Source organism: Alligator mississippiensis, chromosome 3 (assembly GCF_030867095.1).
Source record: "Alligator mississippiensis isolate rAllMis1 chromosome 3, rAllMis1, whole genome shotgun sequence".
Taxonomy (NCBI): Eukaryota; Metazoa; Chordata; order Crocodylia; family Alligatoridae; genus Alligator; species Alligator mississippiensis.
The window spans coordinates 187,654,660-187,776,555 of record NC_081826.1 but is presented as its reverse complement, the minus strand read 5'-3'; the positions used below and the strand labels follow the sequence as shown (position 1 = coordinate 187,776,555).

The 121,896-nt window shown below is 44.6% G+C and overlaps 2 long non-coding RNA genes across 3 annotated transcripts; both read left to right on the top strand.

The window, feature by feature from the left end:
• The first annotated feature begins 247 nt into the window (after positions 1-247).
• On the top strand, positions 248-22,012 carry LOC132249132 (uncharacterized). 2 transcript variants are annotated; one of them, XR_009460536.1, is made up of 6 exons: positions 248-324; positions 5,364-5,414; positions 6,432-6,550; positions 6,650-6,864; positions 7,189-7,260; positions 20,519-22,012. It is a non-coding gene; the product is annotated as an uncharacterized LOC132249132 (long non-coding RNA). The 2 variants fall into 2 exon arrangements; XR_009460535.1 differs by having other exon boundaries at positions 6,650-7,260.
• Positions 22,013-24,830: 2,818 nt separating this feature from the next.
• LOC132249488 (uncharacterized) lies at positions 24,831-86,097 on the top strand. The gene is made up of 4 exons (XR_009460966.1): positions 24,831-24,948; positions 77,814-77,940; positions 81,236-81,415; positions 82,757-86,097. It is a non-coding gene; the product is annotated as an uncharacterized LOC132249488 (long non-coding RNA).
• Positions 86,098-121,896: the final 35,799 nt, after the last annotated feature.

The following is a 121,896-nucleotide window of genomic DNA, read 5'->3' as shown; positions in this document are numbered from 1 at the left end:
GCCCCAAGAGAGGGGGCAGTGATGAGCTCAACCAGCGGGTTGCGGGCGGGGACAATAGACCCCAGGTTGTGTGCGGGGTATGGAGACCCTGGCCCCAGTGAGGGGGCGGCCCCAGCGAGGGGGCGGTGATGATTTAAGGGGGGAGGAGTGTGGCAGAGCACAGGGTGTCTCTGCCACTTTAAGGGCCTGGAGCTGGCAGCCTCCAGGTGCCTGATTAGGGCAGCCATTTTGAGGCTTAGGCTGCTTATATAAACCAGGCAGTTTGGCTGCAGGAGGCCAGGCAGCAACATTGCCTGGCTGTAGCGCTGCTGTGAACACCTGGAGGTAAGGGGGAGCTACAAGGGGTTGGCAGGAGGCTCCTGGTCCTGGTCCTGGTCCTGGTCCTGGTCCTGGTCCTGGTCCTGGTCCTGGTCCTGGTCCTGGTCCTGGTCCTGGTCTGGTCCTGGTCCATGACCTGAAACTGCACCCTGCCGGGAGTGGGTGGCCTGGTGGGGCTCTCAGTGGTGCGGGAGCCCCCAGGAAATACCAGGCCAGTTATCACCCCAGTGAAAGGCGGGTTGGGGCACCTTAACCCCTAGCTCCCACCACCACTGGGTGGGTTACCCATGTGTTTGTTGGGGGGGCCCAGATGGGCCACTGTTGTGAGGGGTCCAGAGAGGGTGGACCCTGAGAGTGAGAGTGATGTGGGTGTGGTGCTGCAGTTGCCCCCGAGAGGACGGGGAGTAGTGGCACGGTGAGGCCCAGTGACAGAGTGAGCGGCTAGAGAGACCCAGCCCGAAGGGGAGAGTACCCTCGACTGGCCCAAGCTGGGGCCAGGACTACGGTAGTCAAAAGGGCCGGGGGCCCACCGCGAGGGATGCCCAAGAGCCGGGGGCCTGGGGTCCCGACTGGCCTGGAGGTGGGCCAGGGCCAGGTAGCCAAAGGTTCCAGGGGAACCACACCCGAGAGGGGAAGATAGCTTCAGAGGGGCTAGGTAGCCTGGATGATGGCGGAGTGGCTGCCTGACAGGAAGGATCAGAGTGGGGTCCTGTTAGGACAATTCTGGGACCCAGTATGGGGTCGGTGATAGTGTTAACACTGAGATGCCATCTGCGAGGCTTGGGCTGTGGTATTACGGGAGGTTGGAGCCGCAGAGCGCCCCTGGCATCGGGGCACTACAATGGGCAGCCTCCCGCTTAATTGACATCGATATATGGATCAATTATCATCAAAGGTGTGGTGGGTGAGATAAGCAGGCGGTTGCCCAGAGACAGGTGGACGGGCCACGAAGAGTTCGGCCCTGAGTAGGCCTGCTGTCACGGTGACAGGCGGGCGGGCCACAGAGCTCGGCCCCAGGAGGCCCCCCTGTCACAGCAATATCTCCACTTTGGACCTAAGGAAAGGCTACTGGCAGATCCCTTAGCACCCGAGGACCAAGAAAAGACAGCATTTGCCACACCATGGGGCCTATTCCATTTCCAATGCATGCCATTCAGATTATACAGAGCCACCTCAATGTTTCAGCGGCTGATGGACAGTCTTAGCCCCTTATGGGAGTTGCACAGCAGCTTATATAGATGATATTATCATGTATACCACAGATTGGTTGGGGTATTTAACAGCTCTGCAAGCAGTATTACAGGACCTAAGGAAGCTGGGGTTAACTGCCAACCTGACGTGCACAACTGGGAAGGAGGAAACATGGTACCTTGGGTTCCAGGTAGGAAGTGGTAAGGTGCAACTGCTGCCAGATAAAGTAGAGGCATTAAGGAAATATCAAACTTCCTGAACAAAGAAACAAGTGAGGGCTTTCTTGGAACTGGCAAATTATTATAGGAAATTTGTTCCTCACTTTGCAGATTTAGTGGTGCCTTTGACTGAGATGGTAAGGGCTGGAGCCCTAACCAAGGTGAGATAGGCACCAGAGGCAGAAAGAGAATTCCAGAAGGTGAAGGATGCACTTTGTACACAGCCACTGCTATATACACCAGAAATCAATAAACCCTTTTTAGTACTGATAGATGCATCAAACTGGGCTATTGGTGTGGTGTTGGTCCAAATGGAGGAAGGGGAAGAATGTCCAATAGCGTACATAAATAGAAAGTTGCACCCACCTGAAAGGAATTATGTTACCATAGAGAGAGAATGTTTGGCAATCAAATGGGCCATAGAAATACTCTGGTATTATTGTTAGGCCGGAAGTTCACGTTAATCATGGACCACACCCCACTGCAATGGCTATAAAGCATGAAGACAGATAATGCTATTCTAATGAGATGGGCTCTCAGTCTTCAACCATACTGCTTTGTGGTACAGCATCATCCAGGGACCAAGAATGTAAACACTGACTTCTTCTCTTGACAATATGAAGAAGAGGGTTCAGAAGAGAAGGAAAGACTCTGGACAAAAGAAAAGGGAGGGGGTGTGTGTAACAGGGAACCCTAGCACTGTTACCAGAAAGCAGGTTAGTCCCTTTAAGAGCAGAACTTTCTGGGCACAGCCTGCTGGCAGGTTAGGGGTTAAAATCTCAGCCTGGCCAGCTAGTCAGGTGACCAGAAGAGGGCAGGCCACAACTATAAAATCCCTGGGCTTGGCAGCAGTAGGGGGCAGTGGCCAAAGGGGAAAGAGGTTGCACATGAGAGCTCCACAGAGAGGCTTGGCTGCTGGTCCGACTGCCAAGAGAAGGGAACTGCTGCTGATCCTCAGAGAAGCGGCAGCAGTGCCACAGGAAGGAGCATCACAGGCAGTGGGGAAGTGGAAGCACCAAGCCACAAAGAAAATGTAAGGTGGCATGCTGCCTTCTTTAATTTCTATTTTCTTATGGTTAGATGGAAAACCCACTGACTGACTGACTGAAAATATATATGAGTTGATTGACAGACCAGTGGTTTGTGGACAAGGCTGTAGGGGAGGAGGCGGCCTTGGTAGTGTGTTGGGCGCAGTCATAAATGACTAAGGGGGCCTAGTTCACCAGTGTGTGCAGTTGCATAATTTTGGGCTGGGCCAGTGGGGGTTCTAGGCTGCTACCCAGCCTTGAACTTGTGGCTCTCTTGTTACAAGGCCACTCAACCGGCTTCTAAGCCAGAGAGCCTGGGCTCCACAGTAGAGGCAAAAAGAGGGCCATGAATCCTAGATTGGGGAGATAGGGTTTGACTCCAAGGCTCTATCTGGTGGGTTTAGACTAGTAGCTCTAGCTAGAGAAAGATGGGGGGGGGGAGGGGGCAAGGCCCTTGGTGGCTGAGAACCCCAACATAGAAATACAATAGGCAGTCTCCTGCTTGTAAGAACATCTATATAATATTTCCATCAAGACGTGGCAGATGAATTAAAGTGGGATATGAGAAGCATTAAGGGACTTCAAGGGCACCCCTCATAGGCCGCAGATAGCAAGCAAAAGGGGAAAAAAAATTCTACTGGGGAGGGCAACCTGTTACAGGCAGGTAAGCGGAGGGGAAGTTGGCTATGAGAAGAGGATGAACAGTTGCTAAGTGGCTACCAGGAGGTATCACAGTCACCCCTAGTGTAGGCCTTTGTTACAGCTACCATCATCAAGCTAGGTAACAAATTGAAGGAAAACAGAAAAATAGGTGGGTAGACAGACTAATTTTGGAGTTTCTCCTCTGATAGTACATTCAGGGTCAAATTAATGACCCCTCCGATTAGTATTATTTTTTCCTCAAACCAGAAATATTCCCACAAACTGCATTTTCTCTCAGATATGATTTCTCTTTGTCTTGGTACCATCTGTATATTTCATTCTCTCAACCATTTCCAGATCATTAAATATTACCAAACCCAACACTGACACCTGTAGGAGTACCTCATAACTTAGTAGATGGCTGTTTATCATAATACTTTGTCCTTCAATTTGGTTTTCAATTCATTTATATGAGTTGTCATAGAAAAGCCCATGTGAATGAACTTTGTGGGTAAAATTGAAAAAATATGCATTTATTTCTTAACATTCTTACTTAGAATATTCATGCTTGTCAGTTCCACAGGGGGTTTTCCCCTTTCACTGTTGTTTGTAGTCAGAGACCAGAGCTTTCAGATGCATCTGAGACTTAGTACTGTTTCCTGGGGAGAAGAGTTCCCAGGATTTAATTCTTCCAAATCTGAAGCATACTAAATTGCATGATAATAACAAATACATTATCGTCCATTTTAAAAGAGCCTCTTAAAGTAATTGCCAATAAAAGCTAAGTTCAAATATTGCAATGAAACTCCCCGGGTAGGTCAGATTTACAAGCATGAATTATCAAAGAAAGGAAATTATCAGGTAAGCACAAATTTTCTATTCTGTTCCACAGTCATATAGAATGGTCCTCACAGTGGGATTTCCCATGTTATAATTACTCATCTGAAGGAAGAAAAGTGTTTGGGAAATGATAGATAATTTTAAATGCCAATTTTCGTAGGACTTAAAACTTAGTTATTGAGACGCCACAGACCGAAACACCCTCCTATCAAAAAATGTATGAGGTGCTAATTGAAGGTTGAGCTTACAATGGCTTCAAAAGGTAAAGAGAGAGGCCGTGTGTGGACGAAATGAGGCGTGTGCGCACAACACTTTAAAGTGGCCAAAATCTTTTGCACTGCTTTAATGGTGTTTGCATGCCTTGGTTGTGTATTGCGCACTAATTCCAGCTGCTGTAGGAAATTTGGTGGCTTAATGCACCTTAAATGACTTGGGGTGCAGGAAACTAAAACTCCTTCAAGGAGTTCTAGTTTGTTGCCCCTACAGCTGCAGAGTGAAGCACTGGGCTCTGTGCAGCTGCATGGCTCTGCAGGAAGCCCTGCAGGTAGCTTGACAGCAGCCGGGGAAAGTAGCTCCACCCAAGAAAAGCAGCGAGCCTGATCTCCCCCACCAGAGCCTGCCTGAGCTGCGTGGGTCCGTGGTGTTTTTCTCCATGACTGTAGTGCCTCCCAGGAGTGCCAGATCTGGGTGCCAGCAGGCGGGTGCTGCCGGGGCGGGCTGGAGCTGCTGCAGAAGGAAACGCCAGCCCTCCCCTGTGGCCCAGGGACTGCCCCACCTGCCAGCAGCTTGCCTATCCCTCCCCTCCCCACCAGAGAGGCTGGTAAGTCAGCAGGGTGTATGCATAACACAGGGGTTTAATCAGCCCTAAATTCAAGCAGTGTTTTTTAAAACGCACTGCTTCAATTTAGGGCCCCCTTTTCATCTACACACAAGACAACCAAGTACTTAGACATAATTATTCCTTTTTTCTTATACATGCTGTGAGCCAGGGGTTGGCAGTCTCTGGCCTATGGGTTGGATCTGGCCCACAGCAGCTTGGAGAATCAACAGCATGCTGCAGCTGGGGCAGCAGACGAAATGTTTCCAGGGTCTTAACATCTGTCTGTTTCATGTGTTCCCTCCACAGGATCTGCTGATCACCAGGGAAGTGGGGGTGCAGAGATGTGAGAGCTGGGTTGTAAGTAGTGGCAAAAGGTTGCCAAACCCTGCTTTAAGCTGTCTGGTGATAAAGATTTACCTTTGCTTCCTCTGGCTATAGGTCCTCTTGGTTCTGACTGACATTTGTAGATTGAAATGTCATCCTGTATCACATGTCCTATGCTATCCAATTTCACAGGTGTAGTGCCCAGTGTCTTTTGACTGGTTGGGGTTTGTGTCAGGCACAATCTGGTAAAGTGGCTCTGAGTCAGGGATGGACTGTCGCTTGCAAAGTGACTGTTGAGCACCTATCCAAACAGTGACTAATTTGCAGGATTAAGACTTTGGGGAAATAAACTCAATGGGTGCATGAACACATGAACTTTACTGCGGAGTAGATTAATTAGCTCATCAGTAAAGCATCACTGTCTACACATGCACTGGTATTAGGGTCCAGTAAACTAACTCCATTATGAGATAATTACTCCACCATAAGATAGTACTAACTGCGATAAAATGCATGTGTAGATGGGGACTGGGTGGGGGCCAGACTCCTGCCTGCTGCCTATCCACATGGCTCTGCAGGTTCAGTATTCTCCTGCTATGGCCAGCCCCTCCACTACCTGATACTGCCACCCAATGCTGCCATCTGGAGCCTGGGGATGACCCTGGTGCCCCCTGCCAGCCCAGGCCTGCTCCGCTGCAGCTCAAAATTCTGCTGTCCTGGTACATGTGTAGACATTGTGCCCACGAGCAGGTTATTCTGGCTCAAACAGCTCCACAGTTTATTGTTTCACCTTAATTTCACATGTAGATGCACATGCTGTAAGGGGAGGTCAGATATATTTTTATAGTAGTATGCCTTAGTAGATGGATTTCTTGTCTGTAACACCTTTTGAGGCAAAGCATTTACATTTTTTAGCCATGTTTTCTGCCTTACAAAAAACAAATTAATTTGTTTTTTGTAAATTGTTGCATTCTTCCCCTCCCTGAAACTAAGCACTCCCTTGCATCTCACTAGCAAAATAAAACTCCATCTTTTCCCACCATCCCCCAGATGAATCCATTCTCCCTTCCTAACTTCACCAACTCCAGCATTCCATACAGTCCCTCTTGCTGATGCCCCTTGACTTCAAAATGTTCTGCTCTGATGGAAGCAAAGTTAGGAATTGAGAGGTAGGCTATAACCAAATATAAGAAGGGGTCTGGGGTGTAGGTTGCTGGATGATGAACTCAAAAAGCTGTGGCTGCTTGACTTCCCTTTCTTGGTTTCAGGCTTCATCTTCAGGAATGGAAAACTCACATTTCTTGAATCTCCTTGTCTTCTGTCTTGTGTTAGCCATCAGCTAAGACTATGAGGTAGACTGGATCAGCAGCAGAACTTCTGTCTAAGAACTCTGGTTTCACTATGGTGCCTCCCCTAACATAAAACAGTATTAAACACCCTGTACTGAAAGCAGTTACAGGGAACAAACAAAAAGGAAGCACAGGTATGTGGCACACAAGCACCTCTTCCAGGCTACCTTCTTGTATTCTAGCATTGATTAATTAACCTAAAAATAATAATCTTTTAGTTCTAATACTTGCAGGGAAATCTTGTGAAATAGGAAGCACCAATGCTTTAGTATCTAAAGAACAAATGCTTTAGTATCTGCTTGAATTTATAGAGACTGGAATAATAGGTCATAAATGGGTGAATTGTTCCTGCTCATCTCGGGGAGAGGCATTAAATGTAGTTAGTAAACTAACTTCATTAGTTAACTATTTCACTGTTTGTTCAAAGCATGGAATAAATGACAGTGCATTATGTATAGGTCTACAATCCTATTCTGCTGTGTCACCCTCATGGCATAAGAAGAAATGAGGCAATGGAGCCCTTCAAAAAGGTAATGAATTTAAGGAACCAAACATGGTATCAAAGGCCATTTATAGATATGCTCCAGGAGTTGGGCGGGGGGTGGGGGGCACTTTAATTAGAGCGGCTTTAATTAAAGTGCCTGGAGAATCATGTGTATTAGCATCCCCATGCAGAAATATGGTGGCAGAGGTGCTTTAACTAAAGCTCATTGAACTCTTTAAAGTGCCTCTGTCGCCATTTTTCCATGTGGGGACACTGATGCACATAACCTTGGAGTCTGCTGGAGCATGGTAATTACCTGCAGTGTGTCAGAGCAGCCTCACTGCACAAGTATAGGTACCAAGAGGTGCAGCTTAAAGGGTTCAGTACAGCCTGTGGTTGTATTTGAATCCCCCAATGGGGCCCAAACTGAAAATGCAGCCAGCATGATTGTGTCATGTATTTGAACAATCTTCTGCACATGGCATCTAAATCTGACAGCTGAAATAGGCCCAATTTATTTACTGATTTATTTTTGACAGAGCTTGGAATCATAGAACCTTAGGAAAAAATAGGGCTGAAAAGGCCTCTAATCAAGCCTCCTGTTCAAGGCATGGTCATCCTTGTTAAAACCATCCTAGAAAAGGTTTGTTCTAACCTTCATTCAATGATAGTTTCCACAGACTCCCTATACAGTCAATCATGGTGCTTAATCCATCTTCGTAGTTGGAAACTTTTTCCTAATATCCAGCCTAAATGTTCTTGTTCCGATGACTTCTTTCATAAATTCATAGATTGTAGAGTTGTAAGGGACCACAAAAGATCATCGTGCCCAACCCCCTGTCCCCTTTGGACACAGAACAGATAGTTATTCTTTCTCCACTTTTTGTATTGAAAGACTATTATTTAAATGCCCTTCAGTCTTCTCTTCCCCAGACTAATAACCCCTGTTCTTGCAAGCTTTCCTTGTATACCAAGTGTTCTAGTTCTCTAATAATTTTTGTTGCTCTCTGCTGCACTCTTCCTATTTTGGTCACATGAGGTACTGAACTGAATACTGCAAGGGAGGCCTTGCCAACAGTGAAAAGAGTGGAAGAATTTCTTGCCATGTCTTGTATGTAATGCTCCTGGTAATAAATCTCAATATTTATTTTTGTGTATTTAATTTTATTTATTTATTCATTTGATTTAATTTTTGTTCCCTTGCCTAGAAAAGGCTCAGGGCAGCTTAAAATAAAAAAACCCAATATGAAATATAAAAACAGATAAAATATTAAAATAGAATAATAGACTCATAATAATAGGCTACACTCCCCAAACAATGCCTGAAAGCTTTACCCCTCCTGATTTAAAAAAAACAAACAACAAAAAACCAAAAAAAACCCCTGCCCAAATAAGATCTTGCCGTATTCCTGATGATGTCCTTACTCTAAGTCCAGTCCATTTTGCAACCAAAAGAATTACTTAATATGTGAAAGGGTGGCAGAATTGAATAACATATCTGATTTCTGGAAATATATTTAATAAACATCTACCTGTGGCAGAGATTCCAACCCTCCCACAGCCATTCATATTCTGTACTGACATAGCTTGAGAACTGCATGACTGTGAACAGTTTCTCACTCTTAATTTGAATGCTTGGGTTTTTTTGAAGCAGTACTACTCTGCTGATTTCACATTCACTTTGTGGTTCACAACAATCCCCCAGTTGTTTCTGCAGAACTGTGGACAAGCCAGTTATTCTCCCATTCAGATGTCCTGCACTTAAGACAGAAGAATCAAATGCAGACATTGCAGTTGTCCTTTCCTTATTAAATTTTCATCTGATTTGTTTCACACCACTTCTCCAGTGTGTATCAATGTAATTTTAAATACTAATCCTATAGCATCTGCTTAGTGTCACCTGAAAATTTTCAGTCAGTTCCAAGCTGTTAATGAAGATATTGGACTCAAAGCAGAACCCTGGAGAATGCCACTTGAAATCCCTGCCCAGTTAGACACTGAGCATTTGAAGACTATAGAGGTCATAGATTTCTAAAGTCAGAAGGGACCTGATAGATCATTTGGTCCAACCCCTTGCTCCAGGCAGGAAAGAGCACTGGGGTTAGGTAACCCCAGCCAGATGCCTGTCTAATCTTCTCTTGAATACCTCCAGGGTAGAGGAAAGCACCACCTCCCTTGGAAGCCCATTCCATATTTTGGCAAACCCTTACCGTAAAGAATGTCTTCCTTATGTCCAATCTAAATCTGTTATCATTCAGTTTGTGGCCATTTTTTTTTCTGGTAACCCTGAGGGGTGCCCTGGTAAACAGAATGTCCCCTATTCCCTGCTGACCCCCCCCCCCCCCAATGTGTTTGTAGGCAGCCACAAGATTGCTTCTTAGCCTTCTCTTGTGGAGGCTGAAGAGATTCAGATCCCTCGATCTGTTCTCATAGGGCCTGCAGGCCTTCAACCATACGAGTAGCCCTCCTCTGAACCCTCTCAAGGTTATTCACATCCCTCTTGAAGTGCAGTGCCTAAAACTGGATGCAGTACTCCACCTGCGCCCTAACCTATGCCGCATAGAGGGGAATTATCACTTCCCTAGACCTGCTAGTAATACTCCTGTGGTTAGCCTTGCTTATTACGTTGTCACACTGGCGACTCATGTTCATTTTTGTGTCAACCAGGACTCCGAGATCTCTTTCCACTGTTGTGGTACTCAGAATGGTACCGCCCAGTATATAGGTGTGTTGGAGATTCTTTCTTCCCATGTGCAGCACCTTGCATTTATCCTTGTTAAATTTCATCCTGTTCTGATCTGCCCACTTCCCCAGTCTGTCCAAATCTGCCTGAATTCACTCCCTGCCCTCCAGTGTGTTTACTAGACCCCATAGTTTAGCATCATCTGTGAATTTGGACAAGGTGCTTTCAACAACTTCATCCAAATCACTGATGAAGATATTAAACAGTACTGGTCCAAGGACAGAGCCTTGGGAGACACCAGCGCCCACATCCCTCCAGGGAGAAACTGACCCATCCACCACCACTCTCTAAAGTGTCTCATAAGACAGTTTTTCACCCACCTTACTGTGAAAAAATCCATATCACAGCTACTCAGTTTGCTCGTAAGAATTGGGTGTGACATTGGGTCAAAAGCCTTTTTAAAATCCAGGTAAATAACAACATATACTTCCTCCCCTGCATCTAAACACTTTGTGACCTGGTCATAAAAACAGATCAGGTTAGTCGGGCAGCATCTGCCTGCTATAAACCCATGCTAGCTGCCCCTCACCATTGTGTTACCTGTTGGTCCCCTGCAAATGTGATCCTTTATGATTTTTTTTTCTAAGGTCTTGCTGAGAATAGAGGTGAGGCTAACTGGCCTATAATTACCCAGGCCCTCCTTCCTCCCCTTCTTGAAGACAGGGACCATACTGGCCCTTTTCCAGTCCTCTGGGACCTGTCCCAAATGCCACGAGTGCTCAAACAGCTGCGCCAGTAGTTCTGCTATGTCATCAGCCAATTCCTTTAGTACCCTTGGGTGAAGATTTCATAGATATTAGAGCTGGAAGGGACCTCGGAAGATCTTCGAGTCCAGCCCCCTGCTCCAGGGGCAAGAAGTCAGCAGGAGTCGTAGGATCCCAGCAAGATAAACACCCAAATTTCTCTTGAAGGCATTCAAAGTAGGTGCTTGAACCACTTCCGGCGGCAGTCTATTTTAGACCTTGGGACAGTAAAGAAGTTCTTCCTTATGTCCAGCCTGAAATGGTCATGGAGGAGTTTGTGACCTTGTCATCCCTTGGGGCGCTCTGGTGAATAGACATTCCCCCAGATCCTGGTGAGCACCCCGATAAACTATAGGCAGCCACCACATCACCCCTGAGCCTGCGCTTTTCCAGGCTGAAGAGTCCCATAGCTCTCAGTCTCTCATCGTAAGGTCTATTTTCCTGACCTCTGATCATGTGCGTGGCTCTCCTCTGGACTCTCTCAAGCTTCTCCATGTCCTTTTTGAATTGTGGAGCCCAGAATTGGATACAGTACTCCAACTGTGGCCTCACCAAGGCTGAGTACAGCAGGAGGATGATATCCTGGGATTTGCTAGAAAAGCATCTATGGATGCAAGCCACAGTTTTGCTTGCTTTACCAGCTCCAAAATCATATTGGTGGCTCATATTCATCTTGTGGTCAATCATGACCCCCAAGTCCCTTTTGGGCACGGTGTTAGCAAGCATAGCACTGCCAAGCCTATAAGCATGCGGTGGTACCTTGCATTTTTTTGGCATTGAAGGCCATCAGGTTTTAATCCACCCATTTTCTGAGCCTGTAGAGCATGCTGTGTGTGCCTTCCCAGGGTGGGGGAAGTGGGGTGGCATTGCCTAGGGGGCAGAGCCTGGGGACAGGTGCCCAGCTCCCCAGCCTCTGGCCACACCATGGTAGATGTACTCACCACAGCAAAGTTGGTGGGCGGGTGGCTCAACTAGGAGCAAGGGTGGCTACTGCTCTGCTGGCATGGGTGACTCCTCTTTCTCCAGTCAACGGGCTAGGCCAGCAGGACCCATTCAGGGTGCTGTTCCCACTGCATACAGCACCTGCTCTGGGACCACATGGAGTTGGGGCAAGCAGCAGGGCAGGTCCCGGGGCTGGGGGGGTGTTGCTGGCTGATGGGGGCCTGAGGTGAGTGCTGGGGCAGGGGCACTGTAACAGGGCCAATTTTGCCTTTGGCCCACACACCTGTTTCTGGACCAACTGCTTGCTTTCTCTTCTGCCATGCCTTGATGTTAATTACTTCATAGTTGTTAATTAAGTGGGAGGCTGCCCATTTTCTTGCCCCAATGCCAGGGGGCACTATCTGTGGCTCCTTTCCTCCCCTACACCACAGCCCAAGCCTGACAGATGGTATTTATAAATTCCTCTCTATGTTGGGGTCTCGGCCACTGTGGGCTTTACCCCTTCTCTCTCTAGCTAGACCTGTCAGTCAAAAACCCACTAATCAGGGCTTGACTCCAAGTCTCTAGCTCTCAAAGACTCACTTAGGCTCCAGCAGCCTCTCTGGCACTGAGGTCTGTTCAACCCCAAGTATTGTGTCCCCTCTGGCGCTAGGGTCCACTCACCCCTGAATATTGCACCCTCTCTGGTGCTGGGGTCCCCACACTGAAGTGGGTCCCCAAATGAGGCCTCCTCCTCCCCAAATAGCCTTAGCCCAATCCTCTGGGTATTAACATCCAACGCAAAACATAGGCTTCTATGGCCAAACTGGCCTCCTGGGTGGGGCTGTGCACTTGGTGCTAGCGGGTTCACCACTGGCCTGTGCTCCTGGAGCTTCTGGATGATGTTGGGGGAGGGGACCATGGCAGGACTGGCTCCTGTCACCCTGAGGGGCCTTCCCCATATGATATCTCATTGCAGCTACCAGGTCACAGTGGAGGCTAGGCAGGCCATCCATGCTGAAGTACATGGTGTGGCCCTGGCCAGGGTCCTGGGGTGTGAGGTTATGGTCCAGCTGCCACCTAAGGGTCATGAACTTGCCCCCGCCCAGCAGTTGTGGTCAATGATGGTGACTCACTGTGCCCACAAGGTCTTGACCTTTATGTGGCACTAGCACACCAACCGGTAATGCCCACAATCCCGCATGTGGCCTGACAGGCCCTCATGCAAGTAGGTGTTGGAGCACACTCTCTGGGTGAAGTGGTTTAGGACCTCAGCCTGGCCCCACAGTGCGATGAGGTCCAAAGTCTCCTTCTGGGATCAGTTCCACCCCCAGGAGGTGGTGTGTGCCATCAGGGATGATGCCAGCATGGCTCTCTCAACGTCCCACATGCCTGTGCGGTACAGTTCCTGTGCTGGTGGGCCTGGGTAGGTGCCCGCAGTGCCCAGTTCAGGGCCACAGGGTATGACAGGCAGGCAGGTGATAGAGCTGTGCCAGGGGCTGGTGCTGGGCAGGCTGCTGCAGCTAACCTTGCACCACTCTTGCAGGACCCGGTGGCCAGAGGCTGGTTATAGGTGACCCAGGGCCCTCGAGTCATTGCCACGTGTTTAGGGCTAGGGGCTGGGGCAGGCAAAAGTCCACCTCAGCCCCAGGTCTGGAGAGTCTCCAAGCCCTATAGCCCTGGGGTAGCCTGAAGGTGCCCCCTGGTGGTGGGGCTGACCAGGAGCAAATTTGCTCCCAGGTGGTGTCTACATGTGTGCTACTGCACAGTAACTATGGCATGGTTATTTTCCTACCTGCATTTGCAGGTAGCAAATTAACCATGGAGTAGACTAATTGACTATGCAGTAAGTGTCTGCACATATAGACAGTGATGCTTTACTGCACAGTCAGTTAGTCTACTGAGCAGTAAAGTGTCTTAAGGAGACAAAGAGCATGTCTACACAACTTACTTATGAGAATGTTATGGGAGCTAGTGTAAAAAGCTTTGCTAATGTTAAGGTATATTGCATCCACCGCTCTCTTGCCATTCACAAAGGCAGTCACCTTATCATAGAAGGACAGCAGGTTGGTTAAGTGTGACTTACTCTTGGCAAATCTATCTTGGCTATTTTTTATCACTTTGTTATCTTGCAGGTACAAAGACCAGGTGCCAAAGTTAGACTTACTGGTTTGTAATGCCTTAGGTATTCTTTTGTCCTTTTTTAAACATTGGCCTTATTTGCCTTTTTCCAGTCTTCTGCAACCTCACCCTGACATCCATGCATTCTCAAAAATAATAGTCAATGTCTTTTCAATTACCTCAGCCAGTTCCTGGAGGAGTGTATCTGGCCCTGCTGATTTGAAAACATCCAGTTTATCCTAACCTTTTCTTTCCCTAATCTAGTTTGATTTATCTATACCATACCCCTGCTGCTAAGTGAGCCCATCGTGTGATAGTTGACCTTTTTTGTGAAGAGTGAAGTAAAAAAGGCATTAAATTCTTTATCCTTCTCCACATTATTCATGATTAGATTCCTTTTCCCATTCAATAGGGGACCTATGCCTTCCTGGTTTTCATCTTACTTCTAACATGCCTTGGTCTTCCTGATTTTTCTCCCAGTATGTCCACACTATACTGTTATGGTCATCCTTAACAAAAAGGCCAATTTTCACTCTTTGTGAGATTCCATTTAAACTTTTAACTCACTGAAAAGTTCACTGTTTAGTCAAAGACATTTCTTATCCTGCCTTTGCATGAAGAAAGTATATGCTTGCTCTCACCTTTCTTTCTTTAAGGTGCAACCAATTTTGCTGGTTCCCTTTTCTCCTTACACTTGCTTCCTATAGTAAGTTTGCTAACATCCACTTTTCTGAAGTCTTATGTTTTTATTCTACTGCTCTTTTTTCTTCCATGCCTTAGAATCATGAACTCTATCATTTCAGGATCGCTGGGGATGTCTACATATTCATTAATGTGCAGTAGTTACTGTGCATTAAATTTAGTACTTGCTTAATGAAGTATTAATTAAATGCACAGTAACTACAGTTACTGCGTAGTAGCATTGATGCACAGTTTTATTGTAACACTTACTGCACTGTAGTTTAATACTACTGGGCAGTAGCACATTAGCACAGTTTTTGCCTGGTACACTACTGTGCAGTGTTATTAGGCTACTGCGCATTAAGCATCCTGTGTAGATGCACCCATTGTCACCCAAATTGCCTTCCATCTTCAGATTTTCAACCATTTCCTCATTTTAGTAAGTAGGAAATTGAGAAGAGCTTCTACCCTACTTGGTTTCTCTACCATCTGTACCAAAATGTTGTCCCTAAAGCAATCCAAAAATTTGCTCAACTGTTAGGTAATTTGTGTGTTACCTTCCCAGTAGATACCATAGTAAAGTCCCTTAGAAGCATGACTTCCTATGATTCTGGATGTCTCTTTTGTTTAATAAAGCCTTACCTACCTCCTTCTCCTGGATTAGTTATCTGTAGCAGACATGAAATATGACATAAGCCTTGCTGTTTTCCCTTTACCTTAACCCAGATACTTTCAGCAGGCCTATCTTCCACTTTGTTTTGGACCTCAGAACATGTGTTTGAATCTTTTAACATATAAGGGGACTGTGTTATGCTGCCTGGAGCCAAGTGGTCTCTCTGCTGCAATAGTAGTATTCTGTACTTCAAAGATGTTCTGCCATGCCTTGATTCATAGATTCATAGATGTTAGGGTCGGAAGGGACCTCAATAGATCATCGAGTCCGACCCCCTGCATAAGCAGGGAAGAGTGCTGGGTCTAGATGACCCCAGCTAGATGCTCATCTAACCTCCTCTTGAAGACCCCCAGGGTAGGGGAGAGCACCACCTCCCTTGGGAGCCCGTTCCAGACCCTGGCCACTCGAACTGTGAAGAAGTTCTTCCTAATGTCCAGTCTAAATCTGCTCTCTGCTAGCTTGTGTCCATTATTTCTTGTAACCCCCGGGGGTGCCTTGGTGAATAAATCCTCACCAATTCCCTTCTGTGCCCCCGTGATGAACTTCTAGGCAGCCACAAGGTCGCCTCTCAACCTTCTCTTGCGGAGGCTGAAAAGGTCCAGTTTCTCTAGTCTCTCCTCGTAGGGCTTGGTCTGTAGGCCCTTAACCATACGAGTGGCCCTTCTCTGGACCCTCTCCAGGTTATCCGCATCCCTCTTGAATTGCGGTGCCCAGAATTGCATGCAGTACTCCAACTGCGGTCTGACCAGCACCCGATAGAGGGGAAGTATCACCTCCTTGGACCTATTCGTCATGCATCTGCTGATGCACGATAAAGTGCCATTGGCTTTTTTTGATGGCTTCGTCACACTGCCGACTCATGTTCATCTTGGAGTCCACTAGGACTCCAAGATCCCTTTCCACTTCCGTGCTACCCAGCAGGTCATTCCCTAGGCTGTAGGTGTGCTGGACATTTTTCCTCCCTAGGTGCAGCACTTTGCATTTCTCCATGTTGAACTGCATTCTGTTGTTTTCTGCCCACTTGTCCAACTTGGCCAGGTCTGCCTGCAGCTGTTCCCTGCCCTCCGGCGTGTCCACACCTCTCCATAGCTTTGTGTCATCTGCAAACTTGGACAGAGTACATTTCACTCCCTCGTCCAAGTCACTGATGAAGACATTAAAGAGTATCGGTCCAAGGACCGAACCCTGCGGGACTCCACTGCCCACACCCTTCCAGGTCAAAACCGACCCAGCCACCACGACTCTCTGGGTGTGACCCTCCAGCCAATTTGCCACCCACCGGACTATGTAGTCATCCAAGTCACAGCCTCTTAACTTGTTCACAAGTATGGGGTGGGATGCCGTATCGAAGGCCTTCCTGAAATCTAAGTATACGACATCCACCCCTCCTCCTGTGTCCAGGCGTTTTGTAACCTGGTCATAAAAAGAAACTAGATTGGTCAGGCACGATCTGCCTGCCACGAACCCGTGCTGGTTTCCCCTCAGCATAATTTGTCCTGCTGGGCTCTCACAAATGTGAGCCTTGATAATTTTTTCAAAGACTTTGCCAAGGATGGAGGTGAGACTGACAGGTCTATAGTTGCCCGGGTCCTCCTTCCTCCCCTCTTTGAAAATGGGGACCACGTTGGTCCTTTTCCAGTCCTCCGGGACTTGGCCCATGCGCCACGAGCTTTCAAGTATTCCCACCAGTGGCTCTGCAATGATGTCGGCCAGTGCCTTCAGCACCCTTGGATGGAGCTCATTCGGGCCTGCCGACTTAAATGATGTTAGAGAGAGAGTGGTATCAAACACCTTTGGGAGACAAAAAGGATTGATTAAAGGCTTAGGAGGTTGGCTTATTTTAGCAGGGCTCCACCATCACCATACCCTGCCCTAACGACACCAGATGTTCCAGTCCTGTTGCTGCTTGCCTATTGGACTGAGGGTCCAGTCTTAGTCTTATGGACTCCTTTGTCAAGGGGGTCTTCTTTTAAGTCGGTTGCTTGTCCCATTCTTCCCTGCATGGGTCCCAAGACAACCACCTCTTAATTCTAATCCTGCCTTAACCTTCAGGGTCAGGACAAATTTACCCCTTCTTGGGGTGTAATCTCGTCTGCGTATCTTTTCTCTTCTAGGGTCCCAAAGTGGTTATCTCCACTCCTCAGGACTGGACTCACTGACAGAGCAGTCTCTGTCACTTCATTGGCTCTTTCCAGGTAAGTTTGGGGACTGAGGCTTTCCTTGGAGCCCTGGGATCTGTTCCTTCTCCTGTCATCTTTCGTCATCTTCTCTATCTACACCTCACTCCCTCTTTCTCTGAACCAACCCAGGACACTCCCTTGGTGTCCCTTTAAATTCTGTTTCTTCTCTGCTGTGTCCCTCGTTGCAGCGTCTGATTCACTGCCTTCTTGACTCAGCTGTTTTCCTTTTACTTTTTTGGCATGGTTTTTTCTCTTCTTCTGCCGTGCTGTTCTCCCTGTCCCAGGCTCAAACTCCAACAGCTGAGCTTGTTATGGCAGTCTTTGAACTACAGCAGCCCCATCTGGTTCCTTTAATTAGTCAGGGCATGGTGTCTTTCCCACCTCATTCTGGTGAGGTTTTTTCAGCATTTCCAGGTAAGTTTTTGTTTCTTTGTATTCTTACTCATGTTCTTGTGGCAGGGTGTTTTGGCCACCCTGTCGAAGTGACACTGGTTCCTTTTCTGCCCAGCCTTTCTTGTGAACAAAAAGCAATATTCCAATCATGTGAACTATCCCACCAATCTCAGTTATCCATATTGCATCATAATCTACTTGTACAAGTGCTTCCAGTTCTTTGTGTTGTTCACCATACTTTTTGCATTAGTGTATAAACATCTTAGATGTCTGACTGCCTTGCCCATTTACCTCTGACATCCTCATATTGCTTCCTCTTTCTTGGCTTTTACTCGGGTCTCCCTGCTACTTACTTACCTGTGGCTTTTGACTCCATTCCCTGTTGAATGTAGTTTAAAGCCCACCTCATTAGGTTAGTGAGCCTAAATGCAGAGATGGTCTTCCTTTTGTTAGGTGGGTTTTGCAGGAGAATCACTATGTTTTGGGGTTCTTTTCAATTGGACCTCTGAAGTCTGCTGGCCCTTTCTATTCTTCCAGCTCTGTGAGCTCCTTGTTAGTGTACCAGCATGCATGTACTCCAGTTGAGGGACTGTAGTTCCACAGTTCTTAACTGGTCACCCAAAAGTTTCATGATGGCTTTTCCAAGTATACACTACATGTAAATTTTTCCTGCCCAATTTATTAAGCTTACTATCCTGTGCTGTATTTTGCCAAATCTGTCCTCTGATCACAGCTGTGCAAAATACTACAGAGTTTCACCTTTGATGGGGAATTTACTCAACTAACATTTTGCAAAATTAGTGGCAGCACACAAAAATGGCTCTATGTATCTGTGTATCCTCAAGTGACAGTCTTTCCTAGGCAAGTGTGGGAAAATGATTTTGCCTTCCAATCAAACTGAAGAGCAGCAATGTACTGCTGACTGAAACAAGTCAAGCCGACTGAAACAAGAAGCAACATATAAGATTATACTGATAGTAAAACTTTCCAAGAAAGTGGCCAATGAACAGCATAGGACGGTATTACAATAGGAGAGGAAACTCACTGGTACATAAGTTCAATTTAGCAAGGTAGAATGTAGGGAAACAAAATAGTATACAAAATATGATTGAATCCTTTCTCTGTTAGAGATAACTTATCTCTGATTCTATTGAACCTTAAGCTTCATTTTCTTAGGAAACAGGGGATTTTTCTCAAGCAGACACACAAAATCTGTTTCATTCCAGATATTTCAGCTGTTCATTCAGGCTGCTGCTCTATGTTGGTGTAACTCATTTTTTTCTTATCAACCTACTTAAACTTTTCTTAAAAGAAAGAATCAGAAAGTTCACCTGTGTCATTTGCTGGCTTCTGAAATCCTTTCACAGTTTCTTACTGTTGGCAAGAATACCCTCAGTCTCAGCGCTGGATGTGCAGAGGTGTCTGTGCTTTGTCAATTGGTAAAAGGAACTGAAATTTGCTAAATCTGCTGTTGTCTCCTGGGTGTAATTTATAGATTCTGTGCCAGCCCACAAACTCCTTTATTATAATGAACAGTCTATAATTAGAAGTTAATCAAAAATCTATAAAAGAAGTTTCAGAATATTGACAAGGGTTAAAAAAGTGACATTACTGTATATAGCTAATTAATTGCAGATTTCAAAATATATCACAATTAGTTAAATTCATTCTTAAAATTCCTTGTAATGTCTACAGCTGAAATTAATCTTCCTGTTCTCAACTCTGGCATTTCTATGTGAAATGGTGATATTTCATAGCAGATGGGTAGAACAGAATCTTGAAGGATGTTTTCAATCTCGTAGAGTTTTATTCTGAAAAGCGACTATTGAAACAACAATAAGGGAGCTTTGTAGACTTACCTGGGGAGTGTTACCCAAGTGTGAAGGTAGCACAGGAGAAAATAAGTGTGCTTGTTTGAAAAAATGTAAATGCAATGGAAGGTAACATTTGGGCCAATCAAAGCAGAAATTTGGTCTGAATGGGACATGATAGATGTGCAAAGATAAGGCAATGAAGGTGGAGGCCGGTTTGTTGAGAAAGACAAGAGAAAGTCAGTAGAAAGATGCAAATTGAAAGGTGATGTTACTTGACACAATAGCAAAACATCCCTCCCTGACCAAAGTCTGAATAAGTCACTGGAGCTGCAAAGTGACAACGAAGTTCTGGATGATTTCTGCATTTGTCTCCTCCCCCTTTTAATTATCCCCTTTAATTCTCAAAGGAAATGTGTTGGAGCATATAGTTACTCAGAGCCCCATGATTAAACTGGCAGCAAAAATAAACTATGTTTGGGAATGAAAAAAAGCAGGGGAATTTTTCCCCTACTCCCATTTTTTAAGCTGAAAAAGTCACTATATACCTCTAGACCTATCAAAATACATGTGAATGCATGATAGAGAAAATTTCAAAAGTGCCAATCAGCGAGTCTAGTGAGTAATTCCTGTGGAACTGTATGCAACATTATATCCACTAACACCAAGTGGATTTGTTACGTTTAATGTTGTTATAGTGATTGACCACTTAGACTGACATGATAAACAGTGGCAATGCCTACAGTACATCTATTTTTAATCTTACTGGAAATTGTTTGTAAAGAGAAAATGAAAAATAGATATTTCTTATCTCAACCAGTGGGGCAGTGGAAATTATGTTTAAGAGATAAAGGCAGCTCTGCAAGTTTTATTATACATCCAATTCTGTTAGAGGCACAGACAACATCACATTCTCTAGCAGATCTGTCTACAGAACTTGTCATACAACCAAAGCAGCAACCGTGGGGGGGAAATTCTTGCATACCAGGGCTCTTGGTTGATGACATTAAGCGTGCCCTCTTTTTTTTTTTTCTGCAGGGCAAAGGCCCCAAAGGCAGATCAATAATCTCTGTTCCATGGACATGCCAGATAGTCCCAGCAAAGTCCCCTGTGAATCATGGCAATTTAGTTTGTCATGTCTTTGTCTGAAGTAATGCAAAAAGAGCACGGAGGCAGAGGTGAGGCCATGGTTAGTGGATCTGCAACTACATGAATGTTTTTGTCAAACTTCAGGCACATCTACAGTACTTCTGGGTGCCCCTGCTGTCATCCTGGAATCTGGGGCAGGATTTTGACACATCAACCTCACAGAAAAACCATTTATTTTTACAACGTATGAGGTTTTATTCTAGAGTGAAGGAATGTGATGAGCATTTAAGCTAGGCAGAGAATTTACTTTTCCTCTCCTATCTTGAGATGGTTACAAAAAGTTCATGAAGTTTGTAGATCAAACATAGAGATTGGCAACACTCTATTTATTAATTTAATTAATGTTATGACCTCTTGGACCTAATCCTGTTTTGGGACAATATGTCCTTCCAGCTGTTTGGTGGTTGCACTAGACTTCATTGCAATATTTGCTTTTCCATCAGTTGTAAGAAAATAAGAAACAATTTCACTGAAAGTTTTCAATAAATATTTTGTGCTTCTTCAGTTTGCACATGTACATGCAAATATACAATATTGAGTTGTACTTACACTTTTCAAATCACACTTACAGCTTCACACCTGAATACTACAGCTCATACCTGTGTTTTTAGACACAAAAATGCAGGGCTAGGTCAACTGAACAAAGACCTTAACATTTTCTGCCTCTTCCCTTCCCCATTCTTTAACCTGTGGACTAAACACACAGTGAAACAGCATGTCAAAAGTAAATGAGATATCAAATATTTGTGGCATAGTGGAAACATTGCAGTCCAGGTAGGCAGTTTTCATAAAGAGGTTGCCTCTTTGTCAGATTTTTCCATATCCCAACTTCCTGTTATCATGACCTGGGAATCCTCCTCCTAAATCCTCAAGAGTGTATGTATATAGATATAGATATAGATATAGATATATAATAGTAATGGTGCATTAATGAACATGTAGACCTGCTCCGTGTGACCCAACATTGCTGCTATTTGGGTGGTGCACATCTTCTCATTGTGCACCAGCTGAGAGAAACATGTTAAAGTGTCAAAAAGTGGAACTGATTTTAAAACAGACTTATCTAAAGCAATTTTAAGGCCAGTTGGAAAAGCTTCTCACTAGCTGAGGCACAGCTGGACTGATGATATGGATGTGTACCCTGTCAGGAAAAGCAAAGTATCGGTTTTAAAAAGAGTAGTGAAGAGATGTAAAGTAGGATGTAAAGAGAGTACAAAGAGAAGTGAATGGAAACAAGAGAACTTTTTTTTGCCCCTGAGTACTTGCATTTCCCTAGAAAACATTCAGGGTATGCCCTTGCTTTGATTGATAATGTATTCCTCCAGCAGTACAACCCACCCTCCTGTTTTCCTTCATCACTGCAGCTGCACATTGTGCTGAAGGCTCGGGGGCCTTTACTTCCATTACTGAAAAAAACTGTTTCCTGATCAGTATGCTGAAGATCCTTTCCATTTGTCAAATATTTCCTCTTTTTATTCTTTGCCTTAAGACACATTGTGCTATTTGTCAGTATTAAACTGCATTTGCCTCCCAAGTTCTTCTGTGCCTGACTGCACTGCTACTTTGTTTATGCTGCTTCTGATTAACAAAATCTGGAGTCAAGCGCTCTTGTCTTAACGTCTTGTCTGATCCCTTGCTAATAACTTTTTATCAAGCTGACGGGAGGGTGTGTACAAATTTAGCAAGGTGCAGAACACAGGGAACTGATCATGAACAGCATGTGCTTTATCTGCCTGAAGATAAAGCACCAGGCTATATTTACACCTGGTATATACTTGGATGGGAAATGGGGGCTATGCACAAAAAACTCAGCTAGAGCAGAAAGCGGGGCAGATGAATGGACACTTGCCCTTTTGAGTCATTATTTTACTTCAGCATCAATTTTAATTTAGGAATAAAAACATGTTCTTAATGATTTGTGACACAAAATCCCACTGATACTTTTTTTTGCAAGAATATGGGCATTGACTGTAGTGTCATGATCAAATTCCAAATAATGAAATGGCATTTTGCTAACTTAAAATGTACCCACAGTTTGAATTGGAAAAAAGTATTCTGGCTCACCTGTGAGACCTCTGGTATGAAGAGCGTTACTTGGTCTAAGTGGCTGCCATGTCCTCTACTTAAATGCAGGCATTTGTGGTAAGGGACATATAAGTAAGTATATATCTGAGGTTAATTGGTGGAAAGGCATTAAATACAATATCAGTTTTAATTTCTATTAACATTGTTGTTTTCTGAAAAGGCATTATTGCTTTCCCAACTCCAACAAGCTTGTGGGGCATCTCCTTTTTGAAGTATCTCTGAAGTTTTTGCTTACCAGAAGACTTTTTTTGTGCTGATGAAGAGGTTGGTCTTCTGCAGAGTGAAATTTGTACCACTGGAGGGTCTGCGTCTAGCCAAGCCCTGTGTTCTATCCCTTAGATTTTTCTCAGAAATTAGAGTCTGGAAGCTGGATCTGGAATGGTTTTTCACAGGAGAGGAAGAAAACAAATTACAGAGAGCTTTGAAGAAAGGGGGAACAAGCTTGAAATGAAACCCAGAGGAACAATGTAGACTGATAAAAAGGAGAGGGAAGGAGAGGACTAATCAAATGAAATGCTAAACAGACATTTACTTGGTTAGAAAAGTCACATTGGACTGGCCAAGAGAGTCTTACTAGAAGTCAAGGGAGACAGAAAAAATGTCAGTATCAAATTGAAGATAGTCCAAGAGCAAGAAAAAGAAGAAAAAAGTAAGTTCTGAGAACATCTGGTGAGGCCAAGGATGCAGTCTGTATTAAGGAGCTAGGTACTGACTCAAGGTTGTTGAAAGAAACTGAGGATTGAGGAGAGCTCTTTATTGTCCTGTGTAGAGCATGAGATGAGGCAAGGCATATGCATGACTTCAGCCAGGGCAAAATAGTGTCTGAGCTTGAGTGGCAGGGCTAACCTTAGAAACATGCATATTGGCAAGCACTCAAAAGGCAGGGGCATTTTCTTCTTTTCTTCAGTAATTCTGATTTTAAATTCCTTCCCAGTCAATGAGGTTAATTAAGCAATAGGGAATGAAAGGAAGAGGACTGAATTAAACTAAACCAAGAAAAAGACAGGCACAATGAATATCTATCAGTCCATATGCCTTGATGAGGGCTGTTCCTGCTCCCAGTACTGGTGTTTGATCTGTTCTGTTTTGACAAGAAAGGCAATGGCTTTGTCTTAGCATGGTTGTACTTTTCTTTTTATGAATTAAAATAGGGCAACACCTGCAGTGTAACAAGGCTAAAACATCCTGCTGGTAAGTAAGAGTTGGGTCTTAAGAGTCATATACAATGGAAATGCATTTAAAGAGAGAGAGTGAGAGGGGAAGCCTTACAATGTGAAATTGTTTCTTTCTCTCTCTCTCTCTCTCTCTCTAATAAACAGCTTCAAACACAATAATCTTAAAATCAGTTTCTAAATTTTCCCCCCACCCTCTTTTGTTCTCTAGTATAATTCAGGAAATCCCAAACCTATTATCTAATACTTCTCCAACCTCAAATGACTCTCATCAGAGATCTGTAGGCCAAAAACAATGTAGGTGGAGTCAAGCTACAAAGAATTCCTAAAATATAACTTACTGACGAAGAAAAACACTATTTTGTACAACGACAGGGATGGTATTTTTGCTTCCTGGAAGCAGTATTCACATTATTTCCTCTAAGAACCAAGTGTCACTTTGTCAGAATATCTTATTCTCAGAAATATTTCCCCACCACTGCTAAGAATAATGATGGTACTACTCACTCTGTCTCCCTAAACTTCAGTATCTGTTGGATTTTTTAGGATTTGTTTGGGGACTCGGGGGAGTGGGTCTTTCCCTCAAATGTGCATCACTCAAATGTTTTTGTGTGCATTACGACCATTGCCATAGGAACCTCAAGTTCAAAAAGGTAGGTTGTGAGAAGGGTCTATGAGTAACTTCAATCCTGGACAGCAAACAGGATATGTCATTACATCTTATACATCATTTTAGCCTTTTTTTTATTCAGTACCTCCTGTCAGTTATAGCCCTTGTGCTTTTGGGGTTGTCACAGAGCACTGAGGTGCCCTGCTCCCAAAGAGGGGAAAACTGCTAGGGAGGAAGTCCTAGTAGGGAATAGGAAGCCCAGCTGTGGGTTGCTGACAAGGTCAGCTGACCAGAAGGGGCAGGGCCTGGCTCCCTTTATAAGCCCTAGGGTCTGGGGCCAGAGGCAGTTCCCTACCAGCAGCCCAAGAGGAAGGAGCTCTGTTGTGGAAGAGAGGGGAAGCCTGACTGTAGGAGCAGCGTTTGGCCCTGCTGAGGGATGGAGTAATCCCCGGGTAGGCTTGAATGTTCTTATGGCCAAGCAGTTTCCATTTAAGTTACAGCCAGAGGGCTTGTGTTTATGTTGCTGTTTGTTACACCGGTGGTTTGGGAGGGGCTATCAGGGGTTGGAGGAGGCCTCATAGGGGACTCACAGCGGAGTGTGAGGACCCCAGTGCCAGTGAGGGTGCAGCATTTGGGGTGCATAGACCCCAGCCCCAGAGAGAGGCAGTTGAGAAGCCCCAGAGAAGGGGGCGTTACGGAGTAGCCCCAGTGAGGGCATGGTGAGCCCCTAGAGAGGGCGGCATGACCGAGAAGGCCCCGAGAGAGGGCCGCAGTATTGAGGAGCACCCTGAGAGGGGGCAAAAGCCCAGAGAAGGGGGCAGTCACTGAGAAGCCCTAGTGTGGGCATGGTGATCCCCGGAAAGGGGGCAGCACTACTGAGGAGCCCCCAGAGAGAGGGCAGTTGCCGAGGAGCCCCAGAGGAGGGGGCATTATTGGGGAGCCCCAGAGAGGGGGTGGCATGACTGAGGAGGCCCAGAGAGAACAAAAAGGGGGCCAGTTCGTAATTAGATTGAGACATAACACCTATTCCATCTGCGAGGGTGTGGACTGCGGTGTAGGGGAGGAAACGGAGCCGCGGATAGTGCCCCCTGGCAGCGGGGCAGTACAAGGTCAGTCTCCTGCTAATTAACACCAATTAATCAATTAATAACAAGGCATGGCAGGTGAGTAGGCGGGCGGTTGCCCCAGGAACAGGTGTGCGGGCCCCATTTAGGTCAGCCCAGATCATGTACCAGTCACGGGGGTCAATTGTAGCAATTGCTCACTTTCTCTCTGTTCAAGTCCAAATTTTCTAAAAGGCTCCATTTTTCCCTGTCTGGTAGAGATTACATACCTTTCTTTCACTATCTTGGAGTGCCCTAGGGCAATGTACTTAGCCGACTTCTTTTTCATGGAAATAATTGGCATTTTTATACGTGCCCTGGGAAGTGCCAGAGGCCTCTTTAACTAGTGAGCTGCACTAATTAAAAGCGCCCGAAGTCACGTGTATCAGCATCCCCTGCACTGAAAAATGGTGGTGGGGCACTTTGAACTAAGCTCATAGAACAAACTTTAGTTCAAAGTGTTCTGCCACCATTTTTCAGTGCAGGGACGTTGATACACGTGACATGGGAGGTTGCTGGAGCATGTTTATTTCCATGCTGCAGCAGACTTGGTTGATCAAGTATGCCCCGATGCTCTGGATTTCCAGTACATTGAAGCCAGCTCCCTGCATGTGTATAGGAGCCCAATGAGTATGGACAAGGCATGAGATTTTGAGGGAGGAATCGGGGGTAGATGGGTGGGTGGGAAGCTGCTGGACAGCCGATTGGGCCTGGTAGCTCCCTGCATGTCCACATTAGGCCCATGCCACCATGGCCGGGCCCTGAGGCTTCCAAGCAGCTCCTTGCCCACCTGCCCCCTCTCCCCTTTCCCTGAGAAGAGCTTCTGGGTAGTCATGTGGCCATGCAAGCCCAATCTGGGCTGACAGGGGTGACATGGATCTGATCTGGACCAGCAGGGGTTGCGGGGACCCAATCTGGACTGGTGGGGGTGAGGTTGGCTCAATCCAGGCTAGTAGGGGCCAATCTGGGTTGGCAGGCACAATGTGGGCCCAATCTGGACCAAGACAGGGACTGATCCGCTAGCCTATATTGATGCTAGAGAGCCAGCAAACCAGGCAGGCATAGAGCACGCTCGGCAGTTCCTAGGCATACTTCTGCTCACCAGCCCTCTAATGACAGGTCTGAGCCACCCACATTAGAGAGGATATTTACCCTTAACATGCCCACAGCTAACTTTAACACTGCCTAACATTTCTTAGAGTTAGAATGTGTTAATTGTAATGTGTGACAACATCCTTAATCTTCCATACTAGAAGTACTAGAAGCCTCCTGGCAATAGCTTTTTTTCACCTTTACTGCTCTCTTATTTTTCACAGTTCTATTGTGATCTTCTCTAATTTGTGTAGTATTTAAGAAATGTCTTTAGTATTCAAGAACTGTGAATTACCACTCCACATAATGAATTTCCTCTCCATATAACATTTGTTCTGCAGATAAGTCTTGTAAATGCTCAGAATGAAACTTGCATAGACTATGAAGGCTCAGTCTTTGGACTTGTGAGTTTCTTTGAAACATACCCTGGAGGCATTATTACACTGGGAAGAAATGCATCTTTACTTCTACACTGTCACCTCCCAGCCTATACTATTATATCCAACAAAATGTTTCTCTACTAATTTTTTTTTTTTTATATATAAGATACTAACTTGAAATGGAGAAATAGCATTTCTCCATTTTGCTGTTCAGTGTGGAAGCTGCATTCTTTTCTACCTTTTACTGCTCTTATTCAAGCTCTTGGCTCACCCTCACAGTTTAATTTATTAGATATAATAGTAATGATACTGAAGAGAAGATATGCTGAAGTCAGCTACGTTTATCACAATGTAGATGATACAAATAATTTGGATAGTATGCGATACCATAGAAATGTTCTGGGAAATCAGGATGATTATATGGCTATTTGTGTAAAAGGAATAAAATGTAGCAAATAGTTATAATCTTTACAATCTAAGAGAACTGTCTTGTGAGTTCATTTCTGTGGTTTTTTTTTTCTATTGTATTCAGCATAATATTGTGCATGTGTATAATATGTATCCTGCTGCATCCTTGAGCAATGACCAGATGAAGGTTGCCTATTCCTAAACTCAGGTTAACCACAGAGCAGTATGCTTTGGTAATGACAACACTAGCATTTTTAACCTCACTTGTAATTGGTAACCTCTCTTTCTGTATCCCCACATTAGAAACTAAGACCGAGTACAGAAGTTACACTTATTGCACAGTAGGTATGCAGAAAGCACTCTACTGCTGTAACTGGATAGAGAGTTAGGGAACACAGAGCACTGGAAAAATGGCAGATCCTGCTCTAAGATAACCCTAGATGGATGTTGTATCAGATTTAAGCACTGATGGTTAGAGCGCTATAACGAATGTCTGTAACACATCCCATTTTGACTCATGTTGAGTTGTATTTTGCTGGCAACCCATGGGCTTTGTGGCACCCTGATTACCTCCCCCTCCCCCTTTGCAGGCTGATGGTCTATCTTTGGCCAGAGCTTGTGTGGTCTGCACATGAAAAGTTTGGCAGCTGCAATATTTAAGTAAACCAAGGGGCAACAATTTTGCATGTGGCATTCCGGGGACTCCATGTTTTGGGGACAGCCACCCTGGAACTCCATGTTTTGTTACATTGAGCCCCCCATGGCTGCCAACCACCCTCCCCCCTCAATGTCATAACTGCCCGGTGCAGGTATGATCTTTCCCCACTCTCTCAATGTTACCAAAAAAGAGGTTTCTAAGTTCCAAAGAAGACAACACTGCACAGTTTTTGTTTATAAACACGCAAAAAGTTTGGCAACTTCAATATTTGATTAAAATGAGCACACCTCTTCCTTGTACCACAGTCCCCCACATCCTGGTGTATACCCCTACCAGGGGCTGGGGAGGGAGAAGGGAAGGGGGATAGTCCCCAGGCAACCTCAGTTCTTGGCAACAGTGCCCATGACATGGGGCTAGAGGAACCTGTGGCAGGAGAGCTAAGGTTGGTGGTAGGGTGTGAGAACTCTAAGTCCTCTGGCCCTACTCATCCAGGAAGGACTTCTGTTCTTTGTAGATAAGGAAGCAGTCAGCTAGGGCTTCATGGATCCAGACAGCCTGTTGCCACATACATTAGTGAGGGGCTTGCCCTCTCCCCCATCCCTGCACTGCATGTACTCACAGTGCCAGGCCTAGTCCATAGTTAAAATGCTTCTTCTAGCTCCCCAGGGGGCCTCATGAGCCAGGGCAGTAGGTCAGGCACCTGACAAGGATTGGGGAGGCAATGATATCACAGATGATGAAATCAGGGACCCCAGGAGCTTAGCAACTGCCCTCCATCATGCCGGAGAATGAGGAATTTAGTAAGAGGCTGGCATTGTCCTCCTTAATCTCATGAAAGTTGGTGGCCCAGTCATGCCCTGGATGCCTGGGTTCTGTGTGTGTGTCAGGGGTGGGGGGAAGATGCCTGTGCGCACGCACGCATACACACACACACACACACACACACACACACACACACAGAGTGGGTGCAGGGTACACTGAATGGGAATGCAGGTGGTTTGTGGCCATGAGGGTGCATGCCATGACAAGCAGCTGCCATGTCAGATCCAGGTGGGTGGCTGTGATGTTCCTTCCAGCCAATTATGGCCAGTTCAGCTCTGCTCAGGAGTTTTCAGCAGCCCAGGGAGCCTGTAGGGTACTCTGGGAGGTATGAAAGAGCCCACCCTCACCTGCTGAACTCAGGCTATGCAGGCAGGCTCTGAGGCCCTGCCACCACAACGGGTAACGTGTTCTAGTTCCTCCTGACTTGAATGGGAACCCTTAGAGGAAAGCTCAAAAGTTAGAATGTTTTTGCCACTGGCTTCTTGAATGCCTGTACTTAGCCTAAAAACCTTGGGAGGTACAATACAAGAGGAGGTGTGCTTATGTATGGCAGTTCTCTTCAGATGAGGTCCCAGAAATCTTGAAAAATATTGAAAACAAATAGTATGTTATTAACCCAGTGCATGCAGATACCTATATTTAAGGTGAAACAGTAGGTGAACAATAAGGTGAAACAATAATTGTCTGAAACAAGTCATTTAGACCAGACATTCTCAACATTTTTCATTCTAGGCCTCCCCCCACCCCCTTGATATAAAAACTCTGGGGCCCACCTATGCCACCACAACTGTTTTTCTTCATATCTATTTATGTGAGGGGGTGGGGGGGAAGCACAGATGAGTTGGGAGGGCACAAGGGGGCACATGACCCCCCAGGATTTGTGCACCCACAGTGGGCATGGGGCTGCAGCCTGACCAGACCAGCATGGGCAGGAGCCACCTCCACAGCCCAGAGCGCAGGACCTGGTGCTGGAGGGTGCAGCAGGGTGGCAAGGCCTGTTGCCACCACCACTGGGAACCCTGCACCAGCCCTGTCACCAGTAGTGCAAGGAGTAATGGACTGTGAAGGGGGGGGGGGCACGCTGCCCCTGTCTCTTCCTGCTGCTAGTTGCTTGTGCACCAGGCCATAGTTCTACCCCACCACCATGGCCCAGCCACCAGTACCAGGGCCCACCACTCCCCTACTCCCCTCAGGCCACAGCTCTACCTCAGAGGGGAGGTGATATGGGGGGCAGCAGCATGGACTCCCTAAAACCTGCTCATGGTCCCCCCTTGCAGGGGGTTGCTGACTCCCAGTTGAGAACCACTGATTAAGACTGTCATCAGGATTCTGACATTAAAACTTATTTCTCTTAGGATGGGCCCTTGAACAATCCATTAAGACATGCTTTGCCAGAAGTAGGTGGTGAAAAACAAAAAACAAGTTAAAATTTCACCAGGAGCCAGTGGAGGGCATTGAGAGTTGAAATGTTTGAGAAAAGGCTGGTTTCTATTTAAACTCAGGCAGTTGTGTTCTTAGTAAATTGCAGTAAAGTGCATAGGAGCCCATAGGGCACCTTGGAAATAAAGAGTTACTTGCAGTAATTGATCCATGGAATAACAAATGCGAATGCCAGTGTTTCCATGTCTCATCTTTCTTCTCCTCTGCTTTTGGAGTCTTTTTAATCAAATAGTTTTTAACATGCCAACATTTTGTAAATGATAAAATGAAGCTTTGTCAAAAATAATGTTGGATGGCAGGACTGCTTTGCCACTGTCAGTGCATTAAAGGTGGAATAAAAGTAACATCAAATGAAAATGCCTGAGAGGTAGGGAGTGCGTACATAGCAGTGCAACACAGGAAAAGACCTTTGATTTAATGAGGTTCAATTTCATAAAACTGCAGGTCATCAAATGGGAATGTCAGAGAAGCAATCAGACAGTCCTGTGACTTCCATCTTGCTGTTAGAGGAGACAGCTAATTAAGCTCGGGAGTCATCCTAAATAAGAATGAAAGAACTGGGGCCCCAAACTTAGCCAGGGTTTCATTATGCTGCATGATGCTGAACATATATGGCATGATTTTCTATGACAGTACTGAAAATGGGCAGCTCTGCTTCCTATTAATACATGTGTAGCTAAACTTGCTACTGATAACAATTTTCAACATTGGTAATTTTTCCAATATATACCAGGCATTTGATTGGTGCAATAATAATAATAATAAGCAATTACTACCAGATAGCATTAACAAAGTCATTTATATTTTCCCATCCTCGGAGCACTTTAGATGGATTTTGGGCTTTTCCAGACTTTCAGTCCAATGATTGATTATAATCAATCATAAAAGAACAACAGCAATTTCAAATGTCGTTTTGTAAGCTTATCTACATGTCATGTGGGTCTTTGATCTTTTATCCTATAAGATTCAAATAGAGGTGGGATCAGAGTGAAAGCTCTGGTCTCTAATTAGTTAACTTTGCAACTCTTCACATATTGCTAACGTTTAGGATGGCTTTTTTCAAACATACTCAAGGTTTACATAGCTATTGTGTAACTCATAGTATAATATCTGGGAAACTGACAATTTCTGAGTTGGGGAACTGTCTGCATACAACATATCAATTCTGGTTAATTTATTAAATGACTATCACTGAAGCCTTTGGTGCATTGGGAATCAACCATTGACTAAGATCCTTGAAACATATCACCCACTATATTTGGATGAAGCATCAAAACAAACAGAAGTGTCACCTTAAGGGCTGTGCAGGAAATGGTTATATAGGAGAATGCCTAAGCTGGAAGAAGGCATTTCAACCAGGTAAAATCTACAGGGACCAGGTAAATCTACAGCTGAGAAATGGAAAATCTCCCCAAAAAGAGATCAGAGGGACAGAGGTGTTACAGCAGAGTTTGAAACTATGAAGTAGGCCTTGGATTGAGGAAGAAGATCAAAGGGGCATACTTTGGTAGCAAAAACATCCTTTTAGTATCATCAGCCAAAGAAGATTAATAGATTCAAAGATCATAGATGTTAGGGTTGGAAGGGACCTCAATAGATCATCGAGTCCAACCCCCTGCATAAGCAGGAAAGAGTGCTGGGTCTAGACGACCCCAGCTAGATACTCATCTAACCTCCTCTTGAAGACCCCCAGGGTAGGGGAGAGCACCACCTCTCTTGGGAACCCATTCCAGACCTTGGCCACTCGAAGTGTGAAGAAGTTCTTCCTAATGTCCAATCTAAATCTGCTCTCTGCTAGCTTGTGGCCATTATTTCTTGTAACCCCCGGGGGCGCCTTGGTGAATAAATACTCACCAATTCCCTTCTGTGCCCCTGTGATGAACTTCTAGGCAGCCACAAGGTCGCCTCTCAACCTTCTCTTGCGGAGGCTGAAAAGGTCCAGTTTCTCTAGTCTCTCCTCATAGGGCTTGGTCTGTAGGCCCTTAACCATACGAGTGGCCCTTCTCTGGACCCTCTCCAGGTTATCCGTATCCTTGAAGTGTGGCGCCCAGAATTGCACGCAGTACTCCAACTGCGGTCTGACCAGTGCTCAATAGAGGGGAAGTATCACCTCCTTGGACCTATTCGTCATGCATCTGCTGATGCACGATGAAGTGCCATTGGCTTTTTTGATAGCTTCATCACACTGCCAACTCACGTTCATCTTGGAGTCCACTAGGACTCCAAGATCCCTTTCCACTTCCGTGCCACCCAGCAGGTCATTTCCTAGGCTGTAGGTGTGCTGGACATTTTTCCTCCCTAGGTGCAGCACTTTGCATTTCTCCTTGTTGAACTGCATTCTGTTGTTTTCTGCCCACTTGTCCAACCTGTCCAGATCTGCCTGCAGCTGTTCCCTGCCCTCCGGCGTGTCCACACCTCCCCATAGCTTTGTGTCATCTGCAAACTTGGACAGAGTACATTTCACTCCCTCGTCCAAGTCACTGATGAAGACATTAAAGAGTATCGGTCCAAGGACCGAGCCCTGTGGGACCCCACTGCCCACACCCTTCCAGGTCGAAACCGACCCATCCACCATGACTCTCTGGGTGCGACCCTCCAGCCAATTCACCACCCACCGTACTGTGTAGTCTAAGTATACGACATCCACTCCTCCTGTGTCCAGGCATTTCGTAACCTGGTCATAAAAAGAGACTAGATTGGTCAGGCATGATCTGCCTGCCATGAACCCGTGCTGGTTTCCCCTCAGCATAATTTGTCCTGTCGGGCTCTCACAAATGTGAGCCTTGATAATTTTTTCAAAGACTTTGCCAAGGATGGAGGTGAGACTGACTGGCCTATAGTTGTCCGGGTCCTCCTTCCTCCCCTTCTTGAAAACGGGGACCACATTAGCCTCCCCTTCTTGAAAATGGGGACCACATTGGCCCTTTTCCAACCTTTTCCGAGGTGCTCGAAAAAAGATGTAATTCTTTGGGGTTAGGGACAGAAGTTACGCACAAACCAGTTCAAGTGATCAGAAGTGGATTTAAACCTGAACAGAAGTTCTACCAGCCCCAGTCACTGCCTCTGCCACTCACCTGCAGCCAAGCAGGGAGGGAGGTCATTCCTTTCTCTGTCTCCTCTGCCCCTGGGGATTGCAGCTGGGGTTTGCTCTGGCTGCTGCCTCCACTGCTCATCCACAGCCAGGCAGGGAGGGGGTTAATTTCTCCCTCTGTCCCCTCTCACCCTGGGGACTGCAGCCGAGCTCTGACAGCCCTGGCTGCTGCCTCCGCCAATTACTTATTGTGTGGGGTGAGCAACAGAATAAGCCCCCTACCTGTCCCCTTCACCAGAGGTTGGAGGAAGGGCCAAAATAAACACCTGCCTGCCCCCTTCACCTAAGAGGGCCATGCCAGTTGGCCTCTGGCCATGAACCCCCCCCTGCCACTGAAGCAATGAGGGGGCAGGGACTGTGGCAGAGGAAGCAGCCCCTATCATGCTTTTCCTGGGGAGTGCAAGGCTCTTCCTGGTGGAAGGGCTGCTCTATGAGCTGGAGCAGGGCAGGCAGAGCTGTTTCAGACTGTGCAGGGTGATCAGCAGCACCAGGGCTCAGAGGGGTGGCCATAGCCCCCAAGCCCACCCCTAGCATGCTGCCACCACTCACCCCATGCAGTCTGCAGCAATTCTGCCTGCCCCACTCCCATCTGCAGCACAGCCCCCCCATCAGGAAGGGGCTTGCACTCCTTGTCAGGGTCCCTGCCCCTCTCTGCTCCTGTGGCAGGGGTTAGGGGCATGGCCAAAGGCTGGCCAGCATGACCCCCTTAGGGGAGAGGGCAGGGAGGCAGGTTCTCCCTTCAGCGTCTGGTCAAGCAGGCAGGAAAAATGGTGTGCATGTCTCCCTCTGCTAAGGCAGAGATGGAACTGGGACTAGCAACCCAGATAAAAGATAACAAGAAGTCCTTTTTTAAATACATAGGGGGCAAAAAGAAGGTGCCAAATAATGTGGGGCCTCTGCAGGACATGCTTGGTAATCTGGTAGTAGCACCAGATGACAAAACTAATCTCTTTAACAGATTCTTTGCTTCCATTTTTCTAAGCAGGGACAGGGACATCTCCCCCCACTGGGATTCGGGATGGACCCAGGGGAGGTGCAGCCGGACCCAGGGTCAGGGAGGACCTAGTCAGGGAACTTCTGGAGGGACTAGATGTGTTCAAATCAGCAGGTCCTGATGACCTCCACCCCAGAGTAGTTAGGGAACTGCCAGAGGTCATTGCAGTACCCCTGGCACAGCTTTACAAGCACTCGTGGTGCTCTGGTGAGGTGCCAGAGGACTGGAAAAGGGCCAATGTGGTCCCCATTTTCAAAAAAGGGAGGAGAGGACCCAGGGAACTATAGGCCTGTTAGTCTTACCTCGGTCCTGGGAAAGCTCTTTGAGAAAATTATCCAGGAGCAAATCTGCGAGGGGCCAGCAGGGGAGTTTATGCTTAGGGGCAATCAACATGGGTTCATTAGAGGCAGGTCCTGTCAGACCAACCTGGTGGCCTTCTATGACCAGGTCACAAAAGCCTTGGATGCAGGTGTCACGGTGGATGTAGTCTTCCTGGACTTTAGGAAGGCCTTCGACACTGTCTCTCACCCCACCCTCATTAAAAAATTAGGCATCTGTGGTGTCGATGCCTACACAGTCAGATGGGTCACAAATTGGCTGGAGGACCACACCCAGACAGTGGTGGTGGATGGGTCATTTTTGACCTGGAGAGATGTGGGCAGGGGTTCCCCAGGGCTAGTCTGTTCAATATCTTCATTAGCGATTTGGACGAGGGGATGAAAAGCACCTTGTTCAAGTTTGCAGATGACACTAAGATGTGGGGAGAAGTGAGCATGCTAGAAGAGAGGGACAGGCTGCAACTAGATCTCAACAGGTTACAGAGGTGGGCAGATGAGAATAGGATGGGTCTCAATACGGACAAGTGCAAGGTGTTGCACCTGGGGAGGAAGAACCAGCAGCATACCTACAGGCTGGGGAACTCCCTTCTCATCAGCGCAGAGGCAGAGAAGGATTTTGGAATCACTGTTGATTCCAAGATGAACATGGGCCACCAATGTGGGGACACGGTCAGGAAGGCTAACCTCACCTTGTCATGCATCCATAGATGCATCACGAGCAGGTCCAAGAAGGTGATCCTCTCTCTCTATGTGACATTGGTCAGGCCACAGTTGGAGTACTGCATCCAGTTCTGGGCGCCACACTTCAGGAGGGATGTGGACAGCATCGAGAGGGTCCAGAGGAGAGCCACTCGCATGATTAGGGGGCAGCAGGGCAGGCCCTATGAGGAGAGGCTATGGGACCTGAATGTGTTCAGCCTCCACAAAAGAAGGCTGAGAGGGGATCTGGTGGCTTTCTACAAGATGGCCAAGGGGGACCAGGAGGCAATGGGAGAGTTCCTGTTCCCCTGAGCACTACTGGGGGTAACAAGGAACAATGGCCATAAATTGACTGAGAATAGATTCAGGCTAGATATCAGGAGGCACTACTTCACTGTCAGGGTGGCTAGGAGCTGGAACCAATTTACAAGGGAAGTGGTGCTTGCCCCTACCCTGGGGGTCTTCAAAAGGAGGCTAGACAGCCACCTAGCTGGGGTCATTTGACCCCAGCATCCTTTCCTGCCCATGGCAGGGGGTTGGACTAGATCATCTGCTTAGGTCCCTTCTGACCCTACCAACTATGAAACTATGAATCTATGGAAGGGGGCTTATTCTGCCATTCGCCCCGCTCAGGGAGTGATCAGTGGAGGTAGTGGCCAGGGCTGGCAGATCTCGGCTGCAGTCCCTTGGAAGGAGAGGGGGTGGAGGAGGGAATAACCTCCCTCCTTGCCTCAGGGGGCCCTTTAGATATGGCCCCACTCTCGCTGCTGCAGAAGTAAGGGTGGAGCACCAGGCAGACCCTGGCCTGGGTCTGTGCCCATGAGACAGGGAGGGAGAATTAAACCCCATCCCTGGCCAATTCACTTGAGGTTACTGTTAGGGCCTCACCACACCTTCCCCAGCACAGCTTCTTTGCAGTTGAGGGTATGCTCTAGTGCTCCCTGGTTTCTAGCCTGAGCCACTACAGACATATGCCTGCATTTCCTGAGTCGAAAGGGAATGTCTATTCATTTGCAAGTTGGTTGAATTTACCAGGTTAGACTAACCTGCAAAGATTGAACCAATTCAGGCTCTAGCTTTTTGAATGTCTGTCCCTAGCCAGATTGTTTCCAAAATGAAAAAAAATAAAGCCCTGTGAGCAGCTTATTAATGATAAGGGATAGGACAGGGGAGTCAAAGGCAGGTGAAGAGTGCCAGGAGGAATACATATTATACATGTAAAACAGAAGTATAATTGTTCTTTGCATGTTCTTCCCATGTTCCCTAAATAAACTCTGGCTGCCATTGTCTTCCAATTACCTACTGCTTAGTATACTACAACATTGTAGTGTTTGTTATATCCAACAATTTGTTACTTTTTTAATTTGAAGGCTGTTAAGGATGAGGCCTCCTTAAAGCTCCCTGCCATGTCTGTGGTTTCTAATATGAGAATACTTATAGTAGTTGCATTAACCAGTCTGGTTCACAGTCCTGTGTATTAAGAACATGATTATTAAATGCTCACATTATGGATTGCTATAGCTAAATCAAACATTTTATGGGTTTCCTATTCCTAAGAAAACATTTTCTCCATATCAAGTCTTTTCAGTTGAGGCAAGTCCAAGAGGGAAAGGCTCCTGAATGCCCCAGAGAAAGTACCTAATAACAAATTTATGAATAGCTCTTCAAAATTTCACTTAAATACAGTAAATCTCCTATATGGGTAGGAAGTGTGCATGTCTCCCTTTCCTTTTAAAGCAGTGATTTAAATGTTTTGCCTTGTGATGGGAAAACATCCATTGGTTTTAGTGGTCTGGATTGGATAAATATCCAAAGTAGGTATACTTACTCAAGGTTTAGCTGAACTCAAATGAACTATTTGGCTCTAACATTTATAAGAATGGGCTCATGCTAGCTTTCCAGCATATCTTGGAATCGACCAGGTCACACACTGTGAGAACAGTCTCTTTCTCCCCCCCTTTTTTTCTATTTCATTACCCAGCCAAACCAAAAGAAAACAGAGGACAGAAAAATGAAACACACAGTTAGCCAAGCATTTCCAAACAAACCTCATACATAACCAGTAGAAAAGTACCCTTAGATCATCCAGTGCTCTCTGCCAGTGAATTAAAGTTTCAGGTTCAATTCAAGGGTTGGTTGGAGGTTCAGGTCATTCCATCTCAAGCATTTCTCATACCTCTGCTTATTAGTAGGCCTGGACAAATACTTGAGATGGAACCATATAAATACATCAAACTGAACCCTGATATTTCCTGGAAGAGAATACAGTTACCTTTAACACTTTGCATCATGTCACACCGCTGTACCAGGGTCCAATGTTACACAATCCCAATCTCAGAGCATAGGGAAGAGGGGAGGCCCTATCACATCCAGGATCAGGATCCTGTCTCTGAAACTCAAGAAAGCTTTGTTCCAAATCCCTGTATTCTGTGGTGAAGGTCTAATTGTGAATCCCCACCCCAATTCTCAAGGATACATTTATTACTTACTGTAATACACTCCCTGAGCCATATTCACCTCTCAAGGGGTGTCTACACAGCAAACCAAATGTGCAGTTGGGCTAGCTTAATCTAGTTATTGTGTTCTATTCACCAGAGTAAAAAAATTTCAGGACTTTATTGTGTGCTCTCAGTAGCACATGCTATAGCTCAAACTATTCTGTTTTCACTGCTATCATTGCCTGTGCTAGTCAAGTTAAGCTAGCACAGGTTTGCTAGTATGTACTACACTCGCACCTTAATTTTGCTGAGTAGGCATGCTATTTAGATCCATGCAAGCAATTGCCAATGGAGTTGGTGGAGATGTGTACACTTATCTCAAAGGAAAATTTAATATTTTCTGTGTTTTAAGCAATCCAGTACCTCTCTTGTTCATCATACTGAATAATTGTACACATTGGGGTTTTTTTCACCTTCACTTGCTTTTTGAAACTTGTTGTATTTGTTCTTTTAAAATAATATAAACAATATGAACAAAAAGTTAGTAATAGTTCTATCCAGGGGAAAGTAGACAAAATAGCATCCAGATGGAAAGTTAAAGTGGTTTAAAAGAATGCAATTGCAATTTGCAATCAGTTAAAGTGAGGACAACAGCTGACTATGGCAATTCCCTTTCTGTTTGTTGTTGTGATTGCTATGGATATACACTGAAATGACAGAGTAGTTACTGAAATGGCATATATCTATATCTTGAATAAAGCAGCATACATTCTACATAAGAAAATAAATGCAGCTTTTCTTAAGGTGAACAATCCTTGTTCTAATATCATATTCTAATACATAAGCTCCATAAACTCGAATAAGTATGTCATCTTAAATCTACCTCTGCAGGTGACAGAGGAATTTGTCTACCAGTAAAATATTCCCACTGTGAACCCCATCTTTTTAAATTAATTATTTGTATTACAGTCAAAAGAGATTGTGGCCAAATTGTGCTAGGTGTGCTGTACAAATAAATAAACAGGCCCTGCCTTGAAGTGAGTGGCTTACAGCCTAAATGGGAGAGAGACAAATGCCCATTATCATCATGCTCAGACACAAGACTTATTATCTTGGGAGCAGCAACATACTAGTGCAGTTATCCTTCTTCCAGGAAAATAGTCTATACATGCAGAATTACTTCACAGAGGAAAAAAACATAGATGGATAACTGCTCTAGAAAGAACAGGAAAGTTATATGAAAATGGCAAAAGGAGAAAACTTGTTCGTCTTAGTTCCATTTGAGCCTCACACATTAGAAGAGCAGGGCTTTCAAAGGAAATACATTAAGAGGCATTAGCATATCAGGGAAAAAGCTAAAGCCCACCAACTTGATGGGAAGGGTGGGAAGATTATCTACTGAAAGGGAGAAGGAATGTAGAAATGTTTCTAAAATAAAAGACTGAAAATCTGCAGGGTACCATGTTTCAGTATGCTTGCTTCAACCCTTCAGTATGCAGAAGGGCTAGAAAGCAAAGGAAACTAAAAAAACCCCAACAGAATAAGGTAACTAAACAGGCGAGGAAGAAGAAAAGAGAGAGTTTACGTTGCCAGTAGAAAGATTCCTTATAGTGCAAGATATCTCAAGACATCAAGAGAAATTTGCTCCAAATTTGTGTAAATCCTGAGTAATTGTAGTATCTTCTGTGAGGCAGAGACACGTGCAAGTCCAGAGGATCTCGCAGAAGTCATTGGAGTTGCTTTGGATTTAAACTGGTTTAGTTAAATAGGATTTGCCCCTGTATTTGTACAACCATAAAGCTCATCTCTTTTATCCTGTAGTGCAACTAAGGGGATGAGGGCAGAGACGACTAAGACAGCAGTCCTATGTGACAACTTTTGGCGGGAGGGACTGAAAAAATAACAGTTGCTGTTGTCCGGCTGCTTTTATCTTCCATTTTGGACCAGTGGCTGAATTATTACCTTTATTTTTGTCTCTGTTTTGACTTTTTGCCATAGTGGTAACTTACTTGCTAGAGCTCAGCTACAAGACACTGTCCACCCTGTTAAAACATTGTAATGTGTCCCAGAATCATGTCCCCTACCTGTCTATGTTGATGTGATCCAAGCCTTAATACAAATGCACCCTTGTTTTATGTTTTAAATCATTCAGGTTTCAATTCATACTCAAAAAGAAGTAAAAATGAAATTCAAATCTAAAATAAAGGCAAGGAAGTCTGTGGAAAGTAAGTGTCAAAGAGTTCAGAAATCCTGAACATCAGCCTGGGGATTCTATATCATATGCCTTTCCCTTAAAAGAAGAGCAGGTCTCAGTATAAACAGCCAGAATGTATCTGGCCCCAAACAGGTAAATTAGGAAGCAGAGGGGACACAAGGGGTAAAATTCAGCCCTACTAAACCTTGCTTCCTTGTTATGGACACGGTCCAGGGATCACATGCCATCGTTTTTCAAAGATTGGTGAGAATATACTTCTTGTTAGTCTGTGGGGAAATTTGGCTACCTAGGGCCTCTGGGCCTTTTTTGTCTGAGTGAAGACTCTTCTATCACTACTGTGGCAAGTGGTTTTAATTATGGAACATAGTGGTTCATTACTATTGGTGGTTCATTACTATTACTAGTCCCAGATGGAAATGGGACTAGCTACCCGGATCAAGAACAACAAGAAGTCCTTTTTTAAATAAATAGGGGGCAAAAAGAAGGTACCAGGTAACGTGGGGCCTCTGCAAGACACGCTAGGAAATCTGGTTGTTGCACCAGATGACAAGGCTAACATATTTAATGATTTCTTTGCCTCCATTTGCCTGAGCAGGACCAGATCAGCCCGTCCGCTGAGACCCCCTCAGGCCCTGGGGGAGGCGCAGCCAGGCCTAGGGTCAGTGAGGATCTAGTCAGGGAACTTCTGGAGGGACTGGACGTATTTAAATCACCTGGTCCTGACAACCTCCACCCCAGAGTGCTGAGGGAATTAGCAGAGGTCATTGACGGACCCCTGGCATGGCTTTATGAGCACTCGTGGTGCTCTGGTGTGGTGCTGGAGGACTGGAAAAGGGCCAATGTGGTTCCCATTTTCAAAAAAGGAAGGAAGGAGGACCCAGGGAACTATAGGCCAGTTAGTCTTACCTCGATCCTGGGTAAGCTTTTTGAGAGAATTATCCTGGCGCATGTCCACGAGAGACTAGCAGGGGAGGTTATGCTTAGGGGCAACCAACATGGGTTCATTAGAGGCAGGTCCCGTCAGACCAACCTGGTGGCCTTCTATGACCAGGTTACAAAATCCTTAGGCGTAGGGGTAGCAGTGGATGTAGTCTTCCTGGACTTCAGGAAGGCCTTCAACACTGTCTTTCACCCCATTCTTATTAAAAAACTAGGGGACTGTGGCGTTGACATCTACACAGTCAAATGGGTCGCTAACTGGCTGGAGGGCCGCACCCAGACAGTGGTGGTGGATGGGTCATTTTTGACCTGGAGGGATGTGGCAAGTGGGGCCCCCCAAGGCTCAGTCCTCGGTCTCGCGCTGTTCAACATCTTCATCAGTGACTTGGATGAGGGGGTAAAAAGCACCCTATTCAAATTTGGAGGAATAGGCTGCAATTGGACCTAGACAGGTTACGGGGGGAGAGGGAGGGCATGAGAACAGGATGGGTTTCAACACTGCCAAGTGCAAGGTGCTGCACCTGGGGAGGAAGAACCAGCAGCATACCTACAGACTGGGGAACTCCCTTCTTGTCAGTACAGGCAGAAAAGGATCTTGGAATCATTATTGATGCCAAAATGAACATGGGCCAACAGTGTGGGGATACGATCAGGAAGGTCAACCACACCTTGTCATGCATCCACAGATGCATCTCAAGCAGGTCCAAGGAGGTGATCCTCCCCCTCCTTGCAACACTGGTCAGGCTGCAGTTGGAGTACTGCGTCCAGTTCTGGGCGCTGCACATCAGGAGAGATGTGAACAGCATTGAGAGGGTCCAGAGGAGGGCCACCTGCATGATCAGGGGGCAGCAGGGCAGGTCCTATGAGGAGAGGCTGAGGGACCTCAACCTGTTCAGCTTCCACAAGACAAGGCTGAAGGGGATCTAGTGGCCTGTTACAAACTAGTCAGAGGGGACCAGCAGGCATTGGGGGAGTCCCTGTTCTCCCGAGTACTACCAGGAGTGACTAGATATAACGGTCACAAGCTGGCAGAGGGTAGATTCAGACTAGACATCAGGAGGCGCTACTTCACAGTCAGGGTGGCTAGGAACTGGAACCAACTTCTGAGAGAAGTGGTGCTGGCTCCTACCCTGAGGGTCTTTAAGAGGAGGTTAGACGAACACCTCACTGGGGTTGTTTGACCCCAGTACTTTTTTCTGCCATGGCAGGGGCTAAGACTTGATGATCTGCTCAGGTCCCTTCCGACCCTACCAACTATGAAACTATTGTCAGTACAGTTATCATCAATACTTAATTGTTATTCTACTTTATATATAATTATGATGCATTCCTCAGTCTGCACTTGAAACTAATATTGAAGACTAAGGTAGTTTAAATCTGATACCAATCCTGTGCTTCCAGATGGACTAGAAACTTGATGGTAGGTACTTAATAATGCTTGAATAAGAGAGGTACACTTCTGGATATGCAACACTCCCGTTTCTTATCATTGCCAGGGTGTGAAGAGGGCACAAGTGGTGAAATCCTGATGCCCTGAAATCAATGGGAGTTTTGCCACTGACTGCAGTAGCAACAAAATTTCACCTAAGATGCCCAGGACCAGCCATAGACTATATGAGGAGCTAAGGTGAAAAAAAGAGGAGCTAGGGCTGGAATTGTAGCAGCACCATTGTTTCTTTTAGTTTTTGAGCACTGGAGTTAGACATTGAGGATCAGGGTACTTCACAGTAATTTATCTTGACACTAATGGAGCTACTGTAAATATGCACTAATATGTTCCCTTGGAATAATGCACAGTACTTAAGGAACAAACAGGAGGAAGAGGATAGACATGGTCCACTGTGGCTTCTCCTTATGCATTTCTAAATGAGGAGTGGCTTGAGCTCTACAGAGAGCTAGACAGGGAATTATCTTTATGGGGGATGTTCATGTGACACTGATCTTCATATTAATAGCAAGAAATCAGGCTGAATAAAAAGGCTCCTTTGAAAAGTTGATATCGTATGATCTACACCATTCCACTTGTAATAGAAAGCCAAGCTAGAAACAACATTTCAACTCTATAAAGATCTGAGTCCAAATCTGTGTCCTACTCATTTTTAACCAGATCCTGGTTTAGGGATATTTCCACTGACTTTAATTAGAGTTTTGCCTAGCTACATAAACACTGAGTGAGGCCACTAGGATTTGGCCCTTGAATCTGTTAATACAGTCATATGAGGAAAGTGTTAGTTTAACAAGCTAAACAGAACAATGTGTGGAAACTTGATATTGCCTTTTTCAAATAATCCATGTATACATTTAAAATTCCTAGGTAGATGGAAAAAATGACTGAATCCTGTTGTCTTATTGAAATGCATGATCTAACTCCCATGAACTTCAATGGGAGGCAGGACTAGTTCTTCAGTTAACTCTAGTTAAACTGGTTCTATATTTATCAATAAAAAGTGAAATAATAATTTGTTTCTTAAAGCCAATGATTTGTTAAAATATATTTTTCAAGTGTGGAGTATTTTGGTCAACAAATACTGACCAAGAGAAGGTCCCTGTGGTTGCTTTTACATCCAGAGCCATAGATGAAGAGTTGTAGAGCTGCACTGCACCAGTATCCATGGCCAGTAGCATTCTGAGGAAGTACTGAGGCAGGTGAATGACTTTTGAGGAACTGAAAGAATTGCTCTTAGACGTATGTCTAATTGTACACATCTTCTTAGAGATGTAGGAAGTACTCCTAGCATTTGTCTCCCAGTGGGTGCATCTACACATGCCATTAGTGGAATGTGATAAATTCTGGCACAGTTTGCACCACTGAAAACTGCCCCCAGGCACATCTGCATGTGTGCCTGAGGCAGCAGCACTTTATTCCAGGAAGGATCAGCCCTGAGCTGGCAGAAAGCCCAGGGGGGTCAGCCCTAGGCTCTGGGTGGCAATGTTGGGTGGTGGAAGGGCTGACTGGGGCACAAGGGTGTGAGGATAGGTGGCAGACAGCTTCTGTACTTTAGCACCCTTGTGCCCCAGCCAGCCCCATGTCACCAACATGCATTTTGTACAACCACTATATTAAGGGGCAGTAAATTACTCCACCATAGGATAGTACTATCCCTGACAGTACTATCTTACAGCAGAGTTAATTTACTGCACCCTAATATGGGCGCGTGTGTAGACTGATGCTTTACTGCAGAATTAATTAGTCAACTTCTCAGTAAAGCTCATGTGTAGATGCACCCAGTGATAGTCAGTATACATGGGAAGCTTGTTCTTGGCCATGCCCTTACTCAGCCAAATCCCCTCTAGATTTCACAGCTCCCTCTGGTCATAGTACACAAGGCTCAGGAAATTCAGTCTCACCAAATTTAGGGGTTAGGTAAATAAGGATTCTGTTACTTTGTCTGTCTTATCATGTTGCTTTTGGTCAGCCAGAATCTCTCCTGGAGCACTGAAAAAATGGATGATATTTTTCCTAGTGAAAGGAACAAAAGGACAAAGAATATCTCACTGAATCTACATACCCCTAGGGCTGGCATCTGAAACTAGCTTTACAACATAAAACACACCTTTTGCCAATACATTATCATTCTCACAAGTGCTAAATAACTTACAGAAGGGTTTTCACATTGGTCCCAAAATACAATAAAAACATTCATAAAATGTCAAATAGAAAGGCCCCAAACACACAAATCTTTCAGTTTCTAGTAAGATTTATTATTAACCTGCAAAATTTCATTCAAATCAAATGTCATGTACCAGGTTTCACTTCTTCAATAAAAAATAAGAAGATGATGAAGTAGAAGCATTTTCCTGAATTTAAGCTTTAAATCTCTCTCTAAGTAGGTCCACTATGACAGTGTCAACTTGTGGGTAATGTTAAATTGCATAGATGTGAAAACATCAGAAAAGAAAGTTTCCACATTTGTTGTTATCAAGGCAATAATAGTAATGTATGAACCTGTAGCAAGTTTGTCCAAGCTAATTTAGGTTATTATACCTGATATGTTTAATTTAGAAACATGTCTTGGTAAAAGAGAATATACTTCTTTTGATAAAAGAAAATATACTATGTCCCCTTCCTCACATCCCACAAGCCTGGAAGGAACTGCCTATGTTAATATACTTAACAATGACTGACTCAAGTTATTTAGACTCATTGACAATTTGGAGGATCTGTTAATGAACGTGCATAGACAACTAGATGAAATAAATGTTTCCAGACAGCATAATCTGCCAAATTCTATGTATGCTGATAGTAGGAAATGATATTATTTAGCTTGCAGAATTCAGTCAATTCAGAAGTTTAAGTGGTCACTTAATCACTATGTATAAGTATCTACACAAGGAAACATCTGAAACTGGAGAGTTCTTAAACCTAACAAAAGCATAACAAGTTTTAATAGCTGGAAGTTGAAGCCAGAAGCATTCCAACTGAAAATAAGATGCAGTAAACCAATGGCTAGAAATTGAAGCAAGAAACATTCAAAATGCAAAAAGTGAGGGCTTCAATTTTTAACTGGGTGACTTTCTGAAAAATATGGTCTAGTCTAGTGATTCTCAAACTTTTTAGACTCAAAGCACCCCTTAGTAGACTCAAGGCACCCATTCCTAAATTCTTGTGAATTGATTGGCATCCCATTTAAAAAACAATGTATTTATTATAGTACCTACCTCCTTGCAGAGGGGCTGGGCAGTGGGGGTGAAGGAAATGGCTAGGCAGTGGCTAAGCTTGAGCCTGTTATTCTCTGCTCATCTACTCATACCTTGCTTATCTCCTCACACCTTGAAGCACCTTGCAAAGGATCTCACAGCACCCCTGGGTCCCCCAACACCCTGGTTGTAAATCACTGATCTAACTAAAGCACAAATAAGTAGTCTTGGTGCAAGAGCCCTTTTGTGAAATTCTGTGTCCTGTGTTATATCAGAGATAGCACAAGTGGTTATCTCTGGCCTTAAAATGTATGCATACATGGGCATGTGATGATACTAGATATAATATTCTTGGAGTCAACATATATGAGATTACATCATATTAAAAAAGTAACTATTGTATATATGGAGGTTGTGCAACTGCTATGTTGTATTCTAAGAGCAGTGACATAATTTTTATAAACACTTAAATGACCTTATTAGTGAGGTAAAGTTGATGTGTAGTTATGGTGGATTACTAGAATTTTCCGTATTACTGTGTTGATCTAAAGCTATTGACATGCGAATGGGAAATCTGCTCTAACCTGCAAACTTTTATCCTAATTCCAATTGACAGTAATTTCTTTCCAGGGCAAGGCAGTCGGTTTCCAGGATTATAGTTGGTTTCTTGAATGGATTTGCCTTGAGGTGTAGTTACTTCCAGTTTTCAGCTCAAGATTCCTAGTAGTGAGCAACACTAGGCACCTCTACATGAGAAGTTTACTGCAGTTGCCTAATTAGCTCCACAGTAAAACATCAATGTCTACATATGCAGTACTATTAAGCTAGAGTAAACTAATTAACTCTTTTGTGGGATAGTACTTGTAAACACAAGTACTATCCTACAGCGGAGGTATTTACTCCACCACAATGCACATGGAAATGTTGACAGAGCTAACTAGGGAATGAGGGGGATTCAGTATGGGGAGCTGCCTGCTGGTTAGCCCCACACTGAAGCATCCTTGTGCTCCAGCCAGTCCCTCCACAGCACATGGAGCTGTGCTGGAGCAGCCCTGGGCTGTCAGGCAGACCTGAAGGGCTCCCTGCCAGCCGGGGCTGCTCCACCCCTTCTCAACATGCTGCACTCCTGGGGGGCAAAAACCATGATGCCACAACTACATTGCTATAGCAACATGCTCCCTCACTATAGCATATTGCTATGGCAATGTAGTAACTAAAAATAATCATGTGCCCCTGGCATAGCACAGTACTGGCTGTTACTTTCCCATCATTTAGTACTTGCAAAAGGTTCCAAAAGGAAGTACTAAATGACGGCACAGTAACAATGGTGCACTAAGGGCATGTGTAGATGCATCCACTTATAATATTTAAATTCAATGTGTGTGTGATGGAGTGGAGGAAGGACAAGGAGAATCTTACCTGCAGAGTGAGTGGGGAGTGGCAAAACAGTGGCAAGAAATGGCGCCAAATAAGAAAATGAACACTGGGGAAACCCCAACACCAGTCATGCTTCATAAACATGTGCTGCTCCTGCTTGTCAAGGAGGAACCCCATGCCCGGGTTAAAAGCAGCCCGGGATGGACTGCAAGTGATGTCTGGAAGCCCTGGGAGGGGCAAGTGGTGGAGAACAGCCTGTCGGCTGCAAGCCCACAGAGATGGCCCGGAGGAGCTGAGCAACTTACCCACAAGATTGTCCTGGCAGTCGGGACCCAGGACGCTGAACCTGAAAGAGAAGACAGAGATGGTAACAGAGAGGACTTGTGAGCACAGTGAGGCAAGAATAGTTCACAGTGAACCACTCTGACCATGGATCCTAAGGTCAGAAGAGTCTTACAGGACAAGGACTGTGTGGTTCGACTCCGGGCTGAGAGACTTTAAAGAATGGACTGAGATAGGGAGTAATCTTTGAGTTGTGTATTGTTTTGTTTTATTCATTATCTACCTCAGAAGGCACTATAAGAGAGTATAGTCCTTGTGCCCTTGAACATCTATTTAAGACCTCAGAGGTTGGTGTAAGATGGAATGTAGAGGAGGTGGAGCCCCGGAAGACTGTGCTAGGGCTGGATTAAGGACAACATCCATCATGATTAAGAGCTTCCTCCCAATTTATATTGAAGAACAAGTTGTGGCAAGTGAGAGTGGTTGGCCTTACTCCACTTCCAGTTATACAAGGCTAAGAGCAAGCTGTCTGCTCATAAGGGAACTGAGACTGAAAGAGATACAGTGGAAAAATGGAGGAGTACCTCACAAGATAGGCACAGGGGCTTCTACAGCATGCTTAAAAGTAATGCAACACAGCAGGTGAGTCTAGACAAGATACTTACTGCACAGGAGCTCGTTACTACTGTTTTGTAGTGTCACCAGGCCTGAACCATGATACGACACTACTGCACAGTAGTAATAAGCTACTGCACAGTAAGCATCACCAAGTAACTGTACCAGGACACTACTACACCGTAATGCAGGTTACTGGGCAGTCATTTAATACTTGTTTATGCAAGTAGTGCATTTTGTGTATGCACGCCCAGTGGTTATCGACATAAAAACATCCAGGCACACATTTATAAAACTTTGATAGAGAGTGTTCATTTCAAGGATTCTACTTCCTGGCTTCAGAAGTAGCAAGCCTCATTTTACCAAAGTTAGGAGTTACCAGAAAAAAAATTAAGCAATTAAATGGGGATGGTCAGAGGACTACGCAAAATTTAAAGTGACACTCCATGCAGCCAGAAGACTGATTGATACATTAAGATATAACACCCTAATGGTCTTGTGGGGTTCCATAGGAACCTTAGAATGACCAAACTGTCCATCTGGAAGATAAAAAATATCTGGTATGCTACCCATGCATATAGTATGTTTTAAGACATGTTTTGTTTGTAACATTTTGTTCTAAATAAATTTAACTTTGCTATAAAGAGACTGGCTACCAAAATAACTTTCTCTTAAAGAAGAAAATGAACCTGTAAATGCTAAACATAAACCAGACCTACTGAGGTAATTATGCTGGATCACAGGAGATTGCTGCCCAAGGCCTGGTTTGAGTCCAATAATCACAATTTCATCATGAGCTTAAGATGATGACTAGAGCCTTGAAAGAAGATATGCTTATGGAGATGAAGAGTGGTTAGAGGGAAAGTAACTTGGCAACTGCAACACTTCATAAAGGTAGCATCTCAATATGAATTGTGGAAGATTATATAAGTAGTGTCATTGACCTGTATATGCTACAGTGGTACTCTCTTTGGGACTGCCCTTCCTCTTACACTATATCAATACTGTATATATTGTAGGGTAAATGCAGAGATACACAATATAGTTTTTTAAAAAGAAGTATAGGTGCGGTAGCAGAAAGCAGTAAAGCCTATATACAAAAAGCAGTAAAGGTGCAGCAGCAGACATACCATTTGGAAAGCAGGTAAAACACCCATGCTGAGTTCGATAGTCCAGTAAAACTGCTCTGGGGACCCAAGATAATGCTGTGAAAGCCTAACTCAGGTTTTTCTATGCTACAATGCAATCTGAAGGGTATGCATACCCTTTTGAGGGAGTGGACAAGTCGTTGCCATTCTGCAGTTTCAGATAATTTTGTAATTCAAATGTCAGTGGCACTTTATAATTGTCTCATGGGCTAGGGACAGACATTACACACAAACCAGTTGAAGTGATCAGAAACTGGTTTAAACCTGTAATACAATGTAAATTCAATGCACATAAACCAGTTTCAAAATGGCTGAAACTGATTTAAGATAATCCTGGTTGAATATAGTATCAGACTTAACTGATTTGGGTCAAACTGTTTTATGCAATGCCTGTCCCAGACCGCTTCCTGGTTTAAGTTAAATCAGAGTCCCCCAGCATCCCAGATGCTTTGCAGCCCTGGGCTGGGCTGTCTTCTCCAGAGTATGGGGCTTTCCCCATCCCTTTGCCCCCTAGCCAGACCTCTGGCAGAAACTTCAGGCACAGCAGGGTCTGCCTAGCTCCCCCTGTCCCCCCCCCACTTGCTGCTCAAGCAGGGATCCCCCCTTCCCTCCCTCCCTCTCATATTCCTCAGCACAGACCCCAGCCCTGTGGACTCTAGGCATTGGTATGCTAGCTAATGCTGAGAGGTATCTGTGCGTGTGTGTCTCCAATTTCAATGGGAGAGGCAGATAGAACAGTGTCCACTTAGGGCTTTTTGGAGGTAATCAACAGGTCAGCTGGTAGTGTCCCTCCATTTCTTCCTTGGAAAAAGCTGTTTAAGAAGAGCTTGAACTAATGAGAGGCTTTTGTTTTGTTGATGGGCTGATGAATGCTGTGTTATCAGTTCCCTGCTGGCTCCCTCACCTGTCAGGTTTGCAGACAGTATGAAGAAGCAGGGGGAAGGAGATTAAAAAGCTCAGTATTATCTATAGATGCATGCACTGCACTCACCCGCTTTGCCTCAGAGTACTAGCCCAGGGCTGGGGTCTGGCAACAATCCTGCCCCTTGAGCAGCAAGCGGGGAAAAGCCTGGGATGGTGCAGGTAGGGTTGGGGCTTATACCCTTCCCTAATCAGAGTGTCCTGCCAGGGCCTGGCCATGTCCCTCCACCCCCCAGCTCAGCATAATGGGAGGGAAGGGAGGGAGGGCTGCTTTAGCATCTCCTGGCTTCTAGCCTGAGCTACTGCAGGCATGTGCCTACATTTCCTCAGTCCAGAGAGAATGTCTGTACAATTACAAACTGGTTCAACTGAGGCAGGTTTGACTAACCTCCAAAAATTGAATCAATTCAGGCTCAGGTTTTTTGAATGTCTGCCCCTATCCCTGTAGTCTAGAGGAGTAGTAGTAGTAACATTATGGTAACATAACCACAAAATAGGCCCCATCTACAGATTATACTTAAGGCATGATTAACCAGTTACTCATGCCTTAAGTGGTCATCAGGCCATGCATTCAATCAATTAATGGTGTGATAAAAAAGGGAATAATCTGCAAATTTATTTTACAAGCTATATGTAATAGCTTTGTAGCTGATTCCTATCATAATATTAATTGAATGTATGGCATGAAGCCCTATCAGCTGATCAGAGATCCCAAATGGGGGGACTCATGTGCACCTCTGAGTCTAGAAGTTTCCAGCTGATTCTGGCTCCTGGACTTTGTACTTGGGAGCCCCATCAGCTGACAAGGCTTCTAGCCATGGGGGTGGCCCATTCATACCTGTGGCTGGGAGACAGCAGCTGATGCCATCTCCCAGCTGTGGAGCTGCATGGCACGAAGCATGACTGCATGGATCACACATCAGAGCCTATTGCACCTTTACTTGTACATCTAGAGGGGCCCATATAGACGTGTAATGTATGTGTTTAATTTTTCATCTGTTGTTTTCTGTCAATCTATAAATCTTCAGTAAGTTAAAATATTTTAGGGAAAATTAAATCAGTTATCTCTTTGGTAGTTAGGACAGAGAAACAATTCACATCTGAGATTTCTGACGGTGTGCAGTATATGGCTTTGTTTTAAGTTCAGAAAATACTGTTGAGTCAATGGTGAGAAACAAAAGGACTGGAACTCCTGCAGAAATTTAGGCATCATTGACAGAATTTGAAAAGGTCATAGTGTTTATTTTATTTCAATTAAATACTTAAGGTTCTGAACCTCATCTAGTTCTTTTGAATAGCTAGAGTCTATCAAACTTGGCCAGACCTCATATTTTTGGTACTTTCTATGAGACCATAAAAGATTATGGAAATTGCTCCAGCAGTATCCTCTGTTCCTCCAACCCCGGGCATTTGTTGTGCTTTTTTGTTTGTTGTTTATATTGTACATAAATATATATGTAGAATGGATAAATGTATGGCGTGAACCTTTGGTTTATAGTTCTAAGTCAGTGACAAACTCCATCCTCTTTTTCTCTTGATATCTGTAATATCTTGATATTTAAAAGGAAAGAAGTTCCACTCCAAAGTAATGTAAGTGGAGTGACAAATAATCAAAAGAAGGGTCTTGTGCTAACATAAAGACAACACTGTAATTGTTATCCTGTCAGTGAGATTGACAAAAATGACTATTTTATCAGAGTTCACAATCAGTTTACAAGCAGAGGAAAAAGTGAAGCAGATGTATCTGGAGTAGGAGACACTCATGGTATGTTGAAAAAAAACCTGAGATGTGTAGATCAGTACCATTTCAGGGCCTGAGCTGTTAAAGAGAAAACTGGAATCAATAAAGGCAGTTAGCCATTTCTAGGACATATGGAGTTATATTTTGTGTCTTAGAAGTGCATTAGCAAATCCTAATTTGATCTGTATTTCTCACCTCTTGGTAAGGTAGTGTATGGTCAAAATTAATCAACAGAAAATTTTTCCCACCAGAAAATTACATCTGACTATTTTTAAACGTTCATCGGAAATTTCAAGAATGTAAATAACAAAAATGGTTGTTAAAGTTTTAAAGAAATCCAAATTGGTTAGAGTATGGAAATGCACACTTAAGATATCAAAACAACTTTAACGTTACCACACTGTAGCACCAGGAGGGAAAGAAGTGAGAAAACTTTAAGGGCTTGCCCACGCATGCAGACTTGTGCTTGTAGCAGCTCAAATAGGAGCTGCACAAATTTGATCCAGGGATTTTTGCCTCAGTACACATGCCTGGACATATACTTTGGTAAGTTGTGCCACTTGGGGCAAAATAACCCTGGCCAGCTCCTTCCAGATCTGCAACCAGGGGGAGTTAGAGCCTGAGACCAGCAACTACACTGGCCCCAGCACTATAAAAACCTGCCCTAGCAACCAGCTCAGGGCTACTTGCCCTCAGGAACTTCTGAGGCCCAGCCAGTTGGTATCTGAGGACACTACCCCTTGTGCCAGTTGGACTGCTGAAGCAGCCCTAACCTGGAGTGGCCCCTGTCCCCTCTGTGCACTGCAGCAGTCTGGCAGTGGTGGCTGCTGCCTAGCTGTGACCTGCTGCCACCTGCGGGTGTGTCCAGACAAGCCTGCACATGCCTGATGCAGCATCTCAAACCCCTTTGAGATGCTGCAAGATGCACATGCGGGAACATAAAAACATTCCCCGCACTATGAATTTGCAGTGCAGGGGCAAAATTAGATACCTGGATATCTAGGGGTCAAAAAAAAAAACCAGGCAAAAAAAGCGGGGCAGGCAACCGAAGGCTCAGTCCTCCACAGAGATGCTCTGGTAGCCAGACACAGCATCTCTATGGCTGGCCCAAGCATGCTGCCTGCTTGTGCTGGGCAAGCAGTGGTGCAGGATGCAGGGACCTGGACCCAGCTATTTGCCAGGAAAGTAGGGCGTTGGGGGGTCTGGAGGAGTGGGGAGGAGGAACATGGAGGGCCCACCCACCCAGCCCCACCCTCCCTGGTCACTCCCCCCAGCTCTCCCATTTCCTCAGCTTCCCAATTGTTTTCCCTGGCTCTCCCCTCATTTTCCCCTGCTCTCCCCTGGTTTCCCCTGCTCCCCAATTGTTTTCTCTGCTCTCCCCTGGTTTCCCCTTGTTTTCCCTGCTCTCCCCAGCTCTCCCCTCATTTCCCCTGCTCTCCCCTGGTTCCCCCCGCTCCCCAATTATTTCCCCTGCTCTCCCCTCATTTTCCTTGCTCTCCCCAGCTCCCCAATCACTTCCTCGCCGGCCCCCCCCCTTCATAGTCCAGGCTTACCAGCAGTGGCAATCGGGGCACATGGAGCCTTGTGAAACAGCCTGCCACCCCATGGTGTGGGACAGGAGGGGGCAGCAGGGATTGGCCCTGGCTGCCTGGCACCATGCTGCTGCATCATGCAGGTGTGGCCTGGCTTGGCAGGGCGCCGCATGGTGCCACATGCTATCTGGCAGCTCAGGGCCACTCTGACTGTCACACAGGGCTGGTGCCATTCAGCCCCAAGCTGCCCCACAGCCTGTGGCACCCTGCTGAGGTGGGCTGCACTCGTGCTGTGTTGGGGGGGGCTGTGACATGAGTCCCCATTGGCCCCAATGGCCGCTGCTGCAGCCGGTGAGTGCAGGGATGCTGGGACTGGGCAGAGCAGTGATCAGGGGGCTGGGACCAGGTGGGGAAATGATCCAGGGATGGGGGAGGGAGCAGGGGCTGGGGCTGAGCAGGGAGCACATGCGCCCTGCGGGCGAGGGTGATAGCCCCTGCAGGGGGCTATCCCTGTTGAGGAGCTGTGGGCCCCTGTTGAGGGACTTTGGCCCTTGTTGGAGGGCTGCAGCCCCTATTAGGGGACAATGGCCCCTGTTGAGGGGTCATATTCCCTCTTGGGGGGCTGTAGCCCCTCTTGGGGGACTTTGACCCATGTTGAGGGGCTGTAGTCCTATGGGGGGAGCAGTCTGTGAGTTGTGCAGGGGGCAAGGGACCCACACCTATAGAGCAACCCCACTATACACTCCTCCACACCCACAGGGTCTCCACAAACCCCACATCTCCAAGCCACACCCACAAACTCCTTGCCCACATACCTGCACCTGTGGGTCAGAAGTGAGGGGACTTGGGTGAGGGGCAGGCTGTGGGTTGAGAGTGAGGGGCAAGGACAGCGTCTGGGCACTGGCATATCAGTGCTGCTCAGCATTGCACTTTCTGGTTAGTGAAGCGGGTAGAGATGGCTCTGATTTTTCTTTGACATAAAAGCCAAAAGTCATTTCAAACTATAGATATTTAGAATGTATTTTATTATGATGATAGAGGCACTGGTAGGCATCCAGATTGCTTTAAAATTGTAAATATATCAATAAAACATTACCCAACTGATTTGATTTATCTCTCTCTCTCTATATATATATGTCCAGTGGTCTTTTGTTTTACTTGTGGAAGAACATGGATTTGGGGGTATTTTAAAGAGTGATTTTGGGATTTTTTTTATCAGGGATTTTGCAGTTTTAAAATAGGGAACACCAGAATTTCTTTTAGTGAGGCAAGTGGCAGGACCCAGGCAGAGGAGCCTACTCAGAGCTGGCACCCTGGATCCAGCTGGAGGCAACTGACTTCCTGGCTACTTGGGGCCAGAAGGACATGCTTTGACAGTTCAGAGCAGGCCACCACACTGAGAACATCTTCCAGACCATAGCAGCCCAGATGGCCGGGCAGTGGCACACATGGCAATAGTGTTGCACAAAGGCCAACTGTGCTGCCACAGCCCACTAGCAGCTGACCCAGAGGTGCAGGTGCCTCTATTGGCCATGCAGTCCCCATCTGGGTCTGGCAGGCATGCAACTTTGGGGCCACATGTTGTCGTAGGTGGCAGCAGGTCACAGCCAGGCAGCAGACCCCACTGCCAGACTGCTGCAGTGGATAGAGGGTGCAGGGAGCTCTCAGGGATGCTTCAGCACTCCAGCTGGCACAAGGGGTAATGTCCCCAGGTACCAATTAGCTGGGCCCTAGAAGTTCCTGAGAGTGAGTGGCCCTGAGCTACTAGCCAGGGCAGCTTTTTATTCTGCCGGGGCCAGCACAGGGCAGGTTTTTATACTGCTGGGTTTTTAAGCTGCCTCTAGCTTAGGTTTTTTAAGCTGCCTCTAGCTTCCCCTGGCTGCAGATCCAGGAAGAGCCAGGCAAGGTTATTTTGCCCCAAGTGGCATAATTTGCCCCACATCAAAGTGCATGTTCGGGCCTATGTGCTGAAGCAAAAAGTTCCGGCTCAAATTTGCACTGCTTCTATTTGAGCTGCTGCAAGTGCACGTGCCTGTATGTGTGGACATGCCCTGTGACAGCATGTGCCCCCTTGGATTAGCAGCCCCATGGCTGTGCGCCTGCCAGACCCAGATGGGGTGCTCCTGCTTTGCCATCTGGGCAGCTATCGCCCAGAAGATGTGTTCCCTGTTGTGACCTGCTTTGAACTATCCTAGTGTGTCCTTTTGGCCCCAAATGACCAAGAGGTCAGCCACCTCATCTGCCCTCCAGCTGGGTCCCCAGTGCTGACCATGGACAGGCTCCTCTGCCTGGGTCTTGCCACTTGTCTTACCAGAAGAGATCCTGGTGTTCCCTGTTTAAAAACTTGCAAATTCTCTGATAAGAAACCCACATTCTGTCATTAAAATACCCAAAATAGTCTTCTTTTGCTATTAAAATGAAAGGCCACTATTTATAGAGAGAGCAGTTGGGCAATGTTTTATTGATATTTTACAAGTTTAAAGCAATCTGCCAGTGCCTCTATCATCATAATAAAATAAATTCTAAATATCTATACATTTTGGCATTTACTTTTGGCTTTTTTGTCATAGAAAAACCAGAACTGTCCCTACCACCTTCACTCACCAGGATGTGCAGCACTGAGCAGTACTCATATGCCAGTGCCCCACCCCTGCCCTTGCCCCTCACTCTCAACCCACAGCCTGTCCCCTCACCTCTGACCCACGAGGCCAGGTATGTGGGTGAAGCGTTTGTGGGGGTGATTTGGAGGTGTGGGTGGATTGTAGGGGGACTGTGAGTATAAGGGGGCATGTGGGTGGAGTGCAGCCCCCCTCACAGCTCAGGGATGGCCCCCCCACAAGGGCCACAGCTCCCCTTCACAGGGGCCACATGCCCCTCCCCCAGGGCCCACAGCCCGCCCCCCCCCACAAGGTCCACAGCTCACCCCTGAAACAGCAGCAGCTGTTGGGGCAGTTGGGGCCCTCCTGGCACAGCCCCTCTGTGCAGTGTGGGGCAGTGTGGTGCAACCCTGGCTGCCTGGCATCTGGTGCTACCTGTGCCACATTGTAAGGGCCTGGTCTGGCATGGCGCAGCATGGCATGACATGGGGCCATGCACCTATGGGCATCTCTGGGCTGCTCAGGCTGTCACCCGGAGGCCAGCACTGCTTATGGGGACCACAAGTCATGCTGGGCCAGGTTCTGCGTGCATGGAACTAGACAAGCCTAACAGCGTGTGGGGCCCATCCATGCAGGACCCAGCCTGGCATGACACACAGTCCACACAAGCAGTGCTGGCCCCTGGGTGACAGCCCAAGTGGCTCAAAGCTTCCCAAAGGAGCACGGCCCAGCGCCACACTGGGTCAGGCCCACACAATGTGGCGCAGGTAGTGCAGGGTGCCAGGTGGCTTGGGCCGTGCCGTGCAGCCCTGTGCCACATGGGGGGCTGTGCCATGAGGGCCCTGAGTGCCTTGATGGCCACTGCTGCTATGTCAGGTGGGGGGAGCTGTGGGCCTTGCAGGGGGCAGGTAGGGGACCCACCTATCCCAAGCAGCCCTCCCCCCACAGCCCCATTTCCCCTGAGTGCCCCACACCCACACAGTCCCAACTTCAGTCCTCCCACCCCCAGTCCCTACTTACCTTACTGGGTCTAGGCCGCTGCAGCCTGCACTGCTTCTTGCCCTGCATGTGCTGCAGCAGTGGGGTAAGAGGCATCCATAGAGGTGCTCTGACCGGCTACCACAGCATCTCCTTGGGGGACTGAGACGGGCTTTTTTTCTTTGTTTTTTTTTTTTTGATAACTGCTTTTAGACGCAGCCAGAGAAACGTGCGGGCTCATCTGGATGTGCCCTATGATTTTAAAGATCCGTTGAATGAATCTAGAAGAACAATTTTAGTATGTTAAGTGTATCTTTATTGCCTGCTTCTATTACAGGACATGTTTATGTGTCTTAATTCTATATGATTTATATTAACATGCTTGGATTTGAGTTTTAACCTGAATTTCCTTAACTTTTAATATTTATTTCAGGAATACTTATTTCATATTGATACATATCATCAAATTTAACTCCATCTTAAACTACTTAACATTTTATTATTAAATAAGTAAGATTAATAAACTGATTATATGACAATATAATCTTTTCTATTCCAGCATTGTGAAAGAGATGGATATATAGCATTCTTTACCCTTGTCTTTAACAGAAAAACCATGTCCACTTCTCAGGGTATGCTGCCAGAGACTAGCAAGTGTACAGGTGTAGAGGGACCCTTGACTAGGTTCCTTTGGCTAAGTTGGCAGCATCCCCTTGGGATTCTGGTGCTTGTAAGGCATGCTAAATGATCCCATGAAATAGCAGGATATTTGTACTGTGCTTGGGTTCTGAGTCAGTAAGATCTGCTAGGATATGGAAGGGAAATACATACTTACACCCTCACAGAGCCAGCCTGTTTTTTCCCATGTTCATGCTCAGTATAGGCAATTAAATGTATACATTACAAATATGTGACACTAATTGCACCATATATCTCCCCAGGTGAAATGATCTGAAAGGGAAACATTTGTTCCAGCCTAGAAAAGGGCAGTTTTGAGATTGGTGAATCCCACTGTTGCTCACCATCAGTAACAGCAGTATTCAAGCAGATTTCCTCTGTCACGCTGGTTCAGTTTTGATCTCCAGCTCATGTTCATGGCACTCGTACAGTTCTACACATCCCCAGCAGGGCTGTGCTTTCAACCAGCTTCAGATAAGCATAATGCAGACGTAATCTTATTAAAAACAAATCGACAGGTTATTACAGCAGCCAACTGCATTTGCTTTAAACCAAAGAAGCGAGGGGGGAGTGAGGTCGAGATCAAGAGCACCATACAGATGCATAATTTCATTGTAAAATAAATACTAGAGTGGAGACTTTCATTTGCTTCTTCATAGAGAGATGACAGCTAGAAGAATAAGGATAAGTGAGCTGCAGTGGATATGAAGAGAGGAGAAAGGGAAGGCAAACATAACTAAAACTGACTAGAAGGCAGGGCAGGGTAGCACATTAGGGTGCCTGTACACAAGTGTGGAGGCTGCTCTGATGCTCTGTAATTACAGCACATCAGAGCAGACTCAATTAATTGAGTTGCCCAGGCAGGGAGCGGGACAAGGCTGTGGGCAGCTCATCCAGGGGGCAGTGAGGTGGGGGGGAAGGGGTCTAGTTCCCCACCGCTGCATGTGCTCCAGGGGGGGTGGAGGGTATGTGCCCCCCAGATTTGTGTGTGGAGTGGGCATGGGCTGCCCACTGCATGATCAAGCTGCCCTACTTCTGGAGCCTCTGCAGCCCAGTGGATGGGAACCAGCATGGCAGGGCAGAGCAGGGGTGGGGAAGGTTGGTGCCACTGGCAATGTGTAGGTGGTGCATGTGGGTGCGTGTGTACCCTGAGATTGGCGGTGCACCCCCTGTGAAAAGTGCCACCGACGCTGCCAATAGCACTTGCAGGCAGTCACTGCTCACCACCCCCTCCTCCCCACCACTGACACTGCCATCTGTAGCATCTTTGGGCAATTCCTGATTCCCACTGGTCAGTGCTGCTGGTGGTATCTGTGGGTGGTCACCGACCACTGGTCAGTGCTCGCCACCTCCCCCCCCACCCCGCCACTGACAGTGCCACGGCTGCCTGCAGGAGCTCCCCACTCACTGCCTCCATGTTCCCGCTGCCGCTGCCTGCCTCTGGTGGCATGTATCATTCATAGTTGGTGCTACTATCATGAGCCCCGTGCTGCCATGGTGAGGCACTCTCTGTCCACCCAGTAGCAGTGGGGGTAGCGGTGCAGAGTTGTGTGCATGCACACTCAATTAATTGAGTCTGCTGGAGTGCCAATTACCAGGGACCTGGGTTTTCCATTTGCCATGGAAAAACATGGTAAGACCCGGATTTTCTAATTTTAAGGAGAAAAACCCAAATTTTCTCTTTTAAAGGAGAAAAATGCAAGAAATAGTGGGTTTCCCCTCCCAGGCTGGCAGAGTTGCAGCCTGCAAGGGCCTGGGGGGAGTGGTAGCAGGGCAGTTGGGCAGGGGTGCCATGTGCATGTGATCATGCATACATGCAAGTGGCCACCAGGCAGTCTGGAGAGCAGCTCCCTGCAGGTAAGTTGGCAGGGTGTAATAAGGCACCCATATTGAGAGAGGGACAGAGTAAGTTGGACAGATAAATTATGGTTTTATCAGAGAATCTGCAATTTTTAAACAGCAAAAAACAGGATTCTTGGTAATTACTGTGCTTCAACCAACCTCTGAATCTTGCGTATCAATGACTTCAAAATGGTGGTGGGAGCATTTGCACTACAGCTCGTCAAACAAGCTTTAGTTCAAGCGCCCCGCCGCCAGTTTGAAGAGTGAGGACGCTGATACATGGGCTGTCCTTTCCCACCTCTGGAGCACATGTAAAAGTGCCCTTAGAGACTAACTGGTTCAGAGTGGCATAAACTTTAGTAGGCAAAAGCTTACTTTGTCAGATGCTCTGTAAGTCCATTCATAGCATCTGACAGAGTAACACTTATACCTTCCTGAACCAATTTGTCTCTACCTTGCCTTGCCTTTTGCCTGACTTCAGACTAACATGACTGACTCCTAAAACCAACTAATGGCTACAGACTGGTACAGGGACTGCAAGCATGAGACCATACTGGTTTGCATTTTCTGCGTAAGGATCTGAAAAGTCCTTGACAAACACCAATGAAATGAACTGCCCAACAAACCTGTGAGATAGGAAAGATTTATAAAGTCCCTACTTTATAGATGGAAAAATAAGGTGCCAAGCTAACTAGTTAAAGGTCATACTGATAGCCCATGGCACAGGTAGGAATAGGCCCCTTGGATTAAGACCTGACTTCATTGAAATCAATCAATGTTTGCAATATTAGCAGCACCAAATCACAGTTTTTATTGATGCTTGCCAAAGTTCTGTGAACCAGTTCATTGTGATGGAGCATAAATGTGCAGAGTTCTTTGAACAGCGTGCACTTTAGCCAGCAAAATGGGCCGTTCACCAATTCGAAAAAGCAACACTTTGGCACGATGAAGCCTCAGATTGAAAGCTATAGGCTGATTAGTACAGGAGGATATCCAAAAGGGGGAAAATGGGAAACAGAGAGATCAAATGATGTATCAAAGACAGAACAAAATAAAACAAAAGGTTTGCTTTTAAAATGCAGTTCCTCTGGAGACTACAACATGCTCATAGAGATGTTTGAGGCTTTTTTTGCTCACTGTTAGCAGAGGTTTTCCCCTTCAACAAAAATGAGATTAAAGAAAAAACTTCAGTATTCTGGAAAAAAATGTCCTCCTGTACAGCTAAAAATAGTTTATAGAAGAGATAATAGTTGTGTAAATAGTTGTGTTTAAGTGTGCAACAGCACTCCCTGCACCAATTTAAATGACCTGGTAATTCGGCACCAACCCAAGCAATCATTCCCTCAGCAGGATTTATGTTTTGTGTTGTCAAAAAGCAGCCAAAGCCTAGGATATAGCTGGATGTTTGGAACTATTTCTTTTTCATTGGAAAAGACCACCAGATTGTCCTTTTTTAAAGGGCAGAATTACCAGTTTCAATAAGGTTTTAGCTAATCCTCCAGGGTCTTATGCTAAATCTTATTTCTCCAGCTGCTTCTGAAGCACTTATCATGCCACCTTGTAAAGGTGTGTACAAGAGATACCCAACATCATTATTATTAAAAACAACCAGTTTAGCAGAGCAGCTCCAATTTTATTCTCTGCTTCTTGCCTTGTAAATAATTAATTAAACAGAGGTTTCTGGAGTTTTAATGGGATTCCCAGAGACACAAGAATAAGGGCTTTTCTTTTTCTTTTTCAGTGGGCAGGCTCAGATTCAAACCAAAAGCCACATGGTAATGTCATATCCTTAAATTATCTGGATAAATGCCAAACAGCACATCTGAGTTTGTAATGCACCTTTCATTGACAACTCGGGAAGACTTTTGATAGACCTAAAGTCTTCAAGTTTTATGATTCCACATGCAGCATGACATTTCATATCAAAACTCTAGTTGGCAAAAAAACACATTCTAATCTCAGGAGCTAAGGAGCTGTAGAGGATTTTTGAGTAATTCATTACAGTGGTCATATGACTGAGTTTTACATTCTGTTGTAGTGCAACAAATGGGTAGCCAGTTGTGGTTTCATTCATCAAACTTCTCCTCACTCATAATCAAATAGCCGGTGTGCTACTAGAGTAGTTCTTATAGACTCTAAGGTCAAAAGGGACCTATGTGATGATCTCTTTTGATCTATGCACTGAGAGGTCTTGTTGAAGCAATAATCTATGGTGAGTTCTTTTTGATGTACTGCTTTCCCAAGATAGTCTCCAGTTCTGACAACTGTGGAGTATATACATTCTTCCCATCTTTATTACTTACACTTGGTTGTTAAAGTACATTTTGTTGAATTACAAGCATTTAATCAGACAATTCAAACTTGTTACAATAAGCAGTCCTTCTTGTTATGTGCTACTTCCCTAATCCTTTTGTTATCTGCAACCTTTTCTAGTGAAGATTTGATATTATTATCACATTGATCATTGATAAAAATACTGACAAGTATTGGATGAGAAACCAATGCCTTAGGTCCCCTGCTAATAACAGTTTCTCACTCACTCATCTGTGGTTCCTTGTAATGTTTAATATTTTTCCATCAAAATGTCCTATGGTACTTATCATATTTCACAGTGGATAAGTAGAGTTTTTAAGGCCAATTTTTAACTCTTAAAATTCAGCCTCAATATATATATTGTATCAAGGCCTGTGGGCCTTGCCATCACTATGGAGATGTCTCTTGTCCAGGCTCTGAGCTCAGCCAGGTGCCAGTCATGGCACTCGGCTGGCAAGGCCCCATCCCCTGTGAGTGCACTACGAAGACGCAGCTTGGCTGGGCACTAAGCCCATCCCCATTCCCTGTGAGTGGCACTGCCTGGGTCATGCCAGCCAAGCACCAAGCCCATCCCCATCCCCTGTGAGCTGTGCCAGGCTCGGCGCTCAGCTGGTATGGCCCAGGCAGTCTCGCTCACAGGGGCAGGGATAGGCTTAGCACACAGCCAAGCAAAGTCTCCATAGTGCACTTGCAGGGGATGGGACCACGCCAGCCAAGCACCGAGCCTGGCACTGCTCGCAGAATCAGGGTGAGGCTTGGCACTTGGCTGGCACAGCCCATGCAGTGCTTCTTGTGGGGAAATGTGCCGGGCTTGGTGCTTGGCTGGCATGGCCTCATCCCCTGCATGTGGTGTTGCCTGGGCCACACTAACTGTGTGCTGAGCCCAGCCCCATCCCCTGCAAGTGGTTCTGCAGCACATGTCAACCCCCTGGGGACCTGGCCCACAGTGAGGGTACACAGGGGCTGGTACAATTCAACCCCATATTTCTTATTCCAAAAGATTGGTCAGCTTATACACCAGATCTATGGAGTTCCTAATTTTTTGGATCAGAAAAATGGGGTCAACTTATATACTGTGTTGACTTGAACACTGTGAAACATGGTAATTAAATCAGTTACTGAAATCCAAGGCCACACCTCCATAAGCAGGAGTGTGTGTTTGCCATGGGGGAAAATACAGCACAAATTTATGCTGCTGCTTTTTTGCCCTGGCGCACAGCCCTGGGTTAGTGTAGGGAAAAATGCTCCAAGTGGGGAAAGGAGGCTGGGGCGAGCACCTGGGCTGGCCCCAGAAGCCTTACCTGTGTTCCTGGGGGCCTCCCAGAGCTCCAGTGGCAATGGTCTTGGTGCACAGAGCCTAACCAGCAGCTGGTACATGGCTCTGGTTTTGGGAAGCACATGCTAATGCCACATGCACTGCCCCTTTTTTTCCCCATGTGCTTTTTTTGATACTGGGATTTCCTGGTATCTAAATTTGTCTCTGCACTGCAAATATGCAGTGTGGAGAACCAAATCACATATGCAGGGTGTGCTTTCAGAAAAACCTAATTCCTTCCTTGCTCAGTGTTGTATTGCCCTGATACTGGGTCATGCAAGCAGCAGATCAGTATTTCTTCTTACAGTTCTCTCTCCTGATGTCTAATCCTTATGTGTATGCAGAGAGGAAGGAGTACTAGGTGCACAGACCTTATTCATAGCCCTTTCCTGAAATTGAGATGTGGAGAACATGGCTAAGGCAAAATGGGTGGGGAAATAAATTTTCTATATGTCCCTGTGAAGCTACATATCAAGTAACAAAAGCTAGTGTCTGTGGGCCTGATTCTGATCTGAGATAGTTTTTGTTACGGTGACAGTATTTGGATTTTAGGGAGCATTGGATTTGCAGCTGAATAAAAAGGGTAGCCTAGCAAGCTGCTAACCACAAGGCAGAATGGTATGTTAAAAGTAACATTGCAAGATGCTTAGGCAAGCATTTTCCTAACAATATAGTAGTATTGTAAGATATGTAGCTCATTGTGTAAAAGAAACAGGATGCAAACCACCAGCTATCTTTAGAAGATAAAGTGGATTTTGCTTATGAATCTTTATGCTAAGTAGCCATCTTAACTGTGTCAGCCATTTTCAAGTGAGTCTGTGTAAGTCTGTGTGCTGTGAATGAAGTCTTAGAAATGTGGAGATGGTACAACGTGGGACTGAAAAACAGACTGGAATGTGAAAGACAACATGTAACTGGTAACAGAATCCAAGATAAATGTATGTGAAAAGGTGAATGGTGATTGGTAAAGAAGCCTCCAGAAGCTTCCAGGCTTTCCTCAAAACCAAGTGAGCAAAAGAAGCAAGGGTCAAGATCTTAGGTATGGGCTCATAGCAAAAAGACATGTAAATAAGTGAAATGCACAGGCAATTCCATGCTAATGAAACAAACAGTAAACAGAGGTGGAGTTTAAGATGGGAAGGAATAAGGGTGGAACAAAGGAGGGACATAGGTGGGGTAAATGTTAATGAGCATAACCCAAGGTGTATAAATATGGAAAAAACTAATGTTCGTTGCTTCTCCCCAGTTTGTTGGAGCTCGCCTGAAGCGGTCTCCATTTTGAATAAAGCTGTTGACAAGCAATGTATGCAGGTGATGTCTGCATTGATCTGTTGTCTTCCTAGTCATTGGGCATCTCATGGAGTTGAGGTCTAACAGTTTTTAACTTATGTAACTAAACTGGCTTCAATGGAATCATGAGTGGATCCTGAAGAAATGGAGGTGTGAAGGAGATGGGGGTTCAGCCTCACCGCCTTTGACTGTGCAGCAAAGAGAACTCATTGCACATATACCATACAGCCAAAGGGGGTGTGGCTTCAGCCCCTTGCTCTGATTGTGGAATGCGTTATTCAATCTTTGCAGATTAGTCTAAACTGCATAAATTGAACCAATAAGCAAGTGAACAACATTCACTTTTGATTCCAGAAATGCAGCCACATGCCTGCAGTGGCCTAGGCCAGAACCCAGGGGATGCTAGCGCATGCCTTCCTGCCCAGATGGAGCAGACATCTTGGGCAAAGGGTAGCCCACTCACCCTGTGGGGGAGAGTTTGTGGGGGAGGTGCACAGGACTTCTGGGTGGACAGTGAGTTAACTTGCATTTGGAGGTGATCTGGGACAGAAGTTCAATAAAGTGATTTATCCTTAATCAGTTAAATTTGATACTACACCCATCCAGGTTTATCTTAAACCAGTTTTGGCCATTTTGAAAGTGATTTATGTGCGCTGAACTTCTGTTGTATTATGGATTTAAACCAGTTTCTGATCACTTATACCGGTTTACTTATAACTTCTGTCCCTAGTCTATGAGCTCACCAGCTGGTGTTCAAGGGGTGTGTTTTGAGTGCCTATTTTCAAGCAGATTTACAGCCTGCTGCTCTTTGCTCTTCCCCTCCATTCCTCCCACAAATTCAGCACAGGAAAGGAGGACAGGAGATGAGCCTCTGGAGCTGCGTCATAGCTGAGTTAGAGTCTCAGGGGATGAGTATTGCTGCTGGCCACTCCTTCCCTTCTTTCTCCCACAGCTGAATTTAGTAGGGAGGACAGGAAAGAGTGAACAGCAGCAGGCTATGAAGCTGCTTGAAAGCAGGGACCCACACCAACCAGCCAGTTAGGTCATAGAGCTATCAGCACATGCAAAGTTCCCAGCTAAAGCTCCACTGACATACTGGTGAGCTCTGACAGCTTACTACATGTGTAGTATACAGACAAATAGGTGTGCATGACCATGCCACTGCACCCCCTCTGGATCCACCCCTTAAGGCCACTTGCAAGCCAGGTCTCACTGCTTTGTGCTGCTCCAACTCCCTGCCCTATGACCCTGCATTTCCAGGAAGCCCATTATAATTTTCCTTGGTCAGCCTGGATTGGCCTTTTAAATCCAGGACTGTCCCAGCTAAACTGAGACATGATCACTCTAGTTAGATACTACCTTCTTAGAAGGTAAAGGGATTTGCAACTTGGCATTTTTATTCAGTTTTAGACAGTTCCAAATAGCTTCATTTTAAAAAAATTGTCAGTGATCTTCCACCGGGCTTTATATGAAGTTCACTGATGTTGATAGAAATAAACCAATTGATTTCAGTGATCAGACCCATTCATTTTATTAAAGTCAGAAGTGGCTTTTTGAATGATCTGTTATCGCTTTCTGTATAACAGGCCCAAGGTTCCACCAAGAAATTTCTACATCAAGGCCAATAACTTGTAATTAGATTATAACCTTTCCTTTAGAAATCATCCAGTATTGAATGGAAGAATCCATGTGAAGGAAGAGTTTATCAGATCAGTTGTTAATCTGTTCCCTGGTTAATTACCATCGCTATTAACAATGTACATCTGATTTTCTGTTCAAACTATGCTGACTTCAACTTCCAGAGATTGACTTTTGTTTCAATTTTATCTGTTAAATTACAGAGTTCTCCATTATCTCATCTCTACTCCCTGTACATAGTAACTATAGAACATGATTTAGTCATATTTTAACCTTCTCTTAGATAAATGATACAGAATGAGCTACTACAATCCTATTTTATGATATACTTTTTTAGTCCATGAGCCATTTTTGTAGTTTTACTCTGAAGCTGTCTCATTACACAGTTGGCACGTCTACACAAGACACTACATCGCCACGGGAATGAGCTATGGTGATGCAGCCTGTTGCTATGGCGAGGTAGCATTGGTGGGCACAAACCATGATTCCGACGCTATGTTGCTGTAGTGATGAGCTAGTCACTATGGCAATGTAGCATCTAAAAATAACCATGTGCCACAAGGACTGCGCAGTACCGGCAGTTACTTGCTGAAGCAAGTACTAAATGACTGCACAGTACCAAATGTACAGTCAGGGGCACGTGTAGACATGCCCAGTATGATGCAAACGAAAGGGGGGAAATGAATGTTTCTCAGGAGCATAACCAAAATGAAGAAACATTAAACATATATATTATGCGCGCACACACACACACACACACACACACACACACACACACACACACACACACACACAGAAATATTCATCCAAAAGTTTAAACTAGTAGAGGGGTCAAAGATTTAGCTTGTGTAGATACTCACAGGGCTCCTACAGGGGTAGGAACTTTGGGGTTGGACAAGTAGGGGTTGGGCCCACCACCAGATTCCCAGCTAAGGACACATGTTGGGGGGGTGTGTTGGTGGTGGTGCAGAGGGCAGGGAGCAAGTGGCCGCTATACTAAGCCCTATGCTGCCTCTACCACCAATTGTCCTACCCCTCCAGATTCTGGCTATAGCCTATGAGGATTCCCATTATATGGATCTGCCCCTGGGGCCTGGGTAAGTTGACACCTCTGGTTTAAACAAGCGGAAACAATGGAGGTGAATGGTATGTCTGAAAATAAGAGAGGAAAGCATGAGGAAGAAAGGAGGGGGGTAACAAAAAGAAACAATTATGAGGGCAATACTAAAAGATATCTGTTGAAAAAAAAACCACATTTTACACCTTGATTAATATGGGATGAGATGGATTGAGTTCCAGGGCCCAAGAAAGAAAAAAATCCATCACAAAAATGTGCAGTTAGCTTCTGGTCTAACACATGATGCTGGATTCACAAAATGGTGGCTAGAGGAGCAAATATTAAATTGGCTGCAGCACAAGGAGCAAGTCACTGTCCCTGTTAATGAATTAAAAATGCAACTGCACCAACATAAACTCATTTACAGTCACCTCCTGAAGAATAAATAATCAGGATTTCAATCTGTTCAGATGAGCCATAGATAAGAAAGAAAAAAGGAATGAAATATTATAAGAGTAATAAACAGGGTAGCAAAACCTAAAAATCAGCATAAAGGGAACTTTTGTGGGAGCAAACACATTTGTCTGCTTACACTCTGAGGAGACCTGAATTTGTTTGCAAGGTATCACAATTTTTCTGTGTATGACTGGTCTAAAAAAAGGCACCAAACTGCTTTATGATTAGTCGTAGAACAATGCACAGGGAGTAAATAAGCTGAAATAACATGAGCTCATGCTTCCAAAAATGATCTGTGAATAATATCTAGGAGATTGGCATTAGAAATGAGGGTTGGTGACAGTTTTTTTGGAAGTAAAAGGCTGAAAGTTGGATGTTCAACTTCTTTGTTGAGCTTATTATAAAACACAGATAACCGGTGAATAAAAAGAGTAAGAGACGGACTGACCTTCCCACCACTGAAGGAAATACCACATAGCTTCCAGAGAATCAATAGAAATAGAAGAACAAGTGCCGCCTCCTCCTTCTCTTGAGGCAGGAACAATGATTCTTCTTGTGCCTGATACCAACTGTGCTTGGACTAAAATCAAGGTTATAAAATAATAACAGGAGCAAATATTATAAATTGTTCCTCCTCCCTCCCACCCGCGTATAAATTTAAACCAAACAATAATAAAACAAACTGGCAGCTGGCGTTTTCAGCTGCCAGCTCCAAAGACCTCATAAAATAAAACTTTTCTCCATATATTTTTCCCTCCCTAGTAGTTATTTTTTGCTTTGTTTATTATTTAGGTACATTTTCTAGTAAGTGGACCATTTAAAAGTGAAACACTGTGGTGAACCAAGCTGAGCAGCAAACACAACTTGCCTAGAGCAACAAACAGATTAACAGATTTTTAATTTTACTAGTTCTCATCTGTATAGTGTCCATCTGTGATGAATGAAGTGGCAAAAAAGGAGAAGAAGAAGCAGAAGCAAGAAAGAACAGGGAGATCAGGGGGAGAAAGCCCTAACCTCAGGATGCTAAAGAAATTAGTCAGAATTGTCATTATTGTCTTCCTGGATTACAGTACCACCCATAGGCTAAATTTAGAGCAGGTCTCCTGTGTGCTAAGCACTGTGCGAATCCTTCATAACATGTGAAGCATATCGTGATGATAGTCAAGTCTAAAGAAACAAGGCAGACAAAGGGGTGGGGAAAAGGAGGTATTATCATTCATAATTTACAGACAGGGAACAGATTGATTAGGGAATGATTTTCCAAAGGCACAAATAGCAATTAGGCATCTAATTGCTTCTTGTGACTTTGAAAATTTCTCTCTAAGTGACTTTTCTCAGTGCAACACAGGGAGTTTGGACTACAACTCCTGAGTCCCAGGAGCTTGGCTTAGTCTTGAGGTCCTCTTCCTTTCCTTGCGCTACTATGCCAGATATTGCATCACTGTCATCATCATCACTTTTCTCTTGTGCCATCTCTTTTACATCACTGAAATTGCCAAAGCAAGGAATGGTTTTTCAAGAATGTATTAGGAATGCTGGACTGGAAGTGATCACTTTGTGTCATTGAATCCAGCATGCTATAGAGGTTTAATCCAAAAATATGTCCACTCTGTCCTCCCATCCTCCAAAAGCATTTTTTAAAACTCTCTAGGATCAGCATAGACCGCCCCCACCTCTGCTGCCACAGGATTGAAGCTTTAGTACACATGATGGTGACAGTAGATGGCCATGGATGAAAGCCAGTGATAAAGGCTAAGTACAGACAATCCAAAAGCCCAAGGCTAAATTAGTTCAATCTTCATAGGTTAGTTAAGTTGCATAGATTGAACCAATAAGCAAGTGAACAGACATTCACTTTTGATTCCAGAAATGAAGCCTCATACCTACAGTGGGCTAGGCCAGAAGCCAGGGGGTACTAAAACATGCCCCCCTGATCAGATAGAACAGACATCTTGGCCCAAGGCTAGCCTACCCACCCACCCTGTCGGGGGGGGGGGGGCGAGGTTTGCAGGGGAGATGCAAAGCATCCTGGGATACTGGGACACTATGAGCTAACTTGAATCTGGAAGGGATTTGGAACAGAAGTTCAATAAACTGATTTAATTTAAATCAGTTAAGTCTGATACTACGTCCATCCTGGTTGATCTTAAACCAGTTTCAGCCATTTTGAAAGTGGTTTATGCTCACTGAATTCTGTTATATTACAAATTTGAACTGGATTCTGATTACTTATACCAGTTTGTGTGTAATTTCTGTCCCTAGCCAGACAGAACATCTCTGAAAAAAATGGTGGTCTGATTTTATTATGTGCATTAAACTATTTCACATTTTTTCTGCTTAAAACTAATATTCAAGTGCTGATGGCTGCTGTGAACAATGCCCTTTCCTAAAATCCTTCCAACCTTCACTTGTCATATTTTTGTCAGTCATCTTACACCCTCTGTCATGCTTTTCTTAAAGAATAGCTTCTCTGATTGAGACTCAGGAAAATAACCAAGCTCATTTTCTTACTCTATTGCTTACGCAGGACTCTATTACCACTATATATACTCTGCTTGGTGTTGCTTCCTGGCATTTTCTTTAGACAAGGTTTGGAAACCCAACATTTCAGCTTCTTTCTCCATCCTGGTTGTAAATAAAACCTATGGCAACTTTCTCCTTTGGGTCTCCATTTTTGTGAAAGGCTTGATGAAAAGCAGCTCAGCCAGAAATACTCTGGCACTTAGCATTTTGGAGACTCAAGAAGATAAAGGCTGTCCTTTCTGCTAAGGTTGTAAATCTCATGGTGCAGTAAGCATAATATAAGACTTGGGCCTAAACTCTTGCCAAAGGGATTCTCAGGTTCAAATTCTTAACAATCAATCCTCAAAAGTAAGGATGTCTGTGGATTAGAATTGTTGCTGTGCCAATCACCCCACAATGTTTTACTATATACAGCATTCAACATGCACATATGTGGACACCATATGTTGTGAAGAGGATGAGATTATCAAATTTTCCCACATACAGTAAGTATTTGTCATGACTGTGTTTCATTTTAATTGTCTTGTGTCGCCTACTGTTATGTTTTAAAGGATTTGTTATTTCTTCAGACATTGCCTGTTTAACATAAAATCTTGCTGTAGCGCCCAACAGTAGCTCAGCATTGCATCAAATTGATTTGATGAGATGCATTCATATTAGGATAAATTGGAAAAGTGAAAATAGTTTTAAAATGAGTGTAAGAAAGCAACTTCAACCTGAAAAAGTTTTCAGAGATGCTAAGTAAATACCTGCCATGATATGTGACCACAATATGCCCATACCTTCAGAAACATTCATTACCTTGAGTGACTGCAGTAAGCAAAACCCTTCTAAAGATCATCATCCATCAAGTGGATAAAACCTACTCTTCTATGTCTTCTTTGCTCTGTTGCCACCACTTGTACCCCATGTCTCTTAGGATAATATCAGCAGTGTAGGAATAATTTTCAAGTAGCACAAAGATTTTGGGCAACAGACTATATTAAACATTATACTTGTAAGCAGAGCCCACGCATCATTTCTTTAGGCCCAGTACAAACATGGAAGGTGGGCCCCCTCCCACACACACACCATCCCATATACTTAATATCTCATGAATCATGAAATAAAATTTTCTATTTTAATTCTGAAATTACATTCTACATTGTTGACTATTTTATAACTTTTTGGTTGTTGGTAATGGTATTATCAAGTTGATGTTTTGATTTGTTTGTTCTAATGGACCAACATGGCTGCAAACATTTTATAAATAGACCAATTCACTTTAAAGCTTTATTTTTCTGGACTTTTTCACTGCAAATTCATGAATTATCTCCCCAAACTCAATTCCTCTTACAAGTTCACACTCAATAGACAAAATAGAAAGGTGGCTTAACCGTTCTTGTCCCATAATAGAATGCCTGCAGTTTTTGATGAGTGCTAGCTTGCTAAAACTTCTTTCAGCTTCTGCTACAGTCACTGGCAGCATGCAAAAGATCTGCATGGCTATGCACACTTCACTGAAAAGTAGTTGCAGTTGTTTTTGTAAACCTCATTTAATAAGATAAGTAGGGGTAGTTCGTACTCTTTTCCAAAAGTAGATTTGAAGATTTGTCGTCATGAAATCTTTTACTCTTCTTGCCTCTCTTCTTTGGTAATTGTGACGAAGTTGCCATGTCTTCTGCTACAATACATGTGTCCTGTAGAATTTTGGGCCACTGATCTCTAAGTTGTTTTACTTCTTCAATGAGAGCTGCCTCTGATTCAAGAGAGATTCCCCTGGCTTGTAAAATCTTGTTTCTGTCATCAATACTTGAAAGAACCTTGTACCAGAAGCTAGCTAACAAAAGGCATGAAAATGAGCTGAAGTACCTTTTCAGTGCTTCCAGCTGTGTTTGAGCTTCGTGTGTCAAATTTAATTCAAGAGCACATTCCAGTGCTTCCAGAATACCTGGAAGATACTTTGTGAGTGGACGGATAGCATCAGCACGTGCTCTCCAGTGTATGTCTGACAGAAAGCAGAGTGAGCAGCGTATCTTATCTGTTATAATCTTCCACCTCACAGTGCTAACACTGAAAAACAAAAAAAGTTGCTGCACACAACCAAAAAATGTTAATGTTTCAGTACATGCTGCAGCAGCATTAACGCCTACAAGATTTAGTGAATGGAAAGCACAAGGAGAATGCACAGCAAGTTCATTTTTGGACATAACGCAGGCCTGAACACCTTTTATTTTCCCTGACATATGAAAGCCGTTATCAAAACCTTGACTTCTACAGTCATCAAGAATGTTATGATGCTCCAAGCTGACAATTAGCATTTCAGCTATCTTTTCTCCATTTTTTAAATCAAAGTTGATAAACTTCAAAAACCTTTTCTTTAATGTTAAATGTATCAGTATCTTTGTTGTGAACTACAAATTGGCGTATCAACATGTGTTGTTCTTGGTGAGAGACATCAGGAGTAGCATCACATACGATAGAATCATAAATGGTCTTTTCTCTCTCTGCAAGGATGACCTTCTGCATACTCTTACCACGTCATTCAATAAACTCATTCTGACTGTCCCATGAGAGATAATGAGCCTGTCCTTGCATTGTTTTGCCCTCTGTTCGCTTCTGTTTGTCTTTGGCCAAATGGTCACAAGTGGTACTGTCATAATGAGCTATTAACTCAAGTGTTCCAATTATCTCTTTGGAACACTAAACCACCTGAAGCAAGATATAAGGTAACATCCAAGGATCTTTCCAATATTTCTTTCCATCTTGCTGCTTCTGTTAATATTTGTTTTTGAACCTCACTGTCCATTCCGTGTCCACCTGACAGTGACTGCTGTAATTCCTTCCACTGGCAGTAGCAAGTTTTCTGTTCTATGCTCTTTTCATGTTCAGGAAGTTTATCATATAGCTTTTGCCATTTTTTCACATTTGGTGAATACCCTTCACTTTTTGCCAGCGTACTGGGTTGTTTTTGTCTCCCTTCAGAAAGTAACTGACATGAAAAACAATATAGCGCTTGATTGGTAGGACTCCAAACAAGCCAGTGTCTTGGTAGCTGTTCTCCATTGGAAGTCTTACATTTGAGAAGAAATTCAGGAAACTTATGCCCACCGCCATCTTTTGGAATTGACTTTGCTAGCTTCCACATTTCTTCAAAAGTCAGGACACCAGGTAGAACAATTTTTGAATGGACAGAATCTGTTATCAGTTTAGGCCACAAGCCTGGGTCTTTGAAAAAGCATGAATCAGATAGTGTAGTACCACTCTCTCCTTCTTCTGAATGTAATGGTGCTAATGGTGATATTACCTGACTATCTTTTGAAAGCGTTAGATTGGAGTCACATGATGCATCTGACGGCTTTTCTTCATCAGTTGCCACAGACATTGTCTCTATTAAAATCCTTTCCATCTTACTTTTGTTCTTCTACTTCCCCAGTTAGTGTATTGCCTGAGTCGGACTGCAGGAAGGCCTTGTCTGTTTTGAAAAATAGGAGGATTGATTGGCGTCCTTTAGCTTCTTTTGGATCCCTTTGTTTTACCTCCTCATGTTTCTGGCTGCCTGATTTGTATTTATAGCCAAACATGGTGCCGGTGTGTGTGAGGGAGAGAAAGAAATGTCCTTTCCTTCCAGGTACTAACTTCCTTGTTTCAGTTCTTCTCTGTGTAATGTTTAGACCACCAGGCCTAACTCAGTACTCACTTTTGGTCCTGTAAATCCTACCAACAACATTGTGACTTCCACTGTCCCTGGGATCAATGTCCCTGGTTATATGGTGCTTTGTCCCTCCCCTCTCCATCTATATGCACAAGGGACTCTGGGACTTGGAGTTTTTGAGAGAGCTTGTCACACGGAAGCATAAACCCCTCCGTCTCTCACACTACAAGTCCTAAAGGAACTGCACAAGCACACACTCTCTGTTCTACGAAGGGCCCTGGGCTGGCCAGCAACTCACTAATCAGTATTGCTTGTTCTGCTTCTGATTGGCTCCAGCAAATCTCACAGTGGAAACCCCATATAGGTAGTACATAACTTTCCATATGTATCCTCAAGCATGACCTACAATTTAGCCTTCATTTTTTGCCCTCATGGTAATAGAGTTGCAGTCTGGGCTGGGCCCCCCTGGATCTCTGGGCCCTGGTAAAGTGTACCCCTCCATGCTTAGGCCCTTCATGTAAGTGAGATTGGGAATGATGCCCTCCAATGAGAGTGCTTAGCTTTGCTATTCTTATCTAGAGAATGTTACCAAAAATGGCCCAGCTGCCAAAAGGACCTCAGCTGTCCAAGTGGAACAGAAGGAAAGGGGTGTACTGGAGAACTTTTATACACAATCTTTAAATATGAAGAATTAGGGCAAAGATGCAGGGCATTCAAAGTAGAGGTTCATTTTTTCTTTGCTTTTTCTCTGGCAAATCAAAAGAAATCTACTATAAAAGTATACGTACAAGAAACATTAAATTTTTGGAATCTTCTGATCCGAGTGCTGAATTTCACAGTATGCTGTTGCAGTCTTCTTGGAATATGAAGAAACCATATTGTTAAGTATATTCCAACCCTAAGGTCAAAAAGTCACAAGCTGGCATGTTCACCTTTGATCATTTTCCTCTCTTCCCTCTAGGTCTGTTGGCATTTATCTTTGTAAGAGAATCTGGCATTAGAATTTTATCACATTAAAGACACATTTACTCTACCTTAGCAGCTTTGTATTTACTGGGATGTAATAGGAGCATAGGAAAGTAGGTCTGGAAGAAACATCATGAGATCATCTAATCCAGCTCCCTGTTGAAGGTGGGATCATCCTGGATTAAACCATCCCAATTGAGGAGCACTTGATATCCCTCACTCCTCACCTCAAGTCCCATCACTAAATTTTCCCTTCATAGCACTTGGAGAAGAAAAAGCCAATGCCTACTTCCAAATCTCTCTTTCATTCAGCCTTTTACCTTTATTTTAAAAGCTTCAGCTGAGAGCCTCAGCCCCAGCATAGTCCTCTTCTTTCCCTACAGGCATCAAAATAGCTCTGTCCAAAACTGACAATGCATTTTCTTGTGACTTAGATAATGTCCATATTATGGGTCAGGTTGTTTAATACAGCCAGGATAGGATATCTGTTGGGACCCCCCACTCTCCCTTTTTTTTGAAACCCCATGACACATATATAAAATATTTAAACAAGCGTACAAAAATAATCCCCCCAAAAGCAATAAATCACACATTCCTTCAGTGATTTTACCGATGAATCTTGCAGTTTTGCCTAGGTTGGAACAGTATAGGCTTGTTCAGGATTGGGGAGGAGGCACACTGGCAGAGTATGCAGTAGTCTGTGTTACGGTCTCAGACACTAGGGCAGGCTGAAGCAAATCCCATTAGTCTGAAGAATTCATAGGGTCTAAATATAGCCACAAAGATTAAAGAGGGGAAGAAAGCTCCAAATTATACGAAGTGAAGTTCTAAGCAGGTATTGTTGCAAGGCTTGATGCCCTTCTGCTGCCTGTTGATCCACTGACTTACTGGTATTAACTTACTCTTGCCAAGTTGACTTGCAGAATGCTAATGCTGTCTTTCAAGCTGCTCTCTCCATCTGTTGACTGCCCGGTGTTGCCCTCTTGTTTCATTATCTCCACATTATTAAATGTTACTGTCTTGGGTTATACATGATTGAAACATGCTGTAAATGTTTGCTTGTTTTCTAGTTTGTTCAGTTCAATATGGTTTTGCTTCTGGGCTTTTTCATATGAAATTTAGAACTCTTTGGGATATCTAATATGAAAGTTACTGAAAGTGTACATTGCTTTGTATATGTCAAGTTCTTAGAAGAGTTAGTTTGAAACAGTAATGAGATTTCTTTTTTTCTTTTAGTTTCTGAAATGAGATGTTAGCTTGTCAGGGTGGACCAATCAGTAGTTATTAGTAGGAGTGGAAAAACAATGAGGAATTTAGGCATCAGGTAAAATTCTGAAATTTCCATGCAAGTTCTTGCAATATCTTCTACTTTTTTCAAATCAGATAGGTTTGTACCTGTAGAGTTTTTCTTTCTTGGTTAGGGAGCTTAAAAAACTCAAATATTCAACATGAAACTTAGCCAAAACAATTGAATCTCAAGAGTTTTAGTATTTACACTACAAGTTTCACATAGTTTAAATGCTAAATCAAAAGTCAGGTGCATGCAAAGTAGATCCAGATTCTGACAGACATTAGCAGCTTCAAAAGCCTTTCAACAAGCCATAGGAAAGTTTCAAGTTGTTAAGCAAACCCCAAACCAGTTAAATTTCACTCAATCTGAGGTTCTGTTGCAGTTCCAGTTGTAATGATAAATTATTAACTATTTACTATTATTCTACATATTCATGATAATAAACAACTATTTATAACTTTAAGTGTTCTATTACAAGTTGCAAAACAAAAATAAAATGAATCAGTATTGTGGCCCAACACAGAGCAAAGCCAAGCTACTTACCAAACATCAAACTTTCCTTTCTCACATAGCTATAATTATCTTAAATCTCACTTTTACAATAGCTCCAATAAAGTGATATACTTTGCAGCATGACCTGAAGGCAAACTAACCTGACTAATGAACACTGGGTGCATCTACACGTGCACTTTAATGCCCTGTAGCCTATTTTACTGTGCATTAAAGCATCATATAAAAAAATGTGCGATTATGCTAATTCACAGCAAAATAGGCTACTGCACATTAAACATCACTTTTAAAAGTGTGCTTTCAATACTGCGCATCAAGGCAGCCTAATGCGCATTTATTTAGTACCTCACATTGGAGGTAATAAATTTAATGTGCATTAGGAAAAGCACATCAGTGCACGTGTAGACATGTCCACTGGATAGTAAGCTTGTTTCAGAACAGAAGGCCTCTAATAGAGAAGGTCTAAAGACAGTGTCTCTCTTACAAGCAAACTACAATACTTTAATATTACGGTATTCCAAATCTTGAGCCCAGATTTCATTCAATACTCTTAGAATATATCCTTTTCTGTCCTAGAGCTTTTGGGGGCTGATACTGTCTGCTGATGTCAGGCAAGCACTATTAAATTTCAGTAAACTGGGTCAGAATATGAATTAATGAGCTGGTTAAAAGGATTGTTCTGACTCTTCACCATGAAGGGAGACAAGACACGAAAATTATATATAACTGCATATTTTGAAACCCAAAGGAAAAGGTTTGGGTTCCTTTTGGAGAAAAATTTGGACAATTTCTTCTTTTAAAGTAAATATGTATTTTGAGAAATGATACTAAACTAAAGAAGGTGGAGAAAGGAAGTCTCTTTATATATGGAACTGAAAGCAATGACCTTGCCCAGACAGATGAATGACATAATATTAGATTCTTCTGTATTTGTCCACATCAGTTTCTATCACTTTAATTCAAACGTAATGAATATCTTCAGATATTCCACCAGATAGTGGTCTCAGGTACCACTAGTTCTCTTTCCCTAAAATTTTATTGTATTCTTTGCTGTGCAGGAACTGCAGGAAAGAAACGTCACCTTTGTTAGGAACCCAGCACCCTACAAGAAGGGATAAATTCAGGAGCCCACTCTGTTAAAAAGTCTGTGCTACCAAATGTTCTGGATGAGCAAAGGGTGTGGCTTCAGATTTACGTGAATATTTTCATTACTCTTAATAGGAAAAATAAAACAACTTGGAAGTGATTGTCTCACTTATTGTGTATATATTCTGTTAAATCTAAACACTCTGTTAAATCTAAACACTAGCATCTGTGATAAACTCATACTCTTCTTTGACTTTGGAATCCTGCAACAGGGTGAATTAAGAATAGAACTGAAGTCCTAAGAATAGAACTGAAGTCCTAATTTTGGAAGTTCCTTATTTCTGTATGCGTACATGCACATGTGAACTTGACATGGAAGATCTTGGGAAAACCCATCTGGTGAGTAAGTTGACTAATGTGCTTGCTTATTTTATTTGGCAAAGGCTTTCTGGTTTTTTGTTGTTTTTTAATTTTTTTTGTTGCTAGACTTAAGGACCTATCACAAACTAATAGAGAAATGTCCAAGAAAATTGATCTGCTTTTCCCATATAATACTGAGTTTGTGCTTTCTTTCTTGGGTGACTATTAAGCCTGTAATGCATAATTTCTGGTGGAGCTAGAGGAGAGTTTGAATAACACTCTGAATCCTCATTTGGGTAGTAAGACTGAGAATTGTTTTAAGGTTCTTTCAGGCTTGCTTGCACTCACAAAGAATATACTTGAATGTTTGTGTTAAATTCGAAAGGTGTTTGTTCCATCTCCAGTCCCATTCATAATATTAAATGACTTTGTAAATAAAGCAGACAGGGACAAATTGTGCCCTCAATGACACCACAGTCAATCCAGGATAAACCCACTGAAGTCATAGATTCATAGATTCTAGGGTCGTGGTCGTAAGGGACCTCAGTGGGCCACCTAGTCTGACCTTCTGCCCCGGGAGGCAAGAAAATGGTCACCAAACCTGGGGTCATGTGAGCCCTGCCAGGTGCCTGTCCAGTCTCCTCTTCAAGACCCCCAAGGATGGGGTGAGCACCACCTCCCTTGGAAGCCCACTCCAGATCCTGGAAACCCTGTTGTCAGTGAAGTTACTTCAGGTTTCTACTTCTATGATAGAGGAGAAAATTTGTCTCTAGAGTATGTATCCACATATCAGTCTTACAATTAATAAGAAGCAGTTAATACTGGAAAAATTATATGGAAGACTAGGCTGTGCCCAGCTCCTTGCATAGTTCACAATGGGACTGTTTCCCTGGGCTGTATGCTCTACTCAGAAAGGCTAGGCAGTTACAGTTCTTCTATTCCATGATGTGCTACATTATAGATGTCTGTGAACTGAAACTTTTAGTTTCATTGGTGGTGCAGGTTACATGAAAAATATGGGAATCAGACCAAACTGCCCAATCTAAGTGTGAACACACTGCCCAATGTAAGTATGCACTAAAAAGAGGGTGTGCAAATCTTCCAGGAGTATCTTAGCCCACCCCCCCCGCCTTATAAGGCACAGACAGAAATTTGTTGCATGATTGGTCCTTTGAAAGTGCTCTACAGCCATGGCCTAACAGAAGAGGAGGATTGCAGTGTGCTCCAATTGCACAACAAATTAACCCTCTTCATGGGGGGGGGGGGGGTGTTCAAATGAAGATGCTCCAAAGCACAGTGCCTTCATTAACATCTATTTGCTCTGATGGCTGAGTTGTTGCAGCCTAGCTCTGCTCCTGATGGTGTCTCAGGATGGGACGGGGAGAAGGCAGGGGAGGGAGGTCCATTATGGGGTTTCTATAGGTGGAAGGAGAAAAAAATTTGGGACAGGCTGAGAGTGTGCACTCATGCATCTGTGCCCCCCCCAATGGGAAAGTCTGCAGGGGGAAGGGAAAGGGCATGGGGGGAAGGGCCTGGGGGCGGGGAAGTGGGGCTGGTGCTGGAATCGGGAGGGAGCAGAGCAGAGTCGGGATCATGGTCAGAGCCTGCTACATCCATGTGACTGCCCCTTCCCCCATGCCTGGGGTTGTTGCCCGGCACCAGTGGGCCCCATGAAATGCTGCCTCCCAGCACCACAATGGCCCTGGCCTTGCACTGCCCAGGGTGGCCCAGAGCCAAGGGTTGGAGTGGGGCCAGCCTTGGCTGCACCACCAGGCAAGAGCCCCCAGGACCCCCACTGCCATTGCTTGGCTCCTTAGTGCCACACCCCTGGGCGAACCAATAGGTTCCAGTTTCCCCCTTCTCATTGCACCATTGGCATGGGTGGGTGGCTTCTGCCACTGCACACACTGTGGGGAGCCAACAATTTCCTCCCTTGTCTCCCTTGTGCTGTATCCCTGGATAAGCCTCTGGGCTCTGATTGTCCCATGGCCTGGCCTGGCCAGGGCCCCATTCAGCGTGGGCTGGGTCATGGAACTGCCGGAGCCCTGCAGCTCATCCAGAGGGGAGGGGTGGGTGGGAAATGCAGCCCCCCTGATCTTTGCAGTGGGCAAGGATGGGCCACAGCTGTGAGCTGGGCTCAGCCTCTACTCCCTGTCTCTGTGTCTTGCTGCCACCACTGCTTTGAAAGTGGTGCACATGGTGCCATGTGTATCCCACCTGAATGGTCCAGGCAGTGAGGCACATGGTGCCGTGCTGCTTTCAAGGCAGCGGCAGATGTGACACACAGAGGCAGGCAGCAGAGACTGAGCCCACCTTGTAGCTGTGGCCCAGCCTTACCCCCTGCAAAGATTGTGGGGGCCACGTTCCCCACCCCCAGGCTCCCCAGCACTGTGCCAGATCTGGATAAGCTTCTGGGTTCCAACTGTCCCATGACCCAGCCAGGCTGGGGCCCCATTCACCGTGAATGGGACCCCAGCCAGGCCAGGTCATGGGACAAGTCCCCTAGTGCAGGAGGGAGCAAGGCAGGGGTGAATGATTTTCCCTGTCCTTACCCCACTCTCTCCTGCACTGTGGGGGTCTCAATCTGCCTCCCTCCTCCCCTCCCCCCCATCCCAGTCATAAAGAAAGATTGAAAAAAACATACCTGCCTGCAGTTTGGCCAGCTGTGATCCTGGCTGCGAGTGTGCAGAGTATCTCAGTGTGCCCACCCATCCCCCCTGCTGCAGCAGCCTGTGGCCAGGCTGCCCTATAGCCCTACCTGCTGCCCTGTGTTGGGGGGGGGCAGCAGTTAGCCCCTGCCCATCCACCGCCTATGGGTTTGCCCAACCATACTGGAGGGATCGAGTGGGTGGACTGGAGCCCCCCTGAGGTAGAGAGCTCCCCCCATCCCCCTACTCCAGTGCAGGCTGAGGAAAACCCAGAATGGAGTTTGCTCCCCTGCCTTCTCCCACTCCCATCCTGAGACAGTACCAAAGCTGGGATAGCAGAGCAGAGCTAAAGGAAGAGGCTACAGATCCACAGCCTGTCTTGCTGGATCAGTTCCAAATTGGAGCTTGATCACCACCCCCCCCCCCCCCCAGCCCAACAGTTGGGTCAGAAGGTTGGTTTAACTCATAACGCTTTCCGTAAGGCACCATGAGTTAGACTGGGGAGTTACACTTCTGTCTGTGCATATAGTGCCCTATTGTCATTGGTAGAATCGGAGCTCCTTTTTGCTGTGTAGAATGCCAAACATGCTATTAACACTAAACAAGGAACTGTTAGTATAAATAAAATAGCTTGCATAGACCCTTTGTCACAATGAAAGCTTTGAAACACTTTTTCCTCTCACCAGAGCTCTGATCATCAAATAACCTTCTGAAAACCCCATCCCCAAGAAACAATAATGCCCCAACTTTTGGTATTCAGTGTGGATGCATCAATATCAACAATTTCAGCATTTTCCTTTGTCTTTCACATTTTGAACTGACAGGAGACTTTGGAAACAAACAATTGAAAAAGACATTCCCTAAAGGTAACTATCATGTGCAATAAGGCTCAAGTAAAATGGCCCAGCTGTCACAGTAAAATACAGCATATCTACTTAGCTCTCACAAGGAAAAGGTAATGCTAACCAGTTGCTGGAGAAAGCCCAGAGAGGCAGCATCACAGTGACAGCTGCACAAAAGGATGTACTGCAGAGGAGAGTTCAACTGAAGAAATGCCAAATGATGTTTAATAGCTACATAAGTAATTCTCTTCAAAGGACAAAATAGTGGGGAAAAAATACATTTTGTTTAAAGGTTATTATTAATGATAGTAAGAAAAATGAAAAAGAATAATTTGGAACCCACCTGCAAAGCATTTGGAGCATGAGTTCTGAAAATAATCAGAGCCAACCTGGGCTTGAAATTTCAGAATAGCATTTCATAAAGCAGTTCAATGAAGACAGGGTGAGGGCAAAAGGACCCAGAACTTCATCTTATTGCATCCAGCCTTGTCCAAATGGACAGGACCATGGAGCATATGGTTCTGGCAGTCCATAATCTTCTAAATATATTAAGATCTATTTTAGATTAGCCCCACTGCAAGGCACACAGTCAGCAAAGAGTAAGTAAGGCCACATTCTCATTGTCTGATCCTTTGTGTAGGAGAGGACATGTGACATCATGGAATGGTTGGCACAGCAATTGTGTTCTCCTTGCCCAGCCTGAAGATTATAGGTTTGCTTGAGGCACAGTGGCTCAGTGACATATGAGGTTTTGGCAGCCTAATATGGGCATAAAAATCTCACATCATTTTACATGTCAACAGTTGTGGGGCTCAATTGTGTCATGCAATTGAGAGTTTTGATAGGGGACAATACAGCATTTCTCCACAATGGAGGGAACTCTATATTCCAGAATCTCAGCTATGTTTCCTTTGATACATCCCTCCTTGTCCTTTTGAATCAGATTAAGATTGTGATAGGATGAGTTAATATTGGAAAATATCCATTCTGTGCAGGGAGACTTGGTCTCTTTGGTCTTTCCTAAATGTTATGATCTTATGGCTATGGGTAATATATGTTTGATTGCTCTTTATGTCAAGGGCTGTAGACTGAATGTCCTAGTAGTAAACTATCCATTAATGCTATAATTGACGAGCTCAGTGGCAACGTTAACGGTGTGCACAGGGGTGCATGCGCACCCCCTGAGAGTGCTGGTGCACCCCCTCACAGTAGCATTCCCTGCTTAGACAGCAGGCAGTGGGGACAGTGGGAGCACTGGTGACCCCCTGAGAGCACTGGCTGGGGGGTGGGGGCACCAGTAGAAGAGCTGGTCTCCTCCTGGCAGACCACTTCCCTTTCTCTCACTCTCTTTCTTTCTCTTTTCAGCTGGTCTACACCAACCATTCCCCATGGGCATACTTCTTGCTGGGTCCCAGCTTGGAGCTTCTGCAGTGACGATCCATACTGTCCCTCCCCCTGCTCATGTTTACTTATGTTTTGGGGAGAGTGGGGTCAATCTTTGCTCATGGTTCATCCAGGCTTGTGAGGGTACAGAATGAGATGGCTTCTTCTTCAGGGATTCTCCCCTCCAGCAGTCCTTTGTAAGGTTTCCCACACTGTGGGTGCTAAACACCAAGTTCTCCACAGTGTCCTGCTTTTAAATTGCCTGCTTCCTTCTTCAGGCTAATCAGGGCCAGTTCCCTGGAGCATATGTCCTCATGCCCCCTGGCCTGCTGGCAGCTCTGCTTTCCCTCTGGACCTTCAATCCCTGTGCACCAGGGATGCACCATTCATCCAGACCCAGACTGGTGAGTTCCTGGCTGGCATGTCTGGTCCCATGGGAGTATAGCAGGGGATTAAATAAAAAGACTCCATTATAACTGCCAAATATCTTTAGGATACTAGATCTTGAGATTGAATATTACTGTAATAGGTGGTAGAGGGTTCAGGAGGCCTGGGCCCCACATGGGAAGAAATATGAATGAGTTAATTGAAGTGATTCTTGATTTAATGAGCATATTTATATAGTGGCCAAACCAGTGTAGAAGAAAATTTAGATGCTATGAGTTATGGACTGGAGAGAAGCTGGGATATTCTTCGTTCACCATCATCAGGGAATAATGACCATCACTCCATCGCCCCAGGGGCAAGGTGTTGGGAAGGTGGAGCCCTGTGGAAGATTGACAACCAGGTCAAACTACCTGCATGTCAAGAACATCCATCCTTTTGAACATCAAGTTTCCATTAAGGCATGGCAGGAAAGTGGGAGAGATGGAAGTCAGTATGTCCCAACGTGATTACAGGGAGGAAAGACACGACCTGCTCACACCCCCAGTTACCTAAAATGTCATTTGTCTGAAAGCATTTTGCCCACTACAGCACACCATTGCATACATTGCAGAATTGATTATTTGGATTGAGTTGATACACAAAATAATAAACAATTATAAACAAACAGTAACTAATCCTGTGATAAAGCTGTGCAAACTCAAAACCAGCTCTCAGTGCTTATACACAAAAATTCTGCAATCATTTCACAAATCCCCACAACACCTATTTACTTTAAAACATCCCTTCCCTATGTTGCTTCATGAGCAGAAGAAAGCACCTGTCATTGATTCCCACTATACTCTTTTCAGGCCTGTTGGGCCTATCAAGTGTGAACATCTGGGACTCGTCATATTTTTTGCTGACCACTGAATCAGCATAAAAGAAGGACATGATGAGCCCCAGCTGTTAAACCTCCTGCTACTTCAAATTGATTAGAGAAATTAACCCACAGGATGTTTTACTTTAACATCAGGAGCTACATTAAAGATGTATGTGCAGCTTCTCCATGAGGAAAATGGAGAGAAGTTGTTAAAGATAAGTTGTTTTTTTTGTGGGGATTGAGTCATACCTCAAATTCCCTACCCCTGGAGAAGAATCCTCACCTGCCATGCTGAAGGTTCTTACAGAGATTTCTTTGAGTTACAGCTCACTTCTGATAGATATGGTAAAAGTGAGTATGGGGTGGCCAAACCTGAACTAGGATCACCAATTAGGAAAATTTACAAGCATAACGCTGACAATTATGAATCGGTATACCTTTGTCAAACCAGTATGACATACTGACATAGGTAAATAAAAAAAGAAGATCTGAAACTTTTGTAAAGTTTGAAAATGTTGACTTAAAAAAGGAACGATTTATTATGTTTTTCCAGATGAAACAGGAAGAAGTGGTGAAATATTGTGATAAAATCTATTAACATATTTCTTCTGTGATAAATCAGGCTGTTTTTGTGGGATTTCCAACTATATGCTGTAGACTTAAGACATAATGGACGTGTCTACATGTCATCCTACAGCGATGCAGCGATGTGCTACATCGCCATATGGTACACTATGGCAACATAGTGATCATGTGTGTCTACATGTGATCACCAGCTATGTCACTATAGCAGCATGTTCCCTGGGTATAGTGCACCGCTACAGCGATGTAGCAGTGAAATATAACCAGTGTGCATGGTGCAGTAACCACCTGTACTGTGCCATGCTTTAGTACTTCCAAAAGAAAGTACTAAAGCATGGTACTGTAGCAACATTGCCATACGGCGATGTGTAGACATGCCCAATCAGATGAGTATTTGCATTTCTGTGTGATAGTCTGAACTGAATCTCCACTCCTTCAGAGGGCAAGACCATATTGTTCCACTTGTATGGGCCATGCAGTGGAGGGAGAGCAAAGAAGTTTGTACCAGGGTTATGCAGAATAGTGGTTCCTACCCTCAGCAGAGCTGCTGTCAAATGCTGGAAACAAAAGTCCCCCCATAGTTAACTATTTAGTTGGAGCTGGTTGGCAATATGGGGAAGGTAGGGAAATGGGTTGCACACATCAGTGTGGTTAATGGGAAAGCACTGGTGCTATAGCATTGTCCTTTATTATAATACTAATACCACAAGTCAGTTCAGGCATATTTTTCAAAATAGTTATATACATGCATGTATATATGCAGCTGTGCTTGCACATATATAGATGGGACTTGATGCGCATTTATGCCAAGGAATTTTACAAAAGTATGGGAAAGCAAAGGGCCTTAAAATTGGGAACAAGTCACATTTATATTTTCAGGCTATGTAATGTAATTTGTAACTCAGATTTGTGTAAGGGGTATTACTCTGTAAGTGAGATTCAGTTCTGTTATTTGGGAGGGGGGGAGGAGGAGGAGGGAGAAGAGCGGCACTCACAAGATTTTCCATGCTAGCAAAATCCTACATTATATTAACTCATACACTTGAAATTATAAAAACAAAAGTCATAAATAAGTCTGAGGTAATTGTGTCCTGTGTGATCCTGAGTCTGGAATGTTTCTCAGACTTTGCAGTGTTCATTCTGAGTTTCATTCAATTTTCACCATGCATTTCTTGCTAACATTTTACTTTCAGAGCTATGGCTTCTATCCCAGCAATTAATTTTTTAAAAGTAGTGTTTACCACCAGGTTATTTTCCACCTTGATGGACAATTGTTCACAGCACTTCTTCTCTTGTTAATCCAAAGTGCAGAAACAGAGCTTCTGGCTGAGCTGAGGGCATATTTAATGTTTTTTAAATTGTAACCTGATTATGGCTTATGGAAAAGAAATTACTATAAGGTTTCTTTTTTTTCACCAGATGTTTTCTAAATAATATACACAGAAGAGAAAAGCATTGCATTTATTGTAGCTTTTGTAACCTCATGAAATAAAAAAGTAAGAACATACTAATAAATAAACTATTGCCACACCCCTTTTTGTATCATATTCTTGCTACCTGTATCCTCAGTTGACATCAGAGTTGAAAGGAAGATGGTGGAAGGAGGAATATCAGACAATGACATATTCTCTAGCTGGCAGATACTGCAGTTTGCTGACTACCTGAATTAGGTCTGGGTACTTCAGCACATAACAAAAAGAGACAGCTGTACCGAAAGTGACATATGACTTATGGACCAGGGGTTACAAACATGATTGCCTTAGCAGAATAGTTGCATGTATGAATTGTTATGCACCTGATGCATGAAAAAAGCATATTTTTGCTACAATGTTAATATATAAAAGAGTGAAATGGAACAGAATGATAACAGATAATACAACAAATGTTATTCACTCTATTAGCAGATAATTTATACCATAAATTATCAGTCCAGAACCTGAAAACACAGATGCAGAGTGAACATTTTCATATGTGCCTTGACCTTTACAAATTCTGCACATTATATTCTAAGGACCACATCCTCTTCCTTTGCTCATGCTGAATACTTTACTTATGAAGCAGTTCCATTTCATTAAACGAGCTCACCCACTCCAGGAGCAAGGCATTACCTAATGTAAGAGCAAGTGGCAGGATGTGCCCCTAAACTAATACTCCATGTTTTTGTGCTACCGCACAAAAGCAGGATTTCATCCGCAGATATGTCTTAAATACAGTCACGTTTTATATTACTTTTTGTCCTGCCGAAAGGAATAGAAATATATAGATTTCACATGCGCTGGTATTTCTTAATATGTACTGCTGCACTAGGAATAGATTTATTTAATCCTTTAAGAACTTTAACATAAAGATGTACATTAAAGCTTCTGGGTCTGTTTTCTGTTATCATGGATTCGGCTGTGTTACTCCGGGGTTGCGTATACACAAGTGGCAGACTGCACAGCCATTACTGCACAAGGCATTTAGTACTTACATGAGCAAGTACTTAATGACTGCACAGTAACTGGCATTACTGCAGAATACTGTCACTGCACAGTTTTTTTCAAATGCTATTGAGCAGTAGCAATGAGCTCATTACTACTGTGCAGTAGCATCGCATCATGGTTAATGCCTGCTAATGCTACTGCACAATAGCAATGAGATACTGCGCAGTAGCATCTCATGTAGAAAAACCCTGGATTTACACTGGTGTGCCTGAAAATAGAACTTGCTATAGTGCATGTTTAAGCACTGTTGTGTCTTTCCATGGGTTAGTGGTTGCAATAAAAGACACTATTACATAATGTTTGTTGAGACACCACGGTAAAATAGGCACTAAATGTTGACTTTTAATGACCACTGAACTAGAGGGATAGGAAATAAATAATCCCTTTATCATAGAATCATAGAAAATTAGGGTTGGAAGGGATATCAGGGGGTCATCTAGTCCAATCTGATGCTCAAAGCAGGACCATACCCAACTAGATCACTCCAGCAAACACTTAAAAACCTCCAAGGATGGAGATTTCACCACCTCCCTAGGTAACTTGTTCCAGTGCTTCACCACCCTCCTAGTAAGAAAGATTTTCCTAATATCCATCCTAAACCTCCCTTGCAGCAACTTGAGACCATTGCTCCTTGTTCTCTTATCTGTCACTGCTGAGAACAGTCTAGCTCCGTCCTCTTTGGTACCACCCTTCAGGTAGTTAAAAGCTGCTATTAAATCCTGTCTCAGGCTATTAAATCCCGTTCTCCAAACTAAATAAGACCAGTTCCCTCGGCCTTTCCTAAGAAGTCATGTGCCCCCCCCACACCATTTTTGTTGCCCTTTGCTGAACTCTCTCCAACTTATTCACATCCTTTCTATAGTGGGAGGGGAGCACAAAGCTGGAAACAGTACTCCAGATGTGGCCTCACCAGAGCAGAGCAGAGCAGAACAATTGCTTCCCTTGATTTGCTGGCAATGCTCCTACTAATGCAGCCCAATATGCTGTTAGCCTTCTTGGCAACAAGGGTACACTGTTGACTCATATCCACCTTATCGTCCACTGTAACCCTCAGGTCTCTTTCTGCAGAGCTGCTGCTTAGCCAGTCAGTCCCCAAGCTAGATTCTTCTGCCCTAAGTGCAGGACTTTGTACTTATTCTTGTTGAACCTCATGAGATTTCTTTTGGTCCAATCCTCCAATTTGTCTAGGTCACTCTGAATCTTAGCTCTACCCTCTAGCATATCTACTATACCCCCCAGCTTGGTGTCATCCATGAACTTGCTGAGGGTCCAATACATCTCATCTTCAAGTTTGTTAATGAAGATACTGAACACAATTGGCCCCAGGACTGACCCCTGGGGCACTCCATGTGATACCATCTGTCAACTAGCCATTGAGGCATTGATTACTACCCACTGAGCCCAACAATACAGCTGGCTTTCTATCCACCTTACAGCTCATTCATCCAACCCATACTTCCTCAGTTTGCTTGCAAGAATGCTGTGGGAGACAGTATCAAAAGCCTTACTGAAGTCAAGGTATATCATGCCCACTGTTTTCCCCACATCCACAGAGCCAGTGGACATGATATACCTTATCTCAGCCCAGAAGGCAATCAGGTTGGTCAGGCATGACTTGCCCTTGGTATATCCCTGCTTTTCCTACAAGTACTTAGAAATGGATTCTTTGATCTGCAAGAAAGGAGCAGCAATCAAAGCTGGTGAAATGTACCACAAACAAAGTTGCTGCTTAATCTCTGTGCCTGCTCCCCAGCAACCGCTGTGCCTGCTCCCCAGACACCCCTCGGGAACAGGTACACAGCCCTGGCCCCCCTAGAGGAGGAGGCAGAAGAACTCGTCCCCAGAGGAACTGAAGCCGCTCGACCTACATCACCGGCTCAGAAGAGGCATACCCCAAGAAGAAGGAGACGCAAAGTTCTGGTCGTCGGGGACTCCATTCTGAGGGGAACCGATGGTCCGATCTGTCGCCCGGAGCCCTGGACATGGCAGGTCTGCTGCATGCCTGGAGCGAGGATTCGCAATGTCCCAGAGACCATTCCTAAAATCATCAAGCCCTCTGACTACTACCCACTGGTTGTGGACCATGTGGGTACAAATGATGCATCCAAGGGCAAGCTGGATAACATCATGGAGGACTACAAGGCCTTGGGACACCAACTGAAGAGGATGGGAGCACAGGTGGTATTTTCCTCCATTCTCCTGGTAAGTGGACGGGGTAGGCATCATGAGGCCTGCATTGACATGGTTAACCGGCGGCTTCAGAGCTGGTGCCACGAGGCAGGCTTTGGGTTTTTTGACAACGACCCAGGTTTTTGTAAGAAGGGCATGCTAGGCCAGGATGGGCTTCACCTCTCCCCTAACGGCAGACATATCTTTTCCTCTAGGTTAGCTGATCTCGTATGGCAGTCTTTAAACTAGCTTCGCCGGGGGAAGGGGCCGCTTCAAGTGGAGAGGATGCTTCACCAGCATGCAGGGGGACAAGAGAAAGGGAAGCACAGGTAAGTATAAACATCCAAGGAGCAGGAGGCTACAACTGTCCTGGGAATGGGAGGAAGTCACGAGCACCCTCAGGAGGCCTCAGGTGCCTCTACACTAATGCTCGGAGTATGGGGTATAAACAGGAGGAACTCGTCCTCAGAATAACCAGTTCAAACCCAGACATAGTAGGGATCACAGAAACATGGTGGGATTCATCCCACAACTGGGCAGTGAGCATTAGGGGCTATAGGCTCTACAGGCGGGATAGAGCAGGAAAGAAGGGAGGGGGTGTGGCGCTCTATGTCAAAGACCAATTCACATCCTCTGCCAGCAAAATGGGGCTGGAGGAGGGGCAAGCTGAAGTGCTTTGGGTCAAGATACAAGGGGGTCGTGGGGAGAGGGATGTAATGGTGGGGGTCTACTACAGACCCCCCAACAAAAGGGAGGAGCTGGACCGGGAATTTTTGGACCAGCTTGCAGAGGCACTTAAGGCAAGGGATGTAGTTGTCATGGGTGATCTAAATTACCCTGACATCTGCTGGGAGGAGCAGTCAGCCAGGTTGGACCAATCCAGGAGGTTCCTGGCTGAGATACATGACCTCCACTTAACCCAGGAGGTGCACAGTCCCACCAGAGGAAATGCCCTGTTGGACCTGGTCCTGGCCACATGCGATGATCTGGTAAGGGGTCTCCAGGTCCTTGACCACCTGGGTGATAGCGATCATCGCTTGCTGGAATTCATCATCCAGTGCAGGGTGACAAGGGCCTGCAGTAAGGCGGTAGCCCTAGACTTCAAGAGGGCCAACTTCAAGGAGGTGAGGAGATTGGTGGGAGAGGTGCTGGGGTTCTCAAGGGCAGGGGAACTCAGTGCCCAAGATGAGTGGTCATTCTTTAAGGAGACGATACTCAGGGCCCAAGAGGTGACGATCCCAACTAGAAGCAAGGGGGGCAAGAGTGCCCAAAAGCCTCCCTGGCTCACCAAGGACGTCCGGGAATGCCTGGTTGCCAAAAAGGAGGCATACACCCGGTGGAAAGTGAGGTGGTCTCCAAAGAGGAGTATACCTCCACTGCTCGGGCTTGTAGGGGGGCTGTTAGGAAAGCTAAGGTGGACATAGAGCTAGGACTAGCGTCCAAGATCAAAGATAATAAAACGTCCTTTTTCAAATATATAGGGAGGATGAAAAAGGCACCGGGAAATGTGGGGCCCCTGCAAGATACGCTGGGCAATCTGGTGGTCACGCCAGAGGAGAAGGCAGACCTCTTTAACAAATTCTTCACCTCCATTTTCTTGTGCAGGGACAGGGACTCCCCACCGTGATTCAAGATGGACTCGAGGTGAATGCCTCAAGACCTAAGGTTGAGGAGGACCAGGTTAGAGTACTACTGGAGGGGCTGGACGTGTTCAAATCAGCAGGTCCAGATGCTCTCCACCCCAGGGTGTTGAGGGAGCTAGCAGGGGTTATTGCAGGGCCCTTGGCATGGCTTTACGAGTGCTCATGGTGCTCAGGCCAGGTGCCAGATGATTGGAAGATAGCCAATGTGGTCCCCATCTTTAGAAAAGGGAGGACCCGAGCAACTATAGGCCCGTCAGTCTTACCTCAATCCTAGGGAAACTCTTTGAGAAGATCATCAAGGAGCACATCTGTGATGGGCTGGCATCAGGGATGATGCTCAAGGGCAACCAGCACGGTTTCATTAAAGGCAGGTCATGTCAGACTAACCGATTTTACGATCAGGTCACAAAAGCATTGGATGCAGGTGTCGCCGTGGATGTAGTCTTTCTGGACTTCAGCAAGGCCTTTGACACTGTCTCCCACCCCATCCTCATTAAAAAACTAGGTGACTGTGGCATCAATGCCTACACGGTTAGATGGATTTTGAATTGGCTGAAGGGTCATACCCAGATGGTGGTGGTGGACGGGTCATATTCGACCTGGGGGGAAGTGGGCAGCGGAGTCCCCCAGGGCTCGGTCCTTGGGCCCGCACTGTTCAATTTCTTTATCAACGATTTGGACGAAGGGGTGAAAAGCAACCTGTTCAAATTTGCTGATGATACCAAAATATGAGGAGAGGTGGGCACATTAGCAGGGAGGGAGAGACTGCAGCAAGACCTGGATAGGTTGCAGGGCTGGGCTAACAAAAACATAGGATGTGTTTCAATACTGACAAGTGCAGGGTGCTGCACTTGGGCAGTAGTAACCAGCAGCGCACTTATAAGATGGGAAACTCCCTTCTTGAGAGCACAGAGGCAGAAAGGGATCTTGGAGTCATTATTGACTCCAAGATGAACATGGGCCGACAATGCGAGGTCACGGTCGGCAGGACTAATCGGACCTTATCATGCATCCACAGGTGCATCTCAAGTAGGGCCAAGGAGGTGATCCTCCCCCTTGACGCGACACTGGTCAGGCCGCAGCTGGAGTACTATGTCCAGTTCTGAGCACCCCACTTCAAGAGGGATGTGGACAACATGGAGAGGGTCCAGAAGAGGGCCACCCACATGATCCGTGGACTGCAGGGCAGACCCTACAATGAGAGGTTACGGGACCTGAACCTGTTCAGCCTTCACAAGAGCAGGCTGAGGGGGACCTGGTGACTGTCTATAAACTCACTAGGGAGGACCAGAAGGGTTTGGGGGAGACCTTGTTTTCACTAGCGCCCCCCGGGATAACAAGGAATAACGGCCACAAGTTGTTGGAGAGCAGGTTTAGATTAGACATCCGTAAGAACTACTTCACAGTTAGGGCGGCTAGGATCTGGAACCAACTTCCAAGGGAAGTGGTGCTGGCTCCTACCCTGGGGGTCTTTAAGAAGCTGCTTGATGCCTACCTGGCTGGGGTCATTTGAGCCCAGTTTTCTTCCTGCCCAGGCAGGAGGTCGGACCTGAAGATCTGCAAGGTCCCTTCCGACCCTACTTCTATGATTCTATGATTCTATGAATTGATGTAATTTGATAGAGCAGAGAAACAAAAAAAGGAAATAGAAATGATTGCAACTGAAACAAATGGGGTCCACAGACACCTATCAAATTCTGTCCTTTGGATATCTTGCTAGAGAAGGCAAGTTGCTGTACTGTCCTGGAAGTATTACAGACAGTTATCTTTGGCTAATTCTATAGAGTTGTTAACAAAGAGTTGGGGTTTTTTGGGTTGCAGATTTGGTTAAAAGGATTGCCATGACATCTTTCTTTTTCTTTTTTTTTCTTCTTTTTTTTACTTTTTTGTGACATATAAAGAAAAATAAAACATTTTGGTTTGGGATCAGTTCAAACCAATTCTCAGTTTTTGTGTTTTCAGATATCCCTTTCTCTCTCTGCCTCTCTCTGACCAGATACAGACATTACACTTAGATTGGTCTAAGTGATTGAAAATTGATATAAACCCAAAAGAGTACAGAAGTTCTGTGCACATAGACTGGCCTAAATATGGTGGAACCAGGTCTAAGATAGTGCACTAGTTTGATATGCATGTAAATCAGATCAGTCTAGGTTAGACTGATGAATCGAACTTCTGTACCAGTTCCCCTATTGATTCAAGTTAGATCACTGCCTTTAGTATTCCAACCTCCTTTGTGGTCCCCTGCTTCCTTTTCATTGCAGGAAGGTGTGGTATCATGCAACCCATCCTCAGTTGCTCTGGCCAAGCACTCAGTAGGCCCTACCCCTGAGTTTTTCTAGGGCTGAGCCCCTCTCCCCAGGCCTTCCTCCTGCTTCCAGTCATCTGTCAGCCACAGTAGAAGTGGGGGGAAGGAGGCACCTGCATCCCTTGCATGAGCCTTGGGACTTGAGCACCCAATTCTCAGGGCCATGCCCCCACACCCTGTCACAAAGCACCCCATGATGTACACACAGACGTGACATTGACCCCAGGAGAAACCCTATGCTCAGGAGCAACCCCAAAGACCGCCCCCCCCAACCCTGGCTCCCACACATCCAGTCAGAGGCTTACATGTCCCTATGCTCAGGCACAGCCCCACAGACCCTGACCCTGACCCAGGTTTCACACACCACATCTTAGAGGCTAGAGCCAGGCACCTGGCCACCCAGACTTCAGCATGGACCCTACCACAAGCAGGAATCAGTGTAGGTGGCTTGCTTCTGCTGGATCAGAATGGCAGAGGTCAGAACATTCAGACTAGGAGACAACCCTCCGACCTCCACAGCTTGGCCATTGCCGCAGGTACCTGGACCAAGGGCACCTGGCGTGCTGCGAGGCTCTTTTGGCCCACAGCTTCAGAGTTCTGAAGTATTAGGGTACTGAGAGGAGGGAGGGTGGGGGGCACTGAGCATCCAAGTTAGGACAAGCAGGTGAATGCCTCTGGAAACGTCAAGAGCAGGTGAGGCATGGCTACAGTCTTGGTGTTGCAAGTAAAAGACACTGGAAATTTCTGGGCCAGGTTATAGGGCATTACTACAATCACAGGGTGTCTGCTGGAAGCCCCTGGAACATTTGAGATTGTAGGGGTGGCCTGACCAGTGGATCCCTGGTCACTCTTGAGCAGGTGAGAGGGAGAGCCATGCACTGAGACCTGCACCTACATGCTTCCACCACACCTCCCTTCCATCCATCTATCCATCCACCCTTCCAGCCTTCCTTCCATCCACCCCCCTTGCAGCTAGACCCTCATCCACCCATTGATGCCGAGACCCCATGGGCAACATTGTGGACCATGGAAGACTCCATCCCATCCTCCTCCACTACCCAACCAGTCACAGAACTTGGACTACAGGGAGATGAGGGAATTTGTTGCCATCTACAGGTGAGCAGATCCAGCACCAGCTCCAGAAAGGGCACCAGAATAGGGATGTCTTTAAGCTCATTGTCCAGCAGATGCAGTTGTTGGGCCACAAAAGGGAGTGGGAGGAGTGCTACACTATGACTAAATGGATAAAGATGCAGTAATAAGCACATGCATGACACCAGAAAAGGTATGGGGCATTGAGGCAGACCATTCCCTTCTATGAGGAGCTGTCCTGGCTTCTTGCCAAAGCCAGGGCCATTGTACAACTACAATACCACTGGGGGTATGGGAAGAATCGGCAAGGACCCCACCAGAGTTGAATGCTAAGGGAGACCCTCGGATGACAGGACAGTCAAGTGCCCAAGAGCAGGTCCCTGGAGGCCACGTGGCAAGAGGTCAGCTGCTGGAGTTGACCCACAAGGAGTCTTCCCTATTGGTGGTGGTCCCAGCATCATCACAGGATTTGGGGGCTGAGTTGCTTCTGCAGATGGACCTGAGTACCCTTGACATCTCAGCATGGCTGAGAGCAGGGAGTACAGCATCCAATGCCACAGATATCATGACCCAGGACCTTGACCCTAAGCCCATGCCCTCAATGTCATGGGAGGGCCTCCCACCCCAGTCCTCGACCCCGTGGCCCACAGCCAAGCAAGCAGGCCCTGGGACACTGTTTCACACACTGCTGCCATGGATGTTCCAGAACCACTCTTTCTGATACCTCACTGCCCCCCTCCCAGACATGCAGGGGCCTCCCAGTACCCCCACTACTCCCACTACCAGCAGAGAGGCTGCTGCTAATCATGATATACAGGGCCCATGGCCACTCCTCCCCCCACTTCTGCTGTTAATGTATGCCCTGAGGAAGGATGCCATGTGGGCTAGGAAAGTATGGTTTGCCCCTCCTCCATGTGGCTGTGACAGGGACCCAGACACCGGGAGAAATGCAGAGCACCTTGGGGGAAGATCAAGGCAAAGGAAAGGGGAGTGGGGGAGCCCGCAACTGCTAGAGGCCATCCCTGCAATCACATCATCCCTCTCTTGCGTCATTGTGGCTGAGAATCCAAGAAGGGTTTGGAGGAGCGAGGGTTGCAGGGATGGAGGGGCATGGAAGGGTGAATCACCTGGCCCTGACCACTCAAAGTGCAGGGCCCAATGTTGCAAAAGAGATTTCTGTCTTTCACCACTGGGCAAACTAGTCCCATGTCCCTGCCTCCCATCCTAGACAGCAGCTGAGGCACCAGTCTCCCTGCCCCCTAACCTTGGGTGGTTAGCAGCCTATCTGGCATTCTATGGGAACATACATCTTCCTCTCTGCCCTATCTCTCAGGGCCATGCTCATCTCCCAGGAGAAGCGACGCCTTCTCTCAGAACTGGTGCTGAAATTGCTCCCCCGACCCTTTCCTTTGCACTCATCGAAAGGCACTAAAAGCCATTACTGGGCTCTACAGACACAGTGTAAAAACAGGTACAAGTGCCAGGACTTGGTACCCCTCTCTGGTTGGCAGGACAATGTATTTAGCTGCTCTCGCTCTCGCTCTCGCTCTCTCTCTCTCTCTCTCTCTCTCTCTCACTCTTTATTTTTAGGCACATTACCTTTTTCCCAAAGGAAAAAAGAAAAGAAAAGCCAGAAAAATAATGGAGGGAAAATACATTCTCTTACATATATATTACATTTTTTCCTACTGGAATAAAGTGAAAAAGTTTTTAAAAATATTTTTCACACCTCATCAGTCCAAAAAAAGTAAAATAGTATGATAAATTATTCCATTTTTCTTATACTAGTTATGTGTATTTCCTAATATTTTCAAATAAAACGAAGTAGAGAAGAAAGAGAGAGTGGATTTTCTCTGTTCCAGCTTCCTCTCCTTTTTTTCTCCTGGTTGTTGAAGGAAGCTACTATTAGCTCTTGGAGGAGTTGTTTCATCCCTGGTGCCATGTTATCCTGGCAGGTTGTTATCCCCAGGAGCTGCTGGGTATCTTCAGACTAGAGACCTGGGTTGGCTCATGGCTGTTGCTGAGGTGATGCCAAGACCTCAGCAGGATGTCTCCGGAAGGGCATGATGGCCAGCCAAGATCCTGTTGAGGGCACTGTACTCTCCAACAGCTGAGGAAGGGAGGGAGGGTGGTGTGGAAGGTGAACCAGACACACAATGCTACAGATGAGGCAGTTATTTTATTATTTTTCTCAGGCACATGGAGGTCAATGAGGGTGCCTGTCCTTTCCCACTCTGAGAATTTGCTGTAGAACAGTGGTGCCCAACCTTTTTGTTTAGTGAGCTGGATGACTCCATGGGCCTGATTCTGCATGCATGGGGTCAGGGCCCAATCTGGCCCATACTGGATATAGTGGTAGTGGTCTGTGCAGGATCAGGTCTTGCCACCCTGGCATTGGCCCCATGTACTCAGGACTGGGCCCCACCATCTGCACTCAGCCCCACACATGCAGGATTGGGCCCCAGTGCCTTGGCCCCAAGCATGCCTTATTGTTAACCCCTATGCATGTAGTCTAGTTCCTGTGTTCAGGGCTATGTCATCTGGCGCACAGGGCTTGGAAATTTGTTAGTGGGGGAGCGATGACAGCACTAATTGCCACTGCTCCTCTCCCACCAAATTTCCAGACCCATGGGGAGTCCTGTGGGCCAAATCACATGGCTCCTTGGATCCTACTCTAGAATTACAGATCATCCATTCGAGAAATTTCTGAACTTGCTTTCCTGAAATGAGGAAGGAGACTTGAATGGCTCATGATGGTGAAGGGAAAACATACAAGACTTACCTTCTCACATTCCATTCTGAGAGCCTCAGAGTCTGTGCCAGGTGAGGGACATATATTCACAGGTTCTTACTGTGCCCATGCATCCTTTGAATGCTTCACACTTGTAAGGCTTTTCATGTGCTCAGGAGCGCTGCCTTCCACATATATTCACAATGGGCCCTCTGCCACATGCAGGAGATGCATGGTCTTCTCGTCTCATCTGTGTGGCACCAGCAAAAATCAACTGCTGTTGCCTGTAGTTGGGCAGGAATCTGGGACACAAAAACCTCTTGAGCAAGGAACCTCCTTCATCTACTGATCTCCCTTGGAGAGCAGCCTTGACTTTTTCACAAAGAAGCTGCCATGTTTTATGTGTTGCATGCCTCCCTGGTGTGCTCCTACCTTGTGTTGGCTCATATTTTGTCTTGCTGAGCCAGTGCAGGTATGGAATATACATAATCTCTGCATTATTTCATAGCCCATGATTGGAGCCTGCTGTGAGAGAGCAGAATGAGCCCATGCTTTGGAAAGCCCATGAGTCAAGTCTTTGAATGACCTCCACCCCCAGAGCATGACTTTCCTTTTATTTCTGCTGCCTCATCACTCTGTTCAGAGCATCTCCTTGGTCTTGAACTGTGTGACTGGTAAACACAGACCCTGTTCCAGGTCTGGGGGGATGGAGATATCTAAAAAGAGTGGACACCACCTGTTCCACAGTGTGCTCTGCCTTTCCTCTTGTCCATAATCTGTAGTGCCCATGACATGTAGAGACTGCTAGCGAGACGGCGGGCAGGGGATGAGGGGAAAGGTTGTTTTGGGACTGTAGTAGAAGTGGAGGTTTCCTGTGTCTAGTGGACCCAGAACTGCTGCAGTCTCAATGGAGAAACAGTTAACAGAGGCCATTTCTCTTTTATACTCTTGGGGGGGACCTCTCCCTATCACTTCCCCAGTATAATTCTTCAAGATAATAACTAGTCCCAGGAGTAGGGCACCCCAGGTTCTAACACCCTGAAACAAAATGCTGCCTTTCTATTGGTGGCAAATACTCAGCTTGCAGCCTACCAGGTTTGATTATCTCATCACCATAGATCGGGGGCAGCGGGGGGTGTGGAGGGAGGAGGGCTCCAATGGCTGTGGCAGATAGAGCATTTTGGATATGCACTGGTATAAGGTTAAGAGAGACACTTAGCAGAATGGCTGGGGTGTCCTGTCACTCTGGACCAGGGGAAAGAGGACATGACATGAGTGCTAGTGTGGTGTATGCCAAGCAGCTGGCTGTATCTTGAGTCTAGAGTGGATGCCTTGGCTGTGCCTTATCTGATGCATTGAGTGTGGGAATGAAGTGTGGTTCCTCAATGGGAGATGAATCTGTCCATGTGTTCTGCTCACTATTTGAGTAGACAGAATGAATATCCTTGTACTTTCAGCAAAGGTCCTTTCCTTTTGCTTCTTGGAGTGTCTTCTGTTGGAATGTGTTCTTTTCTGCAGTATATGTGGTGTTTCCTGTGTTTCTGAAGCTCAAGGTTATGATGCCTGGCACTTCTTTCATATCCTGTCTGCCTCTAGTCAGCTGCTGACTGCATGGCTGGACTTGGTGGGTGCCTAGCCTCTGAAGCCACACAGAGAGAGGCTGGGCACCTAAATGTAATTGTAAATTTGACTCACCTATGTGTTTCCATTGACTTTGGGAACTATAGATGCCTAAGCAGGGTATTTTGAATTGTCCTGCAGCAGCAGGTGTTCTACTGTTAGGTGGGGCAACACCTAAGTCAAAGCATGTACTGAATGGCTCTGAGTTGCTGAAAACAACTGGCAACTCTTTAAGGTGATTTCATTTAGCATTTGGGTGGTTTGAATAAAAGGTTCTGGGTTCAGCCCATTTTCCCAGTAAACACCAATGTAAACATGCAATTTACTGCTTTTTTGGTTTGGGGGGAGATTTTTTTTTTGTTAGAATAGAGAGAAGTTCTTTATAGTTCTTTGTATTTTGTGAAAACTTCATGTCTCTGAAAACCTTAAAAATGTTATGATGATTTTTGGCATTTTATGATATTTTATTTACAATCCAATTGCTAGCTGTTTGATATTGTTTTTTAAGATAAAAAAATTGCACCAAGGTGTTATGTCTTTTCTAGTGTGACTTTAAGGCACAAGCATCCTTGTGCCAAGCTGACATGGGAAGCAGGACGATAAAAACTCCTCAGTTGAGCAGCTCATGTCTAGAACATCAGCAACCAGAAATAGAGCATTTGGAGTGGTAGGCTACATGGGAACTAACTTAGTGCTGATGCCTTGGGACTTTTTCCAAACAAACTTGAAGTGAGACTAGCCAACTGAACAGAACACAAATACTTACATAAAATTTTCAGTAACTCAACCTGAGGGAAGATATATAGACATTAGGTTTATTTCAGCTGGCAGAGAGAAAATCTGTGGTTTTTCTTCTTCTCAGCCATTTCAAGCAGCAGAGCATGCATTTGTGTTATATATCGTTGTTCCACTAATAATGTCTTTAAAGTGCACATTTGCAGCATTGCCCTTTGTTTGGGCTTTCCATAAAAAAAGTGTCAATGAGTCAGGCTCCTGTCACTTATCTGCCAGTGCCAGCCTTCCCCTCTCAGTTAAATGATCTTGTTATTGCTGCTGCTGCTTTTCCGCTGATACATGTTTTTGTCAGCCATGGGCAGGTTGGGTGACGGTGCAGCCTAATCACTCCTCCTTGTGCTGAATTCTAGCTACATAACACATGTCATTCCAGAGACAGGGAGAAAGCTGGCTGACTATTCACCTTTTATCCCTAATGCAATTTTTATCTTCAAGACTTTGGAGATAACAGATGAGATTAAATCAATTTAATTTAAAGAAATAAACACTCTTTTTGCACTGTTCAGTAAAGATTTGTCTAAGCTTTTGTGTTGATGCTATACTGTGGATTCCCTCTCTTACTGTTTTCTGCTTTCTCCCTCCGCCCCCCCCCCCGCCATCTTAAATTATTTGTCCCTGACAATCAGTTGAAATGTTCTGTAAATTATATTAGTGAAATGGCCTTAACCATTTGCAATTTATTAGAGACTTCACATGCGGCAACATGTGCAATGAAAAATTAAATCCATATTCAGTTGCAGATATGGTGGAAGATGTGTTTCAAGTAAAAAAAAATGCACCAAAACTCTTTCTATTCAAAGTGGGAGGGGAGGGGGCCAGGCGTTGTCTGAGAATAAGCCTTTGTAAAAAAAATTAATCAGGAAGGATTTCTGGATTTTCCCTTGTGAATTAGGAACCATTTACAAATGTGATTTTAGCAAAATTCAAGGAAGCTTCTTCATGAGACAACCTTTTATGTGTATTTGATCAAATATTGCTGACACTTCATAGAACACACTTAAAAGCCTGTTAGTAGCTTTTGTATAAGTAATGAAGCAAGCCTTAGTAATGCAAGGTTTCATGTGGGAACAAGACTATTAAGTTTGCTAAAAAGTAGGAAAACCAGGAGGAAAACACTGTTAAATTAATTATTATTTAGAATCATCCTGTTCATGAATTGGCCAAATGGGAATTAGTACATTTCTACTGCATGTAGCTGAATGTTGTGCTGAAAAGACTATCCAAGACTTGTAACTTCACATTTTATTCTGACCCTTCCATTTCCAGAATCAGTGGCTTTTTCAAGCATATTCAGAGTCAGTCAACAGTTTCTGCTTTAATAACATGCATGAAGGAACATTTGGGTTATTGACACTAAGAAGGCCCAGATATAAGCTTGGCCTAATTTTTCTTGCAGTGATGCATCACATCAAACAAGGCCTGACTCATGTGGCTTAGAGGTTTAAAATATCCTAAGTATTCCTTAACATTACTGGTCTGTATATATATAGCTTTATAAATGGCTCCTTTCCTCCCTCTGAAAGAATGAAAGGTCTGGTAACTCAATCACATCCTCACCATCCTTATTATAGTTACATTCATCCAAGCAGGGAACAGATATACCACACTCTGACTACTAGTAGTAGTAATGCAGTGTTCATAATGAATAGTAAATGCCCTTGGCACACATGGTTCGTAAACACTTCACAAGCTGAAATTTGACTATATAAAGTTTTTGTTCAACAAAAACATAAAAATCAAAGACCAAGAGAGAACAATTCTTTACCAGGGAAAAAGGACAGAAACCTGTTGTATAAAATGTCTAATAAGAATGATCTGAACCCTAGAAACAAGGGGCACCTATACGTGTTCAGCAAGGCTGCTCTGACGCACTGTAATAACAGTGTGTCAGAGCAGACTCAATTAATCATGCTCTAGCAGATTCCAGCATCATGTGTATCAGCATCCCTGCACTGAAAAAATGACAGGAGGGGTGCTATAAATAAGCTCATCGAACAAGCTTTTGTTAAAGCACCCTTGTCACCATTTTTTCAGCACAGGGATGGCAATACATATGATGCCCCAGGTGCTTTAATTAGAGTGGCTCTCAGATCTGCTCTAATAAAAGTGGCCCCCACACTGCTGGAGCACTCCTAAATGCCCAAGGGCTACAAGTTTATTAAATCAGTACCAAAATTTAGACTTCTAAATCTAATATAGTTACTTGAAAATGAGCCCACTTTCCAAACATTAAGCAGCTAGCTGTTTCCACTGATGACCAGAAAAACGAAATGCAGTCCTTGTTTAATTTCCTATAATGTCACTGACTTCCGTGGGGCTACACATGCACAGCTTGTCAGAAGGTAAGAGGAGGCAGAGTTTTACCGTATATCAGCTGCTCTGTGGTACCTGCCCACATGCATGAGAGTTAAGCTCATATAACTTATCCGTCACTTATTGTGGGGTAAGATCATGCACAAGGGTAGTCACCATGGAACAGCTGATAGATGGTGTAGGTAAGGGGTGCATGGGTGCCAGAGTGTGGCACATGAAAGCATTTTGCTTGCCATGCATGCCTCAAGATGGATGGGGGGGAAGGGGCTGGAGTCACATTGCCGCAATAGGGAGCAGACCCCTCGCAGCTCCCCTGCCATCTGCCCCTGGCATGCCAGCATCTTACAAGTTGAGGGTGCAGGTGTTTTTTGTGTCTGTGCCCAAAAACATTGCCAACCCCTGGCATAGATTTACCCACTTTCACCCCATGATAAATTGTCCATACCCTTAGATTCATTTGGAACAGAGGAGAACTAATAAGATACAATTTAGAGACAAAGTACTTATATTTATATTTATTGAAAAAAAATATCTAGCAACAGCAGCAGTAGACCAGTGCTTCATTGTTCAAGTGGAGAGCTTCAGTGGGGTGCTTTAGATCTTTAACATTTATTTAAAGTAATATTTCACTAAGTTATAATACATGGTGTAGTACAGATGGAACATTGATCTTCCACAGGGTGATCAACGATCATGTATTAATAAAAAGTAGGGCATATGGAGATTATAGAACTAATGAAACATAGCACTTACAATGCACAGAGGGGAGCTGATATTTTATAAGCTGAACTTAATCAGCAAAAGAATTATCTGGTTTATCAGCATCTTCCTGCAGAAACAGCAGAGTCTGTGAGTAAAATTACTTTTTGTCTCATGGCTAGTCTGCCTGAAGTCTGTGTTGGGAAGATAGCTAGTCTTTTGTGCAACAAAAGTGAATGGGAGTTTCAGGTACTCAAGTACCTCTCTGGACTATGTCAGTGTTATAATGATCATAGGCACCAGAGGGTATATTTCTGGGGTAGAAACATAATTTGCCCTTTTGTCCAACACAGCAGTTAATCTCTTATACTAGCTCCTGATTTTGTGTGCAGGTGGTGTGGTATTAGGACATGGGTAAAGGGTGTCAGAGTGGGAAATTCATCTGTCCACTTTCTTTTCAGACAGATTGTAGCACATGCAAGGAAATGCATAACAGTATGTGGCTGTCAGGCAACAGTTCAGGCTTCCCAGGCAGAATGCCCAGGCACAGCTATTTTTTTAGATTTACTTCCACATGAATGAAAAAATCCTTGAAATTAAGCCACAAGTAGTGGATCAGTAAGACTAGTTTCATCCACCTGCTCCTATTTAGTGTATCTATAGGGATCTATGTGTAGTAAAGGCACAATACCTTACAATTAGGCCTGTGTGAATAGGGAAGTATTCGACTCAGATTAGGATTCAACTGATTTGGAGTACAGTGATTGGATTTGGTGATTCTAATCACTGTCCCCATTCAATTCAGCTGAATCAGAATAGGAGATTTGGCGCTGATTTGGTGCTGATTCAGAGATTTAGATCAGCCAGGGAGAGGCAGGCACAGCCTGTACCCTACCCTCATCACACGAGCCACTGGAGAACTCAGCTGGCGGTTCCTCCATGGAGCCATCACCACGGGTATGTATGTGGCGAGCTTCACAGACACCTTGGTCTCCTGCCCCTTCTGCGGGCAGAGGGAGACCCTGGCAAACACGACCCTCGAGTGTGCCAGGCTGCAGCCCTTCCACCTCCACCTCCAGAACCTCCTCCTGAGTTTCTGGTTGAATTTCACCCCCCACCTTTTTGTTTTTTGTCACCCCATCCATGGCCCCACCATGTCCCAGGACCTCCTGGTCAACCTTCTTCTGGTCCTGGCCAAGTGGGCCCTGTACTTGACCAGGAAGGAGGCTATGGCCAGGAAGGTGCCTGAAGACTGTGGAGCCGCTTTCCTCTCACTTGTACGTGCATGTTTTCGGGCAGAGAACCAGTGGGCGGCATCCACCAGCTCCTTGGATGCCTTTGAGGACCAATGGGTGCGGCCCATGGGGCTCTGCATAGTGTCCCCCTCAGGCACACTCTTTTTTCATGTTTTGACTCTTTGACCCTCACATCACTCCAATCTGGGTTTTGCTTTTGTTGTCCCAAGAATTCTGTTGTATCTTTCAACCATTGGCCCCACACAGTAGGAGCTATTAGTTAGCCAGGTGGGACTTAGGGCCCATGGCACTTGAAGGATACAATTAAACAGGAGCTTCTGGGGGAGGAGCCTATGGGAAGAAGTTGGCCATGCCCCTTCCTGTCCCAGGCTTCTGGTGCTGTTGCTGCTGCTTCAAGCTTGGTCTCAGGAGCTTCTGGGGAGAAGATGGTCAGACCCCTTCCTGCCTCTGGCCACTGCTAGCTGCTGTCTTATTTTCAGAGCTTTCAGCAGTATGTTGGCCGCACCCCTTCCTGCCTTACACTGCTGCTGTTGCTGCCTTCCCCCATGAGCAAGGTCCTTTGCTGCATTCGGCACGCCGCTGCCCCCCAGGGAGGGCCCACTGCACTTGGGAGGCTGGAGATGAGCAGGGGAATGAGCGTGAGGCTGGAGACAGCAGGGGAACATCTCCACCTCCTCTCCAGAGGCTTGTCTCCAGCCCCCTGTTCATTCTCCTGCTCGTCTCCATCCTCCTGAGGCTGAAGATGAGCAGGAGGCTGGACACAAGCTCCTGGAGATGTTCCCTTGCTGTTTCCAGCCTCCTGCTCATTGTCCTACTCTGTCTCTAGTCCTCTGGAGGCTGTAGATGAGCAAGAGGCTGGAGACAAGTGGGGAAGTGATCAGGAGGCTGGAGATGATTCAGGGATTCCCCCAGTTGGCTCCAGGCTCCTGATTGTTCCCCCTCTTGGCTCCTGCCCCCCCATTGCTCCCCCACCTGGCTCCAGCCTCCTGCACTGCCCGCAGCTTACCAGCAGCAGCAGCAATTGGGGCTGCTTGGGACCCCATGGCATAGGCCCCCCCCATGTGACGTGAAGAAGTGGGGCTTGACCTTGGCTTCCTGGCACCCACGCTGCAGCTTCCGCATCATGCGGGTGTGACCTGGTTCGGCAAGGTGCTGTGCGTTGTCTGGCAGTTCAGGGGTACTGTGGCTGTCACCCAAGGCTCAGCGCTGCTCAGCCCAAGTGGTCTGGAGCCCTGAGACAGTGCACAGTGCCCTGCTGAGCACTGGACACACCCACACAATGCAGCAGCATGGGTGCCAGGCAGCTGGGGCCAAGTCCCACTGTCTCCCATGCAGCAGGGCTGTGCCATGAAGCCCCAGCAGCCCCAACTGCTGCTGCTGCTGCCACTGCCACTGCCGGTGAGTGTTGGGGGCTGGGGAAGGGTGGGAGAGCAAGTAGGGGGTGGGGGAATGAGAAGATAGTTGGGGGAACGAATGGGGGCTGGGGCCAGGCAGCCCCTGCCCATGGTCCCCTTCATCCAGCCCCACAACCCCTGATTTACCTGGCATGAAGCTGGGTTCAGGTCCCTGCAGCCTGCATCACTGCCTGATCCACACAGGCAGGCATGCTTCAGCACTGGAGCTACCAGAGCATCTCTGTGGAGGACTGAGCCTCTGGTTACCCCGCTTTTGACCCCTGGGTATCCAGAGGTCTAATTTTGCCCTTGCACTGCCAATTTGAAGTGTGGGGAACATTTTTTTTTTCCCATACGTGCCTCTTGCAGTGTCTGAAAGAGGGTTGAGATGCTGGAAGAGGCATGTGCATACTCATCTGGACGTGCCCACTAAAGCAGCCACAAAACTAAGGGAAAAAGCAAATTGTTTGATTGATTAGCATTGTTGGTATTCACTGAAAAATGTATTCAATGAATAACATTTGACTGATGACTTGAAGAATAAAAACTATCTATTGTGAATAAATTAAATGAAAAGGGAATATTTGCCAAGTAATATATTTGGCATCTTCTATTGGAGTAGCATTGTTAAATATATATAATGCTTTTTAAAAAAAGCTCTATGTTGCTTGGTTCTTTTTTCTCCTGGCTTTTTCAGGAATCTTCATGTTTGGCACCATTTGTAAAGAGATGCTGTGGTTCTTAATCATAGACCTGCCAGAAGTAGAGGTCAGAAGAGCATGGGATTTGTCATATCTGGGCCGCATCTGCACAAGACACTGACTGCGCAGTAGTCACAATAAAGACATTCAGGGATACTATTGCACAGTAACTCCAGTTATTGCACATTCATTTAGTACTTGTGTATGCAAGTACTAAATGACTGTGCAGTAACAACTGCACAGTCAGTGTCTCATGTAGACATGGCCCCAGTGTCCAGTCTTAGGTAATAATTAATACGAAAGCTCCAGAAGAAAGCCAAAAATCCTCAAAATTTACTTAGTGAATTTGGAATGCTCAATACAGGGGGACAGTGGACTCTTGCAGGGTTATACCGCAAGCTAAGCTCTAATTTCCTAACTATACTTACTATTCTGAAAATGTTATCACACCACTGCATGCATTTCTCATCTCTCCTCCTCTCCTCACCCAACAAATCCTTTACCATCAGGATCTATGTAGCCTATACCACAGCACCTGAGACACTCTTCAATGAAAAATATTAGGTGTCTTTCTTTTAAGAAAGTTAATGTGTTCAGATTAACAGTTTCACTGGTGTATCTAGGGATGATTACAGAATCATAAAATATAGGTCCAGCAGGAAACTCAAGACCTGATCTAGTCCATCCCACTTTTCTCAAGGCATGTTAAACTACACCTAGGCTATTCTTGGCAGATGTTTGTCTCACCTGCTCTTGAAAATCTCCAGTGATGAAGCTTCTGCAGACTCTTTATATCCAACTTAGATTTCCTTTGAAGTAATTGAACCTCATTACTTCTTGATTTTTCCCACCATGCACAAGAAGAGTGATTTATTCCCTACTTCTCTACATGTTTGAAAACCATTCTCATGTCTACCCTCCTTTTCTTCTCTAGGACAAAACAAACCCAATTCTTTCAATCTTTCCTCATAAGTCATATTTTCTAGATCTCTGATTTGTTTTTTTCTCTTTAATTAGTCCACATATTTCTTGAAGTATTGTGCCTACCACTGGACAGAGTACCACAGCCAATGCCAAACCAACACTGAGTAGAATTGAAGGATTACTTCACATATTTTTATCACACCCTTGTTTCTTTCAAAAAAGTATAACATTGTTATTCACGTTAAGTTTAGGAGTTACCATAATCCTTAGATCTTTACTTCAAACCTGCTGACTGGTGAGTTGTTCCTTGCCTTGTATTTTTACAGTTGATTATTCCTACCTAAGTGTAGTATTTTACTCTTGTCTTTATTGAATTGTATCCTATTTATTTCAGACCAGTTTTTCAACTTGTCAAGATCACTTTAAAATCTAATCCTGTCCTCCAAAGTGCTTGAAGTCCTTACTAGCTAGGTGTTATCTGTTAATGTAATACTTGTGTACTCTATGCCACCATCCAAATCAGTGATTCTTTACTGAGGTTCTGTGGCAGTAAGGACTGCAATGAGACCTTTTAAAGGGTGCTGCAGTGCCTACCCCATGTGCAATAAAGTAAGCCCTCACCTGACCCCTGCTTGGAGCCCCATGCCCACCCCAACATCCCATGGACAAGCAGTCCCTGCAGCTGCTCTTCCAGGGACTCCTGATGGCACCTTCCCTCCCCCCTGCAACATTCCCACAAAAGCTGTGCCCACACTCAGAGCAGCGCACTCTGCCACAGGCAGCCAGGGGTCATATAGCAGTTTTTCAGCCTGGCTCATCCTCCCATTCTAGGGGAGTCAGGTGGTTCCATCTGCTCATGTGCGAGTCCCTGGGGGAACAGCCATGGTGGCAGAGGCCACACTTGTTTCCACAGGTACAGTGTGGGGAGGGGCTGAGAACAGAAGGGGGACAGATGACAGAAACTCCTACCCCAAATGCATATTTAAACAAGTACCTGCATAGGGAGGCAGAGTGTCATATGCTCATGGTTATTTAGCAAAAGATTTTTTTTCTTGTTAGGTGCATCTTTTCTGCACAAAAAATAGCTTTTGATTCTCCAAATCCTTTTTCCAGCTTCTCTTCTTTGGCTGGTTCTCTGAGCTCAGGGTCAACTTTTCCAGGGGTCAATCTCTGCCCAAAGCTCTTTTGAAAATCTTACCACTTATTTTGTCTAAAACAGTGATTCTAAACAACAGTGCTGCAGCTGGGATGCCATGAGATCCTTTTAGGGGGCCAAAGGGTGTGAGGAGGTAAGCACTGTAATACATAAATTAGTTTTTGAAATCTAGTGCTGCTGAATTCAGAAAAGTTATGGAGGGGTGCCTTGAGATTACAAAGGTTGAGAGCCTTGAAAATATTGTATGGGAACAGACCCAGAATAGAACCCTATTGAACCCCATTTGATATATCCTTCCAGTTCAACAATGATGGTACCCTGTGAGCTCTGTGATGATAATGTGTCTTCAGTCCAGATTAAATAGGGGTTATATTAACAAGAGTCTCACTTGCAAATCAAAAGAAGGGATAATTCTACTTGGTTTGATATGAGTGAGGACTCACCAGGGCTAAGTACTGAAAGTCAAAAAGCCTGAGGTTGAATTGATTCAATCTTTTAGGTTAGTCTAAGCTGCATAGGTTGATCAATAAAAAAGTGAACAGACATTCACTTTTGATTCCAGAAATGCAACCACATGCCTGCAGTAGCAGAGGTCAGAAGCCAGGGGTGCTAGAGCATGCCTCTATGCTCAGCTGTAGCAGACATAAGCCAAGGCTAGTCTGCTCACCCTGCAAGGTAGGAGTTGTGGGGGAGGTGCAAAGCATCTTGGGATATCGGGGAACTGTAAGTTAACTTGAATCTGGAGGGGATCTGAGACAGAAGTTCAATAAATTGATTTACCCTAAATCAGTTAAGTATGATACTACATCCATACAGGTTTATCTTAAACCAGTTTTGACCATTTTGAAAGTGGTCTATGTGCACTGAACTTCTGTTGTATTACGGATTTGAGCTGGCTTCTGATCATGTATACCAGCCTATGTGTAATTTCTGTGTCTCTGGAGTACTGTGTCCAGTTATGGGTCCCACACTTGAAGAATGATGTGGACACATTAGAAGTAGTCCAACAGAGATCATGAAAATTATTAAGATCTGGGAAACATGACTTACAGGGAAAGGCTTGAAAGTATTAGGACTATTTAGTCTAGAGAAAGAGAAGACTGAGTGTGGATTTGATCACCGGAGGGTGGTTATAAAGAGGATAGAGATAGTTAATTCTCTGTGGCCTCTGGGGGCCAGCCTAGAAACAGAAGTCCCTATCTGCGGCTGGGGAAATGGATATTAGGAAGAATTTTATCACTGAGAGGGTAGCTAAACATTGGAACAGGCTATCGAAAGAGCTTATGGAATCTTTATCTTTGGACAATTTTAAGAGCAGCTTAGATAGACTCTAGACTGGGATGACTTAGACAAGTATGGCCCTGCCTTGAGTAAAGGGTTGAACTAGATCACCTGGGGTCCCTTCCACCCTTGATATTCTATAATTCTGAATCTATATTTATTATGTTTATATTATCATATTGGAATTTATTGTACTAAGGTTATGCCAACATGCAACAAAAAGACCATTCCTGCTTTAGGAATCTTAATTGATTCCTAAATGCTCTCAAGTGTCATTGTCAAATACATTTTATTTAACATAACTAGGGAATATCTACCTCTTATCAGTAGACTCTGAGCCAGAAATCCTGGAGTTTATTGCTAATGGCTCACTCTATGACCTTGAGTAAGTTTCTTAGATGTTTTGTTCACATATAAAACGAGACCAATAAAACATACCTCAACTGCTTGTTGTGGTGTTTAATTGATGTATACCTGAAAATGTTGTAAGGTCCTTGTTTTCCTCTGATGTTGGTGTTTGTGGTGTGGCAATCCACGATCTAGCAGAGTCACATTGCCATGCAAATCTACAGTTTGAAAGCAAACCTGGAAAATCCTTTTCCTAATTGTTGTAGTGCTTATATCATGGGTAATAGCTTCTGTGACTTGGCTGAAAGAAATTAAGCAGGCAATAAAAATGCCAAACAAAGTTGTAATGAATGTAGAAATAATCACTCATAATTTAGAGTTCATCTTCCCAGAGTGTTATTTCATTTGATAGGTTTAGGTCATTATAAAGAATGTGCTCCTTCTTGCATTTGAAACTAGATAAAAAGGGACAGTAGTTTATGGCTGCTATATACATGATGAGATATTAAATTTTTTCAGTAGAGCAGAAGCTGGGTAGGAGGGCGAAAATATCTGAGGGAAGATTGTATTTTCCCTGAACTTTTGTGGTAGGCATAAAGCTGCTTTTGTTTTTATAGATGTGTGTGTATATATATATATATATATGTTTTGTATATAATTAACACAGATAATCTTGTGGAAGATGCTGTTGTTTGATTTTTAAAATTCAGCTCACACAGACTATGCCAAGGAAAGAGAAAGCTTTCTAGCTTTCCTTGATATCAAGGGAAGAGTGAGCCTTCTGTCTCACTCACCTGTTTTCTGTCTACATACCTATCCTTTCCACAGATCTCATTCATTAAAGCTGCTGATCAACTATACACCTCTGAAAAATCCTTTGGTACTGTGCTAGGAGAAGATATACCAAAAAAATATAACCTCAAAGAAAAAAATACAACATCCCTCTCTCAACTGCTTCCCCTCCTCATTTCTTTATCTGTTTTAATTATGAACAGGCTATGGGTCTCTTTCAGCAGGTTTTAAATAGTGCAGTCTAATAGAGCAAAAACAAACTCTGCTGGTCCAGCAGGGAACATGCTTTTCAGCTAATCATTTATTGTGAATGTCATTCAGGTGCTTTCATTAATGCATATCTGCCAAGTGCACTGATTCTGTCAATATTACACAGGATCAAAACTGCCAAAGACTATTTGACTCCCTTTCTTTTGAAATTCTTAAGGCAATGTTTCTTTTTCATTTTGTTACTTTAAAGTAAATGTATACATGTGATATTAATTGCATTTTCTCTGCTGGAAAAGAATGACTTCCTGTTTATTCTTCAGCCAGTTAATACCCAAACAGATTATTCTTAGTTTCTTTGTTTTTCCCTTTGTCCATGTTAGAGCAACTATGCAGTAACTATGAATGTTTGTGAAGTTTTCCTTTCTTTTACTGAAGAGGCCAGGAAAACAAAAAGACTGGATTCTATTGGACTTTAGACAATGATAAGTAATCCATAGAAAATACTTTGAAAACCTCTTGAATTTGATGAAGAGAAATACCCTTTCCATAGTGTTACACAGTTTCTTTTAAACTTCCTATAGAATTTTTGCAGAAATATATAATTTTCTAATAAATAGAAAAGATTAGAGAATTTAGAAAAATTAGAGAAAAGATACTGTTTACTACTGTATCCTACAGCTCCTATTCCACTGACAATTTAGTGTCACTTATGACCAGTTATGTTCTCAGAGAAGATTATATTTGCTCCTGCAAATGAAATTATGCCTGCCCAAGATAATCAAACCCAAGGCCCTGTGTATATGTGAAGACTGATTGTGAGGTTGATAAGGAGTGAAGGATGTAGTGCATTTTCTGCACCGAGTGCTATTGCTTCAAATGTGCAAGTGCAGCCTTTGGATGCCTGAGGAAATGGGTGTTCAAAGATCGTGCCATCAGACTGAAACTAAGCTCATGGTTTATCAAGTAGTCATGGCCCCCACCTTATTGTATTGATCTGAGATATGGAGAACATATAAGAGACACCTCAAGTTGCTGGAGAAGTACCATCAGTGCTGCCAATTGAAAATCCTTTGAATGCTTTGAGAAGACAGAAGCATCAATGTTAGCATCCTCTCACAAGCAAACATCATGAGCATCGAGGCAATGACCATCTAACATCAACTTTGCTGAGACAGACATATCATCTGGATGTCCAACTCCAGACTTCTGAAGCAAGCTTTATTCTTGCAGTTCAGTCAAAGCATACGCTCAAGAAGAGGGCAGAGAAAGCCTTTCAAGGATCTCCTTAAGAAAAAATGCAACATCAACATCAACTCATGGGAGACTATCACCCAGAACTACCCCAAATGAAGGAAGAGTCTGCTGCAAGGATCTCAGTACTTTAAAACCTTGCAATGACAACAGGAGTTGGAGCAGCAGGAGTGGCAGAAACTGTGTATCGCGGACCAAATCAAGAACCCAGAGCCACCCACTTCACACAAAACCACATGCCTGAGTTGCAATGGAACTTGTCTATCCTGAATTGGCCTTGTCAGCCATCTTTGGTCCCACAGATAAGGCAATCATGGAAAACAATTATCCTCGACTGTGAGGGATTGCTGATGACACTTAGAAGCAGTTTGGCCCTGTCTCCGTGAATAGCCCAACTGTTTTCAACTGCAACCAAGTGTGGGAGCAAGGGAGCTCAGGGGTAACTTTGTTTATCAGGCCTGGGATATTTTCTTAGTGAGTCTAGGGCTTTGAATGTCTAGCTCTTGTTCGCTAAAGCTTCAAGCTCCTGGCTGAAATTCTGACATGAGAATTTCAGGCATATTAAGTTTATAGTCTAGTCTAGTCAGTGTGTCCCCAGCTCAGTTCTGATGCAGCATCTCTCTCTCACAAATAGGTCCTCCTGTTACTCCAGGTTTACTGATGCTTAACTGCAGACATTATCCAAAGGCTTAATAATTTTTCCCATCTAAAAGACAGAAATTCCCTCTTTTATAGTCTTCCCAAATCCTGACTCTCTTAACTTTAAGTGGATTCAGACTTCTCTCTATGACGCTGAAGAAAATGACACCACAGCATGCCCATCTCTGCCCATCTCTGCTTCCTCTATTGACTTTCTAGTCATCTCTTTCTAGTCATCTCTGACTCTAATTTGAAACTGCCCCCTTGATATCCAAAACATTCTGCAGGCTTGCTCCATGGTATCCAAGACTCCCCCACTCATTCATTTGCTCTTTAAATTGCTGCTGATCATGCAGGCTTCCTCCTCTGTGATTCTCTATTGTTAGAGGCTTTCTTTCATTTATGCGTGTTGGTCTGTGAAAACTCTCCCCCCTAAAATATCATACCAGATTGAACTCACTTAGTTTTGTGTTCCATTGTGAATGTCTTCTCCTCACAGATCAGTGACCTTTGGGGAACATGGCAGCTTTTCTAGTTTTTTGCTACCCCTTTCCTAACTTTTATCCCTACAGCTTGCCCCACTTCCTAAATGAGGCTCAGAAACCTGCCTGCCTTAAGTGCCTTCTGGTGCCCGGGAGTGGTGGTCTGCAACTTCCCTTCAATGTCCCATATTCCCTAGAGCAGGCTATTAGGTTGCATTTCCTCTCCAACCTCTGAAGAGCTCTTTTGCGCTGTTGGAGAAACTCTGTTCCCATCTCGCTCCCACTGCCTGGAGCCCAAATTCCATCACCAATGGTAATGAAGGAAATGGCACGATCAAAGTGGTCAAAATAATCAGACCCAGAATAAGAACTTTCCCTGCAGTTTCTCTTGTTCTCTGAATCTTTTTCAGGGGCCGAGGAAGCAAGAAGCTTACATTTCCAGTTCCTGCTAGAGATGGGGATGTCAGAGGACTTTTTCCCAGAAGGCTGCTTAAGGTAAGAGGAAATCAGGGGTCCATTTTAGGGAAGGAGAGAGTGGGGAGAGTCACAGCTTTCATATGAAAACAGCAGGGGTCACATAAGTTTGATTTCAAACTTCAGGTTTTGTGCTGTGCTAAAACTCAAACTGAATCTAAAAATCTATGTTCTTCTGCAAAAATAATCTGCTTTTGAGTTAGCAAACCTCTGTAAGAACTAAAACACAGCTTTCATGGCACACAGCTATGCTGCACTATCTATTTAGAGCTATTTCCCTAGGCCATTGAGTCATTATCTCTTTTAAGCCTAATTTCTTCTTTACATTATTACTGACTTTGTTAAGTGGTTTGTGACACTGTATATTACATAGAAAACAAAACCACTCCAGAGATTCTTACTCAGCCAATTTTTCCTCAAGTCTATAAGAATTTTGCCTGAGTTAAAGTCGAGTAAGATCTTTATTAATATAATACATTAAAAAATATTTGCACATTTCCCATCAATTCACTTTGAATGAGTTGCAGAGAAAGGGTCTGGCATGTACGTGACTGAATTACAGATGACTGCCATCAGTTTATGCTCCATATTAATATTATTAGAGTTGTTAAATAATGAAATGCTTTGAGGAGAAATACATGGCAGAATTAGTAAGTCCTTATATGTACCAATTTTCCTAACATTCTGCAAAACATATATCTCCCGAGTCTCCAAATGCCCTCGTCACCAATAAGAATAAATCTGGGTAGTAAACACTCCATAAATTGACCTAATAGGAGAAATGAGGAACATTTAAAGTGTCTCAAAGAAGCTTATAATTTGCATTTAAGAGGCAGTTATTGTGAGTAATTATAAGTTAATTAAATATTGATTATTACAAGAGTCCCATCGTGATTTAGGACATACAAACTATAGACTAAACCTTGTTATTTTAGAACTCAAAATTACATTGGGAACTGTGCAATTACACATTATTGTTATTAAATATGATTTGTCTCATCATTCTTCTCTAATTGGTATTAAAAGCTAAACAAGTTAGATATTAAGTGTTGAAATAACTTTTAAGTATATAACATACATTGCTATTGTTGCCATGCAGAACAAACAAAAAAAAAATTGCTCCTTTCCAGTTTGAAGATGATAGTATGTATATTACCAATTGACTAGTTAAGTTTTGTTTATAATTTTTGCTTGCTTTAAAATTTAAAACTATGGCAACTAGATTTATCCTCATGCTCCTGTGGAAGCTTAGAAGTTAGAAATGTTTGGGGATTTTTAATAATCAATCAATAGTAAATTACTATGCAGCAAGTGGCTTCCCTTTTATTCTGAAATAACATATGCCTTAGAAACACTTATTTTTTTTATTGCTGCTCTTATGTTTATGAACTTGGGAGTGAACTGGCATAGCTCCTCCACCTGCTGAGGAGAAGAGAAGCTGTGGGTGAATGACAGCCAAGCTACAGATTAACCTGTTTATTTTATATTGTTTTTTTGGTCTCACGAACTCTCTGTGTTACACATTTATGGTTAAAGATGGAGGAAAGTAAGAAAGAAGCAGGTTTCTTTAAGTAATTGTTATGAAGTCATATGCCAGAATTTGGACACTGTACCTTTATAATATTTAGTGTTTGATATTTAGTTTTCATATCCAGATCACTTTACCATCATTCACTTCCAGATACACTTTGAGGTGAGTATTTTTGCTATTTTACAGATGTGGAAGCTGAGGAATGGAGCCTCAGAACGTTCTTGTACCTGCACAATCTGACCATGTTTTTTTGTTTTGTTTTTAATTCCAAGGTCTCTGAGCAAAAACAGTTAAAGGTGCATGGCTATATTTGCAAACTGGGTGATTTCAGTGGTTTGATAGGCTAGTTTGCTGTGAAAGCATCTGATTGTTAATCTCAGATCCAGCCATTCACTTTACGCATTTAATCACCACAATTCTATATAACCGTGTGTGTGTGTGTGTGTGTGTGTGTGTGTGTGTGTGTGTTCCTTTGCATTTGCAAAACTGGGCTGGGCATTTCCCAAGAGCAGGCTTCCTTGTGAGATTTCAGGAAATCCCTGCCAGAAATGCCAGCTTTTTTACTTAGTGTTTTACCATATCTATTCCAGGCCGAGGATGAAACAGGACATACTGATATAAAGGAATGTGGGTCAGGGTTCTTTTTTAATCTGAGAGAGATTCAGGTTCAGGTTTAGGGTAAAGAAATAATGTATTATTTATTTCATCCAAATAATTTGCCCTGGAATAGTGATATTGCAACATGTGAGTGCAGCCCCGTTTTGTTGACAGCTTTGAAATATTAGGGAATCTCAGCGTGATCAAGCAGACAGCTTAGACAGCCACAGGGTACTCATCTAGGTGGGCAAAGTTTGTGAGGTAAGAAATGCCCCTAAATTTTCTAAGCAACAAAACTGAAAAGATAAAGAGAACAAACCATATAGAGCACTAAGGGTATGTGCAGGAGCTTGCTTATTTTCACCCACATGATCATAAATCAGAAGTGAAATGTGCAGATGTTTGCAGGTGCTGACAGCCTGGCTGGGAACCTAGTGTAAGTAACTTGGGATGTGGAGAGGGGTATGTGGGTCTAGGAGGGCTGGCAGGATTGGGGTGGCTGGTGGGTCAAGGAAGGGTTGGTGCAATTTGGGGGTCTGGCAGGTCTGTAGGGAGCAGGGGGTGGTGGGACCACAGGGCGAGTTGTCCAGCCTGAGGTTCGGGGGGGAGGAGGAGGTTGGGGGCTAAATATAACCCAGTCAAGGACAGGGAGGTAGGAAGAGCACACCTGTGGCTGGGACAAGCAGCTGGACTTTCCCAGCCCCAACTCCACACTCTGAATGTCTTCAGATGTTCAGTAGATTAGGCTAACCTGTTCCTGATCTAACCTAGTTCACCTTCTCAGATAAACGGATTTAGATTGGGCCTTCCATTTTTTGCCCAATTTGACTTTCCTGAACATCTGCACAGATTGGCATTTAGATTGACTTAACCCTACCTAGGTATTTAAATGTAATACCTCCATGTATCCTAGGACAGTGAAGAACTGGTGAAATTTGGTTCACAATTTACAATTAGGGATGACTTTTAAGTCTAACAATACAAACTAAAATATGAGCTGAACTGTGTATGAGTTTTGCCAAAAAAAAGATTCCTTTATTTTGGCAGTGACGTACCTCAATGTATATATGAACAAACAGACAGCATGTCTGCTCTGCTTCAAAAACAGCTCCCACAAGCTGGGTCAAGGCATAGACCCTTGTTATGTGAAAACAGACATCACCTTTGTACCTCCATAAAAAATTTTATGGTGGCCCAAAGTGAAAACAGGTGTTCATACCTTCAGAAAGTAGTATTCCGTCTGTTTAATTATGGCAGAAATGCGCGGACTATGTAAAGCTGCCCACCCTCTCCAATTTACCTGGGTTAGGGGCTCTGTGGGCTGGGGGGGGGGGGGGGGGTTATTCATCCCTCTCAAGACTTGGGATCACATGTCTTGTGTCTGAGTAAAAGGGAAAGTCAAGGCCTAGGTGTGCATGTGTGTAGTTGGGGGTTTCCTGCTTGCAACCCATACAGACCACATGAAAATCCCTCTACAGGGTGTGCACAACTCCAAGCATGGAGAGGGAGGAACTCTCATGGGGGTCTCTCCTCTGCATTTGCAGCCTGTGCTCCACACTGCTGCCAGAAACTTGCACTGACCTCTGTAGGAGTACCCACCCTCCATGCTTGCAGACCCATGTGGGAAATCCCTTGCAGATAGAGCCTTCAAATGTGGAGGGGTGGACTAAGGGTCCCTACTCCATGTTTGCAGGTGTATGTGAGGAAATACCTTGCGGAGAGAGTGGGATGGGAACCAAGTTTTCCTGGTTTACAGATGCACCTAAAGTTGGAACACAAGATAGACATCTATAGACTCGCTGGAATGCAATCAGCTGTGCTTTGATTAAGCTCCACTGAAGACGTCTGTTTCCAGTCTCACAAGAGATTAGTTACTTCCACAAAAGGATCTTGAAACAATATAAAATCCATGGTGATCCTTCTCTGCTGGCTTACTTGCTTTCAGAGTCATCTCTAAACACTGATAAGCCCAGAACCCAAAATCCTCTTTCTCTCTCTTATCTCTTGATGTGATAACATGTTCACCTGGTGAGATGCATTTCCATCAGGATCTTGTGTTGGCAGAGTGGAGTGATTCAAGCAAATGTAACCAGCCCATTACTGCTTTCTTTTATTTATGTTGTTGTCCCTGAAAGCTAGAGTCCTGGTATAAAAGCTTCTTTGTGAGTTGTTCTTACATGAGTGCTTTCACATCCTCCAATTGGATGGCAGCCTTTAGGGCACTGCTTTCTATTCAGTGTCTAAGTGCAGAGAGGTTGGGGATAGGAGGGAGGGTTTGTCCTTTTTTGGTCATGTCTACAAACACACACATGCTGGCAAGAATCCTTGTATTATTCCTTTGGTGACAAGAGAATGTCATAGCCAGTGGCTCCACTAGAGCAAATGATATATATAAAACAAGCCAATATATGCCCTTGGGGTTGTGATCAGCCATTGAGTTTATTGAGAATGGCTTATATCTTAGTCTGTGCACCAACAAATCGCCTTTCAAGTACTGACTTTTCATTTTGGCATTTTAAATACTCCTTTTCAAAGTACATTAATCTCTATAAGCTTTTCCTTTATTAATATGCTATAAGCTGCAAAGTATTGTTTTTCCCCAACAGTCTCAAATACTAAGAAGGCACTTGCCCTTGTCTAATCACATCTGCAAGTAAGCAAATATTGGCAAAAACTCATAAAACCTTATTATCCCCCTCAGGCAAATGGTGTCAAATTTGGTGGCCACTCTTGCCATTTATAAATATGAATCACAAATCTACACTGCCTCAGGGCATCATAAATAGACTTTCTTAAAAATATAAGTCAAAAGTCTTGCCTCTGCCCTCACATGGAGAGCTAGCATTAATATTGGACCAAATACAAGCTGCTACAATTTCTTCATGTTGCCTAGAAAGATTTATATCACAGGGAAATGGTAGAGGTTTTACTTCTCTACCTGTTCACATGAAGTAGCTACATGTATTTTCAAATTACATGTCATAAAAGATGTGAAATGCCCTTAAACACTCCCAGGTGCTTGGCAAAATCAGATTGCCCAAAATACAGAGGACTGATTCATGCAGATGGAATTATGTTAATAGATGGTTCTTGGTGTTATTCCAGGCGGGGGTTGGGATGAGCGGGGCTTTGGAAGGTTACTTCCAATTGGAATTATTTGCTGGTTGCATCACCAGGCAGAAATTGCACAGCTCATTGTTCCCAGCTTCCACATTGCCTTGAATCTGCATTGAAAAATTCTTTATGTGAATGTATAATAGGAGTTGGCAAGCTCATGGCATTGCCAAACAAAACAGCCATGTGAACAACTGTGAATATGCCAGTTCCTATGAAATATAACAGTTGCATACTAATGCATTCTTAGTACCTTCAGTGAAGTTACTTCTTATTTACCCCAGTGTGAATGAAATCAGACACTAGACTCATGTGTAACCCATTATCATGTATAGCAGAAGTGTCAAACTTGCTCAGTACTCCAGGCTGAATCTGGACTATGGGACTGCTTGCAATAAGTTTTGGCCTGAGGTACAGGAAGGTAGCATAAGCCACCATAGTGGCAGTGGAGCAAGTAGCTGCAGGCCTGTGTTGCACAGCCCTATCTTTGAAAACTCATGATGGTTGGGAGAGGTTTTGGATGATTGGAAAAGGGAAAACATAGTGCCCATCTTTAAGAAAGGGAAGAAGGAGGATCCTGGGAACTACAGACCAGCCAACCTCACCTCACTCCCTGGAAAAATCATGAAGAAGGTCCTCAAGTTATCTATTTCAAAGCACTTGGAGGAGAAGATGATTAGGAACAGTAAGCATAGATTCATCAAGGGCAAGTCATACCTGACCAGCCTCATTGCCTTCTTTAATGAGATGACTGGCTCTGTGGATGTGAGGCTACTAGATACAATATACCTTAACTTTAGCAAGGCTTTTGATATGGTCTCTTTCAACATTCTTCCAAGCAAGGTAATGAAGTACAGGTTAGATGAATAGACTGTAAGGTGGATAGAAAACTGACTGGATCATCTGGCTCAATGTCTACTTGGCAGCCATTATGAAGTGGAGTTTCCCAGGGGTCAGTCCTGGGGCAGGTTTTGTTCAATATCTTCATCAATGACCTTGAAGATGGGATGGCGTATACACTCAGTAGGTTTGCAGATGACACCTGAATGGTGGGAGCAGTAAATATGCTGGAGGGTAGGGCTAGGATTCAGCGAGACTTAGACAAATTGAAGGATTGGACCAAAAGAAATCTCATGAGGTTCAACAAGGACACATGCAAACTCCTGAACTTAGGACAGAACTATCCCATACACCACTATAGGTTGGGAACTGAGTGGCTAAGCAGAAGCTCTGCAGCAAAGGACTAAGGGTTACAGTCAACAAGAAGCAGAATATGAGCCAACAGTGTGTTGTGAAGAAGGCTAACAACATATTGGGCTGCATTAGTAGGAGCATTGCCAGCAGATTGAAGGAAGTGATTATATTTGGCATTGGTAAGGCTGCATCTGGAGTAATGTGTTCAGTTTTGGGCACAAAACTGCAGAAAGGATGTGGACAATTAGAGACAGTCTAGCAGAGGGCAATAAAAAATAGTAAGGGGGCTGGAGCACATGACTTCTGAGTAGAGGCTGAAGGGACTGGGCTTATTTAGTCTAGAGAAGAGCAGACTGAGAGGGGATTCAAAAGCAGCCTTCAGTTACCTGAAGGGTGGTTTGAAAGAAGGGTGGTTAGAGAGCTAGACTATTCTCAGCAGTGGCAGATGATAGAATAAAGAGCAATGGTCTCAAGTTGAAGCAAGGGAAGTTTTGGTTAGGTATTAGATACTTTCTCATTAAGAGGGTAGTTACACATTGGAGCAGATTACCCAGAGAGGTTGTGGAATCTCCATTTTTGGAGGTTTTTAAGACCCAGCTAGACAAAGCCTTGATCCTGCTTTGAGCAGGTTGAGCTAGATGACTTCCTGAGGTCCCTTCCAACCCTAACTTTCTTTGTTTCTGTGAGTCTATGAAGGTCTAGCCTATGGGCCATATATTTGACACCACTGATGTACAGCATATGTTTTTTAAGGATTTGCAGAAGGCCTGCCATTTTCCTTATTACTGATGCCATCCACTGGACTTGAGAAACACTGGGATTATGTTGGGACCCAATGGGGCAGGCACACACTAATAATTCTGGAAATTAACAGTAGTACTATAATGAAAAATCTAGATGGTCCATTCTCCATGTATTCACCCGAAGACCAAGTCTAATCCAGAGAAGCTGTTGCCCCATAAGCTATGGTCTTCATCTTGCTCCTTCAATACTGCCTTGTACCTGATGGTCTTCCTTGAAGGGTTTCTTGTTCTTATTTTTCTTATTATTTTTTAAAAACTACTCTTTGTAATGCTGTTCTCTAATATGTCTTACATATTCTGAGCTGCAGTTCTGAATGGAAATGATGTGCCGACAAAAAATGTTCATGTTGCATGTAAGAATTGAGCAGAGGCTTGAATTAGTGACATGCACTCAGTCCTGCAAAAGCCTAACTCTCTTGTTCCTGACCCAGTAAAGCATTTACACATATGTTTAAGCATGTGGACAGTCCAGTTAACATCAAACGAGCTTCACCAGATCAGGACTAAAGCAATCAGTCTCTTGCAAGATAGAGCCCAAAGAGCAAGAAGAGAGATGGCATCTTGGGTTTGGAAGAGGAATTTGGTACAGGTGAGGAAAGTAATTTATCAGTAACCAGAGATATTGAGTTATGGTACTTCTGTCTTTACCCTAATTAAAAAGGGGATGACAGGTGATGAAAATGACAGCTGAACTGGAACAGTCTAAGGAATTAGAATGTTAATAAATGTACATGGGAATCAGAAAAATCACACTGAGATAGAAAATGAAAGACACATTCTTCTCTCAGATATGCATATGCATCTCCAAATGAATCCAAGGAGACTGGCATATATATATCTGAAGGCAAAATTTAACCCTAGCTAAGCAGCGTCATGGAACATGTTAAAGGAATCTCTAGCAAAAGGAAAAACTATTTAGTCTGGAAAATGGAGAAATGATACAGTTTTGCAAAGATGTTGTAAGGTAAGTGTTTCAAAGAAGTTACCATTTTTCCTTGCAGAATTTAGAAAATAACTATGCATAGTTCTAGCTAGTGATATCACAGAGATTTCAAAAGAGTAACCTGAGTCAATTCTGAACTCTTCACATCAAAAGAGAATGAAAAAAAATCATATTTTAAGTACACAAAAATAGACTCATATAGAATTCCCCAACATAACACTGAATCAAAGCAAAATGTTACCTGCTTGAAGTTAAGCCAGCTATGAACACTTTTCTCTTGAATTGTACCTAAAGCTTGTCCACATTTCCAGTCATGGTATTATGAACTGAAATGATTGACACTTGCAGTGT